The 144,179-nt window shown below is 37.7% G+C and overlaps 1 protein-coding gene and 2 long non-coding RNA genes across 9 annotated transcripts; 2 read left to right on the forward strand and 1 right to left on the reverse strand.

Annotated features, from left to right (window-relative positions):
* Positions 1–9,918: 9,918 nt before the first annotated feature.
* Positions 9,919–89,314, forward strand: LOC128263675 (uncharacterized). 3 transcript variants are annotated; one of them, XM_052998761.1, is made up of 7 exons: positions 9,925–11,860; positions 29,628–29,723; positions 75,631–75,807; positions 75,858–76,175; positions 76,240–76,437; positions 88,062–88,496; positions 89,123–89,314. In XM_052998761.1, the coding sequence occupies exons 1-7, from the start codon at positions 10,124–10,126 to the stop codon at positions 89,162–89,164; spliced, it is 3,003 nt and encodes a 1,000-aa protein (XP_052854721.1). In that variant the 5' UTR covers positions 9,925–10,123; the 3' UTR covers positions 89,165–89,314. The 3 variants fall into 3 exon arrangements, with proteins under 3 accessions (XP_052854723.1, XP_052854721.1, XP_052854722.1); XM_052998762.1 differs by having other exon boundaries at positions 89,126–89,314; XM_052998763.1 differs by lacking the exons at positions 75,858–76,175; positions 76,240–76,437; positions 88,062–88,496; positions 89,123–89,314 and adding an exon at positions 73,426–73,523 and having other exon boundaries at positions 9,919–11,860; positions 75,631–75,766.
* On the forward strand, positions 15,396–17,220 carry LOC128263679 (uncharacterized). The gene is made up of 3 exons (XR_008268473.1): positions 15,396–16,787; positions 16,844–16,906; positions 16,962–17,220. It is a non-coding gene; the product is annotated as an uncharacterized LOC128263679 (long non-coding RNA).
* Positions 42,429–96,217, reverse strand: LOC128263678 (uncharacterized). Of its 5 annotated transcripts, XR_008268469.1 has the most exons (5): positions 95,309–95,605; positions 94,967–95,249; positions 78,352–78,447; positions 45,665–45,872; positions 42,429–42,589 (listed from the first exon to the last, which is right to left on the reverse strand). It is a non-coding gene; the product is annotated as an uncharacterized LOC128263678 (long non-coding RNA). The 5 variants fall into 5 exon arrangements; XR_008268468.1 differs by lacking the exon at positions 42,429–42,589 and having other exon boundaries at positions 45,569–45,872; XR_008268470.1 differs by lacking the exons at positions 42,429–42,589; positions 45,665–45,872; positions 78,352–78,447 and adding an exon at positions 95,612–96,217 and having other exon boundaries at positions 94,651–95,249; positions 95,309–95,537.
* Between the last annotated feature and the right edge of the window lie 47,962 nt (positions 96,218–144,179).

The raw sequence follows: 144,179 nt of genomic DNA on the forward strand, positions 1-144,179 counted from the left end.
GGGACTTGAATTTGTGATTTTTACGGACTGCGATTCATTGAGGGCGAGTCGTTCCAAGACAACATTGACGCCGAGAGTACACCGGTGGTGGGGGTACTTGCAGGTGTTTCAGTTTCGTATTGAGTATAGGAAAGGGGAGAGAATGGCTCATGCTGATTTTCTATCTCGGAATTCTCTACCCGTCGAAAAAGATTCCCAATTCGAAAAGGTAGTCGAGAAGCGCATAAATTTAAATTGCATTACATGCAAAATATCAAAAGGCTCTAAAGGTAAAATGTAGGCAGAACTCCATCCGATTCCGAAAACAGATATACTTTGGCATACTCTGCATGTCGATATTACCAAAAAGAGTATGTCATTGTTATTATAGAAGCTTAATATACGAACTTAGGTATATTTGTATCACGCTTTGAGCTGAGATACGGAAAACTGTGTGAGAGCAATGAAATCTGTTGTCTCGTTGTTTGGTTTGCCAATGCGTGTGATTGCCGATCAGGGTAGAACTTTTGCCAGTTCCGGATTCCGCGAGTTTTGCTCTTCCCAGAAAATTAACCTTCATTTGATTGCCACCGGCGCCAGCCGAGCTAACGGGCAAGTCGAACGCGTAATGAGTACGCTTAAAAGTATGCTTAAAGCGGTCGAAACTATTACTACTACTACGTACTATAAGATTTTCAGTTAGCTATTAATAGTGCGATTAACCGTGTCACCAAAATAAGTCCTTTAGAATTAATGATCGGCAGGGAAGGAAGGCCATTCGGTTTGTTGCCTATTACAGAAGAAGAGGAGGTAATAGATAGGGACAAAATTAGAGCGCAAGCCAAAGAGAACATTGATCGGAACGCCAATTACGATAAAAAAAATTAGATAAAAACAAAGCAAAGATTGTAAAGCACCAGGTTGGTGACTATGTTTTGATTAAATGAAGAGAGAAATCAAACGAAGCTAGATCCAAAATTTAAGGGGCCATTTGAAATTATTGAAGTTTTGGAGGAAGATAGGTATAAACTAAAGTCGTTAACTAGTAAACTGCAGTATAAATATGCACACGAACATTTACGGTCTCTACCAAATACGCAAATACTTGCAAAAATAGATGAAGAATTTGATCGTACGATTGATGAAAATAATTAGCTCCGAAGAGGCAAGATTTTTAGAAAGACAAGGGGGGTTGGCGGGGATGCTTGGCGGGAGCGTATGTGTAAATCCTACGAGGATGCTTGGCGAGAACAATTGTGTGTAGCGAGAACGATTTTGTGTGAATGCGTGGCGGGAGCGTATGTGTAAATCCTATAAGGATGCTTGGCGAGAACAATTGTGTGAGACTGCACCATGATTCTGCGTGGATACGTGGCGGGAGTCAGGAGGACGAGTTGCACTATGGGGCCAACGACCACATTTTTTGGCCAAAACCCATTTTTTAAAAGTCGTTAAATATATTTTTTTTTAATCGCGATGGATAGGAATAACCCTAATCTTAAATGTTGCAAAAACAAAATTTTAACAGAGCGCATTACTGTTAAGCTATTAGCTGTCAAAGTCAGCTGTTTGTGCAACTTGAAGCGAGTGCTGTTAAGTCGTAAATTTTTCTTCCAAATTTAACACTAAAAAAGAAGCAAAAAAACCAATTCAAGTGCAATTTTTTGGCATGCAGTCCAACAATAGTGGTTTGTAATATGTGTTTGTAAACGTGAATTGTAGTTATCGATTGTGGTGTCTTTGTAATCTTGTGTAAGTTATAACCTCAAAAAAAATAAAAGCTTGGAGTGATTTGTTATTTTTAAGTAGAGCTACAAAATGATTCAAGAAATTTCAAACTCTAGAACTTGTTTCATGTTGTAGATTATTCTATTACTTTTCTATTCTGTTAGTATAAAAGTGCACTTTAGCGCACTTATTCTGAAATTAAACTTTTCAGGTTCTAACCTTAAATTTGCAAACTGCGAGCTTTTAACATATAACGACAAAGAGTGCAAAGGAGATTGCCATTTTCGTTTCAATACGTGGACCTCGTTCAAAGCAAGATAAAAAAAATTTTTTAATTAGTATTTAGCAATAAAAAAAAACCTTAAAAAAGGGCGTAACCCCACCCATTTTTTTATAAAACCTTGCTTTTCATATCATAGACTTAATTTAAAAAACAAAACCCGAGAAAATTTCTTCGTTTTCAAGTTATTAATTAATGTCACAAAAAGTAGTCGTTTGCCCCATAGTGAGTTGGTGTCCAATTGGAAATAAAGAGAAATTGTGAAAATGAATGTTGTTGAGATATAACAAGAAACGCTGTTATTGGTTGTATGTTTATAAAATAATTGAATGATTTAGATTGGAAGCTGAAGTCAATAAATAATTGAAAGGAATAGTGCTTTGTTGTGAAGCTTATTGGGTCATGATCAGGCATACACGAGGGCGTGTGCAGGTCAGGAAGGCCGTGTCGCAGTTCTCAGAAGTATTTGAATTCGATGAACGCTAAAGTTATTTGGCGCTCAGATTTGGTTGTGGCGTAGCATAAGCAGCTGGTTTCTGGTAAGACATTGGTTCCTGGTAAAACATTGGTTCCTGGTAAAACATGGATTCTAGGAATTCCTGCTCTACTCGTAGCGCGACGGCATTGCCAGATCTCTTATAGAGTGGCGTATTCGTATTCGTTTTACTACCACAATGGTTACCAAACACATCTGTGCTTTTATGCCTCAAGGGTTATTTACAATTTTTTCACAACAAAATGTATAAATGGTTTTTTTTTAAGTCAATTGCGTCCGAAATCAGTATTTTTAAACCCTTGCAGAGGGTATTATAATTTCAGTCAGAAGTTTGCAACGCAGTGAAGGAGACGTTTCCGACCCTATAAAGTATATATATTCTTGATCAGCATCACTGGTAGAGTCTATCTAGCCATGTCCGTCTGTCCGTCCGTCTGTCCGTCCGTCTGTCCGTCCGTCTGTCCGTCCGTCTGTCCGTCTGTCCGTCCGTTTATATGCAAACTAGTCTCTCAGTTTTAAAGCTATCTGCATGAAACTTTCCCAAAAGTTGTCTTACTCTATGCAGGTAGTATATAAGTCGGAACGAGCCGGATCGGACTATAGCATATAGCTCCCATAGGAACAATCGGAAAAATAAATAAAAAAAAATTATAACTTTTCTGTTTTTTAATTTTTTTTTAGTTCTTCGACACATAGTAATGGTTAATTATTTCAGAATTACGATTTAAATTTCATCAAAATCGGACGACTATAGCATATAGCTCCCATAGGAAAAATCATAAAAATAAATAAAAAAACTATAACTTTGGTTTTTTTTAATTTTTTGATTAGTGCTTCGAGATATAGTATTGGTTAAATATTTCAGAATTACGGTTTAAATTTCATCAAAATCGGACGACTATAGCATTTAGCTCCCATAGGAACAATCGTATAGCTGGCATAGGAACTATCGAATAATTAAGCAGAAAATCATCGTAGCTTCAATGTTCTTAAACATACACGCAAGTAAATCATAATTTTAACGTTTTTAAGAGTATTTAGTTTTTGAAATAGCTGCAAGGGTATATGAACTTCGGCACGCCGAAGATTGCTTCCTTTCTTGTTAATATAGAATTTTTTTATTTTTTTTTTTTAATTTTTTTTTGAATGATTTTGGAACTGTTTTTAAAATCTATAAATGTAATTGAAATTTAATCCACATCAAACTTCAAAAAAATTCAGGAACCACTTTAAATCATAAATTTTTTTTCATTAATTAAAATATTAATTCATTATATTTAATATGCACTGTATTTACTATTTAATATACAATTTTGAATTCAATAGTCAAATATTTATTTTTACTATTCAATTTTTTTGGCAGTTTAGGCTAAAATTTCTCAATTTCTCTCTTGTCAAAACGCCCGAATATCATATAAAATGCTTTCCATGTAAGTGCGTTGCAAAATCAATTTTCATCATTAGCAGTAGGCGAGGTATTTAATATTATTTAAGGACCGAAATATTAATATAGTTTTTACATTGTTTTTGATTTATTAATAATTTGACAGTTCAGAATTGCGCTTTTAATTTTATAAAATCGGAAACCGATATCATATAGCTGCCATAAAACTATCAAATAATTGAGCTGCAACTCATAATAGCTTCAATGTTTTTAAACATATACTCAAGTAAATCATAAATTTAATGTTTAACAAAATATTTAATTCTTGCAATAGCTGCAAGGGTATATGAACTTCGGCTCGCCGAAGTTTGACTTCTTTCTTTTTTATTACAAGTTATCGCTTCTTTTTAAATACAAAAATACCTTTTTATTGACGAATTCATAGGAAACTTGTTATAATCTGTCATGTGCACTTTGTATTAAACACTAAGAGGATATTTTTAAGGGAACTCATAATTGTGATGGTGGAAAAAGTTATGGTGAGATAAATGCAAAAGAAATAAAGTCAATAGGACCGATACAGCCGAATATATACAATTTCATTCAAAGGGTTTTTAATAGTATGTGTGTTATTTTATCAGGTTCGGACGACTATAGCATATAGCTCCCATAGGAACAATTGGAAAAATAAATTTAAAAAATTATAACCTTGAAGTTTTTTAGTTTTTTGACAAGATAGCAATGGTTAAATATTTCAGAATTACGATTTAAATTTCATCAAAATCGGACGACTATAACTTAAAGCTTCCATTAGAATAACAAAAACATTACAAAAAAAGATTTAAAAATAATGTAACTTATCTATTTTGTAATTTTTATTAAATTCTTTTTGACTTATTAATAATTTGGAAGTTCAGAATTACGTTTTTAATTTTATTAAAATCGGAAAACGATATCATATAGCTGCCTATCGAATAATTGAGCTGCAAATCATCATAGCTTCAATGTTTTTAAACATATACGTAAGTTATTCATAATGTTAATGTTTTCAAGTATTTCAAATATTTAATTTTTGCAATAGCTGCAAGGGTATATAAACTTCGGCTTGCCGAATTTTGCTTGTTGCATCTTGTTTAATGTAGTAACCTAAAAGACTGTTATTGTATCTCACTTGTTCACTTATTATATAGAACATTTATTTGATTTATAAAACTAAAACGAAACAAACTTTTGTTACTAATTCCTAACCCCTCCGCTGCAAGATCTTTCCGGGCTCTACGCTCGGCTTAAATTTCTGGCCTCTGCAAAATTTTGTTTATTTATTTATTTTGGACTTTGGTTTGATAATGGCTTAATAATTCAGAATTATATTTTAATTTTATTAAAATCGGATAACGACATCATATTGCTGCCATAGAAACGATCGAATAATTGAGCTTTAAATCATTCCAGCTTTCATGTAATTTGAAATTTAGATGTCTAAAAAATATTTAATTTTTGCACAAGCTGCAAGGGTATACAAAACTCGGCTTGCCGATGCTGGCTTCCTTTCTTGTTTTATTTAATTTTTGTTACGCGACAATTTCTCTGGTCGCTGCCTGCCTAATACTATTAATGAAAAGCGGCTTTTTCTGTTACATTGTTTTTTTTTTATAGAGTTTCACTTTCAGTTGAACTTTTTGTTCACTTAGTGATCTCTGCTTTTACCAGGTGATTGCTGCTTGAAATAAAGCTTTTTATACCCTTGCAGAGGGTATTGTAATTTCAGTCGGAACTTTGCAACGCAGTGAAGGGGGCATTTCCGACCCTATAAAGTATATATATTCTTGCTCAGCATCATTAGGCGAGTCGATCGATGTCCGTCTGTCCGTCCGTTTCTACGCAAACTAGTCTCTCAGTTTAAAAGCTATCTGCATGAAACTTTCCCAAAAGTTGTCTTTCTATTGCAGGTAGTATATAAGTCGGAACGAGCCGGATCGGACGACTATAGCATATAGCTCCCATAGGAACAATCGAAAACATAAATTTAAAAAAATGATAACTTTGCTGTTTTTTAATTTTTTTTTTAGTTCTTTGACATATAGTAATGGTTAAATAATTCAGAATCACGGTTTAAATTTCATCAAAATCCGACGACTATATCATATAGCTCCCATAGAAACAATAGGAAAAAAATACAAAAAAAATTATAACTTTGCTGTTTTTTATTTGTTTTTTAGTTCTTGGACATATAGTAATGGTTAAATAATTCAGAATTACGGCTCAAATCAAAATCGGCCGACTATATCATACAGCTCCCATAGAAATAATTAAAAATATATAAAATAACTATCTAATAATTGAGCTGCAAATCATCATAGCTTCAATGTTTTTAAACATATACGCAACTAAATTATAATTTATGTTTTCAAAATATTTATTTCTTGCAATAACTGCAAGGGTATATGAACTTCGGCTTGCCGAAGTTTGCTTCCTTTCTTGTTTTTAATTCTTTTTGACTTATTAATAATTTGACAGTTAAGAATTGCGCTTTTAATTTTATTAAAAGCGAAAAACGATATCATATAACTGCCATAGGAACTATCGAATAATTAAGCTGCAAATCATCATGGCTTCAATGTTTTTAAACATATACGCAAAACAATCATTAATGTTTTCAAGAATATTTAATTTTTGCAATAGCTGCAAGGGTATATGAACATCGGCATGCCGAAGTTTGCTTCTTTTCTTGTTTAAATAAACGTAACGGAACTAAGGTTCTCAACTACCATGCCAATACCTGAGTCATAATGCTATGAGGTTAGAGACATATAAAGTCATTCCAATTTTGTCTGACATAATTCTTTTAAAAACAAGAAAGGAAGCAAACTTCGGCAAACCGAAGTTCATATACCCATGCAACTATTGCAAAAATTAAATATTCTTGAAAACATTAAAATTATAATTGACTGCGTGTATGTTTACATTGAAGCTATTTGAAGCTTATTTGATAGTTCCTATGGATATGATATCGTTTTCCAATTTTAATAAAATTAAAAGCGGAATCCTGATCTGTCAAATTATTAATTAATCAAAAAGAATTTCTCAAAAAATTATAAAATAAAAAAGTTAAATATAAAAAACAATTTTTTTATATTTTTATTGTTTTCATGGAAGCTTTAAGTTATAGTCGTCCGATATTGATGAAATTTAAACCGTAATTCTTAAATTTTAAACCATTACAATGTCTCGAAGAACTTATAAAAAAAACAGCAAAGTTATAATTTTTTATTTATTTTACCGATTGTTCCTATGGGAGCTATATGATATAGTCGACCGATTTTGATAAAATTTAAAACGTAATTCTGAAATATTCTACCATTACTATTAGTCGAAGAACTAAAAAAAAAATTAAAAAACAGCAAAGTTATACATTTTTTTAATCTATTTTTTCGATTGTTCCTATGGGAGCTATATGCTATAGTCCGGCTCGATCCGACTTATATACTACCTGCAATAGAAAGACAACTTTTGGGAAAGTTTCATGCAGATAGCTTTAAAATTGAGAGACAAGTTTGCGAAGAAACGGACGGACAGACGGACGGACAGACAGATGGACAGACGGACAGACAGACGGACGGACAGACAGACGGACGGACAGACGGACGGACAGACAGACGGACAGACGGACATGGCTAGATCGACTCTCCTAGTGATGCTGATCAAGAATATATATACTTTATAGGGTCGGAGATGTCTCTTTCACTGCGTTGCAAACTTCTGACTGAAATTATAATACCCACTGCAAGGGTATAAAAACACAAAAGCACAAAAACGAACCTTTTAAATTTGCACAAGCTGATTGTTGTTTTTCATAAGAATTTGGATCCTCCTGAGTAAAAGTACTTTTAAAACTTATGTTTCATCAGCTAAGGGTTCCGCGGTATAGCTTATACGAAAATCCGATGTTTTTAATTATGTAGACAAGCACCCCAATACACCACCGCCTTTAAAAAAAGTTCCCGGCTTAAACCATCCATCCAAAGATTAAATCTCTGATTTAACGCAATTTCTCCAATCTTAAAATGACTCTAAAAAACATATCTTCAATTGAATTTTCCTTAGCATCTTTTGTCCTCTGTGTATTGTAGTTTCGATTTAAACAGTATTTATAGTATAATTAGTTTGATATTTTATAGAATTAAATGTAAGGATGCATATATTAGCTGATGGAACATAAGTTTAATTTTTTAATTTAATTTATTTTCGTTTTATCTCAGTGCTACAGGCTAGGTCACGACTTAAAGTTATGGCTCGAGTAACTATGGGTACAATACATTTTACATCAATTATTTGTATGGGACTTTTACTCAATTATGATGGAAAAGTACAAATAGTTCGTGGAATACTTTGAAGGTGTAACTGTGTTATCATACAGCCAACAAAAACCGTCCGCTTAGAATTAGACATTAGTAGAAAAACTTTAAAAGTAGAAAGCTCGACAACCAAAACTATTTCGGCTAATATACTGTTAACCCTCGTTCTCAAACCCGCACATTTCCAACCACAAGACAAGTCAAACTTGTTGAAATCCCAAGCTTTGCTCTTAAGAAGGCATTACGCAGCCCGTTAGCCAGTTACTCACCAGCAAAAAAAAAAGAACGCCATGGTCTTTTGCCTCGACTATCAGATACCGTTCAACAATTTTAGAATAAATTTGATTTCAGCAGAAGTGGCTTTCATTTCTATTGATATTGACCTTTTTAGACGAAAATGTCTAAATTGACTCGGCTGATTATCTTGAATAGAATATGTATCTTATAAAACATAAACAAAAAATATTATTTAAATTATTTAATTGTAAAACAGTTATGACATTGTCTAGCCAGAATGTAATACTATCATTCTATAATTAAATGATTATTATTACTATTATTATTATACCCTTGCAGGGGGTATTATAATTTTGAGTCAGAAGTTTGCAACGCAGGGAAGGAGACATTTCCAACCGTTTAAAGTATATTTCTTGATCAGCATCATTAGGAGAACCGATCTAGCCATGTCCGTCTGTCCGTCTGTCAGTGTGCCCGTCTTTCTTAAAAGTTGTCTTTCTATTGCAGGTAGAATATAATTTGGAACGAGCTGGATCGGACGACTATAGCGTATAGCTCCCATAGGAACAATCGAGAAAATAAATAAAAAAAATAAATTTTAAAAAAATTATAAGTTAGCTGTTTTTTAATTTTTTTTTTAGTTTTTCGACATACAGTAATGGTTAAATATTTTAGAATTAAGGTTTAAATTTCATTAAAATCGGGCGACTATAACATAAAGCTATCATGGGAAAAAAATAAATATTAAAAAACTTTTCTATTTTGTAATTTTTTTTAAAATTCTTTTTGACTTATTAATAATTTGACAGTGTAGGATTACGCTGTTAATTTTATTAAAATCGAAAACCGATATCATATAGCTGCCAAAGGAACTATCGAATAATTGAGAATGCAAATCATCATATCATTATCAGAGTTGCAAATCATCATAGCTTTAAACATAAACGCAAGTAACTCATAATTTTAATGTTTTGAAGAATATTTAATTTTTGCAATAGCTGAAAGGATTTGCCGAAGTTTACTTCCTTTATTGTTACTATTAAAATAAAAGCATTACTTATTTTTATTTGATAATAATTAAGGGTTTTTTTTTGGAATTTATAAATTATTTTTAAAGTCTAAAACATTAGAGACACACTTTAAAAACCAAACAATTTAAATTTTTAAGAGTAATCTGATGATAGTAAATAAACTAATAAAACTAATTTTAAATCACAAATTAACAATGTTCCTATGTTGAAATTAACAAATTCTTTTTTGGAGTGTAACAACTGTTCAACATTTAGATACAAAAAACTTGTTGAAGCCCCAACCGATGTTTGCTCGCTCCACACCAACAGTGTGATTCGAGCTTTTGTTGTAGCAACTACACTACGACGCAGTCAAAATACGTTCCGTGACGCTTAGACAAATACACAAAACCCGAATTGACTTGAATGTTTGTGTAGATACGTACATATGTAAAGAAACTGTTGGTTCATAAAAGCAAATATTTTGTAATCTCGATGAACTATTATAAGCCACCTAATAAGTGTTCATTGAGAAGTGAAACGTTAAATTTGGCATTTAAATAGATGTTTTTTTTAAATAAAATTAAAAAAAAAAGTTTAAAATAACCTTTTATTGCTAAGCCATCAGTAAATCGCATAAATACTTGAGAAAAAATGCCAGCCGCCAAGTTGAAAATGCAGCCTCGCAGAGAGATGGTTGGAGAATACGGAACTGTTGATTCGCGTTACAGTGCCAATGTCCCCAAAATGGAGCTGCTGAAGGTTAGTTATGTGCACCAGTGCAAGAATGCTATTATGCACAGGTTGAACGAACAGCCGCTACCTGCGGGCGGTAAAAATTCGACTTGTTTTGTCGGATATTGCCGCCAAACCGGTCGGAATCTCTCTCCGAATAGCTTCAGGTCTCCTCTAGTCTACCTTAAACCTCCAATAGCTGATTCTTGTGAGTTTCTCTTGCAACCAACTCAAAAACGCGGCCTAATACCCATGCATAAACATAAGCAGGCCAATCTCAGAAATCTTACTAAAGATGCAAGTGTCGATCTGAGTGAGAATTTAAACACTTTCAGCATAGAGGGTAGTACTGATATAGAGGACAATAAGAAGTCACATAGCTGGAAATATAAAAATCATCTTCTGACTGTGGTAAGCGGCATAAAATCACGAGCAGACCGCATCGCACGCATAGAAAAAAGAAAATGTAGCTTCCATCTCAAACCATCATTTCGAAATCAAAAACAAACGACGGCATGCGAAATAACCCGCCCAAATCAATCTGTACCAGAATGGATGTTTAAGAACCCAGGAATATTCCTAGGGGACGGCAGTGTCAGCAGTAAATGCAGCATTAATGACTCCACGGCTCCACCAGAGCAAAATTTCCGCTTTCAACAAATGAAACAATATAAAAAAGAACAGCTCACTCAACCAGCTGAGCTTTCTCGACCCAATTATCGCGATGAAAGCTACGACTACAAGCTCTGTTCAATTCCGCAAAGTGAAGAAGGTCAAAGCAAAGCAGTTTGTAAAGATAAACGCTTTTCTCCGAAGAGCTGCTTTGATTTCGACGTGACGTTTTCCGAAGAATATTGTCAGCAACAACGATATCAGCAATCCAAAACTATTCATAATGAAAAAAGATTTAGTTTTAAAAATATCGAGAAGCAGACATTGGTCAGGGAATGTCAAGAGCTAAACGGTTCAATTCAAACTAAAGCCCATGGGGACCCTAACGACTTGCAGAACTTTTTGAAAAAGAATCTTAGTAAGGCTACAACCCATGAGCTGCTAAAAGCTGCCGCTGAAAACACCAAAAAGTGTAACATTGAACTAGAACGCAGGTTAAACGATTTTACAGAAGGAGGTAAGAAGTCCACATTCAATGAAAGAAGCATTCCGTACAATGACACTTTACTATCAACTGCGCCGAAAGTAAGCTCTCTGACGGTTGGCAAACCATATAAAAAAAATGACGAACCAATATTTACGAACGAAATAAGTGAATTAAGAAAACCATCAAGGCCGTATTCCATTAATACATTATCAAGTGACTCTATGTCATTGTCTGGCTGCGGTAAATCTTGTAGGGACAACAGTTCTGTGTGTAGCTCAGAAGATTATTGCTTCGAATGCATTGAGCAGAAGTATTCCAAAACTGCTTTCAATTGCCACAATGCCGTCGAAGGTGTTTTCTGGAACACTGCATATGACGACCTTCCTACAGTTGAAATTACCGCTAACTGTTGCTGTAGTCTGTCTTACTGTGACAAAGATGATTGCTCATTCCTTGATGAAAACTTAAGCGTAGATATAAAATCTATTTCGGTTCTCCAATCGGAAGCTAGCGGCGTGGACGAACATCTCACAAGGAACAAAAAATTACCGTTAAAGGTAGGTTAGCTCTTAGGGCAAGGCAATATAATTCATCTTAATGTTTATATAAAATATTTTATAGGAATTTAGTTATACGCCAGTAATACATAATATTAAACCGTAACAGCAGGGCCTAAAAATAATTTTTTTTCAATTAAAAAAATAATTTCACTGGTCCTAAAGTTCAAATTTTTGACATAAACTCTAAAAATAAACCAAAATTTCTGAAACTTTGCACAAATCTTAGGATGACTTAAGTAAAATTTCGAAAAAAATTGTTTGTCAATTTGAAAACGCCTTCCCCCCGCCGCCAAACAAGCCGAATACAACAAAAAATACTGGTTTGTCTCATTTATTTTTAACAATTTGTTGGTAGTTATTTTTATTATTACATGGAAACTTGGTGCCACCCTGTTTTTTATACCCTTGCAAAGGGTATTATAATTTCAGTCAGAAGTTTGCAACGCAGTGAAGGAAACATTTCCGACCCTTTAAAGTATATATATTCTTGATCAGCATCACTAGGAGAGTCGATCTAGCCATGTCCGTCTATCCGTCTGTCAGTCTGTCCCTCCGTTTCTACGCAAACTTCTACCGCAGGTAGAATATAAGTCGGAACGGGGCAGATCGGACTACTATAGCATATAGCTCCGTTAGGAAAAATCGGAATAATAAATGAAAGAAATTATAAGCCTGCTGTTTTCTTAATTTTTTTTAATTCTTCGACATATAGTAATGGTTAAATATTTTAGAGTTATGGTTTAGATTTCCTCAAAATCGGACCACTATAACATTAAAACTCCCACGGACACAACAAAAAACAAGAAAGGAAGTAAACTTCGACAAGCCGAAGTTCATATGCCCTTGCAGCTATTTCAAAAACTAAATACTCTTTAAAACGTTAAAATTATGATTTGCTTGCGTGTATGTTTAAAAACATTGAAGCTATGATGAAGTGCAGCTTAATTATTCGCTAGTTCCAATGCAGCTATACGATTATAATTTTATATAATAATTATACCCTTGCAGAGGGTATTATAATTTCAGTCAGAAGTTTGCAACGCAGTGAAGGAGACGTTTCCGACCCTATAAAGTATATATATTCTTGATCAGCATCACTAGTAGAGTCGATCTAGCCATGTCCGTCTGTCCGTCTGTCCGTCCGTTTATATGCAAACTAGTCTCTCAGTTTTAAAGCTATCTGCATGAAACTTTCCCAAAAGTTGTCTTTCTATTGCAGGTAGTATATAAGTCGGAACGAGCCGGATCGGACGACTATAGCATATAGCTCCCATAGGAACAATCGGAAAAATAAATGAAAAAAAATTATAACTTTTCTGTTTTTTATTTTTTTGTTTAGTTCTTCGACATTTAGTAATGGTTAAATATTTCCGATTTACGGATTAAATTTCATCAAAGTCGGACGACTATATCATATAGCTCTCATAGGAACAATCGGAAAAATAAATGAAAAAAATTATAACTTTTCTGTTTTTTAATTTTTTGTTTAGTTCTTCGACATATAGCAATGGTTAAATATTTCAGAATTATGGTTTAAATTTTATCAAAATCGGACGTCTATATCATATAGCTCCCTTAGAAATAATAAAAATATATAAAATAACTATCAAATAATTGAGCTGCAAATCATCATAGCTTCAATGTTTTTAAACATATACGAAAGTAAATCATAATTTTAATGTTTTCAAAAATGTTTAATTCTTGCAATAGCTGCAAGGGTATATGAACTTCGGCTTGCCGAAGTTTGCTTTCTTTCTTGTTTTTTATTATTATTATTTTATAATTTTATTGTATTTATTTTTATGATTGTTCCAATGGGAGCTATATGCTATAGTCGTCCAATTTTGATGAAATTTAAACCGTAATTCTGAAATATTTAACCATTACTATATCTCGAAGAACTAAAAAAAAATAAAAAACACCAAAGCTATAATTTTTTTAAATTTATTTTTCCGATTGTTCCCATGGGAGCTGTATGCTATAGTCGTCCGATCCGGCTCGATCCGACTTATATGCTACCTGCAATAGAAAGACAACTTTTGGGAAAGTCATGCAGATAGCTTTAAAACTGAGAGACTAGTTTGCGTAGAAACGGACGGAAAGACGGACGGACAGACGGAGATGGCTAGATCGACTCGCCTAGTGATGCTGAGCAAGAATATATATACTTTATAGTGATGCTGAGCAAGAATATATATACTTTATAGGGTCGGAGGAGTCTACTTCACTGCGTTGCAAACTTCTGACTGAAATTATAATACCCTCTGCATGGGTATAAAAAAAATGTTTATATGCAACTTTTCTAGTTTGTAATTTTTTTTTTAATTCTTTTTGACTTTGGAAAACGATATCAAATACCTGCCATAGGAACTATCGAATAATTGCGCTGCAAATCATCAGAGTTTCAATGTTTTTAGACATATACGCTAGTAAATCATAATTTAAATGTTTTCAAAAATATTTAATTCTTGCAATATCTGCAAGGGTATATGAACTTCGGCTTACCGAAGTTTGCTTCCTTTCTTGTTTATTTTGTTTTTATAGCCTTTCAGAGGGTATTATAATTTTAGTCAGAAGTTTGCAACGCAGTGAAGGAGACGTTTCCGACCCTATAAAGTATATATATTCTTGATCAGCATCACTAGTAGAGTCGATCTAGCCATGTCCGTCTGTCCGTCCGTCTGTCCGTCTGTCCGTCCGTTTATATGCAAACTAGTCTCTCAGTTTTAAAGCTATCTGCATGAAACTTTCCCAAAAGTTATCTTTCTATTGCAGGTAGTATATAAGTCGGAACGAGCCAGATCGGACGACTATAGCATATAGCTCCCATAGGAACAATCGGAAAAATAAATGAAAAAAAATTATAACTTTGCTGTTTTTTAATTTTTTGTTTAGTTCTTCGAGATATAGTAATGGTTTAATATTTCAGAATTACGGTTTTAATTTCATCAAAATCGGACGACTATAGCATATAGCTCCCATTGGAACAATCGGAAAAATAAATGAAAAAAAATTATAACTTTGCTGTTTTTTAATTTTTTGTTTAGTTCTTCGAGATATAGTAATGGTTTAATATTTCAGAATTACGGTTTTAATTTCATCAAAATCGGACGACTATAGCATATAGCTCCTATAGGAACAATCGGAAAAATAAATGAAAAAAAATTATAACTTTTCTGTTTTTTAATTTTTTGTTTAGTTCTTCGACATATAGCAATGTTTAATTATTTCTGAATTATGGTATAAATTTTATCAAAATCGGACGTCTATAGCATATAGCTCCCATAGAAATAATAAAAATATATAAAAATAACTATCTAATAATTGAGCTGCAAATCATCATAGTTTCAATGTTTTTTTTTAGCGCATACTCAAGTAAATCATAATTTAAATGTTTTCAAAAGTATTTAATTAATGCAATAGCTGCAAGGGTATATGAACTTCGGCTTGCCGAAGTTTGCTTTCCTTCTTGTTTTTTTTTAGAAATTCTTTTTGATTTTAACAATTGACAGTTCAGAATTACGCTTTTAATTTTTTTTAAAATCGGATAACGATATCATATAGCAGCCATAGGAACTCTAATAATTGAGCTGCATATCATCATAGCTTCAATACTTTTAAAAATACAAGCAAGTAAATCATAATTTTAATGTCTTCAAGAATATTTAATTTTTGCAATAGCTGCAAGGGTATATAAACTTCGACTTGCCGAAGTTTGACTCCTTTCTTGTTGTTTCAGAATTAGGGTTAAAATTTTATTAAAATTGGACGACTGTATCATAAAACTCCTATGGTAAAAAATAGCTTGTGGATTTTTCAATTTTTTTTTTAATCTTATGGCTTAATAAAAATATAGTTTAAGAATTACTCCCGTTTGATAATATTGGATTTAGTATAAATCCGGAATCCGTTTGGATTCATTTCGAGTCTGTAAAGAACTAGTTAATGATAGCTTAAATCTTCTCCAAGGAGGCCGGGCAGAAGGTCTAGCGCTACGAGCAGAATGCTGACCCTTTACTTCACGTCCGATGCATAACCCGCCGCACATCTCGACTGCCTTGGAGTGCTAAAATTATTCCTATCAGGGTTAGCATTTGTTACTTCCAAGCAGCGAGGCTTATAAATATATTGTTATTCTATTGTTATCGCTCTCACTTTGACGAGAGCCGGAGCAGAGCAATAGCAGAACAACGAAAATGTATGTGCTCTGATCTGCTCTGCGTAGTCGTAGCAATAGTACAAAAAAATCATTTGCTTTGCCCTCATCTCGCTACGGCTACGCAGAGCACAGAAATAAATTTTTATACCCTTGCAGAGGGTATTATAATTTTGGTCAAAAGTTTGTAACGCAGTGATAGAGACGTATATATTCTTGATCAGAATCAATAGTGGAGTCAATATAGCCATGTCCGTCTGCCCGTCTGTCTGTCGGTTTCAATGTAGCTGGAATATACGGGAGCGGGGGGTTTTTAACGGTTTTATAATCAGTTAAATTTTTTCCAAATTTCATAATCAGTGTACATGATATCCGATGGAACCCACTCGTTGTATTTGATTTCTTAATATTCTCGCCAAATGTTCAGATCGATCATTATCGTTTGACAAAGTGAACGCGCATACCCACGAACTATAATCTCAACCCCAACCCTCTTGTGCGTCCTGATGACTGCTTGTGCGCGAAGGTGTGAAATTATAATTTTGATACTTTTGATCAAAAAGTGCAATTTTTAATTAAGAATCGTAAAAAGTATATCATGGAAAAGGTCTTGACCCAAAAAAATAAAAATTGGTATCATTCGAAAGCATTTTTTAAGACCTTTCCAATGGTAAAAAACCTTTTACAAAAATTTGATAATTTTTCAATTAGTACACAACTGTTAGGTACTAGAGCACATCAAATCAAATCTAGCGCTGTTCAAAAATGGTATGCATATATATTGACGATAAATAAATCATAAAGTCATTTTGTTGACTTCTTAGGGCTTCTTTGAGACGCTGAACGAATTGAAGAATGTATGTATTGGATTCGAGTATAAGACCACTGTATGCAAGTAAAAAAAGACACCTTATGGAACCTAAATAGCTTTTTATTTAACAGACAAGGACAACAAAGATGTTTGGATATTTTTACCTAAACAAGAAAGAAAGCAAACTTCGGCAAGCCTAAGTTCATATACCCTTGCAGCTATTGCAAGAATTGAACATTTTTGAAAACATTAAAAATATGATTTACTTGCGTATATGTTTGCAGCTCAATTATTAGAATTATTTTATATATTTTTGATGAAATTTAAACTGTAATATTGAAATATTTAACCAATTCTATATGTCGAACACTTAAAAAAAAATTAAAAAAACAGCAAAGTTACAAATTTTTTTTGTAGTTTTTTTCCGATTGTTCCTATGGGAGCTATGAGTCCGATTTTGATGAAATTTAAACCGTAACTCTGAAATAGTTAACCAGTACTATACCTCGAGTAAAATAAATAAATAAATAAAAAAAAATTATAAATTTGGTGTTTTTTAATAATATATATTCGTCGGGAAAGTTTCATGCAGACAGCTTTAAAACTGAGAGACTAGTTTGCGTAGAAACGGACGGACAGACGGACGGACAAACGGACATGGCTAGATCGACTCTTCTAGTGATGCTGATCAAGAATATATATACTTTATAGGGTCGGTGATGTCTCCTTCACTGCGTTGCAAACTTCTGACTGAAATTATAATACCCTCTGCAAGGGTATAAAAATATGTAAACAAATTTTGTACTAAGACACCTTATAGGAAATTAAATGAGAACGGAATTAGTCATATGGTATATAAAGAAAAATATGTAAATAGATATAGTAAATATAATTTTTATCAGTAAATAAGAAAGAGAAATAAATGAATTTTTTCAATATAAAGCCCTGAATTTCTAAATCCAACATCAGTCTTAAGGCAATCGTAAAAAACGAACACTTCTCCTTTAAAATGTAGGCTCAAAAAAATTGAAGTCTTCTTGATGCAAGTTGAAGACATGCTTTTCGAACAACAATTGGAGAGTCCACAAGACTCCTGTGTGAAGTATCTTGGCATGCACCTCGACCGCAGACTAACATGGAAACACCACATAAAAGCGAAAAGACAACAACTCAAACTGAAAACACTGAAAATGTCCTGGTTACTAGGTAGAAAATCAGCAGCCACTTTGGAAAACAAAATTCTTCTCTACAAAGCCATTTTGAAGCCTGTTTGGACCTACGCTATCCAACTCTGGGGAACAGCTAGCAATTCAAATATTGAAATACTTCAGCGCTACCAATCAAAAACCTTGCGACAAATTGTTAACGCTCCATATTATGTAACCAATGCAAATATTCATAAAGATCTAAATATTCCAACTGTAAAAGAGGAAATAAAAAAATATAGTAAGAAATATACAGACAGACTTCACAATCATGTAAATAATTTAGCCCTAGGTCTAGTAGACAATAGATTAACATTCAGAAGACTCAAAAGATTCCACATTCTTGATCTCCCTGATAGGTAAATTTAAGTAAACGAGAAATTAAATTAATAGCAGGTTTCACTGGAAATCTGCTATTCCTGTTATGTAAATATTAGTGATACAATTTACTTATTGTCATTAGACAGATTGTAAATAAAAATTAAATTAAAAAAAAAAAAAAAAAAATTGGAGAGGCCTAAATACCTAAAGGCTACTCTGGAGATTTTGGAGGAAAAGGAGCTAATTCATTCTAAATTTGGATCCCATTACAAACTTTGTCCCTGGAGCGATGATGGTGCCATGTCTGGACCAAACACTTGCCAGTGTCATATGCTGCCTGTACTAAAAAAAGAAGCCCTTAGTCTTATGCTTACACTAAAAAAAACATAGTAAATGTAACTATTTCATCATTGAATCAATTATTTTCCTAACGAATGAGAGTCAAACATGAAAATAGTAAATATAATTATGTCGCATAGTTATTTTTTTTTCTATTATGCGCATAGTAAATTCAAACATTTTTGTATTTAATATGCCAGAATAGTTAAAAATATTTAATTTAAATACGCCGCGTAGTAAACCATAGTTTCAATTTCCATATTTTATTTGATCATTTTAAACTTCAAATTAATAAGAAAACATATTTATTTTAAATTAAGTTCATATTCACAATAAACAAAAGCCCATAATTATTTTAAACATTTTTCTGTTCAATCTAAATAGTATTTTATATTTAATATTAATATTGACCGTATTTCGAATAAATATGACACATTGTTAATTTATATTTTTATATTTGGAAAATAACTTGAAAGTATAAAAATAAAACAAAATAATACATTATTAATATAATAAATTCATTTCGACTTCACTTAGTTTTCTTCAGAACTCGATCGCTATTTCCTTTATTTTCCATTGGCACCTTTCTCTAGGGGTCTTCAGAAAAATTCTGTTGAACAAATTTATAAAATGTCAATAAACAAGAAAGGAAGCAAACTTCGGCAAGCCGAAGTTCATATACCCTTGGAGCTATTTCAAAAACTAAATAGTCTTGAAAACGTTAAAATTATGATGTACTTGCGTGTATGTTTAAAAACATTAAAGCTATGATGATTTGCAGCTTTATTATTCGATGGTTCCTATGGCAGCTATAAGATTGTTCCTATAGGGAGTTATATGCTATAGTCGTCCGATTTTGATGAAATTTAAATAATTAACTATTACTATATCTCGAAGAACTAAAAAAAAATCAAAAAACACCAAAGTTATAATTTTTTTCATTTATTTTTCCGATTTTTCCCTATGGGAGCTATATGCTATAGTCGTCCGATTTTGATCAAATTAAAACCGTAATTCTGAAATATTTAACAGTTACTAAATGTCGAAAAACTAATCAAAAAATAAAAAAAACAGCAAAGTTATAATTTTTTTTCATTTTTTTTTCCGATTGTTCCTATGAGAGCTATATACTACCTGCAATAGAATGACAACTTTTCGGAAAGTTTCATGCAGATAGCTTGCGTAGAAACGGACGGACAGACGGACATGGCTAGATCGACTCTCCCAATGATGCTGATCAAGAATATATATACTTTATAGGGTCGGAGATGATCCTTCACTGCGTTGCAAACTTCTGACTGAAATTATAATACTCTCTGCAAAATCAATAAATATTTGATTTAAATCATTTACTCCGCCTTTGTGCCGATTCTTGGAATAGAATCATGGATGTCCGCCGCTGATAAAACTGGAGCACTTCAAAATTAACTCCGTTTCCTGTAAAATAATTGTAATTAAATAAAATAATAAATTATTGAAAAGATTATACTAACGACTTCGGTCATTAGGTTCCAACCTTGACACAAATAAAACGAAATAAAAGATGAGAATAAACACATAGAGTAAGAAATTTATAGAGGCACCATTTGCATAGAGTATGTATGTATGTATGTATGTATGTATGTATGCGTGATCATGCATTCTCATACACGGGAGCATGTGTGCGTTTATTTCATTTCGGCGCATCAAGAATATTTTGTCTTTTGCCACTTTTCAAACTTGGTACCCTAAGAATATGGGCGTATTTACTATTGGGTTATGATATAAATATGAATATTATATGTTTTAATATATTTATTTAATATTTCAGCATACATTTTATTTTTGTTTACAAATTCAAATCAGTGGTAGCGGTAAAATGTTTTACATATATGTATGTATTCGAATTTATAGAAATCAGTCCACTGAGATGGGAACAGGGCATATCGCAGTCGTGTCACTTGAAACACCGACTGCCTTTCAGTGGTTGAGAAAACTTCAAACTAAGTCAGTTCTTGTCGATGTCTTGCGAGCGGTTGGTGCCTGCATACCCTACTGACGATTGCTTTTAAGGGAAGCGGGCTTTTAGGACACTTGATTTAAATTTTATGTTAAGTGATCTTTGGTTGATTTATGTTTTAATTATTCGCAGTGTTATTTTAATTGTCTTTAGAATTTATTTTAGAATTACGGTTTAATTTTAATCAAAATCGGACGACTTTAACATAAAGCTCCCATGGAAACAAAAAAAAAATATAAGAAAAAACATTTTTTTTTAAATTTAACTTTTTTATTTTGTAATTTTTTTAAAAATTTATTTTGACTTATTAACAATTTGACAGTTCAGTTTAATGCATTTCGCGGTCCTTCACAGTTGCGGTAGTGGGCGTCAACTTCATAATTTTGTACAAGGGTAGAACATAAGTCACACATCGTTCTTTTCGTATTCGACATTAAAACCTCGAAGGTATTCCGAGGCATTGAACACTTGGCATAATGAGCTCAACGGGAGCAGCGAATCCGGCTTATCCTAGACAAGCACCACGGGTTCGTGGTGTCTTATCTAACCGCCGATCCTGACCACCGCTGCCGAACGCCGCTGCCGACCGCCGCTTCAGTAAGTCCCCAAAAACAGAGGAAAACCGAAAAAATTATATGCTTTCATTCGAAAGAGTTAGAGTTCGTGGGTATGCGCGTTCACTTTGTCGTACATTTTCTCAAACGATAACGATCGGTCTGAACATTTGTCGAGAATATTTAGAAATCAAATACATCGAGTAGGTTCCATCGGATATCATGTACACTGATTATGAAATTTGTATGTGAATGCATTTGGAAAAAATTCAACTGATTATAAAACCATTAAAACCCCCACGCTTCCGTATATTCCAGCTACTGATCTTATAGCTCTATGTTTCTCATCATATTTCATATATTTCGCGCAGTATATAAGCTATTGACTTGAATCTTTCCGAATCACATTTTTTAATAAATACCTTGATCAGGGTAAAGTGGCGTACCGGTCAGATGTCTATATCCTATAGCTCCCATAGGAATTAATATGGTGAAATAGGTCAACATTTTATAAGCTATTGACATTTGTATAAGCTATCAACATCAATTTTTCCAAGTCTTATTTAATTTCTTGATCAGGGTAAAAGCGCTGTAACGAACAACGTTGAGCTGATGGTATTGCAAACTTTTAGCCCTGTACGCGTTTAAATCCGGCTCTAACTCGTCAGCGAATTTCGTGGTGTTCTTGAGAGGCTGAAGTTTACGGGTGCTCTTTAATATCTTTAACAATTAAAATGTATCGCGTGCAAACAGGCAACGAGCCAATATCGGCCGGAAAAGAGATAGCATAACAAATAGACAGACAGACAGATAGAGATAGCACTTCTCACATTACACGCCCCTAGATGTAAAGGGGGGTGTTATCAGCCCACCCTACCTTGGCCAATGCTCTTCCAATAAAATACTGCATCAGGCCCCTTTTAACAACTGGTTCTACGACGGCTCTCGGGTTAGCATGAAGTTATAAACAGGATTGTTTACTCAAACATTATAATAATTGTTTATTCTCTAAATATAAGAGGGAAATATATGAACTTCAATTACATTTAGATATTTTTGGTACAGGTATTGTTTAAAACTAGCATGCATAATCCTTAATAAAACTGTAAATTTTCATAACTTAATGTATCGTGCGATCTCAATTACAGTAACAAAAGGCTAATAAAATATATTTAAATTTAAAATTACAGATTTACTTTTTTTCTCCTCTGTTTGTTTCATAAGAAATATTATCGTTAGCATTCAGATATTTTATTTAGTATTTATTTACTTTACATTTTATTTAGTGTTAATTTACACTTGATCACTTGATTGCGTAATAAAATTTCGGATAACTGTCAAGACCTTTAAATTTTCCGCAGGGTATAAAATTGTCAAACTTGGCTCACCTGAGATATCCCACTGATGAAAGCGCTTCCATATGTTCGTGGTGTTGCTGAAAATTTGTAAACAAATGCAAGCCAAAGAAGTTCGGCAATTACAACCCTCCCTACCCTTTGCCTATATTCTCATCTTTATACTCTTTTTGCAACTAACGATAAAAACTTTCGAACTTCTTGTTCTCTCATTATGTATCAACTTTCTCCTGATTGGGTTTCCTTATCCTCGTTGCACCGGGGTTTAGTCGAAGACGTTGGCGAACTGACGGCCTTTTTGGGGCAGAAATGGGCATGTAAGAATGCCGTCCCCTATGACAAATAAAACGCCTGAATGAGGATGCCCTCACTTCACTTGCACCGGTTATAGGTTATGACTTTCCCCTTGAGGGTGTGATTATTAACCGTTTTGGCCAGAATCTGGCAAAGAATTGGTTCACTGTAGCACCTTATGCCGTGCAAAAATTTGTGCAGTAGTGAGCTGCGAAAGTCTTGATCGGCTTCAACCTATTTACTTTTAGTTATTATCGCTGTTCTTATGCCAGCTATACAACCGCTCAGGTCGAGACTCAGATTAAGAAGAAATCATGAGGTTTTCGAGGGCGGATATTACAAGATGGGTTACAACCGGGATTAGAGCTGGGTTTTCGCTAAAAACGTTAACGCTAATGCAGTCCTACCTATTGTCGATTAATCTTCCACTCTTAAGGTTGCCATTTACAGCCTATACCGCCCGCTAGGTGGCGCAACTAAACATTCGATATGTGGTTCTATACTCCACTACAACACCCCCCCGCTAAAATCAGACTTGGGGGTAAACCCAACAAGGCTGATCCCGCCCAGACTATTGGCGCAGATCTTTTGCATGGTGGCGTCCAACTAGTTTACCTTGAAAGTCCTCAATGTCGTAGTCTGAATTTCCTAGCTTCTGACGCACACGTGCCTTCACAAATGCAGGACCTAATTTGGCATTGTATCCCGTTTGAAAACAGCTTTGTTTAAAGTTCCTCCGAAACATTTCTTGACCATTGGAGTATGAAACCTCACGCGATCTAAGATTGTAGCGCTCTCTATTATTGCTATCTTGCTTTTCTGATACTTAACTGCCTTGCTATGAGCTAACTCTAACGAGTCTGTTCTGGTGAATGACACCCCTCTATCTTGTAATGATTGCAGCGATCTTAATAAGGAGTAAGTGCCTCCTGATGTCACCATGTGTTGGCCAATCACCATATAGTAAGGCGATGTCCCGATGGCTGAATGGGTGGCAGACCTGAGGGCGCAGGAAATACTGCTTAGATTTGCATCCCAATCTTTTTGGCCAGCATCTACATACGATCGAATAGCAGTAATTATTGAACGATTTACTCGTTCTGATGCATTTGCTTGGAGCGAATGGATGGCTGTGAGCTTATGAGTAATCCTGTGTTCCCTTAACAACTTCTGAAACAATTCAGCCCTAAACTGTGAGCCGTTATCTGAAACTATTGTTTCCGGCACGCCGCACAAATGAAACAACTCCTCCCTCATATACTCCACAACGATGGCCGCTTTCAGCTTTTTAACGGCTTTCAAGAAAACAAACTTTGAGAAGTGATCCAGAACTATAAAAATTGCGACGTTTCCACTACGCGACCGAGGGTATGGACCTAGAAAGTCTATATAAACACGCTGGAAGAATCGTTGAGATTCTGGTGCTTTCCCCATAGGAGGCCTTAACGGACAGTTGGGGGATTTTGTCGACTTGCACGTCGCACATTTGCTTATGTGTGACTTTACGTCATCTACTAAACCAGGCCAGTAATAGTAGCGCCGTAAACGTTCTAAAGTTTTATGCACGCCTCCATGAGCAGCAAGTGGGTGATCGTGTGCATTTTCCAACACAACGGGCACCAGCTGTATTGGTATCCATAGTTTCCAGATATAAACATCGTAAATAGGCTCACCTGTCGCATGCTCTAATCGTCGATAAACCAAATTATCAACAACTTTTAAGTCAGGAAATTTCGAATTGTTGGCCCTAACACTATCCACCAGGCTTAAATATTCTGGGCTTTGAAAATGTTTAGACGTTACATCCACCAACAAGCCATTTCGTCCTCGTTGACTCTAGAGAGAGCATCTGGAACTACATTAAGTGATCCCCGGCGTTGTTCGATCGTAAATTTAAACGCTTGCAATTTGAGAGCCCATCTTGCTAAACGGCAATTGAGATCCGTTTGACCCATTAACCACTTTAGCGATGCATGGTCGGTAATTATCGTGAAGTCCTGACCTTCTACGTAGGGACGAAATCGCTTAACGCTTACAATTGCAGCCAGGCACTCTTATTCACTTACTGAGTAGCTTCTTTGGGCCTTGTACAGCTTTTTACAGATAAAAGTGATTGGGTACTCGTCACCCTGTTCCGTTTTCTGGACTAAAACGCCTCCTACGCCACTTTTGCTAGCTCGCAATGGATGTAGAAAAGCTTTGAAAAATCTGGACTTCTAAGGACGGGTGCGGAACAAAGCATTCGTTTCAACTCTATAAATGCCTGATGTCCTTCCTCTGTCATCGTGAATTTTCTTTTTGCCTTAAGTAGGTCTGTCAAGGGTGCAGCTACCGAAGCAAAATTGTCTATAAATTTGCGGTACCAGCCCGCCGATACAACTCATATCGGCTCCGGTATCCATAAGCCCTTTAATTTTGCGATCAAGGATTTTGACCACTGTATAAGGACGCTGGTCGACACAAGTATTGCGGAGCGCACTTAAGTCTTTAGTATCATTCCAGAACCTTTTTAGTCTGTTTGTATTTCGTGAACTATTTTTAATTTTCGGTGTTTGTTGACTGCGTCTTCCGAACACACCGAGAACGAGTGACTTGGGTGTTCTGCTGAAGGATTTTTTAACATCTTTGCGTGCGCCACATCCATAGCAAAACACTTTTCGAGGAGCAGTGCAGTCCTGGTACCTGTGACCTTCCTTTCTACAGTTCCAGCAAATTAGAGATATTGCTTCAACTGCACCATCATCGTCTTCAAATAGCTCTGATTCACAAACTTTATGCTGGTCCTCTAGCAGTTCTGAGACATGGCTTTTAAAAAGAGAATCCTTTTTATATATTTGATTCCGCTTTATTTCGTCAAGGAAACATTCTCGTCTTCTACATATTTCGCGAAGTTTTGAGATTGTTTCCGTGGGAATATTTAAGATTTGTTTGTCTTGTTTCTGCTCTCAGATTGCGCCTAAGAATCTCTATCAAAGCTTTTTCATTCAAAGGGCAGTCTAGGCTATCAGTCAACTGGAGTATGGCATCATAAAACGAATCAAAATTCTCTTTTTCTTTTCGTTTTCGATCTCTAATCAACTCTCGAATATCTACATCTGTCCTAGTATCCCTGAATTGACGATGAAGTGCAGCACACAGTTCGCTCCACTTTACGGATTGCACTGATTTATGATACCGCCAGTAAAAGACACTTGCCTTACCCTCAAACAAAGCACTTGCGTTGCTACACATTACATCGAATTTGGAATCAAGTGTTTGACCGGTTAGAGCTTGTACCCTGTATATAAAATTATCTACGCTTATGCCGCCTGTGTCTCCGCTAAAAGGGAGTTTCCATCAATTTATTATATGTGCCACCTCATCTGGCCTGTGAAAAAGTTCTGTGACTGTTGATCTAGGTGAGATGTTAGCCTGCGATAGATTTTGTCCTGCATTCGATTGAAAAATTCGGAGAAAAAAATGTAAGATCATAAGCAACTGCTTATGTTAATAAGGAAATTTATGACGGTAAAAAAATTAACTCCATGCATAACCAAGAGCTCATCGACGAAGCTCTAATTTAAAATGAAGTGAGAAGTTCTTAAGAAAAATAAAAGGAGTAAAGGTAAAGCTGAGAATTAATGCACACAAAGAGAATACTGGCTATTTTGATCATTTGACCTTCGTATCAAGCGTGGCCAACCTAAACTACGATTGTAGCTCCAAGCACTTCACATTCTGCCTGAAATAAAATTCCCTGGTAACAATTGCTCAAAGACCTAATTCCTAAACCCGCGGCCAGGCTTTTGCTTATTTGCATTAGCTTTGTTATCCTGCAGTGCCGAATTAGTAGACTTTAGCTTAATTCCATATGCATCGCTGCTTCAAGTGTGGTTAGCCAAAATAATTAGTTAATTGTAATTGACCAAAATCCAAAACACTTGACCATTGTGCTTTAACACAAGTAAAGGAGTCAGATGTGTCAAAACATTCCTCGTGGTGAGTTTTTACTATTTCTGAAAATATAAGCACTGCATTCCAATGCGATAGAAAGTTGACACGGCTGGCTAGGAAAATTATAGAAATATAACTTATACTTATTATTATTCCTGTAACGAACAACGTTGAGCTGATGGTATTGCAAACTGTTAGCCCTGCACGCGTTTAAATCCGGCTCTGACTCGTCAGCGAATGTCGTGGTGTTCTTGAGAGGCTGAAGCTTACGGGTGCTCTTGAATATCTTTAACAATTAAAATGTATCGCGTGCAAACAGGCAACGAGCCAATATCGGCCGGAAAAGAGATAGCATAACAAATAGACAAACAGACAGATAGAGATAGCACTTCTCACATTACACGCCCCTAGATGTAAATGGGGGTGTTATCAGACCACCCTACCTTGGCCAATGCTCTTCCAATAAAATACTGCATCAGGCCCCTCTTAACAACTGGTCCTACGACGGCTCTCGGGTTAGCATGGAGTTATAAACAGGATTGTTTACTCAAACATTATAATAATTGTTTTATGAACTTCATTTACATTTAGATATTATAATAATTGTTTATTCTCTAAATATTAGAGGGAAAGATATGAACTTCATTTACATTTAGATATTTTTGGTACAGGTATTGTTTAAAACTAGCATGCATAATCCTTAATAAAACTGTAAATTTTCATAACTTAATGTATCGTGCGATCTCAATTACAGTGACAAAAGGCTAATAAAATATATTTAAATTTAATATTACAGATTTACTTTTTTTTCTCCACTGTTTGTTTCATAAGAAATATTATCGTTAGCATTCAGATATTTTATTTAGTATTTATTTACTTTACATTTTATTTAGTGTTAATTTACACTTGATCACTTGATCACTTGATTGCGTAATACAATTTCGGATAACTGTCAAGACCTTTAAATTTTCCGCAGGGTATAAAATTGTCAAACTTGGCTCACCTGAGATATCCCACTGATGAAAGCGCTCCCATATGTTGGTGGTGTTGCTGAAAATTTGTAAACAAATGCAAGCCAAAGAAGTTCGGCAATTACAACCCTCCCTACCCTTTGCCTATATTCTCATCTTTATACTCTTTTTGCAACTAACGATAAAAACTTTCGAACTTCTTGTTCTCTCATTATGTACAACTAATTTTCTCCTGATGGGGTTTCCTTATCCTCGTTGCACCGGGGTTTAGTCGAAGACGTTGGCGAACTGACGGCCTTTTTGGGGCAGAAATGACACCATCGCCGGAGGTTCTCGGCGGCGAAAGGGCATGTAAGAATATCGTCCCCTATGACAAATAAAACGCCTGAATGAGGATGCCCTCACTTCACTTGCACCGGTTATAGGTTATGACTTTCCCCTTGAGGGTGTGGTAATTAACCGTTTTGGCCAGAATCTGGCCAAGAATTGGTTCACTGCCACTGTAGCACCTTATGCCGTTCAAAAATTTGTGCAGTGGTGAGCTGCGAAAGTCTTGATCGGCCACAACCTATTTACTTTTAGTTATTATCGCTGTTCTTATGCCAGCTATACAACCGCTCAGGTCGAGACTCAGATTAAGAAGAAATCACGAGGTTTTCGAGGGCGGATATTACAAGATGGGTTACAACCGGGATTAGAGCTGGGTTTTCGCTAAAAACGTTAACGCTTATGCAGTCCTACCTATTGACGATTAATGTTCCACTCTTAAGGTTGCCATTTACAGCCTATACCGCCCGCTAGGTGGCGCAACTAAACATACGATATGTGGTTCTATACTCCACTACAGCGCTTGCCGATCGGACGTCTTTATCTTATGGCTTCCATAGGAATAATTGTTACACATATGTTATTCATCTCGCTTCTTTTGCATTTTAAGCAATTTCGGTAAAGTCTGCAAGGGTATTAAATCTTCGGCTTGCCTAAGTTAGCTTCCGTCCCCGTTTGCTTTTGCTATAGATCACCATGCGGCGAAACCACCAGACCATCATTCTGAAAGCTTAGAAACGGCCGGACGGACGGAAAGACGGAAGCGATGATGATCAAGAATATTTTTACTATATGGGGACAAATATATCTTCTTCTCTGCGTTGCAAACTTCGGACTGAATTTATAATATCTGCAAGGATAAAAAAACAAGAAGGAAAGCAATCTTGGGCAGCTATTGCAAAAATTAAATATTCTTTAAAGCATCTGAATTTCGATTTACTGCGAATTTGTATAAGAACCTTGAAGGTATGATGACTTTTAGCTCAATTATTCGATGGTTCCTATGGAAGCCATATGACATCGTTTTCCGATTTGAATAAAGTTAAAAGCGTAATTTTAAACTTTCAAACCATTACTATGCTATATTCAAAAGAAATAAAATAAACAAAATAAAAAATAGTATGTGTTTTTTTTTGTGTGATTATTTTGATTGATTCCATGGGAGCTATATGATATAGTCGTACAATCCGGGGTTATGACTTATATACTACCAGCAATAGGAAGACAACTTTCTTGTATTAAACTTGATTTTCGACCTACAACAAATAGTTGGTAAAGAATTTTACGCAACTGAAATAAACAAGCAAATCAGTGAATTTGACAGTTCACTATCAATTCATAGCCAAACTGAATTATATTTATCTTGACTACCATATTACTAAGAGGTCTCCATATAAATACATATATAAATTATACACATGTGTAAAATTACTTGGAATTTATCTTTGTCTAAATCAATGTTTTATATTGTTTCTTAACATTTTTTTTTTCTATTTTAGGATGTCGCGTCTCGACGTTTTAAACGGGACCAAGTACTAAAGGAACTCTTGGAGACGGAGCGCATCTACGTAAATGAAATGAGATCAATCCTAAAGGTAATGCGATATTATAATTATTCTGTTTACTCAACTTCACGTTTAATTATATAATAGGATAAGTTTCTTCTTATGTATAATATCCACAAAGTGTACCTATTATCTTTATATAAGCCGGACCTAGCCGAATGCGCATTTATTTATAGCCGGATTCCATTGGCGCATTAAAACGCATTTAGCCTAATGCGCATTTATTTACACAGGGAATCCCACAATCTTAAATTCCGCACTTAAAATAAATGCGATAAGTAAATGCGATTAAAAATCATTCGCCCCGAACATTTTTAAGAAAAAATACCGGAAAATACTGATTTTTAAAGATATTTTCTTCGTGCCACCACTAAAACAGCTGTTTTTTATACGCAAGGATCTAAGGATCTTTGTATAAAAATGACTGAAAGCAAGGACACACGCAGCAAATTCTGGTCTCAGTACCACAATGCAATGTTGCTGGATCTCTGGCAGAAAAATACTCCCACATATACGGGGATCATTGCCCTTTTTAGAAACTGTGGTGGTCACCATCAGCTCCCCTTTCTTGTCGTCCAAGTGGGCAAATGCTTCGGTCGCATTATGGATGTCCTGTTGGGCATTAAAGATTCCCGTAAACTCGCTCATATTCATGGTTTTTAATTCATTTCGTCTTTTGCGATAATTCAAAAGTAAACAAACCCAGATCAGCTGTTCGTGCCACTCAAATCATAGAAAAAGAAATATATAGAGGCACCATTTACTCTGCCCGGACCTCTGCCATAGAGTAAGAAATGTATAGAGGCACCATTTGCTCTGCCGCTCTCTCGAGTGACTTTTCCAGTGATGCCACCTAGACTAAAACAGGGGAAATTTTCAGTCTCTCACGGTTCGATTCGAACCTTTAATTCGGTCCCGCGGTGAGTTTCTGCATCTGAACTGCTCGCTTCCATTGCTAAGGGCTAGTGCGAGCAGTGCAGTTGCAAATTCACCATGGGACCGAATTGCAAGTTCGAATCAAAAACTGAAAAGTGGGGTGGGAAATCAAGGTTAGCTTCGAACATGGCTCTCAGCAGAGCTTGGGCAGAGGTCCGGGCAGAGCAAATGGTGCCTCTATATAATTCTTACTCTATGGTCGACCCGGAGCAGTTGCAAATTCACCATGGGACCGAATTGCAAGTTCGATCCAAAAACTGAAAAGTGGGGTGGGAAATCAAGGTTAGCTTCGAACATGGCTCTCAGCAGAGCTTGGGCAGAGGTCCGAGCAGAGCAAATGGTGCCTCTATATAATTCTTACTCTATGGTCGACCCGGAGCATAGAGTAAGAATTATATATATATTATATTTGCTCTGCCCGGACCTCTGCCCAATGTATAGAGGCACCATTTGCTCTGCCGCTCTCTTGAGTGACTTTTCCAGTGATGCCACCTAGACTAAAACAGGGGAAATTTTCAGTCTCTCACGGTTCGATTCGAACCTTTAATTCGGTCCCGCGGTGAGTTTCTGCATCTGAACTGCTCGCTTCCATTGCTAAGGGCTAGTGCGAGCAGTGCAGTTGCAAATTCACCATGGGACCGAATTGCAAGTTCGATCCAAAAACTGAAAAGTGGGGTGGGAAATCAAGGTTAGCTTCGAACATGGCTCTCAGCAGAGCTTGGGCAGAGGTCCGGCAGAGCAAATGGTGCCTCTATACATTTCTTACTCTATGTCAAAAGCGTACTGGCTCACAAATTTAAAAGATAAATGCTCTGCTCATATAGGAAATTTTTATAAAATATATAGAATTTTCGCCTAAATAGGGAAAAGGAGAAGGCTTTTTGCACAGCATTCCCAAAGGAAACAAATCCTTCAAGTCAATTCATATTGACCACTATGAGCCTGAAGATTAATCAATGGGCCAAAAATAATATTTTCGTTGTAGTTGATGGATTTACTAAATATGTAAGACTATACCAAAGAGACAATAGCGACATTGAATGACTTATGTTCAGACCATGGTAGCTGTTTTACGTCTAAGGATTTTGAAGGATTCATGAAGAAGATCAATGTAAAACATATTAAAAAACTGAACGGGCAAGTTGAAAGGATCAACAGGAGCCTTGGGCCGATGATAGCTAAATTAGTAGATCAAAGTAAAGGTTTATGCTGGGTTGCAGTCATAGACCAAATAGAAGATGCTCTTAACAATACTCAGCACAGAAGCATCAAATGATTTTTGGAATAGAACAAAAAGGCCAAATTATAGATGAACTCAATGAAAAGTAAGAAGAAATAAATAAATGTCAGAAATGAGAAAGCTAAAGATATATAAGAAAGGAAGCTGCGACCCATAAAAAACATGTTAAGATTATATTGAAATTTCGTATTATAAAAATCAAGTATATAAAAAAAGATGTATGAGGATTTCACGTATCACGTAGCGCTTAGCAAGGGGCTTGGTGCGCGCAAAATTTAAAATAGTTCACTATGGTCGGATGTCAATTTATTTGTCATAAACTCTAAAAATTGACTTACAGACCTTAAACTTTGCACAACATTTTTTTTTAAAGAAGAGTAAGCAAAAAAGATGTTGAGTCTGTGCAACCACGCTTTCATTTGCCTCCCATACTTAATAATTCCAAGAATTATTCTAAAAAATTAAGTTTGACTCTGAATTCAGACAAGTTACCTATATATACATATATGTAAAAATTTTAATTAATAAATTGGTTTTGGTTTTAAACATCGACTTTTTCTTCTTCTCTTCGTCCTTATCAGAATCAGATTACATGTCCAATTCTTTTTCCATTGGAATTTTTGTTTTCGGCAGACGGCAACTCCAGAAGACTTAATACTTCTTTGGGAAAAGGTTTTTTTTTACGTTTTTCCTTTCTCTTTCCTTTAAACAAACAATAGATAGTAAAGGATCCGAGGAATCTATCGCCCTGTGGAAAAGGTCAGTCACAATAGACTATTTTTCATTGCTTGAGTGAGTCTGATCTTTTTGTAGCATTTTCGCCTAAGCATCCTAGTGGAACCAACGTCAAATTATTTATTTGAAAACCGTAGACTCATACTTTGTGAATTGTTGGTGACATTGGGTAACATGGGTATTTATGCATAAGTTAAAAGATTGATTATGATTTTGATAAAAAAATCAAACCTTTCTTTATTGAGTTGGATTAAGAACTAACTTACTTAGGTTAAACAATTGTTTTTATAGCTACGCGTCGCTTCATCGCTGCCGCCGTCTCTGCCGCTGTTGATGTTTCTGCTGACGTTCTTTCATATTATTGGTTGCTGCTCTTGGTCGCCGTTGCCGTTGGCCAAACTTAATTGTAATTGGCCAGTGCATTTTAATTATAGTTTTTGTTGTATGCACTAAGTTGAGTTCGATCAACTTTGGAAATTGGCTGTTCTGCATTCCCACGATCGCTGACCAAAAGGTGCAAGCTAAGTTCGTTAGAACTTTATTGAGAGCATTGCTTTGCTGTTAGTTGTGCAATTAATGCTCTCTTCTTCGGTTTGGGAAATTCTATTATTGAGGGCATTGCTTTGCCGTTTGTTGTGCTTACTCATTTCCTCTGTCTGAGAAATTGTATTATTTTGGGTGTTAACTCTTCCATCCTTAAACGCGACTGTCCTCGGTCGCAACGTAGTAGAGTACAGGTCCGGAATGCGTGGGCTTTTCTTGCGTTTCTGGCACGGAAACTGGTGTACTTTCCGTTGACCTACGTCTTCGTAGGAGTTCCGTGATTGATCCTATTATAAGTAGTAGTAGGATGATGGCGGATCCGTAGCTAACGGAAGATTCTATGGTTGCCTTGCTTCTTAATTTTTCCAGCGCTTTTGTGTTGTTAATGTTGAGTTCCTTGACCATTTGTAGTGAGAGAACTTCCTCTAACTTAGTCTTTTCGCCCAATAGTTGGAATAACGGAGGTTCTGGTTCGACTACGTTGATTTCCTTTGACTTGAAGATGGTTTCTCCAATTGTTACCGTCGAATTACGATATTGTATTATGAAAGAGCCTTGCAGTTGTAGAAGTTTTTCATCTAGTGAGACTGGTCCATTGAAGTTGTTTAGCAGGATGGTGCCTGGTAGTATTTCTTCGAAATCCGGTATATGTTGATTGTTGATCATCTTACATTCTGGTTCTCGAAGGTTTAATAGAGCGTTTACGCAAGTATCATTGCTTAAATCTAACAAATTTTCTGAATTACAAATTGTCTTATCATTATAGGATTCACAAGGTTTAATTATTGCCAATAATTGTCTCTTACATTCTAAAAAATTTTCATATTTTATATCATTGATTATTTGGGCTTTTTTTATTGCTTTAATGTTTAAAGTTCTACAATTATCTGATTCAATGGTTGGTAGGCTAATAATGTAAATAAGGTCGTTGCCATTTGTGGCTAACTTGATTCGAGCAAATTCCAATAATTCTTCTATGTTAAAAAATAAGTTATTTTCTTTTTTAAAAATTTCTTCCACTCTTTTGGTTTCTGTGTTTGTAAGTACAAATGAATTTATTGTGTTAGATTTGGCCCATGTAATTGCGTATATTATGTTAATTATTTCTTCCTTTATTAATTGAATTTTATACTTTAAAATATTTGCTTTCTGATTTATGATTTCTTCCGAGCTCTGGGAAATTTTCAACATTGCATTAGTAGCGTTAGTAAGTTGGTTTATTTTTTGATTAATTAATCTGTTAATTACTACTTGTCTATTGTTGTTTTCTAGCTGCTCATTTATCTTGTCTTCTAAGATCTGATAGTCGTGGTGATCTGGCGATCCCGCCAGCCCTTTCCATGCAGTACCTATTGCTTCTATTGCCCTTTTTTGTCTTTTTTGAGTTTGGAGTATGCGTAAATCCGTTTGGATCTGTTTTAGCTCATAGGAAAGATATGGGTGTAATGGATGAGATGGGGTGAGTGAATGAAATGATTCTTCTAACTTCGCCAGAGTTTCTTCATAGCTTTGTAGGTTAAAGATGTGTATGATTTTAAATGTTCCGTCTTGTTTAGCCGCTAATCCGGTTTCGAGTGAGATGATTTGTGAATTGGAATAGTCGAGGACTGTAGTTATTCCCAAGCATGTTGGTAAAAATAATCTGAAAAATTATGTTCTTATATTATTTTTATGTATGATTTTTCCGGTTTGTGTTTTAATGGTGGTCGTTCTATTTTCCGCTACTTTCTCGGTTTTGTATCTAGGTGTAAGTTTAGTTCCTAATCTTTTATCTATTTTTACATGTACAGTTTCGCCTGGCTTAAAAAGTTTTGGTAATATTTTTCCTTGATTGTGGTATTCGAGGTCGGCTGTTTGTTTATTTTTAATTTTCTTTTTTATTTCTTCTCGTTTCTTTTCTATGTCTTCTGTTGAACTAGAGATTGTGCTTCTGAAAAATATGTCTATGGGTCTTTCTTTTGTTACAGAATGTTTCGATTTATTATATTCTTGAACTGCTTTAAAGATTAAATCTTCAAATGATATGCTCCCGTTGTCTTTTTTGAGACACCGCATGATTTCAGATAGGGTTGAATGAAACCTTTCTATTTGTCCGTCACTTGTCGATGTGTTCTGATGTTTTGAGTTCATCTTTTAACATAAACTTTATTATGGCTGAGCCAAATGATCGTTCGTTGTCCATTATTATTCATTTCGGCATACCGAAAGCAATTAACATTTCCCTCAACGGATTTTTAATATCTTCAGATGCTCTTGACTCTAAAATTTTTACTTGAACATATTTTGAAAACTTGTCAATTCCCGTTAAGACTCTATGTTTTTCGGTAATATAAATATCTATGTGAACTATTTCTCCTGGGTAATTAGGAATAGGGGTCGGTTGGATTTCTTCTTTTGGGGGGTGTCTATCGTATTTTGATTCTTTACAAGTTTGACAGGCTTGAACTATTGCTTGGATTTTCTTGGTAAGTTGTGGAAAGAAATAATTCTTCAAAATTTGTAATTTGTTCTCTTTTGCATCTCTATGGGCTCGTTTATGTTCGAGGGTAATTATTTCGTTTTTTTGGGATTCCGAAGTTACGTCGTCTATTTCGTTTTGAGTAAACCTTACCTTGTATGATTTAAAATAGGTAGGGTAAATGTTTTGAATTTTTCCCATTACCTCTTCGGATGTAATGATTCCGTTTATAAGCTTAAGATCAAGTTTACTAGTTAAAATTGCAATAAGTTTTTCTTCCGTGTAAGATTTTTGTTTAATTATGTGTCTGTGGTATGTTGGGAATGGCATTTCGAAGCTATAGGAATCTGTATCGGCAGTCAGTAATAATAATTGGTTTTTAAATACGTTAATTGGAGCTTCTACTGAAAATATGAGGACGAGCTTTCGTCGCTATTGGCTGATGCTGAGGAGCTGATTGAATTAATTTCTGCGGGGCCCGGGACAACGCGTCCGCTACCACATTAGCTACTCCGGGCTTGTACCTGATCTCGTGGTTATACTCGCCAATGAGGTCTCTCCAGCGTTTAAGCTTAGCGTTATGGTTATTTACGCTATTCGAAAAACTCAAGGGTTGGTGATCCGTGTATATTACCACTTTTGAATACCCGTAAAGATAATGTCTTAAACTTTGGAGCGCCCAAACGATCGCGAGCATCTCTCTTTCGTTAGTTGCGTAGTTCTCTTCAGTCTTTGACAGGGTGCGTGAAATGAACGTTATTGGCCTATGATTTTGTTCCAATACTGCGCCTATTGCGTAACTTGAAGCGCCAGTAGTCAATTGAAATTCTTTTCCGAAATCTGGATAGGCAAGGGTAACCTCCCTGGAGACGAGAGTATTTTTAAGTTTCTCGAATGCTGTAATCGCATCTTTGCTCAAGTTGATAGCAGTTCTGCTTGACTTGGTCTTAGATATCCGGCCTTCTTCGCCTCTTAGAAGAATGGTTAGGGGTTTTGCTATTTTGGCGTAATCTTTTATGAACCGCCTATAATAACCTGTCATGCCCAAAAGGAACGGAGATCTTTTAATGTTTTTGGGACTGGAAATTTTGTAATCGCTTTTATTTTATCTATGTTGGTTTTTACTCCATTTTCTGATATTGTGTACCCCAAGAAGTCTACTTCGTTTTTAAAAAAATGGCATTTCTCTATTTGAACCCTCATATTTGCGTTTTGTAGCGTTGAAAATACTCTTTCCAAGTTTTTGCCGTGCTCCACTTCGTTTTTGCTAAAGACTATAATATCATCAACGTATACATATGTATTCTCTCAATATGTCGTCTAACGCTCTTTGAAAAATGGAAGGGGAATTTTTCAAACCGAATGGGAGACTCGTAAATTCATATTTTCCGCCATTTACCGCGAATGCTGTTTTTTCTATGTCTGTATCTTTCAGTGGTATTTGATGAAAACCGCTCTTAAGATCTAATACCGAAAAATATTTGTTGTCCCCGAGCTGCGCAATAATTTCTCTAATTTCGGGTATGGGATACCGATCTGAGATAGTAACTTCATTAAGTTTCCTATAATCAATTACTAATCTGTACTTTTTTTCTTCGGACTGGCCGGACTTTTTCGGAACTACCCAGACTGGTGCATTATATGGTGATCTTGAAGGTCTTATAATACCATCTCTTAGCATCTCAGTTATTTGTTTTTCTACCTCCTGTTTGAGTGATATTGGGTATGGGTAATGTTTTCCGTAAACTGGAGAATCTGATGAAGTTCTGATCTCACCTACTACTTTAGTTGTGTATGCTAACTTTGAATCGGGATCTGCGAAGAGGATTTTGTGGCTTTGTACGAGGAGTTCTATTATTGATTTTTGTGTGTCCAATTGTATTTACTGCTTGTGTCGCTAGTTGATGAATTTTAATTTTGCGTTTATTTCCGAGAATTAATATATTATTTTTTACATCTATTATTGCTCCTAGTCTTTTCATTGTGTCATTGCCCAAGATACCATGAAAGGTTTTCAGGGTGTCTAGTAAAAAGAATTTCATGGGTGTATCCGAAATATTAGCGAGCTTAAGTATTGCGTGTTGTGTTATTTTATTGTTACCACCGACTGAACTAACTAAAAAAGTGTTCTCATTTGGCTTTGGATTTGGTACTAATTGATTTTGAATATAATTTTGATTAGAGCCCGTGTCGATTAAGAATTTTAGAATTTTTCCGTTCCCCGTGGTTACTTTAAAGTAAGGTAGTGAGGAACGATTTATTCTAAAAAATAAAGTTCTGACATATCTATGTATTCTTGTTGTTCGTTATCGCTTTGCCATACATATTCCTCCTGAAGTTCGTTAACGTTATTTTCTACTGCCAACTGATAATACTCTTGTTCTGAACTTGATGAAGCTTCATCTGAATTTTGCTGCGCGTTACTTCCTGTCTCTGGTTGAATATGGAACTGTCTTGGCATCTTATTATTATTTGGGGCATTAGCGGTGCTGAGAGGTCTTTTTCCTGCATAATCATTATTTGCTGGTTTGTTCATATAATTTATATGACGTGATCGAACTGACTGATCTACGTCCATAGGTACCGGTTTCGGTTGTGGTCGTGGCGGATTGGTTTGTATAAGGTTGACTATAAGATTTGAATTGGTTAGTTTGAGTAATTAGGGGTTTTCCGGATTGGTTTGGGTTATGGTAGAGATGCGGATGGAAATTTTGTTTGACGGCTACCATCCGATATGGTTGTTGGGGTTTAGGTGGTAGCATGGGTGCCCTCCCTAAATACGGAGTTTTTGGTGTCTGGTTATTCCTAGTATTTTGATTCTTTAGCAGACTGCATAAATGTAGAGCGTGTCCTAAGTCATGTGGTTCTTTAATGGCCAGCAATTGTGCCAGGTTTCCATTAAGTCCTCTGACAAAAGTGTCTAAGGCTTATTCCCTATACATGGCTGTCAGAGATTGTATAGTTTCTTGTGAGGCATCTAAGCTGCCAATTTGGTTCAGAATTAGTGATAATTGTTGATAAACTGCCTGATAATATTCATCTATAGTATTGTTATCTTGGTTAAGAGCATATAGTTGATATTCTAAGGTCTTTAAGTCGCGCTTGTCGGCGAAATGCGCTGTTAGGCATTTTGAAATAGCTGTCCAATCTAAGGGGGTATTATATGATTCTAATACTGCGTCCGCTTGACCAGTAATTTTGTTACGGATTGCTAAAAGAATTCCATAATATTTTGGTGAACCAATTCTGTTTTCATAGATTTTTAACACCCTCTCGACACTTTTCCTCCATGATGAATATTCACTTTTGTTTCCTGAAAAGTCTCTAAGTGTCCGAACAATGTCTGGTAATTTACCTAACTCACTAAGATTGTGCGTTAATTCTCTTTTAATTGTTTGGTCTGTATATTTGGAAAAATCTTTATTTGGATTAAGTATTTCCTTTACTAGGCTACTGAGATTTGTCTCTAAGATTGTTTTTATTTTTTCCTCAATGTCCCTCTCGGTCATGATTCGTGTGTTTATTTGTGTGGAACTGGCTGATGAGGGTCCGGTAAGATTCGCGAGTCTGTCTGCCAAATCTTGTTCGGTCATTTTGGGTATGGATATATGAGCAGCGAAAAGTTTAATTTAATTTTTTAATTTAAGTTATTCAGAATTCGGAAGTTGTCTTCTAAGAATTAGGGTGTGCGATTTTTTATTACCTTTGTAATTATTGTGTGGGAATTTTTATTTTCCCTATATTTTGGATTTTTTTCTTTTTAACTTACTAAAATATGTCTTCTACACTTTATATTTGGGTAAAACTTTTTCTTCTTTGAATATTTTTCGATTAAATATTTTTTATGTTTTTGTTAATAAATTGCTTAAAACTATTCTTACAGTAGTAACATATCTCGGCGTGCTCTCGTGATGACAGGCTCGGCAGATTCCGTTTTATCCCACTCTGCAACGATCTCTCCTGAGTGTGAGTTTACTAAGGGGCCTTCTCTGTACCTTAATTCACGTTCCCTTCGAACGGATACTAAAGGGATCACGGCGATAAAATTTGGCCTGATTATTCCACCGGGTACAAGTCCTGTTTTTTTTTTCAGGAGTGACAATTTGCGGCGATTTTTAAACGGCACTTTTGCACTTCCGAATCTCGGTATTTTTGGTTTTTTACTTCTCACTGATTAGGCGGAGGTTTGAAACGAAACGTCAGAATTTTTTACTTTCTGAACTTCGCGAGACGCGGAACTTGTTATCCTTTCGCGGTTTTAATCAGGTCCCTGTTCGGGCGCCAGTTAAAAGATTGATTATGATTTTGATAAAAAAATCAAACCTTTCTTTATTGAGTTGGATTAAGAACTAACTTACTTAGGTTAAACAATTGTTTTTATAGCTACGCGTCGCTCCATCGCTGCCGCCGTCTCTGCCGCTGTTGATGTTTCTGCTGACGTTCTTTCATATTATTGGTTGCTGCTCTTGGTCGCCGTTGCCGTTGGCCAAACTTAATTGTAATTGGCCAGTGCATTTTAATTATAGTTTTTGTTGTATGCACTAAGTTGAGTTCGATCAACTTTGGAAATTGGCTGTTCTGCATTCCCACGATCGCTGACCAAAAGGTGCAAGCTAAGTTCGTTAGAACTTTATTGAGAGCATTGCTTTGCTGTTAGTTGTGCAATTAATGCTCTCTTCTTCGGTTTGGGAAATTCTATTATTGAGGGCATTGCTTTGCTGTTTGTTGTGCAATCAATGCTTACTCATTTCCTCTGTCTGAGAAATTGTATTATTTTGGGTGTTAACTCATATATTAGTAAAACGTTTTCTCACAAAAAATCGGAAACTTTTCAGAATTTATATAGTGGTTACAGGAAATTGCAACTAATAGAACGTGAACCTATTTTCAAAGAGTTTCGTCAAAGCCGGTTATGGATAATAGTGCATTTTAGCTTCTATCACTTGATTGTAACTCGAAATGTCGCTGTGATGATTTATGTTCAAAACCCTAGTGTTGACATATTGCTGTTTGGTGAATGAATTTTCCAAGATGTAGGTGGTGTAAGTGGACTCGGTTTTTGCATTTGAAGTTGCTTTCTTAATTCCGTTGTGTATTCAGGTCCTGTAATCGTTTCTTTAAGGACCAGGGCCATGTTCGTATTACATTGTCTCTTAGCGGAAACTGTTGCAGAATGCAAAAAAAAAGTGTATTGTGATCTTTTTCATTTGCTAGTTCAGATGCCAATTTCCTTTTCAATCTTGGCCCTGCGTTTGTATACGAAAACGTTGAGCATCCACGTTGTTGTGGTATCTTACAGTTTTTTAAAATGAAATTGATATTTTTGACGACATCCATTTAGCATGCTTTGACTTAAAACGTTCTCCCATATAGATATATTTTGGAAGTTTTTTTTTTATAATGGATTCAAAATAACTTATTTTTTTATTTATGACTAATCTTTTCTCATCTTCGCAGTATTTTGCGATTGTTGCTGCGCCAAATATGGAAGAGAGCGCTATGGCGAAACTTAAACGTCCCTGAATATTCTGGATTTGTAATAAAAGGGGCACGAACGAGGAAAATATGTTTATTAGCGCTGAAAAACGAAATTTCTGTGATCAAACTGACGTTGTTAGTTTTGCGGGCAGATGTTGGTCTTTTTTTTATTCCATTAAACACTGGGGACATTAAACACAACTCAAATGCACATAAATATACAGTGTACACTACACACCTTAATCTTTAATTTCCATTATTAACTTAAGGTTGTTCGGACAGATAAATTTTATTTTTACGCACAAACGTAAACAAAATAATTTTGCGCCAATTTCTTAATCCTAAGCAGCTGATCGATTACGTTCTGTTAAAAGCTCATTTATTATTTAAGTTTTTAGAAGTATGATGTATTAACTTTAAGAATGTAAAATCAAAAATACTAAACGATAAAATTCAAATTTTAACTTTATGCCAATAAATCGGACTCTTGGCCATAGTGTTTTGGATGCAAAATAAAAAGGTTGTCAATGTCAAGTAGCTATATGAATTGCAGCCAAATTCTATTAGCAGATGCTAGGAACGACGCACTATGGGGCCAACGACCGCATTTTCTGGCCAAAACCAATTTTTTAAAAGTCGTTAAATATATATTTTTTTTAATCGCGATGGATAGGAATAACCCTAATCTTAAATGTTGCAAACACAAAATTTTAACAGAGCGCATTACTGTTAAGCTATTAGCTTTCAAATTCAGCTGTTTGTGCAACTTGAAGCGAGCGCTGTTAAGTCGTACATTTTTCTTCCAAATTTAACAATAAAAAAGAAGCAAAAAAACCAATTCAAGTGCAATCTTTTGACATGCAGTCCAACAATAGTGGTTTTTAATATGTGTTTGTAAACGTGAATTGTAGTTATCGATTGTGGTGTCCCTGTAATCTTGTGTAAGTTATAACCCAAAAAAAAATTAAAGCTAGTAGTGATTTGTTATTTTTAAATAGAGCTACAAAGTGATTCAAGCACTTTTAAACTCTAAAACTTGTTACATGTTGTAGATTATTCAATTACTTTTCTATTCTGATAGTAGTTAGTTAGAAGTTCAATAGTTACTTCATTACTTAGTCTAATGTTGCTAGTGTGCATTCTGGGAAGTGTTACAATATGATCCAGCATTTGCTGCAAGGATTGGGGAAACCCAGATAAAACCCAACCAGATCATTATACGTACTTAATATAATTACATCAGATATACAAAATTTAAAATTAAAAAATAACTTCAATTACTAAACTTAGTTAGATTATTTCCGTTTGTTTTTTTTTCAATGTTTCCTCATCGATTAAGATAAATCAAATTAAAGTTTAGATAGGTACTTCAGTTTAACGAAATTAGATTAAATCGTGTCTTCTTTTGTTGAGGTTATTCTTCTTGGTGTAGTCCCAATTGCCTTCTTAATAACGAGAATCTTCCAGGAGGTAATGGTTTTGTGAAGATTTCTGCCAGCTGATTCTCTGTAGTAATATACTCAATAGAAATAATATTATTCTCTATTTGCTCTCTGGAAAAATGATACTTTATATCAATATGTTTTGATCTCTTATGACAAGACGGATTGCTGGCTATGCTTATACATCCCTGGTTATCTTCAAACAACTTTATTGGCTTATAAAATTTAATGTAAATGCTTTCTAAGAGGGACTTAAGCCATAATGTTTCTCTTACAGCTTTAAACAATGCCATGTATTCTGCTTCAGTGGATGAAGCTGCCACAGCGTTCTGTCTTTTTGTATTCCAACAAAATAAATTTGAATTAAACATTTTAAAAAGGTTACCAGATGCACTTTTTCTGTCATTTTCATTTCCACCCCAATCTGAGTCGACATAGCCAACAAATACGTGTTCGTAATTTAAATTTTTCTTGAAAATTAACTTCAAATCAATGTTTCCTTTAAGATACTTTAAGACCCTATTTAATTAACATTGCCATAGCTCTATATTATTTTTTAGTAGGATATTCACAGCAGTAGCTATATCAGGACGTGTACAAATCATTATGTACATTAAACTACCAATTAAATTTCGACAAGGAGCATCGTATTCGTCGTCTGCATTTAACATTTCATAATCTAGTTTAGACGGAAGCGGAGTATTTACAGACTTGCAGTCTTTCATATTAAACTTATTTAAAACCTTTTAATATACGCAGATCGGCTTAAAGATATCTGATCTAGGCCAATTTTTATTTTCATTCCAATAAAGTAACGTATTTCACCCAAGTCAGTCAGTCTAAATTTTGTCATTAGGTATTGCTTAAATTTGTATAATACTTTTATATCTGATGTTGCTACTACTAAGTCATCCACATATAGTAAGACATAAATATTTTTCTTGATATCGCCTCTATCTTGAACATATATGCAACGATCAACGGGTTAATTTTTAAATCTACATTCTTTTAATGCCTGCTCAAAAACTTCTAACCAGCATCTAGCTGCTTGTTTGAGCCCATATATGGTTTTGTTCAATTTGCATACGTTTTCACGATTACAAATAATTCCTTGAGGAATTTTCATATATATTTCCTCCTTCAGCGTACTATTGAGAAAAGCAGTTTTAACATCCATGTGATGTACTTTGCACTTTTTTGTACTTTTATTGATTTGCATATGAAAAAATAAAACGGAAACTAGGAACAGGAGCGAACGTTTCTTCGTAGTCTGTTTGATATTTTTGTGTAAAACCGCGTGCAACTAGTCTTGCTTTATATCTAATTGGATTTCCCGTTTCATCATGCTTCAAAGTAAATACTCACTTACAATATACGATGTTCTTATTTTCAAGTCTTTTAACAATGGTCCATGTTTTATTTAATTCATGAGCAAAGAGTTCGACCTTGATAGCTTCGACCCATAAAGACTTATCTTTTCTACTTTGTACTTCATCAAATGAATAAGGAACTTCATTAAAAACAGTGTGAGCATTCATTATAAAATTATTTAGACTTAGATTATCTTCACTATAAGATATGTGTGGTCTATTTTTCAATCTTTCGCTTCTTCTAGTTATATCGTTAGCTTTATTACCAATTTCATTTGTTGAAATTTTTCTAGGCTGCTTTCCTTCCTTACTCTCATTAAGGACACTGTTGTTTTCGCTATCCTTACTTTCATTCAGGATCTCTTGTTCAAAACTCTCATTTTGAACATTTTTATTTACGTAATCCTTACTCTCATTCAGGATCTTTAGTTTAACATGTTCCATACTCTCATTCTGGAAATTTTCATTTACTTTATCCTTACTGTCATTCAGGAACACTCAAAATATTCCATACTCTCATTCTGGAAATTACATTTAACACCTTCCTTACTTTCATTCAGGGGCATACTTTTCTTACTCTCATTCAGGAATTTAATTTTCTTAATATTATCCTTACTATCATTCAGGATTTCACTTTTAGTAGCTCTAGAGTTAACCATCTTTGTCTCATCTACAACTACGTCTCTGGCAACCATATATTTCTCATTTTCATGGGATATTGAAATACCTTTAAGCTATTTGGTTCGTACAAATATAGTTTTAAACGATTTATCTTCAAATTTTCGTTTCCTAATCTTGTTATGCACATAAACAGTCGAACCAAATATTTTTAAGTATTTCAAAATCGGCTTTCTATTCGCGATCTCCAAGTGCTCTGCTTAAAATCCTATTTATTAAATACGTTGCCGTCAACACCCCATTTACCATGGCACGAGACACTTTTTCAGTAATTGTTCTGATCATTCGTTCTGAAACTCCATTTAATTGTGGAGTATATGGTACAGTCAAGTGGTAACCTATCCCTTTCTGAACGCAGAACTCACGCTCATTAGATAAATACTCCCTACCATTGTCAATGTATAGATTAACAACTTTAAGATTAAAGTGTGTTTCACTTTTTGCCACAAAATCTTTAAACACATCCGACTTATGTTTTATTAAATAAGTGACGCAATAATGGGTAAATTGATCCACAAAAATTAAATAGTAATTTAATTGTGGAGTATATGGTACAGTCAAGTGGTAACCTATCCCTTTCTGAACGCAGAACTCACGCATATCATTAGATAAATACTCTCTACCATTGTCAATGTATAGATTAACAACTTTAAGATTAAAGTGTGTTTCACTTTTTGCCACAAAATCTTTAAACACATCCGACTTATGTTTTATTAAATAAGTGACGCAATAATGGGTAAATTGATCCACAAAAATTACATAGTAATTTTTATCATCAATAGTTGTTGGTGTTATCGAACCACAGACATCAGAATTAATAACATAAAGAGGTCTATTTATATGCTCTTTAATTTTATATTTAGAAAATCGTAATCTGGCTTGCTTTCCATTCGAACAAGCTTCGCATATATCCTCAGAAGGATTAACATTATCAAGTAGACGATTATCTTTAAATAAATTCATTCTTTTTATTTCTAACTTTTTTCCTTTACTTATATGACCCAACCTCTCGTGCCATAGTTTATATAAATCTGTATTTTTCGAATTTACTTTATATGCTTTAAATTCAATAACTGGCATATTGTACGCACCTGTGTTTTCAGCAATCGTGACACCGTTTTTGTTCAATTTAACTCCATTTTCGTCGAATACTACCGTTACTCCAGCCTCTTGTAGCCTTTTGACCGATATCAGGTTTTCTGCAACTCCTCCGCAGTACAGTACGTCCTCCAGCGTTATCTGATATTCATTTTCCAGACGGACGACTCCTCGCTTTGTTGCGAAGATATACTCCCCATGCTTAGCAACGGCAATTTTTATTGGAGATTCCAGATCAGCATGGTCCATAAAAAAAAATTAAAAAAACAGCAAAGTTATAATTTATTTATAAGGTAAATAAATTGTCCCTTAATTGCGTTGCTCTTGTGATTGCTTGAGAGGCGTTGTGGCAGTTCGTTCCACAAAAGAATAGTGTGCATAAAGAATTGACGGTCTAAGGATGCCAGCTTATGTTTGATATTCTGGTTCTTGTTGAGGTGCCAAATATCAATTTTGTATAAAGATAACTGGGTTCCTTGGTAAAGAATGAGATTGTGTATTGAAGATCGAAATAAGGATCCAAAATTAAATAGAAATCGTTAAAGGTGTTTTCAAAAACATTTGTAAGAACACAAAAATCTAATTTTGGCTTAATTTCCGTAAGCAATTTATTGATGAAATGATAGCTCTTAAAAATTCCTGAAAACTATCGTTTTTAGCCGTATTTCGCTGAAATGTGGTAGAACAAAATTTGTTCAGTTCGAGCTGCTTAATACAGTAAAATTGGTTTCAGGGCCCTAAAACATTGATTTGATTCGCATAAGAAGAAAACAACAGAGGTACAAAAGCTTTAATTTCAAAAATGGTGATAAACTCTTGTTTGTTGAATATGAGATGACCGAAATTTTTGCTGATTTCGAATATTGCGGCATGATTTCCGGTGCTTATCGTCACTAAGTGGACGACCGTCCACAGTAGTTAAGTTATACTAAGTAGCTGACCAAAACGCCTGCTTATTATAAATTATGAGGTAAAAATGATAACGTGAATATAAGCGTTTAAATAACTTTCTTTTATTTCCTGGCGCACGATAATCTTTTGAATATCCAAAACGACATTGAGTTTTCACAAAAAAAATATATTTACAAATAAAGAAAGAGAGTTGCGTTTTTGGCCAGGCTGCTTGCTTAATTTCGCCGTTTTTGGGTATAACAAAGTGAGCATAACAAATTCTCTCCCACTCCAACATAACGAAACTATAAGTTATTTGTGCTTGAAAAATTTATAGAGTTCGAACGCCGTCTTGACCGATTAATTAGCACATGAGTTTAGAAGTCAAGAATTTATATTCTTTATAGAGCGTAAAGCGTTTTTGCTTTCTTCTATTTTTTAAATAAGTTATTTAATGCATTCTCGAGTATACAATATCCCATTTAATAAACTTGTTCAATTTGGTAGCTGGTAGCAGACAGTACCCAACAGCTGATTTTTCACCCTTTTCAAAGCTGCCGAGAGATAGTTAGAGAGCGAGAATGTTCAGTCTGCAATCGCGAACGACAGTGAACGCACGTATGTTAATTTTCCACAACCTGAAGTTTTAACAACTATATTTTTTTTAAATCTTACCTGGAGTTGAGCACGGCCTCCACACTGGTAAGGAGAGTTTCGAGCTAGAGGTCAACGGCCTACCGTCCGAAGAAACAGGAGCTTTGCAGACTTCACACCTACCTCCCATAGTCCGCCAAAGTGCGGTGCTCTGGGCGGCATGAACGCAATCTCGCAGCCTTTTTTTGAGGCGAATGTTTCGATACCGCCCCCTGCTCCTCCAGACGGGCTCGGAACTCCCTCATGTGCCGATATGCGCCGACGAGGTTGCTTCTTGAGCATTAACTAGCCATATGGTATTTTCTCGCGTAGACGACTTACGAGAGCTCGTGGGCCAGCGTGACAATTCGTAACGTGCAGGTATGACACATAGGATCTGACGAATTGTGAGCCTTTAGACATACGGGATAGGAGCATTCAATAACCGACCCCCAACTCGTAGCAATGTCGAGGAACACCAATCTAATTTGTTTTCCTGATGAAAAGAGTTTAGCTGTTGAATATTCGTTGCTACCAGATTAGTTTTCCGAATTTAATTTATGTCGTTGGACAACTTCAACAATTTTCTCAAGGCGAAATCCAGTTCTCTTGGCCAAATACTTTTTTCAAAGGGCTTCGAATAAAACGGAAACACCACAAGAATACTCTCAGAAGCTTCAGGTGCGACGAAAAGGACTCTATTTTCTGAAGCAAATAATTTAGCTCTGGGCTGACTAAGAGAGCTATTGCCGATTTGCGTAGCTCCATCGACATTAAATCAGCCGGCAGTTCGAAATGTTTATTTACAGGCCAATTATTTTCTGAGTCTAGCAAGAACAAAGGCCCACTGAACCAAATGGACCTTGTTAGCTCCTCTACGTCACATCCCCGGGACACTATGTCTGCTGGGTTGACTTTCGTAGGAACGTGTCTCCAAACTGCTTTCTCCGACCACTCCTGAATTTCTGCAACCCGGTTCGAAACAAAAACCGTCAACGACGAGGAATGCATTCTCAATGGGACAATTTAGCAATGGTCTGACACGATTATAGAGATCTGCTAAAAGGTGAGCTGCACACAGCTCAAGGCAAGGCAAAGTCTTCATCTTGGGGGGAGCTACTTTCGATTTGGCGGTCAATAAAGACACATTCAAACCTTTAGCAGTTTGATTACGAACGATGCACGCTCCATACGCTCGCATGGAAGCGTTAGCTAAACCATGTATTTGAATCGGGACTTGTGGATCTGTTTTGCGAATTGCGATACCTTAATTTTAGGCGTCTGCAGAAGAGTCGCTTTAAACGTCTCCCACGATGTAAGCAACTGCATCGTTAGCGACTCGTCCCAATCTTATTTTCGATGCCACAGTTCCTGCAACAACATCTTTGCCTTTGTGACCAAAGGACACACTAGGCCAAGTGGGTCGAAAAGTCGAGCAGTCACCGACAAAAAATTTCGCTTTGTTGCGCGAAGTTCCAGGAAAGAGTCTTCCAACCGAAATTGAAAGTAATCTTTAACCGGTAACCAAATCACGCCAAGGGTCTTAGTTAAGGTCTGAGTCTGCCATAAGTGGCATTACAGTGCTATCAGATGCGGATAACTCTGGGCAGTTTGAAAACGACTTTGCCAATTGCAAACCTGCCTCTTGCAAGACCTGAAAACTTCGTCTCGAAGACTTTGCAGGTTCTCAACGCATCCGGCGCCAGGTGACAAATCGTCAACATAAAAATCATTCTGAATAACCTTTGCGGCTTTTGGATGAGTTGCTTTCGCCATCTCTACTAGCCGATATATACACCGAATCGCCGAAAAGGGTGCTGTATCTGAAGGCTTGGAAATTTTTTGCAAATTAAAAAGTGTCGATATGTTATCAAAAAAAATAATGTAATCGTTATCATACACCCGCTTCAGGCAGTTTGAAAACCACTTTGCCATGCATAAGGGTGCTCTTTTAGCGAAATCGAATCTTTGCTGAACTGTTAGGGCTGCGAAGGAAGCGCAGTTTCCAATCTGATGTTCAGCTGAGTTGCAATACATGCATTGAACAGAGTCGTTCCTGGCGGCGCCAACGAAAAAATCCTATTTCCATTCTTCTTAGGGTTAGATTGGGTTTGTTGAACAGTATTGGGCTTGGAAGCCTCTACCGCTACCATGTGTTGGTATCGCCTGTTGAGGGCCGCCTCACATTCGCTCCAAAGTGGAAGCGAAGTATAATCTAACTGTTCTTCCCATTTTCTTTTAGTTCCTGCATCGACCTTGCACGTTACCAGATGTATTCAAATAGCATTGGTAATGCGTCTGTCATCAGCAATAGACAGCAAGGAGTCATACAAGGCTGTGACCGTGTCGATGAGGGTTCTCAAGGCTGTAGCTGAAGGCTGGGAAATTTTTTGCAAATTAAAAAGTGTCGATATGTTGTCAAAAAAAAGAAGACAATCATTGTCGTACACCCGCTTCAGGCTAGCAAGGGCTTTGGGATAATTTTCCGCAGTGACTTGAAAGGCCCTAACTGTTCCTAAAGCGTCTCCAGCTAAACACGAAATTAAATGATTGAATTTTTCAATATCGTGTAAAGTGTCATCTTTGTCAACGAAAGTTTCGAAAAGGCTTATAAAATTTTTAAAAGCGGAGTGTTTTCCGCTAAAAGTTGGGAGAGCAACGCTCGGCAGACGGCATTGAGGCGGGCGATTTGCTGGCGGAGCGGATTTCTCGATATTATTTTGTTTGGACTTATTTAAAATTGAAATCAGCAATGACTTTGTCATTACGGCCCTCTCTTCCAACTCTTCGCGCTATACATCTTTTGTATCTTTCACTTCTATTTGGTTTTGCAAAAGTGAAGCATTTTCAATGTGCGTATTTAGAATCTCTAATCGACACTCAAACTCAACCGGATTTACTGATAATTTACCTTCTTTTAAATGGCGATAAGTTCGGTTAAAACTTTTCATGCAAACATCTCGTTGGTTTTTAAGCTCTTCGATATCCTTAGTTGCCATTGCGTTTATTTGTATTTATTTTGTTGGTATCGAAGAGGTGTTAAATATTTATTTATATTAAATTATTTATTTGTTGAATAATCTAATAATAAAATCAACGAGTAATATATCGATCGCACACAGTGTAGGGGAGCTAAGTGCCGAGAGAATTACAGCGAAAAATATCTAAATAGGTTCTTATATTTTTTTATATAAACCCTGCGACAGTAATATGCCGCACGCACGCACTGTTGGGGAGCTAACGCTTAAGCTCAAGCGTACCGAAAAAACGAACAAACGAAAATTGTACTGCTGCAGCGATCGGGAACGAAAACCACCAAAGATAACTCGAAATAGCGGCAGCGGTGTCAATGTGCCTAGGCAAATGCTAACGGAGAATGATACACTAACCGATTACTAAGGGCAACGAATATATAAGCCTGATGCCAAAAGGCGCGCAAAAATTATGAAAAGCGAAAATTGGAAAAGCGCGGGAAAATTCTGAAGAGCGCGGGAAAATGTTTTGACAAACTTCGGCAAAAGTTTTTGCCGCTAATTTTTGAGAACTACACTTTTCACAAATTTCACTTTTATTTATACCCTAAATTGGTGCTCACTACGACGAAAATTAGGGGAATTAAGTTCGCACTAATTAACTCGACGACGAGTTTTTTATGTGCTTGTTTATGTTTATATAATTCGAAATATATTATGTTTATTGCAGAATTTTGGTTGTTAGTACATGCAAATTTGTATTTTTTGGTTAGAATGCTCACTATCTACCGATTTTTACACGAATGCAAAAAGTTTAAAGATGGGCCAAAACACAATTGACAAACGCCACAGATTAACTTTCAACTTTTAGCACTCTATACCTGGTTGGCCGACTGGATAATTGCAACTTCTCTTTTTACATCCATGTTCCAGCGGCAGCAGCAAATTAAGCAATTAAAGTTGCAGCAGCAAAAGAAACGTCTTGGGCAACACAAGGAACGGCAGAAAATTTCCAGCGACGAATTTTTGGTGAATTTAATTGTTTAATTTTTGCTGGTAATTGTTATAGTTTTTCACCGAAAAAATATTAAAACAACTAGCGAACTCTACTGTTATCACGTCGGGGTCACCATGTAAATTTAATACTGTTTTGTACTACGAAACGCGAACTTGTGACTGCAGTAGGTTCGAGACGATTTATTTTGCGAAACTTGTGAAAAAACGACAGTACGACGACGAAAAGTAGTGGTTACGATGACGTTCGATTGATCACTAAAATTTAATATTTCAATATTTCTCTTAGAACCTAACTTATGCTAAGGTGGCGAGAGACGGGGAGAATTCGCAAGAGCGAACGGACGAAAGCTTTATTGGCTCCCGCTCTCGCCCTATAACTAGAGATTTCAATACAAGCGCCAAGTGCGCAAACACCGCCCCCTCTGAAGGGACGACGTCCAGAACGGGCAACAGGGCCAGTCGGTGGACTGCTCGCCGATACTCCCCTCCTCCGTCCTGACGTCCGCCGCGCGAACCTTGCTATATTTTCTCGCGCAGACGACTTACGAGAGCTCGTGGGCCATCGTGACAGTTCGTAACGTGCAGTTATGACACATAGGATCAGACGAACTGTCAGCTTTTAGACAGCAACAACGGGAATTTGGCTTCTAACGGGGTAGGAGCATTCAATAACTGACTCCCAACTCTTAGCAATATCAAGGAACACCAATCTAATTTATTTTCTTGAAGAAAAGGGTTTAACTTTTGAATATTCGTTGCTACCGGTTACTTATGTCGTCCCTGACTTCGTGAAATTGGATAGCTTCGACAATTTTATCAAAAGCGAAATCCAGTTCTCTTGGCGAAATACTTTTTTCAAAGGGCTTCGATTTCTGCGACCCGGTTCGAAACAAAAACCGACAACGACGAGTTTGTCCACAGAAAAACATTCTCAATGTGACAATTTAGCAATGGCCTGACACGATTATAGAGATCTGCTAAAAGGTGAGCTGCACACAGCTCAAGGCAAGGCAAAGTCTTCATCTTGAGGGGAGCTACTTTCGATTTGGCGGTCAATAAAGACACATTCAAACCTTTAGCAGTTTGATTACGAACGATGCACGCTCCATACGCTCGCATGGAAGCGTTAGCTAAACCATGTATTTGAATCGGGACTTGTGGATCTGTTTTGCGAATTGCGATACCTTAATTTTAGGCGTCTGCAGAAGAGTCGCTTTAAACGTCTCCCACGATGTAAGCAACTGCATCGTTAGCGACTCGTCCCAATCTTATTTTCGATGCCACAGTTCCTGCAACAACATCTTTGCCTTTGTGACCAAAGGACACACTAGGCCAAGTGGGTCGAAAAGTCGAGCAGTCACCGACAAAAAATTTCGCTTTGTTGCGCGAAGTTCCAGGAAAGAGTCATCCAACCGAAATTGAAAGTAATCTTTAACCGGTAACCAAATCACGCCAAGGGTCTTAGTTAAGGTCTGAGTCTGCCATAAGTGGCATTACAGTGCTATCAGATGCGGATAACTCTGGGCAGTTTGAAAACGACTTTGCCAATTGCAAACCTGCCTCTTGCAAGACCTGAAAACTTCGTCTCGAAGACTTTGCAGGTTCTCAACGCATCCGGCGCCAGGTGACAAATCGTCAACATAAAAATCATTCTGAATAACCTTTGCGGCTTTTGGATGAGTTGCTTTCGCCATCTCTACTAGCCGATATATACACCGAATCGCCGAAAAGGGTGCTGTATCTGAAGGCTTGGAAATTTTTTGCAAATTAAAAAGTGTCGATATGTTATCAAAAAAAATAATGTAATCGTTATCATACACCCGCTTCAGGCAGTTTGAAAACCACTTTGCCATGCATAAGGGTGCTCTTTTAGCGAAATCGAATCTTTGCTGAACTGTTAGGGCTGCGAAGGAAGCGCCGTTTCCAATCTGATGTTCAGCTGAGTTGCAATACATGCATTGAACAGAGTCGTTCCTGGCGGCGCCAACGAAAAAATCCTATTTCCATTCTTCTTAGGGTTAGATTGGGTTTGTTGAACAGTATTGGGCTTGGAAGCCTCTACCGCTACCATGTGTTGGTATCGCCTGTTGAGGGCCGCCTCACATTCGCTCCAAAGTGGAAGCGAAGTATAATCTAACTGTTCTTCCCATTTTCTTTTAGTTCCTGCATCGACCTTGCACGTTACCAGATGTATTCAAATAGCATTGGTAATGCGTCTGTCATCAGCAATAGACAGCAAGGAGTCATACAAGGCTGTGACCGTGTCGATGAGGGTTCTCAAGGCTGTAGCTGAAGGCTGGGAAATTTTTTGCAAATTAAAAAGTGTCGATATGTTGTCAAAAAAAAGAAGACAATCATTGTCGTACACCCGCTTCAGGCTAGCAAGGGCTTTGGGATAATTTTCCGCAGTGACTTGAAAGGCCCTAACTGTTCCTAAAGCGTCTCCAGCTAAACACGAAATTAAATGATTGAATTTTTCAATATCGTGTAAAGTGTCATCTTTGTCAACGAAAGTTTCGAAAAGGCTTATAAAATTTTTAAAAGCGGAGTGTTTTCCGCTAAAAGTTGGGAGAGCAACGCTCGGCAGACGGCATTGAGGCGGGCGATTTGCTGGCGGAGCGGATTTCTCGATATTATTTTGTTTGGACTTATTTAAAATTGAAATCAGCAATGACTTTGTCATTACGGCCCTCTCTTCCAACTCTTCGCGCTATACATCTTTTGTATCTTTCACTTCTATTTGGTTTTGCAAAAGTGAAGCATTTTCAATGTGCGTATTTAGAATCTCTAATCGACACTCAAACTCAACCGGATTTACTGATAATTTACCTTCTTTTAAATGGCGATAAGTTCGGTTAAAACTTTTCATGCAAACATCTCGTTGGTTTTTAAGCTCTTCGATATCCTTAGTTGCCATTGCGTTTATTTGTATTTATTTTGTTGGTATCGAAGAGGTGTTAAATATTTATTTATATTAAATTATTTATTTGTTGAATAATCTAATAATAAAATCAACGAGTAATATATCGATCGCACACAGTGTAGGGGAGCTAAGTGCCGAGAGAATTACAGCGAAAAATATCTAAATAGGTTCTTATATTTTTTTATATAAACCCTGCGACAGTAATATGCCGCACGCACGCACTGTTGGGGAGCTAACGCTTAAGCTCAAGCGTACCGAAAAAACGAACAAACGAAAATTGTACTGCTGCAGCGATCGGGAACGAAAACCACCAAAGATAACTCGAAATAGCGGCAGCGGTGTCAATGTGCGTGTGTATGTGTACGCGGCTAGCGGCTCTTCCTAGGCAAATGCTAACGGAGAATGATACACTAACCGATTACTAAGGGCAACGAATATATAAGCCTGATGCCAAAAGGCGCGCAAAAATTATGAAAAGCGAAAATTGGAAAAGCGCGGGAAAATTCTGAAGAGCGCGGGAAAATGTTTTGACAAACTTCGGCAAAAGTTTTTGCCGCTAATTTTTGAGAACTACACTTTTCACAAATTTCACTTTTATTTATACCCTAAATTGGTGCTCACTACGACGAAAATTAGGGGAATTAAGTTCGCACTAATTAACTCGACGACGAGTTTTTTATGTGCTTGTTTATGTTTATATAATTCGAAATATATTATGTTTATTGCAGAATTTTGGTTGTTAGTACATGCAAATTTGTATTTTTTGGTTAGAATGCTCACTATCTACCGATTTTTACACGAATGCAAAAAGTTTAAAGATGGGCCAAAACACAATTGACAAACGCCACAGATTAACTTTCAACTTTTAGCACTCTATACCTGGTTGGCCGACTGGATAATTGCAACTTCTCTTTTTACATCCATGTTCCAGCGGCAGCAGCAAATTAAGCAATTAAAGTTGCAGCAGCGAAAGAAACGTCTTGGGCAACACAAGGAACGGCAGAAAATTTCCAGCGACGAATTTTTGGTGAATTTAATTGTTTAAATTTTGCTGGTAATTGTTATAGTTTTTCACCGAAAAAATATTAAAACAACTAGCGAACTCTACTGTTATCACGTCGGGGTCACCATGTAAATTTAATACTGTTTTGTACTACGAAACGCGAACTTGTGACTGCAGTAGGTTCGAGACGATTTATTTTGCGAAACTTGTGAAAAAACGACAGTACGACGACGAAAAGTAGTGGTTACGATGACGTTCGATTGATCACTAAAATTTAATATTTCAATATTTCTCTTAGAACCTAACTTATGCTAAGGTGGCGAGAGACGGGGAGAATTCGCAAGAGCGAACGGACGAAAGCTTTATTGGCTCCCGCTCTCGCCCTATAACTAGTGATTTCAATACAAGCGCCAAGTGCGCAAACACCGCCCCCTCTGAAGGGACGACGTCCAGAACGGGCAACAGGGCCAGTCGGTGGACTGCTCGCCGATACTCCCCTCCTCCGTCCTGACGTCCGCCGCGCGAACCTTGCTATATTTTCTCGCGCAGACGACTTACGAGAGCTCGTGGGCCATCGTGACAGTTCGTAACGTGCAGTTATGACACATAGGATCAGACGAACTGTCAGCTTTTAGACAGCAACAACGGGAATTTGGCTTCTAACGGGGTAGGAGCATTCAATAACTGACTCCCAACTCTTAGCAATATCAAGGAACACCAATCTAATTTATTTTCTTGAAGAAAAGGGTTTAACTTTTGAATATTCCTTGCTACCGGTTACTTATGTCGTCCCTGACTTCGTGAAATTGGATAGCTTCGACAATTTTATCAAAAGCGAAATCCAGTTCTCTTGGCGAAATACTTTTTTCAAAGGGCTTCGATTTCTGCGACCCGGTTCGAAACAAAAACCGACAACGACGAGTTTGTCCACAGAAAAACATTCTCAATGTGACAATTTAGCAATGGCCTGACACGATTATAGAGATCTGCTAAAAGGTGAGCTGCACACAGCTCAAGGCAAGGCAAAGTCTTCATCTTGAGGGGAGCTACTTTCGATTTGGCGGTCAATAAAGACACATTCAAACCTTTAGCAGTTTGATTACGAACGATGCACGCTCCATACGCTCGCATGGAAGCGTTAGCTAAACCATGTATTTGAATCGGGACTTGTGGATCTGTTTTGCGAATTGCGATACCTTAATTTTAGGCGTCTGCAGAAGAGTCGCTTTAAACGTCTCCCACGATGTAAGCAACTGCATCGTTAGCGACTCGTCCCAATCTTATTTTCGATGCCACACTTCCTGCAACAACATCTTTGCCTTTGTGACCAAAGGACACACTAGGCCAAGTGGGTCGAAAAGTCGAGCAGTCACCGACAAAAAATTTCGCTTTGTTGCGCGAAGTTCCAGGAAAGAGTCATCCAACCGAAATTGAAAGTAATCTTTAACCGGTAACCAAATCACGCCAAGGGTCTTAGTTAAGGTCTGAGTCTGCCATAAGTGGCATTACAGTGCTATCAGATGCGGATAACTCTGGGCAGTTTGAAAACGACTTTGCCAATTGCAAACCTGCCTCTTTCAAGACCTGAAAACTTCGTCTCGAAGACTTTGCAGGTTCTCAACGCATCCGGCGCCAGGTGACAAATCGTCAACATAAAAATCATTCTGAATAACCTTTGCGGCTTTTGGATGAGTTGCTTTCGCCATCTCTACTAGCCGATATATACACCGAATCGCCGAAAAGGGTGCTGTATCTGAAGGCTTGGAAATTTTTTGCAAATTAAAAAGTGTCGATATGTTATCAAAAAAAATAATGTAATCGTTATCATACACCCGCTTCAGGCAGTTTGAAAACCACTTTGCCATGCATAAGGGTGCTCTTTTAGCGAAATCGAATCTTTGCTGAACTGTTAGGGCTGCGAAGGAAGCGCAGTTTCCAATCTGATGTTCAGCTGAGTTGCAATACATGCATTGAACAGAGTCGTTCCTGGCGGCGCCAACGAAAAAATCCTATTTCCATTCTTCTTAGGGTTAGATTGGGTTTGTTGAACAGTATTGGGCTTGGAAGCCTCTACCGCTACCATGTGTTGGTATCGCCTTTTGAGGGCCGCCTCACATTCGCTCCAAAGTGGAAGCGAAGTATAATCTAACTGTTCTTCCCATTTCCTTTAAGTTCCTGCATCGACCTTGCACGTTACCAGATGTATTCAAATAGCATTGGTAATGCGTCTGTCATCAGCAATAGACAGCAAGGAGTCATACAAGGCTGTGACCGTGTCGATGAGGGTTCTCAAGGCTGTAGCTGAAGGCTGGGAAATTTTTTGCAAATTAAAAAGTGTCGATATGTTGTCAAAAAAAAGAAGACAATCATTGTCGTACACCCGCTTCAGGCTAGCAAGGGCTTTGGGATAATTTTCCGCAGTGTTTTGAAAGGCCCTAACTGTTCCTAAAGCGTCTCCAGCTAAACACGAAATTAAATGATTGAATTTTTCAATATCGTGTAAAGTGTCATCTTTGTCAACGAAAGTTTCGAAAAGGCTTATAAAATTTTAAAAGCGGAGTGTTTTCCGCTAAAAGTTGGGAGAGCAACGCTCGGCAGACGGCATTGAGGCGGGCGATTTGCTGGCGGAGCGGATTTCTCGATATTATTTTGTTTGGACTTATTTAAAATTGAAAGTCAGCAATGACTTTGTCATTACGGCCCTCTCTTCCAACTCTTCGCGCTATACATCTTTTGTATCTTTCACTTCTATTTGGTTTTGCAAAAGTGAAGCATTTTCAATGTGCGTATTTAGAATCTCTAATCGACACTCAAACTCAACCGGATTTACTGATAATTTACCTTCTTTTAAATGGCGATAAGTTCGGTTAAAACTTTTCATGCAAACATCTCGTTGGTTTTTAAGCTCTTCGATATCCTTAGTTGCCATTGCGTTTATTTGTATTTATTTTGTTGGTATCGAAGAGGTGTTAAATATTTATTTATATTAAATTATTTATTTGTTGAATAATCTAATAATAAAATCAACGAGTAATATATCGATCGCACACAGTGTAGGGGAGCTAAGTGCCGAGAGAATTACAGCGAAAAATATCTAAATAGGTTCTTATATTTTTTTATATAAACCCTGCGACAGTAATATGCCGCACGCACGCACTGTTGGGGAGCTAACGCTTAAGCTCAAGCGTACCGAAAAAACGAACAAACGAAAATTGTACTGCTGCAGCGATCGGGAACGAAAACCACCAAAGATAACTCGAAATAGCGGCAGCGGTGTCAATGTGCGTGTGTATGTGTACGCGGCTAGCGGCTCTTCCTAGGCAAATGCTAACGGAGAATGATACACTAACCGATTACTAAGGGCAACGAATATATAAGCCTGATGCCAAAAGGCGCGCAAAAATTATGAAAAGCGAAAATTGGAAAAGCGCGGGAAAATTCTGAAGAGCGCGGGAAAATGTTTTGACAAACTTCGGCAAAAGTTTTTGCCGCTAATTTTTGAGAACTACACTTTTCACAAATTTCACTTTTATTTATACCCTAAATTGGTGCTCACTACGACGAAAATTAGGGGAATTAAGTTCGCACTAATTAACTCGACGACGAGTTTTTTATGTGCTTGTTTATGTTTATATAATTCGAAATATATTATGTTTATTGCAGAATTTTGGTTGTTAGTACATGCAAATTTGTATTTTTTGGTTAGAATGCTCACTATCTACCGATTTTTACACGAATGCAAAAAGTTTAAAGATGGGCCAAAACACAATTGACAAACGCCACAGATTAACTTTCAACTTTTAGCACTCTATACCTGGTTGGCCGACTGGATAATTGCAACTTCTCTTTTTACATCCATGTTCCAGCGGCAGCAGCAAATTAAGCAATTAAAGTTGCAGCAGCGAAAGAAACGTCTTGGGCAACACAAGGAACGGCAGAAAATTTCCAGCGACGAATTTTTGGTGAATTTAATTGTTTAAATTTTGCTGGTAATTGTTATAGTTTTTCACCGAAAAAATATTAAAACAACTAGCGAACTCTACTGTTATCACGTCGGGGTCACCATGTAAATTTAATACTGTTTTGTACTACGAAACGCGAGCTTGTGACTGCAGTAGGTTCGAGACGATTTATTTTGCGAAACTTGTGAAAAAACGACAGTACGACGACGAAAAGTAGTGGTTACGATGACGTTCGATTGATCACTAAAATTTAATATTTCAATATTTCTCTTAGAACCTAACTTATGCTAAGGTGGCGAGAGACGGGGAGAATTCGCAAGAGCGAACGGACGAAAGCTTTATTGGCTCCCGCTCTCGCCCTATAACTAGTGATTTCAATACAAGCGCCAAGTGCGCAAACACCGCCCCCTCTGAAGGGACGACGTCCAGAACGGGCAACAGGGCCAGTCGGTGGACTGCTCGCCGATACTCCCCTCCTCCGTCCTGACGTCCGCCGCGCGAACCTTGCTATATTTTCTCGCGCAGACGACTTACGAGAGCTCGTGGGCCATCGTGACAGTTCGTAACGTGCAGTTATGACACATAGGATCAGACGAACTGTCAGCTTTTAGACAGCAACAACGGGAATTTGGCTTCTAACGGGGTAGGAGCATTCAATAACTGACTCCCAACTCTTAGCAATATCAAGGAACACCAATCTAATTTATTTTCTTGAAGAAAAGGGTTTAACTTTTGAATATTCGTTGCTACCGGTTACTTATGTCGTCCCTGACTTCGTGAAATTGGATAGCTTCGACAATTTTATCAAAAGCGAAATCCAGTTCTCTTGGCGAAATACTTTTTTCAAAGGGCTTCGATTTCTGCGACCCGGTTCGAAACAAAAACCGACAACGACGAGTTTGTCCACAGAAAAACATTCTCAATGTGACAATTTAGCAATGGCCTGACACGATTATAGAGATCTGCTAAAAGGTGAGCTGCACACAGCTCAAGGCAAGGCAAAGTCTTCATCTTGAGGGGAGCTACTTTCGATTTGGCGGTCAATAAAGACACATTCAAACCTTTAGCAGTTTGATTACGAACGATGCACGCTCCATACGCTCGCATGGAAGCGTTAGCTAAACCATGTATTTGAATCGGGACTTGTGGATCTGTTTTGCGAATTGCGATACCTTAATTTTAGGCGTCTGCAGAAGAGTCGCTTTAAACGTCTCCCACGATGTAAGCAACTGCATCGTTAGCGACTCGTCCCAATCTTATTTTCGATGCCACACTTCCTGCAACAACATCTTTGCCTTTGTGACCAAAGGACACACTAGGCCAAGTGGGTCGAAAAGTCGAGCAGTCACCGACAAAAAATTTCGCTTTGTTGCGCGAAGTTCCAGGAAAGAGTCATCCAACCGAAATTGAAAGTAATCTTTAACCGGTAACCAAATCACGCCAAGGGTCTTAGTTAAGGTCTGAGTCTGCCATAAGTGGCATTACAGTGCTATCAGATGCGGATAACTCTGGGCAGTTTGAAAACGACTTTGCCAATTGCAAACCTGCCTCTTTCAAGACCTGAAAACTTCGTCTCGAAGACTTTGCAGGTTCTCAACGCATCCGGCGCCAGGTGACAAATCGTCAACATAAAAATCATTCTGAATAACCTTTGCGGCTTTTGGATGAGTTGCTTTCGCCATCTCTACTAGCCGATATATACACCGAATCGCCGAAAAGGGTGCTGTATCTGAAGGCTTGGAAATTTTTTGCAAATTAAAAAGTGTCGATATGTTATCAAAAAAAATAATGTAATCGTTATCATACACCCGCTTCAGGCAGTTTGAAAACCACTTTGCCATGCATAAGGGTGCTCTTTTAGCGAAATCGAATCTTTGCTGAACTGTTAGGGCTGCGAAGGAAGCGCAGTTTCCAATCTGATGTTCAGCTGAGTTGCAATACATGCATTGAACAGAGTCGTTCCTGGCGGCGCCAACGAAAAAATCCTATTTCCATTCTTCTTAGGGTTAGATTGGGTTTGTTGAACAGTATTGGGCTTGGAAGCCTCTACCGCTACCATGTGTTGGTATCGCCTTTTGAGGGCCGCCTCACATTCGCTCCAAAGTGGAAGCGAAGTATAATCTAACTGTTCTTCCCATTTCCTTTAAGTTCCTGCATCGACCTTGCACGTTACCAGATGTATTCAAATAGCATTGGTAATGCGTCTGTCATCAGCAATAGACAGCAAGGAGTCATACAAGGCTGTGACCGTGTCGATGAGGGTTCTCAAGGCTGTAGCTGAAGGCTGGGAAATTTTTTGCAAATTAAAAAGTGTCGATATGTTGTCAAAAAAAAGAAGACAATCATTGTCGTACACCCGCTTCAGGCTAGCAAGGGCTTTGGGATAATTTTCCGCAGTGACTTGAAAGGCCCTAACTGTTCCTAAAGCGTCTCCAGCTAAACACGAAATTAAATGATTGAATTTTTCAATATCGTGTAAAGTGTCATCTTTGTCAACGAAAGTTTCGAAAAGGCTTATAAAATTTTTAAAAGCGGAGTGTTTTCCGCTAAAAGTTGGGAGAGCAACGCTCGGCAGACGGCATTGAGGCGGGCGATTTGCTGGCGGAGCGGATTTCTCGATATTATTTTGTTTGGACTTTTTTATAATTGAAATCAGCAATGACTTTGTCATTACGGCCCTCTCTTCCAACTCTTCGCGCTATACATCTTTGTATCTTTCACTTCTATTTGGTTTTGCAAAAGTGAAGCATTTTCAATGTGCGTATTTAGAATCTCTAATCGACACTCAAGCTCGACCGGATTTATAGATAATTTAGCTTCTTTTAAGTGGCGATAAGTTCGGTTAATACTTAAGAGTATTAAAAGCGAGAAACTTAAAGGACCACTAAGCATTGAGGAGCTGGACAACGCTTTAATGATTATTGTGCGTATCTTTTAATTTGAGGCATTCGCATCCGACCTAGCCGCAGTGGCAAACTGTAAGCGATTGCCCACCCGAAGCAGGCTATTGAGTTTGTCCCCGTTCTTATGGGACGGCATCCTGCGGGAAAGAGGACGCTTGCGACATTCGGATTTATCTCATGAGCGTCGTAATCCAATAATTCTCCCTTGCTATCATCATTTTACGTCATTAGTACTACATTACACGCATTGTTAAGCAATGCACGGAGGTGTGCAGTTAACGCTAGCACACATACGTCAGCATTCTGGATTCTCACAGGTAGGCAAGCAGTTCGGTGCGTTACAAGAATATGTGTACGCTGCTTATGAATCCGGCCATTAAAGGCGAAGCAGCTTATGGGAGATTTACCGCTTCATAGGGAAATGAACTAAGAGAGGCGCGTTTAAGAGGCACCAGTTTCTACAAGGGTTACATGGCACGTTTTCATTTCACAAAATCAGGTCTTACAACGAGGCATTTTTTGCCGAATCAAAGGCTGACTTTTTAAGAATTAAGAACATTACTTGTCAGCATAGAGTCATACCTTAATTCGCAGCCTCTTTGCCCTCTCACAACTGGTGCAGACGATCTGAAAGTGCTTACCTCGGCAGCAGACAATAAAGCGGCCATTCTGAAGAGCTTGAAGCCGCGATTGGCTGGCTCATCTACAGCAAAGACCAAAGTGGTGCCAAAAGGGCACAACGATCTCGACCTTATCAAGGACGATCGTTTTCCCCTATGTCGGTCTCAAACTTCTGTCCTCTGTTTAACCGCATTTATTACTTGCGCACAGTTCCTGCTCATTTATATCCGTTCTAGAACCAAATAACACACAAGCGGATTCATCCTATCATCGCAAATTTATAAAGACAAGGACAAGCAAGGATTTCTCATGCCAGGGCTAGCATTGGTGGGCGGCATGTTCAGTTTACTGCCTGGAATCAGACATTGTCCAGTAGCTGATCGTTCATCCATTCCTAAGCTGTCGAGAGATAGTGAGAGGGCGGCGAAGCGAGGGGAGCAGTCTGCAATCGCAAACGACGGTGAACGTACGCCGCCGGCTTAAAGATCTTACACCTATATTGATTTTGTACAACCTGAAGTTTGAATACTTATATAATCTTGAAATCTTTTAAGTCTATCTAACCCCTTCTTCAATGACCTCTTGTTAAGCCTAATACAGGAAGAAACAAATATAAAAAAACTATAAGAAAACAATTTTTTTATTCCCGTTAAAAAAAGCAATTCTAATGAATAAATTTTTCACTGGCATTGAAGAAAGCAATCCTTTTGTAACAAATTGTCATTAGATCGTCAAAAAAGTAATGCTACTGAAAAAATACTTCATTAGATTTCTCAAAAGTAATAAGAATGAAAAAAATATTTCATCACCATTAAAAAAAATAATGCTACTGAAAAAATGTCAAAAAAGTAATACTACTGAAAAAATATTTCATTAGATTTATCAAAAACAATGTCAATGATAAAATATTTCATAAGATTTCTCTAAGTAGCTTTAATTTTGACAATCTAATGAAAATTTGTTACTTGTTCCATTTGAAATGGAAAAAAAAAAATTTCGATGGATGAGGAAAATAAAACAGCCCGTATCTGTAAATTTTTTTTAATTTTTGCATCTTTTTTTTACTGCGGCTGCAGTGGTTAAAAGTTTAAAGCATATCTTAATTAAAAAATAAATCATTTTAGACTCGACTGCTCAAATTGAATGAAACAAAAAACAAGAAAGGAAGCAAACTTCGGCAAGCTGAAGTTTATATACCCTTGCAGCTATTGCAAGAACTAAATATTTTTGAAAACATTAAAATTATGATTTACTTGCGTATATGTCTAAAAACACTGAAGCAATGATGATTTGCAGCTCAATTATTAGATATTTATTTTATATAATTTTATTATTTCTATGGGAGCTATATGATATAGTCGTCCGATTTTAATGAAATTTAAACCGTAATTCTGAAATATTTTGACCATTACTATATCTCGAAGAACTAAAAAAAATTAAAAGTAGAAAAGTAATAATTTTTTTTCATTTACTTTTCCGATTGTTCCTATGGGAGCTATATGCTATAGTCATCCGATCCGGCTCGTTCCGACTTATATACTACCTGCAATGGAAAGACAACTTTTGGGAAAGTTTCATGCAGATAGTTTTAAAACTGAGAGACTAGTTTGCGTAGAAACGGACGGACAGACGGACATGGCTAGATCGACTCGCCTAGTGATGCTGATCAAGAATATATATACTTTATAGGGTCGGAGATGCCTCCTTCACTGCGTTTCAAACTTCTGACTGAAATTACAATAGCCTTTGCAAGGGTATAATAAATATATTTGCGCAACACCTAAAAAAATGTATTTAGGCAAAAAGTTAGGTGAATTTTTAATTTTATCTTTTCGGGTCTAACGTTCTGGGCTAGATATTTATACCCGTTACTCGTAGAGTAAATGGATATATTGTAATTGTTGAAAACTATGTAACAGGTAGAAGAAAGCGTTTCCGATTCTATAAATATATTCTAGGTCAGGATCAACACCCGATTCGATCTGACCATGCCCGTCTGTCCGTCTGTATGAACGTCGAGATGGGATACCAAAAGCTAGAGATTTGGTATTCGGCAAGCAGATACTAGTATTTCCTACGCATCGCAAGTTTATTCAAAAACGGAGCCACGCCCACAAATCGCGAATCACTAAAAACGTATGTCACGTCACTCTGACCTTAACTAATCTGTGTGTTTTGCTCATATCTATCATCTACAGATAGGTAGACAAACATTTTCAAGATCTAGCTATTATTTTAGAAGTTATTAAGTCCTCTGCCGCCGATCTGCCGCCATTCTGCCGCCCACCTGCCGCTGCTAGCTACTCATTGGCCGCTGCGGTGCCGGTGGTAGTAGATGAAAGAAAGACAGAGAGAACGATAAAACGGACTCTTGGCTATGCAGTTCGACAGATGGCGCCACCTAGACTCCGATTGTTTTGTAGGGGGATTTTGTTTAAAATTCGTTAGCTGAGTACCGGGTACTGAAAATTGGGAAACAGGACTATATCGTTCTTTCTTGTTTTTTCTTGAGTTGGCAGGACTGATAACGATATCATAGACAAATTTCATATCAATTTCATTATCAGTATTATATTTACGCTTGTGTTTACCAATCGACCAAGAGTGTTTTTTTCGATTTTTTAAATGTTTGATTTACTTGAGCGGAGAAGTGCTATCAAATTTTATTTGCTGAAAGAAATTTCGGCTGCGGAAACGTTGAGGATATTGTGGAAGGGGTGTGGTGATTCTACCATGTCGCAGAAATGTGTTTATAAGTGGTACAATGACTTCAAAGAGGGTCGAGTACGTGTTGAAAAGAGGTAATGATGACAGATTTTTTTTTGATTTTAGTGATAAATTTCACTTTAAATTCCTTCCACCGAGCCAAACTTTTAATAATTATTATTATTTAAGCAATACGACTAATAAGACCAGAATTTTGGGCAAACAACTCTTGGTTTTTGCATTGCGATATTGCACCGTCTTATACTGCACTCGATCTTCGAGACCATTTCGCCAAAAATTCGACGCATGTGCCGCAACCACCGTATTCGCAGTATATTCGAAGAAGAGGCTGATTGCTATATCGGAAAGGAACTACTTCGCATGTTTCGAGGATTGGAAAAAACGTTGGCATAAGAAAAACGTTGCAAAGCTTGCGGGACGTGCACAGCAAAGCGATGGTTTGTGGGTTAACATTGGATTCTACTTAAGCAGCCGATGTAAAAGCGTAACCTGTACGAAAAACAAGTGCCATGTGAAGCTATTTCAGCAGTCTGAAGGAAGAGCTAAATATGTGTTGTAAATTTTGCATAGTGACGTATGCGGGCCTATGGAAAAAGCTTCAAAAGGTGGGAGCAAATATTTTCTCACTATGATGGAGGACAAAAGTCGATATATGCACATATATTTCCAGTTCCATATAGGCCCCACCAAAACGGGGTAGCCGAAAGGTACAAGAGAACCTTGCTGGACATAGCACGCGCAATGCTGAACACCGCCGGGTAGGATGAGTCATTTTGAGCCGAGTCAGTAGCCTGTGCAGTATACCTGAGAAATAGGACTCCGCTCTTTTCAGGGAGTTACCCCTTATGAAGATTGGACTACTCATAAGCTGGTGATTAAGCACCTGAGGATCGCTCTCAATTGCCTTGGACACAACCCAAAAGATAAAGTTCCAGGAGATAGGCAAAGAGTACGTGATGATCGGGAACTCGGAGACTTTAAAAGCGTATCGGTTATATGACAAGCAGCTGGGTGAATTCAGGGTCAGCAGAGGTGTATATAATACTTCATCGAAAAATGTGTGCAGAAAAACGATTTCAACCTAGGCAAGATTGGTAGCAAAAAGATGCAGCCAAAAGTTTGGCATTGATTACCAGGAAACATATTCTCCTGTCGTTCGTTTCTCAACAATACAAATGGATTTGGCTATGGCAGCCGAATACGCCCTACATGTACATCAATGGACGTGTCAACAGCCTATTAGAGCGGTGATCTGGAAGAAGACGTCTATATGAAGCAGCTAGAGCAGTTTGAGGATGGGTCAAGTAAAGTACTTAAGCTGAAAAAATCCTTATACGGTCTTAAACAGGCCGGTCGTGTCTGGAATACAAAGTTGGATAACGCTTTTAACAAGATGGCCTACAAGGCGTGTGTAGCCATGTTTAGACGTAAAGATCACTGAAGAAAAGAGCATCAATGTAATAGCCGTTTACGTCGATGATCTCCTGGTGGCGTGTTCAAGCCACGGTGAGGTGGTTAAATCTAAAAGAGCAATCTTATCTTATTTTCAAGTGGTTGATAAAGGTCATGTTTCAAATTTTTTGGGACTGGAAATCGAGCGCAAAGCTGATAATGGGTCAGCGGGATCACGTCAAGAGCCCAACAACGTTGGAACCAAACTTCCGAGTTGATTGCGTCAACGAAAATTGCAACAAAGTCGTCGTGAAGGACTAACAATCGATAATAGTTTCACTGATATATATTGCGCTGTCAACACGCCCAGGCATTTCACACTCAGCCTGCAATAAAGCATAAATTACGCTATTTGCAATCAACGGTTAATCTGAGGATAAAATATTCGAGGACTGACCTAGACATTTGTGACTACTCAGATGCTGAGTCGGCCAGCGATGCAAGCGATCGTAAGTTATACACTTTTCTTGGGCATCGAAAAAGCAGAAATCCATCGCCCTAAGCAACACAGAAGCGGAATATGTGGTGATGTCGGAGACCACAGAAGAAGCCATTTAAGTAAATTAATTAATAAAACTAAAATGTTTTTAAGATAAAGTGACAATTTAGCACAATTGTAAAGAATCCAATTTGTCATGCAAGAAGCAAGCTATAAATATTCAGTATCATCACATAAGGAAATGTTATGAAACTTATTGATTTCATATTGTTCAACAGATGAAATGGCAGCAGACATATTAACAAAAAATGTGCAAGAGATAAATCTTGTGAAATGTATTAGATTACTTGGATTACAATAATCTAAACCTGCTAGTATTGAATAGGAATGTGGATTTGGCAAATCCAGCTAAATATTATAAGTACGGCAACCCTGCCTAGCTTTGATTGTCCTTATTTCTTTTTCGAATAAACAGTAGTTTATGAAATCGAACGCCAAGTGGTTCTATTTTACTTATCTATAACGAGCTGATATTCAACCGCGCGTTTTAACCTCCAACATATATGTCTTAGCCTATGGGACATCATTTTGTATGGGCATTTTACTCAGAAGCACCCAAATATTTAACAAAAGTACAATTGGTTCGTGTCAAATTCAAAAAATTTGAGTTTGTGTTCTTTGTTATAGGAGAATAAATGTTCGTGCAAGCAGAAGTTTTGTTCAGTCCAAGTGAATTGCGTGTGCGAAAGTTATATTATATTAACGAAAAAGAACTAGAACCCAATTTGATGAGAATTGCATCAAGTTATTTCAACGATTTTTCGATCAGATATTTGAAGAGGAATCTCTTCATCTTGCGAAGACGACATTATTGCATTATGTCATATAAGTACCCGGAAATTTGAAATAAAACACAAATAATTTATCAATCATATAAATTTATTATATCCTCTTCAAAATAGGCCCCATCTGAGTCAATAAACTTCTTCCAACGAACAATCCAATCATCGAAAAGCTATATTCCGGGATGTTCATCAGTTCTCGTTGCGAATTAGTTTTGATGTCTTCAATGCTCTCAAAACGGTTTCCACGAAGTGGTAATTTGAGTTTTGGAAAAAGGAAAAAGTCAGACGGGTCTATATCTGGAGAGTACGGTGGTTGTTCGTTGAGTTTTTTTTAGATTTTTTAAAGAAAATTTTTGTGAAAAATCACCATGTATGCGGCCTATTCCTTCCTGTCCACTTATATCGACGAAAACAGGGCAGGTTACAACCATTGCACAAAAAAAATTATTGCACATCTATTAAATTGATTTCCTACTCCAAAAGCAAGATTTACAAGCACTTTCTTGCCGTTATAGAGTCACTTTACACTACAAGGTCAAAGAATGCCAGCAATGCCATAACGTAACTACGAGGTCATTATCATGTGCTTGTCAGCCTAGCTTGTATCATATATAACCGAAGTTCAGATATTACCGCGCAAGACAGTCTTCAATATTGCGAAGACTAAAACATTAATCATTAAAGACTTAATGAAATCTTTTTTCCAATAATCTCCAAACTGAACGAGGGTGATTTCACAAAGTGGTCCAGACACGTAGAACGAGGATAGCAAGCCATCATATACACTTTTTAGAAGTGCATCGATTCCCCTCCATCTGAGGTTCTTTCTAGAGTTAAAATGAGCAACATAGATGACCACAGAATTATTGAGCTAATTAACGCGCAACGACCTTCGACCAACAACTCAAAGCTAAATCTCAGAAATTAAAACTTCAAAAAGAGAGGAGTACTAAAGGTACATCTTACAACGTAAACCCACAAAGATGTATAAAACTGGTGATCTGGTTTCCATAAAACAAACGCAGTTTGGAGTCGGAATCAAACTAAAGGCGAAATAATTTTAAATTTGAGAAATGTCCAACCAGCAATGTCCAGGCAACGTCGCACAACTTGAGGCGATTGTTTTATGAAAATGGCCAAATGTGAAATTGGTTTCGCAAGATTTCCTATCAACAACTTAGTATACAAATGACGCCCTTGATAAAGAAAAAAAAAACTTATTCCAGACGAAGAAAAACTGATTGAAAAGCACTTTTTTTTTGTCAAAGTGGGTTAAAATAAATGCTTAAGTGCTTTTAACGTACGCACACTGTTATCTTGTATACTTTGCGAATTCTGATACGAAAACCGAAACACGCCTACTTAGATAGTTTATTGAAATTTTATTTTCAAGTTATGTTTCGTTTATTGTTGATGCATTAATTTATTCATGCAATTCCAAACTGCTCGGATCGGTAGTCGTCGCACTTTCCCCATATAAATACCGTATTTTTTTTTATTTTGTAATGGGCTTTGACATATATCGATTTAGCGCCGTTTGAGATCGGTTGTGATTTTGTAAAAATTTAATTAATTTCTGAAAGTAGTGGTGTTTTTTTCTTAAGCAAGCTTACCTTAACTACATTATGTGTGCTTGGAACTAGGCTTTTCATATAAATATGTACTCACTATTAGAGTTTAAATAATTTTATTTTAAACTGTCTAATCCCTGTTCATTGCTAATGAAATTTCATTTTCTTGTGCATGCTTTGCCATTGCTCCTAGTGTTTGTTTTTGAATCATTGCTTGCTCTGTAATTTTTTATTCTCTCTTCCGTTCTACTTCCTACGGTTTTTCTAAATGTGTACGTTCAAAGTTGTTAGTGTTTCACAAGCCACAATCAGTCGATAAAAGTTTTTCTCTCGCGCTCTCCAGCTTTTGAATTTACAAGCGATTTTTTTAATTCTTTGTCAAATTGACTAAGGTATTTATTTATTATTTGTATTTTTTTGCAGAATAATTTACATTTTCGCTCCCAATTCTTATTATAAATAAAACAAATATTCATGATTATGTCTGTTACCTGTGCCAATAAAGGTTGCCAGCAAATGATATATTTATCTTTTGCTGGCTCTGCAGTACAATTATGCAAATTGACTAAGGTATTTATTTATTATTTGTATTTTTTTGAAGAATAATTTACATTTTCGCTCCCAATTCTTATTATAAATAAAACAAATATTCATGATTATGTCTGTTACCTGTGCCAATAAAGGTTGCCAGCAAATGATATATTTATCTTTTGCTGGCTCTGCAGTACAATTATGCAAATTGAATAAGGTATTTATTTATTATTTGTATTTTTTTGCAGAATAATTTACATTTTCGCTCCCAATTCTTATTATAAATAAAACAAATATTCATGATTATTTCTGTTACCTGTGCCAATAGGTATATTTATCTTTTGCTAATATTTATCTTTTGCTAACTCTGCAGTACAATTATGCAAGTGTCGTATTACCAAATACTCTAGTCATCAAGCCTCAGATCCAGCCTGTATATCCCGAGATACCCATTACTTCATTTGTCAAACATGACATTCCAGAGCCTACTATAGGAGTTATTCAAATCAATCAGACATAAAATTTCCCACGCATGTTATCAACAGTCCCCTCATTATCAAAAATTTACACGCCTTTGCCGACGCGCAGACATAAACAAATTACAACATTTTAAACATAAAGTCCAGCATGAGAACCCATTCATCAGCAGAAAAGCTTTGACCAATCCTAATTTAATAAACAAAATATGCAACCTGAGGACCCATTCGGCAGGCCACTATTTTAACCAGTCGAAACCTTCTGACCGAAGACTACTTTCGCTGCTAGCGTCTCTGTCACCGATAAAAGCCACTATTGGGCTATGATAAAAATATGAATATTTTATGTTATAATATATTTTGTAAAGGTAAATGGAAAAAGTATATTTTGTTTAAATAATATTTTAATGATAATAGCTTTATAATTTTAATTGTACCAATATCATGGATTATAACGAATTGTTTAAAGACAATTAAAATTACACTGCGAATCACTAAAAAATAAACCAACCAAAGATCATTAAACAAAACATTCAAAACAAGTGTCCTAAAAAGTGTAAAAAAACAAAAGCCGAACAGCTGTTTTTGTTTCCGCCCGCTTTCCTTAAAAGCAATCGTCGGTAGGGTATGCAGGCAGCATCCGCTCGCAAAACAAAAACAAAAGCTGATTTAGTTTGAAGTTTTCTCAACCACTTAAGAGCAGTCGGTGGTTTAAGTGACACCGACTTCGATATGCCCTGTTCCCATCTCAGTAGACTGATTTCTATTAATTCGAATACATACATATATGCAAAACATTTTATTGCTACCACTGCTTTGAATTTGTAAACAAATATAAAATATATGCTGAAATATTAAAAAATATATTATAACATATAATATTCATATTTTTATAATAGCCCAATAGTGAATACGTACAAATTGTTAGGGTACCAAGTATAAAAGGTAGCAAAAGACAAAATATTCTTGATGCGTCAAAATGAAATAAACGCACATATGCTCCCATGTATGAAAATGCATAACCACAAATACCAATTCAAGCGCAGGGCAACCTTATTCAAAATGCGCCTCTTTGCGACTGAGCGAGTCCGCGAACAGACGGACGGGCAGGCCGATAGTCGGACATGGCTAGGTCGACTCTCCTAGGGATGCTGATCAAGAATATAGTTACTTTATAAAAAGACTTGCATTACACATCTTAAGATATTCCTTAAAAATTTGCCTTGAGTATATTGAATGGGATTACAATTAACAAGAATCGAATAGGAATGTACAATCCTAAAATATTAAAACATGAAGAGTTTGTTGACATGAACGAAGAAAAAATTTTATCAATCAAAACATCAGCTTGGATTCGTAGCCAGATTAATAGAGTTATAAAATTTTCAGATAATATAGGCCGAAAATTTGACATAAATAACTTTAAATACTTTGATAAAAACAATGTTTTTTATTTGGAAAATACACCAAGTTCAATTGCAAATAGGCTAGACCAAAAATGTATAATCTCTAATCAGGGAAACAGCATAATACAATTAATACAGCATAATACAAGGTCAATAACTAAGAAAAATAATTCTTGTTACTAGCAGCCCCCTTTATATAAACATTTTACACGCCTTTACCGACGACAGCAGACATAAACAAATTATAAAGTTTTAAAGAAAGGGTCCAACATGTGAACCCATTCATCATCATAAAAGCTTTGACCAATCAAAATTAAATAAACAAAAGATACAGCCAAGAACCCATTCATCAGGCCACCATTTTAACCAATCTTCTGATCATCGCTGTCACCGATAAAAGCCGTACTTAAAAGAATAATGCAATTGTAAAATTAGCTCAAATTTGGGAATCTAACTATAAAGACTTTATCAATAAAACTCCACTGTATATTTAAATAAAAATCGTATTTTTTTTAATATATTTCAAAGTGAAAAATCGTATTTGCATGCTAAATGTGCAGGATTCTTTAGCAGAGTTAGATATTACACTGACCGGCGGACTGGGCTCATGTGGTCATGTGAGTACGGCAGGGACATAGAACGTAAGATGTGTAGCTTTATGATGCAGACTCATGACGGTTTTAAGAATCTTTTTGGATTATTAAAATAACTCACTGAAGGGTTCAACGCCGTAAGTGAACAATTTAGTAGTAAAAAACTGCTAAGAGGAGAGGTTGGGTGCTTATTGCTGTTAACTCCAGTCTTACATAGGATATAATTCTGCCTGATTACCCGAATGAACTAGAATTTGTTAGTGTCAAAGTTTCCTTACATGTCTTATCCAATTTAGTAACCTGCTTTATATCCCCCTGGATCTGACATTATAACCTATGGACCGATCCTTTTGAAATTATTCACATATATCAGCAGGTAATCACAAAGAGTTTTTTTTTTATATTTTTTAATAACAAATTATTCTGATTTTTTAAGCTAAAATCGCGTTGTTCATGGGGCGTATTTTACACTTTTCTTTTTTTTAAAAGAGTTGATCTAGCCAAGTCCGTCTGTCTGTCCGTCCGTCTGTCCGTCCGTCCGTTTCTACGCAAACTAAAGCTATCTGCATGTATCTTTCCCAAAGGTTGTGTTTGTATTGCAGGTAGTATATAAGTCCGATCGAGCCGAACCGGATGACTATATAATATAGTTCCCATTTCGAAGCAAAAGTTGGTAGACTTATAAAAAGTTTCGAAAAATGATGTAAAAACTGCCAAAAAAATGCTTAATCGTTAAAATTTTTGTTAACAACATATATGTGTACGTTTTGCCTAATTTTATATTTGCAGCAGCTTGACAAGCCGAAAACAGCTCCACAGCATTTGGCAATGTGGAAGGCATAGTGCCGGTTTCTGTTCCTCCGTTTTTGTTGACTTGCAAACAAAAGGTAACGTATTGGTTTGCGTAAATGCGCCCATCGCTGCCACATGTTTTTTTGAGGCGGCGTGGTGGCGAATATCAAAAGGTTTTGCACCTATTGCGGATTTACAATACGTAATCCTTGCTTAAACTTCTCATTTTGCATTAAATTTCGACATCATAACCCAGGCACACAACACGGCAAGAGAGTGACCAAACACTTTCAAATTGTTCATATAATCGTATCACAGATTTTTGAACCATTATTAATCGTAACTTGTGCAATCAATTTCAAAAAGGAATAAAAAGGCCAAAATACTAACGAATAAAAACAAAATTAAGTTGCTTAAAAAAAATTAAAAATTGCTATTGTAACTTCTCTAATTATATATTATTTTTTTTTTAGTTCTTCTGGACATAGTAATGGTTTAATAAATCGGAATAACGCTTTTAATTTTATCAAACTCGGAAAACGCATATATATATGTAGCTGCCATGGAAATGATCGAAACATTGAGGTGACAGATTTTCAATGGGTTCCAATGGGTACTGGGTATAGTTAGAAATTTATAGCCGGATTCCATTGGTGCATTAAAACGCATTAAGCCTAATGTGCATTTATTTACACAGGCAGTTCCATAGGGCTAAATGCCGCATTTAAAATAAATGCGATAAATAAATGCGATAAAAAATCATTTAACCCTGATTAATTAAAAATCGCTTAAAGTTTTCACTTTTAAAAATACTTCCTTTCTATATTCCAGTCGAATTCAAGTGCAAAGGGAATGGGGAGAACGGAAACGAAACCTAAAACTCTGCCTGACGCGTGCTAGGGTATATCAGACCATAACAATGCCTTGTAGTTAAAATCACATAAGGCAGATAATCAAAAATGTACATAATGGCGTTGTTTATTGCAACTTTATAATAACTTGCAAAATGTTATTATATTTAATCAATAAAAATCATTTATATATACTCCTCAAAGTTAACAAATATACTAGTGCTTCTAAAAAGGGTATTCAAAAGCCTACACATTACTCTTTGTCCTTGACATTTGGTTTTGGACTTTTTTCACGTTTTCTCTCCGTCCAACCCTCTCCCTCATTTTCAGCCGCAGCTCCGAATTACTTCGAAATAAACAACAACAAAGAAGTTCGAACTTCGGCAGTGGCAGAAGTGCCGACAGAATTTAGTTAGCCTGGTTTTTGTACTTCGTTACTTTTGAACTTCGTTAGATGAACTGGTTTATGTATAGAATGCTCGCCATTTTCATGTCCATTAAAAATAATCCACTGTTAAACGATGTTCTCAAAACACTTTGATAAAGTTTTCCCGAAAAACTTAAAAAATTTACGGCCTGTATACGTGGCATATTGGAACACGCTCTGAAAACGACGATAATGCCAATTGCGCCTGTTGTTGTATGGGCTAGTTCAGAGGTGAAGAGTGCATAATATTTTATGAAATTTCCGCCAAATATCTTTAAGGAAACGTCCTTTAAGGTTTTATTTCACGCAACTTAAAACACACTCTGTGAAAGGCGCAGGAAGACTATATTGATATTATTAGTTTCAGAGTTAGCGACGAATTGGTATTTAAATGGCGGATCATAGTTCGGATTGTGCCTTGGCTTACTGGATTATATAAGGAGTACGCGCATTTTCATATCCATGTAAAATCTTTCCACTTTTAAGCGATTTTCTCAAAACGTATGTCTAATATTTTGATGAAATTTTGCTCAAATATACAGTGGCTCACAGCATATTTCAACCAGTAACCTAAAAACTTCAACAGCCTATAAAAGCTTAACAAAACATGATATGAACAAAATTTAAACGCACGATCTTTTTGTAATGTTTATATTTATTATTTTGTTATTTCATATATTTCATCGAATGGTATTTTTATACCAAAACGCGAAGCATATTTTTTATTATCCAGTATCGGTGTTGACAATTTTACTCAATCATTTCTTATTGGAATCGTCATAGGAAAAATATTTTTAAGTAATAATAACTTTTTAATACAACAGAAGTACTATAAAAGAATACGAATTTAAAATTCCTACATACCTTCTACCTATTAAACTAGCTACACCGTAACTTGTACTAAATTCTTCTTAAATATTGTAGGGCTACTGCGATCGCTTGAAATCTGACGACTTAGCCCCGGAAACTCTGCAAGGAAACGAAGATATATTGTTTGGAAACCTGCAAGAGCTCTATACTTTTCATAATGACGTTTTTCTTAAGGATCTTGAAAACTGTATTTCAACCACTGAACTTGTCGCGTTATGTTTTGTTCAAAGGGTAAGGTTGATCAATCAATTTAGAGTTTGCATTGAACATTATTTTTGTAGCGCGACACATTTTTTCAACTGTACTCACTCTATTGTCAAAACATCCCACGTTCAGAGCGGTTTCGCCAAACCCTAGTGGATACACATTTGTTTCTCCAAGACTGCCAAAAACGTCTTGGTCATAAACTACCTCTGGCCGCATATTTGCTCAAACCAGTTCAAAGAATAACAAAATACCAGCTTCTTTTGAAGGACTTACTGCGCTTTAGCGACAATGGCAACTGTACCATGGAACTTGAAAAGGCACTTGACTGTATGTTAATCGTTTTGAAGTGTGTCAACGACTCTATGCATCAAGTAGCAATATCAGGTTTTCCGGTATGTACTTATTTCCAAATTAATAATTTCGTCGAAGTTTTGATTTACATTGATTTCGTTTCAGACTGAAATAGCTCTACAGGGCAATCTTTTGTTGCAGAACTCATTCCAAGTATGGACAGGGATCAAAAAAGACATTTGTCTCCGAACAAAGCCACAGCAGCGCCATATTTTTCTCTACCAGAAATCTATGCTGTTTTGTAAGCAAACTTCGAAGCCGAGCCACAACAAAAGCACCTATCAATTTAAAAACCATCTTAAGGTAACTATGTTTTAAATTGTTATATAATTTTACTTCCACTGGCAAATCGCAAGAATTTAAATCTTAAATAAAATAAGAAACAAAATTACAATTTCTCACGGTTCGATTTTAACTTGTAATTTGGGACTAGACCATCAGTCCCAAATTACAAGTTCAAATCGAACCGTGAGAAATTGTAATTTTTTTTTTTTTATCTCTCATTGCTGAACAGATTTCGTCGATAGGTGTACTGGCTATAACATTGAACACTTACAACTTTTTAAATGTGCCTGATTCCATTAGCAAATTTAACTAAATGATAGTTCTACACCCATATGTAAATGGAGACCACCACAGTTTCATAAAAAGAGCGATATGTGTGGGAGTTTCTTCCTGTCAGAGGACCAGAAGTAACGCATTTTGGTGCTGCGACCAGAATCTTTATGAAAAAGAGTTTTTGATTTTCCGAAAGCAATCCAAAATCAGCAGTTGTAGTGGTGGCACTGTCGAAAATTCTTACGATAGTTCGGCTAAACGCGTATGATCACTGATAATCATGATCATGATCAGCAAAAAAGAAGCGTAAAAATAGTACTCTACCCTTTCTTTATATATGATACATATCTGCCTATATCGATGGTATAAATATCGATAAGAATGATCATAAAAATCAGAGTGTAAACCAAACAAAAATAACTTATAGCCTGATTCCATTGCCGCATTAGTGGACTTTTTAAATGTGCCTGATTCCATTGGCGCATTAGCATTTAGCTAATGCTACTCTGACATGTGAGTGGCACGAACAGCTGATCTGGGGTTGTTTACTTTTGAATTTTGGCAAATCCAAAAGAAATTAATTTAAATTAATGAACATGAGTGAGTTTACTAAACTCTGTAATGCTCAGCAGGACATCCATAATGCGACCGATTCATTTGTTAACTTGGACGAACTGATTGCAATGGAGACCACCACAGTATTTAAAAAGGGGAAGGATCCCCGTATATGTGGGAGTTATTTTATGCCAAAGATCCAGCAGAAATGCATTGTGGTACTGCGAGCAGAATTTGCATGGCATATAGAAAACAGCTGTTGTAGTGGTGGCACGAACAAAATATCGTTTAACATCGGTATTTTCCGGTATTTTTTCTAAAAACGTTCGTGGCGAATGGTTTTTAATCGCATTTAATAATCGCATTTATTTTAAATGCGGCATTTAGTCTTATGGGATGCCATTTGGCTAAATGCGTTTTAATGCGCCAATGGAATCAGGCTATTAAATGTGCCTGATTCCATTGGCGCATTAGCATTTAGCTAATGCTACTCCGACATGTGAGTGACACGACCGATGCATTTGTCAACTTGGACGACAAGGAAGTAAAGCTGATTGCGTTGTTATGTCGGGTTTGCAATAGAGATCTAAAAAGGGCAAGGATCCCCGTATATGTGGGAGGTATTTCATGCCAGAGATCCAGCAATAATGCATTGTGGTACTGCGTACAGGATTTGCTGCGCTTGCTCTTGTTTTAAGTCATTTTTATGCAAAATAGATTTTAATTTCGAAAGAAACCAAAAATTGAGCCAACCTTGAATAGAAAACAGCTGTTGTAGTGGTGGCACGAACAAAATATCGTTAAACATCGGTATTTTCCGGTATTTTTACTAAACTCGTTCGGTGCGAATGATTTTTTATCGCATTTATTTTAAATGCGGTATTTAGCCCAATGGGATTCCCAGTGTAAATAAATGCGCATTAGGCTAAATGCGTTTTAATGCGCCAATGGAATCAGGCTATAAATAAATGCGCATTCGGCTAGGTCCGGCTTATATAAAGATAATAGGTACACTTTGTGGATATTATACATAAGAAGAAACTTATCCTATTATATAATTAAACGTGAAGTTGAGTAAACAGAATAATTATAATATCGCATTACCTTTAGGATTGATCTCATTTCATTTACGTAGATGCGCTCCGTCTCCAAGAGTTCCTTTAGTACTTGGTCCCGTTTAAAACGTCGAGACGCGACATCCTAAAATAGAAAAAAAAAATGTTAAGAAACAATATAAAACATTGATTTAGACAAAGATAAATTCCAAGTAATTTTACACATGTGTATAATTTATATATGTATTTATATGGAGACCTCTTAGTAATATGGTAGTCAAGATAAATATAATTCAGTTTGGCTATGAATTGATAGTGAACTGTCAAATTCACTGATTTGCTTGTTTATTTCAGTTGCGTAAAATTCTTTACCAACTATTTGTTGTAGGTCGAAAATCAAGTTTAATACAAGAAAGTTGTCTTCCTATTGCTGGTAGTATATAAGTCATAACCCCGGATTGATTAATTATTGCGTAATGTGGCATAAGCAGAACAAACTTGATCACTGATTACTGATCCATCAGAGATCAGTGATCATATTGTCCTGCTGAATACGCCCAATGACTTTTAATTGCATTTATTCTCGCGTTATGATGCACCAATGGAATCAGGCTATTAAACAATAACGAAGTGTCAAGCTATTGCCGGCAACTGGATCGCAGCAACACCTGAACAAGTATCGAGTCGCTCTTCACTCTCCACGCTCCCAATTTATATTTCATACTCTCGTCTGCCAAGTGTAAGCGGCAATTCTGCGTCACTACGTCTAGTGTGATATTTAGTGTAACTAGGCTATAAAATCAGAGAAATTGTGCAAAATCAGGAATTTAAACTTTATGCCATATACCAAGACATGGGCAATGTTATAAGCTGAAGACTTTTTTTGCAAAGCGGTGTTAAGGACCGGTCTACCACAAACTAAAAAACTGTTCACACAGACGGCTTTTTTACAACAGGGGTCAGATTCCGCCTCAGCTGTCTTTTCTTCCATAAGAAGTACATGTGCTAGATAGAGACGGAAAAAAAAAGCGCTAAAACTCGTTGTCGCGAGTAGAAGGCTGTTATTTTTTAAGTATATGTATGATTTTTACTAGGTTGTTTCGGGATCTTTTGAAGATGGAAATGCATTTTGGACAAATCTGCGGATTTAAGGAAAAATGTATTTAAAAGAAAATGCCAATTCGATAAAATGAAAGACAAGGAAGTTATTGACTTCCATTTGACCTGCGGGGCAAAAAGCTTGCCGATATACATTAAGCGCGGAAAAACTCTCATATTAAAGCGGTTATCCAGCTGAAATAAATGGATGGTTTTTTTTCGCTCGGAGTTTGAGGAATTAGATATTAGAGGCTATTAAGTTAGAACATAATACTCTGAAACGCTTAATCAAGTCATAATTACAATGATTATTAGGAGATTATAATTTCTCGGTAATCTACTTGGAACAGTGAGGTTAAGACGGTTTACAAATAAAAACAGTACCAATAATCGTGCTGTGATTGTTAAAATAATAGTAGTCTACTAAACGGTAAATCTTGACCGAGCACTTAAAAATCTGCAATCTCACAGCATGGCTTTTTAAAGCATCGGTCGATTACTACAAATCATCCACCGTAATTTCCTAAATAATTGCCAAACTGACGGTGAACGCCCGGGATGCGGCTGGGTACTCATGGCGTTGATCGTCGGCTAACTGCTTTAAAACTCGAACAACCAGCAATTGTTTTCGTCTCGTCGCGGATGAGCGCTAGCGTGATTATTGGCAGCTGTTGGCAGTCTTCTAAGATGCCGTCAGAAATGCTAGTATTGGTTGATGGTCACACTGTGTAACGAACTGAATTTGTTTATGCTGCTCGCTACGAAAACCGTGCGGCTAGAAGATGTATGTGTTTGTCCCACCACATGCCCAAGAACGCACAGAAACTTGGTATAAACAAAAAGGATCGGCCTGGAGCTAATAATGACAAATAGGTAATTTTGTCCTCTTCTTCGCCGGTCACGTATGATGCTCTATGTGGCTCTGACGTTTATCACTTCACTCCGTGTTTATTCTGCTGCTGCGGGTTCCGCTGGGGTGCTCGTGGTTTCTTCTGCTGCCGTTAGCTTGGCGGCTATCAGGGCTTAGGGATGAGTCACTGTTTTCAGATTAGGGTGAACAGGCACTGTAATCATTTCGCAGCCGCAGCCTCCTGTCTCTTTCCCTGTCCCGGCCGCTCGTGCCGAACGCCTGCTCAGTTTTTACCTGACGGTTCAGGTTTACGTTGAAATTTACCAAGGATATCGTTAGTCACGTTGCAAGGCTCGCAATTCACGAAAAACTTCGTCTGCACAATGAATGTCATGAATGCAAACACGTTTCTGACTACCCGGCAACTCGAATAATAATAATTTTATATTAATGAATGGCAACGCCAAAAGTGTAAATGTTTAAATTGATCTTTATTTGCATTCACCGTACATTCTAAACTTAAGTGGGTCGAACGCGCGCTGCGCTGTGTTTGCATTGATAGCAAAAATGTGTCTGACTTTAAGTTTGCAGAGTAATACAAGGAAGAGTTAGTTCGTATACATGTTACCGGCTTGTGATTAATGAAAAAGTACTAACTAAGACAATGCAATTAAGCAAAGCTCTTGCATATAAAAATATATACTACAATGATAGATAGGGTGTCTGGTTCCCAAACAGACACACAAATAAAAAACTGGTATAGCAGTTATTTTTTGAGAAATAAAATAAATGTCTTTATATAACACTAACTGTCTTTTAAATGAAAATAAATAACAACAGGAATTTTACTAGTTTTAGTTCCAATTTGTTAATTCAAATTTTACACTTCCTATTTTTTAAATGGTATGCAAGTGACGTATTACCAAATACTCCAGACACCAAGCCTAACACCCAGCCTGTATATCCCGAGATACCCATTACTTCATTTGTCAAACATAACACCCAGCCTGTATATCCCGAGATACCCATTAATTCATTTTTAAAACATAACATTTCAGAGCCTACTATAGGAGTTATTCAAATTAATCAGACATAAACATTTCCCGTTAGACATAAACATTTCCTACGCCTGTTATCAACAGTCCCCTTATTATAAACATTTCATACGCCTTTACCGACGACAGCAGACATAAACAAGTGGTAAACTTTTAAACAAAGGGTCCAGCATGAGAACCCATTCATCAACATAAAAGCTTTGACCAATCCAAATTTAATAAACAAAAGATGCAGCCTGACAACCAACCCATCAGGCCACCAATTCAACCAATCGAAATCTTCTGATCGAAGTCCACTTTCGCTGCTAGCGTCGCTGTCAACGATAAAAGCCATAGTTATAAGAATAATGCAATTGTAAAGACAGTTTAATTTTAGGAAGTTAACGATAAAGACATTACCAATAAAACTCCACTGTATATTAAAATAAAAATCGCTTTTTTTAATGTATCACAAAGTGAAAAAGTCAATTGGCGCAGCCGGTAGGATACAAGTAATATCCTCTCGAGTGACTACCTAAAAAGGACTTCAACAAATCACTTCGTGAAAATAAATTTATTTTTATCCGCAAAACGAACTTTCTTAAAATTATTGTAAAAATAAAACAACAACATTAGTCAAATCACGAATGAGGATTACTAGTGTCTAAATTCAGCGATAATAATCTAATAACTGATATATTTCGTGTAAACAAAAATTTTTTAAAAATTAAAAAAAATATATTAAAGTCTAAAAATGGAAATGCCATCAACATCAGCCGCAGCCATGAACCATTTTCTTCTGCAACTTAAGCAGATAAACAAATTTAATGGAGACCCACTCTACTTGGCTCTCTTCATAAAGGAAGTTGACAAATTAGTTTACCATTATCCGACAACATCAGAAGCCCAACATCAAGTTATACAAGCATCCATCCGAAACCTTCTAATAGGACGAGCCCGAACATTGTTGATAAGAAATATACCACAGGACTGGAAGGAATTAAGGACTTTACTTATCAGCGAATACAACAGCGCAACACCTCCACATCGGATGATTATGGAATTACGTGAGACTAAATATAAAAATAATTTACGTAGATTTGTTGAAGAATTGGAAGAACAAACAAGTAGAATATGTTGTAAACTCAGCTTAGATAACAATCCATCAAACGCGGTTTAAGTTTCAAGAACTTTGAATGATACATTAGCTGAAGTGATTCCCGAAAAATTGCCAGTACAAACATACATTACGTTGAGCAAATTTGATATATCAACTCCTCTTAAATAAAAGCAAGCTGCCCAAGCTGTAGGATTGTTTGTAGATAAACCTTTAAATACCCGTTCGTATACATCCCAAAACTCTAATGATGACGACGAATATCCATATTTAAGATCATCAAGAAACTTTAACCAAAATAATCAGTCAGATAATAGTCAAGGAGAAAGAATCCAAAATAATAACTACCAAATCGATATAACAACAATCAACAGAGACAGAACAAGTTCGACTCAAATAGGAACTGGGGTAATAATAGCAGTTATAATAATAATTTTTCTAGCAATCAGTATTATCCTAGATCCTTTCAAAGTAATCAAGTACAAAATACCCAGACTACTCAAATTACTAAAATTCCCCAAAAACGTGCCCGAACCTCAGACTCAGGTCAACAACGTAGAACTGAGCCAATGGACACAATTGAAAATGTTCAGACAACAGCCTCGGAAGAAACACCACCGCAATAAAATTAAAATTGATAACAAACTATGCCTCTGTCTTATTGATACAGGCTCAAGCATAAATTTAATAAACGAAAACTTTTTGAAATATCCAACTAAAAATATTTTGACAAAAGTCCACACGATAGGAGAATCAGTAACTTAAGAGAAATATATCGAATTTAGCATCCCAAAATTATTTTAATCTAAGCAAACATTTTTTTTAAAAAACTTTTCAAATCATTATGATATTCTTATATGAAGAAAAATTCTAAAAGAAACCTCAGCCATTATTATTCTAAATAATTACGATATCCCATTGGTAAATATAACAGAGGAACGTAATCAAACCTATTCAAGTATAACAAATGATGACGAATATATTTATGCCATACAAACTGACTTAGCGAATAATTATTTAAGAGACGATCACTTAAATAATGAAGAAAAAACTGAACTTCATTATTTGATGTCCAAGTATTTTGAAGGTGACAATTTGACTTTCACGAACGAAATCAAACACGTAATAAAAACAATACACGAAGAACCAATTTATAGGAGACCATATAGTTATCCCTACATTTATGACACAGAAGTAGAAAAACAAATTGAGGAAATGATAAAACAAGGTATTACCAGAAAATCAAAATCTCCTTATTGTAGTCCTATTGTAATGGTACCAAAGAAAAATGATGCATCGGGCATTCCCAAATTTCGTATGGCCATTGATTACAGAGGACTCAATGAAATAACTATAAATGATAAATTTCCTATTCCAAACATGGATGAAATATTAGATAAATTAGGTAAATGTCAATACTTTACAACATTAGACCTGGCTAAAGGATTCCATCAAACTGAAATGGACCCAAGATCTATACAAAAAACTGAATTTTCCACCAAGAAAGGTCACTATGAGTATACTAGGATGCCATTTGGTCTAAAAAACGCCCCCGTTCATTGCATGAATAATATTTTATTTAGAAAAGTATTCGAACGGCTTCGCAGATCAAATCTTAAACTGCAATTAGATAAATGTGAGTTTATAAAACGAGAAACTGAATTTTTAGGGCATATAATTACAACTGAAGGAGTCAAAGCAAATCTAAGTAAGATTCAAGCAATTCAAGATTTTAAAATTCCAAACTCTGCGAAACAAATTAATTCGTTTTTAGGTCTTTGCGGATTTTATTGCAAATTCATAAAAGACTTCGCAAAAATCGCAAAACCAATGACTCTTTGTTTAAAGAAAGGAGCCAAAATAAATGTTAAAGATCCCACTTATAAAGAAGCATTTGAAAAATTAAAAACTCTAATAAGTAACGACCCAATTCTCACATATCCGGATTAAGAAAAATAGTTTGATTTAACTACAGATGCAAGCAATTATGCATTAGATGCTGTTTTATCACAAGAAGGTAAGCCTATTTGTTTCGCCAGTAGAACTTTAAATGAACATGAGTTAAATTACGCAGCTATTGAAAAAGAAATACTAGCTATAGTATGGGCAACCAAATATTTCCGCCCTTATCTTTTTGGAAGAAGTTTAAAAATATGCTCAGACCATAAACCGCTTGTTTGGTTACATAATATCAAAGAACCTAATATGAAGTTACAACGTTGGAAAATTATACTTAGAGAGTTTGATTATGAAATAAAAGTCATTAAAGGAAAAGAGAATCACGTAGCAGATGCTTTATCAAGAATTACAAAAAATGAAACTGAAGATAAAAATTTGAAGAAGTTTTACAAAATGATGATGAATTAGAAACTACTGCAGCAACGGTGCATAGTGCACAAGAAGATAATGGCAATTGCATACAGATCACTGAACGACCTATTAACGTTTTTAATCACCAACTAATATTTGAAAAAGAAAATAAAGACACCAAGGAACTTACTCACTACTTTAACAAAACTATTAAAAAAATAATTTACAGTGACATGACTGACCGTTCAGCAAAAGATATAATTATAAAATTCATATGTGGACACAAATTTGTTATGTTCATTAATAATGACGAAGACTTTGCTATCTTTAAACGAGCTTATATGGATTAAATTAAACCAAACACTGGTACAAAATTAATGAAAACTTCAGTAATACTTCCAAACGTGTCCACATATGCAGACTTCCACGAAAAAATATTAGAAATACACGAAAAGACGATACATCAAGGCATTAAAAAGACGTATGGCGATTTTAAAACTAAAAATTATTTCCCAGACGCACAAAAACTTATTCAAAACATTATAAATAAATGCGAGGTTTGTAATTTATGCAAAGCAGAGCACAGAAAAGTTGCACTCCCTTTTGAAAAGACTCCTGAAACTCAAAATATTCGTGATAAATATGTTATTGACAATTATTTTATTGACCAACGTAAATTTTTGACATGAATTGACATTCATTCAAAATTCATTTCTATTATAGAAATAAAAACCACAAAACTGGATTGAAAGTAAAAAAGCATTACTCAAAATTTTTAGTATGATAGGTAAACCGAAAACTATTAAAATGGATCAGGATCCCAGCCTGGTATCCAAATCTTTACAAAACTGGATACAGAAAGAAAATATCAATATTGAAATCACTAGTAGTAAAAACGGTATAGCTGACATAGAAAGGGTTCATAAAACAATTAACGAAAAACTTATAATCATAAATACACTCTCAGATGCTGAAGACCAATTAATGAATATAGAAAAAGCAACGTATGTCTACAATCACGAAATAACTCATGATGCCACTGGTAAAACCTCTGCTCAAATCTTTCTTTATGGTATGGAACCGAGTAAAAATATGCAAAAACAAAAAGAACACAAAATAGATAAAATTAATAAAAATCGAGAGGAACATGAAGTGGTTTAGATATACCAAAGTTGAAAAAGAAATGAAACGTAAAGCGAAATTAGTAAACCCATTCAAAAAGATAGGAGCATTAGAACAGAAAGACGAAAAGCATTGGCAAGAAACTAATAGGGGTCATAAAGTAATAAAGCACATAAGTAAATTTAAAAAAGCTAAAGCGCAAAATCTCTCTAATCATTAACAATACTGACAATACTGACTCTGATCTTGAAAATGATCATGATAATGACAACAAATTAGTATTACACCGATCACTTCAAATAACGGTTATTTACTTCTGAACACAGGGATTGTAAAAATACCTTTATGTAACGAACATCATATGATACAGATTAATCAAACAAAAATATTAGAAACATACCAGGACTTTATGAAATACGAAAACAAGTTTAATTACGTACCAGATGTTGCCTTAGCACTAAAACAACTAAAACATGAAATCAAGGGAATTATTTCTACACAAAGACAAAAACGAGGATTTATTAATATTGTAGGAACTGCTTATAAATACATATTTCGAACATTAACAGAAGACGATAAAAAAGAGCTAGAAGATAAATTAGAAAATTTACAAGATCAGGTAACTGAAAATAAAGATTATAATGAAATAGTTACAGTAATAAATAAACAATCCGAAGACATAAAGAGACTTGTGAAAGATGAAGAAGAAATGGATGCATTTCACATTTTTAGATATTCATTAAACATTTCCCTTAAGTATATTGAAGACTTACAAATGGGATTACAATTAACAAGAATAGGAATATTCAATCCTTAAATATTGAAACATGTAGAGTTGGATGATATAGACGAAGAAAAACTTTTATCAATCAAAACTTCAGCTTGGATAAGTAGACAGACTAAAGACACTTTTATTTTAGTTCATATACCAACTTCATTTAAGGAAACCCAAAAATATAGAATTATAAAATACCCAGATGATATAGGCCGACAAATTGACATAACTTTGAATATATTGTAACTTTGATAACTTTGAATATTTTGATAACTTTGAATATTTTGTAACTGATAAAAACACTGTTTTTTATTTAGAAAATACACCAAGCTTAGACCAAAAGTTATAACCACTAATCAATGTATCTCTCAAATTCTTATTAATCAACTAGCGAATTGTCAACACACGTTTATATCAGAAAATGAATCAATAAAATACATTGAACCGAACATCATTATAACCTATAATTTAAGCAAAACACAAATTAAACAAGATTGTCAAATATTCAACAAAACAATACAGGGAAACAACATAATACAATTAAGTCAATGCACTTAAGAAATAAGAAACATTAAATTTACTACTTCAAAGATTATAAACGAATATAAAATTATATTATCTAGCACGAATGTAACGTTATATGAACCAATTCCATTGTTAAAAATTAAGAAATCAATTAGTTATCAAGAAAAGCAAGAAACAGTTTACAAGTGGATTGTATTCACAATTTTAATAATAATAGTTTTAACCATCACTACTTACATCATATTTACCTACAGGCGCCTAGCCAACAAAAAAGAAATTTTTGTTAGATTCAACAAGGATGTTGAATGTTCTAGAGAAGGGGCGAGTGACGTATTACCAAATACTCCAGACATCAAGCCTAACACCCAGCCTGTATATCCCGAGATACCCATTAATTCATTTGTCAAACATAACATTTCAGAGCCTACTATAGGAGTTATTCAAATTAATCAGACGACATAAACATTTCCCGTTAGACATAAACATTTCCCACGCCTGTTATCAACAGTCCCCTTATTATAAACATTTCATATGCCTTTACCGACGACAGCAGACATAAACAAGTGGTAAACTTTTAAAAAAAGGGTCCAGCATGAGAACCCATTCATCAGCATAAAAGCTTTGACCAATCCAAATTTAATAAACAATAGATGCAGCCTGACAACCCACCCATCAGGCCACCAATTCAACCAATCGAAATCTTCTGATCGAAGTCCACTTTCGCTGCTAGCGTCGCTGTCAACGATAAAAGCCATATTTATAAGAATAATGCAATTGTGAAAACAGTTCAATTTTTGCAAGTTAACGATAAAGACATTACCAATAAAACTCCACTTTATATTAAAATAAAAATCTTTTTTTTAATATATCACAAAGTGCAAAATCTAATTTGAATGCATTCTTCATATTTAACTATTTGCATTTATAGATGTCACAAATTGGCTTAACGGAGTCCTTGCGAGGCGAAGCAAAACGTTTTGAAGTTTGGTTTCAAGGACGACAGGAAGTTTATACCTTGCAGGCAACCACAGTCGACATCAAGCAAAAATGGGTTTCTGAAATCAAGCGCCTCTTACTTAACCAGCTCGAGGAGCTCAAAGGAGAAAAAATAAAGCAACACAGCTTAAAAAGCGCAGATTTAAGGCAAAGAACTTCATGGGACACCCCAAACATTATTCTAGGTCCTCCAAACCGCACGACAAGCTCTGAAGAATCTTTAAGGACTTTCAATCGGAACATAATTGGCAGCATAGAGAATATTGAACGCTTCACGGACAAGGATCAACGAAAAATTTGCTGTTGGAGCTCAGACTGTTCAAACAGTGAAGACGAACTGTCGCTTGTTGATGAACATAAATTACCAGTGAGTAAAACAAACGATATTTATGCGGGTATATACCCAAAAAAGAGTTTGGTCCAATTGAGCAACGCTAAAAGTCTTTACCAATAAAAAAAAAATTTGATGTAGGAATTAAAGTATTTCTTAATTAACTTCTGCTACAGTAAATATGTCCTTACAATTTAAAAAAATATTTTTTCAGAATATTTATATATATAGACAGTTATAAACCATTGAATTATCAAAGTAGTCTTGAACATGTTAAATTTTAAGCCAGATAAACATACATGTCCTAATTTCTAATGAGCTACGTTCGCCTAAATATACTACTTTGCTAAAGCTACAGATTTAAGGCTTTTAGTTTTTCTTTAGGAACAAATTATGTACAAATTAAACTGTTACTTGCTGACTACATGTAAGTAGTCACTTTGACTTATAAATGTTGTTCTTCTTAAAAACATTTTATTTGCGTTCGCCTAAATATACTACTTTGCTAAAGCTACAGATTTAAGGCTTTTAGTTTTTCTTTAGGAACTAATTATGTACAAATTAAACTGTTACTTGCTGACTACATGTAAGTAGTCACTTTGACTTATAAATGTTGTTCTTCTTAAAAACATTTTATTTGAAATTTTGTTTTTTATTTTCAGAAGGACACTAAACAGGGGGCAAGATTACTCTCGCTTCAGTAAATGAAATCGTCAATGTCAAACAAAGATGAAGCAGAACAGAACCTATCGAATGTGTTTTATTTTGAATGCCTTGTATTTGTTTAAGGGCCATGGCATTTGAGTAGTATCATCCTTAAGCATAATAAATAGTTATATAGCTTACACTAGTAACGACCTGAATTATTTATCTTGGTCACTTCGTAAACGAGCGACTAACTCAGAGAGACTGTGGGATCGTTTCATCAAATGAATATTGGGTGATTGGCTTTGTAAAGAATTTTTGTTTTACTGCCTGTTTGCTGGTGTCCGTATCGTGACGGCTCCACCGAGACACTCGATACCGTTAGTTCACGGTCTCTCCGCATCTCTCGGTTCTAAGGTCTGTTGCTTACAGTTTGACCAGAATGGCCTTGACTCTTTCGGAATTCTACCACAAAACACTAACACAAAAAATCTAAAGGACTAAAGGCCTACTTATTCTGGTGTCTTATATGAGATTTTGGCTCAAGGTATTTTTATTAATCAGACCTTTAGTCAAAATCTAAAAAATAATCACAGTTTGTAAAAAGACTGGTTGCGCAAATCAAGAAGGGGCTATATGACAATTTTTTTTTCAAATTTATTCGGACAGACGAGCAAAGAAAGACTTTTTCCACTTTCGATTTCAAATTGGGAGTGAACTGCATTTATTTTAGCTCTTCTATAATACTTACGTTTGTTTTCGTTATTAGGGTGAGACTAATTCGCTACCACAGCACTACGGCTAAAAAACTAGAGCTGATGAAAAAACTATTTATTCTTCTATTTTTTTTTTAAAGAATGCCCTATACCAATCGAGTTTAGATACGTTAAATTGAAAAAACCAAAACGAATGCCAGCCATTTGAAAGAATTGGCGACGTGGTAAAGCTAAGCCGACAAATGTGGTGGTTTTTTTATCCAAAAACTAAATGTTATATTATAGATTTTTACGAGACTCTTTGATTTTGATTCTCACAAAAATGTCTTTTTTCCAGCAACATAAGTTTGGCCACGGCGTTTGTTTTTTTAAGTTTAGAAAAGCAAAAGCCGATCGGGGGAAGTCCTAAAAAATTACATATTGGGAAAGTTTAATTGCGACCTCTCAGATAAACAAAAAGCATGCAATGTGGGTTGTCGGTAATATAACTATTGGGCTTAATAAAAGCGGGTCGTCCGAAATTGAAAACTAAAATAATTTAAGAAAGAAATATTGTAAGTTTAAAGTTCGTAGTTCTAAAAAAATGTTGTGAAAAACAAGAAGGGAAGAAAACTTTGCCGGAGCTTTTATACCCTTTGCAGATATTAAAAAAGGACAGTGTTTCGGTTTTTATTATTAATTATGTTTTATCTTATTAATAAAAACAAAAAAAGTCATAGAGTTAAAGATAGCTGTGGGTGGTTCTGAAAGAGATTGTTAAATCGTTAAATTCCTTAAAGCTTAGAAAGGCAAAAAGTGTCAAAGTAAACATTTTAACTTCAATTTTTTCAATACGCAGTTCCAATTATAGTGTAGATATTAATTGTGGTGTAAGTTCTTACCTACATAGAGCTACAAAGTAAGAACAGCTCTTCAACATAATGACGTATTAAATTTTTACTATAGTCACTTAGAATAAAAGTGCACTTATGCGCAAATCCAAATTTCCAAGAAAAAAATTTTTGCAAGGGAGACCCGTAGCATATATATCTAAAAAATTCAGTTTCTCAAAGCAAAATTATAGCCTTACAAAAAGAGAGTATTTAAGCGTGATTTTTGGAATCGAAAGATTCAGGTGTTATCTTGAACTGCAGGAATTCGAATTCATAACCGACCATGCAAGTTTAGCCTGGCTCATGAAACAAAGTATTCTGAAAGGCTAGCCAGATGGGCGATGGATTTACAGGGATAACCATTTCTAATAAGTCAATGAAAAGGAACCAGACGCTTTGTCGCGTAAATATAGCGACGATCTAGCAGTGATAGAGTCTTATTGTCCTGACATTGATCTTGCGTCGCTGGTTTTAGTCAGATGAATTTGTTAAGTTAAGACTCAAAATCGAAGGCAACCAAGAATCATACCCGAATGTGAAGGTATTAGATCAGTTTTTAGATATTCGTACACAACACGAGGTATGGGACAATTTTATTGGCCAGGAATGGTCCGACAGCTTCGGGATACATACGGAGGTGTGAAGTTTTTAAGACGACGAGATATCCAAATGCTATTCTTAGACCACCAATGAGGCAAGCAGCACAGTCTGACCGACCTTGTCAGCTTATGTACATCGACATATTGGGACCTTGTCGCAGAACTTTTCTAAATATCATTGGCTTTGCCCTCTAATTTTTTTATGTATGGGATACCAGAATTAATAATTTGTTTCTGGCTCACAATTGAAATCGAATGAATTTAACACCTTTCTAACGTTGTTTGGAGTATGGCATATGTATACGGCTGCTCACTCTCCGCAATCCAGTGCGTCAGAGCGTGTGAGTAGATCTATCACAGCAGCAACTTTGAAACCGACCAAACTGAGTGGGATTATCATATGCCTGGTATCAGTTGTGCGTTCTCAAGGTTCTCAATTTCAGTCTTTTAAATTTATTAATTATATGATTTTTTTGTTTACCTATTGTTAATTTTATCCTAGCGCTACAAGAACTTGGAACTTGAATAGAGAAGACCACTTAGCCCTTATGCAAGAAAAGTTAAAAGCAAGCAACATACAATCTAAGGGCAAAGCAATTCAATTACAAAGTTAACTAGGAAGTTTTTAGAACGAATTTTACACAAAGTCATTTTCAGAAAAAGGCGATAAGGCGATAGAAAAATTAGGAAATTCATATTACATTTAGAAGATATGGAAGGAAAACGTTTTGAAACGTATCTTGTAGTAAATAGGTAGTTTATAATAAGTATTTTTTTGGGAAGCAGTCAGGTTAACAGAGTGTATTTCCCGACCTGGAACGAAAAGTCAGTGCAGGGTGAATGTCTAGCATCATCTTTTTAGCTGTATCCGAATACAAAAAGGCGAATTACGCGGTTCTGCCTCCTTGGTTTTCAACACCCAGGTAAGCGATACCGATTGATACCAATCAGACTTGCAACTCAAGTGCGAAATCAATTGAGAGAGACGATTAGCAGCCGATTGGGTTAATAGCCTTGGGGAACAGTGGAAAAGAGCCCGGCTCTACAAAAGATACATTTACGCCAACGAACCATTTGTCCCATTCAGTTTACAAGTTAACATCATCTTCTAACTGAGATAGGATTCTTTTTTACGCCCTATTATTTACTCAACAGCAATCCTCGACTAGCATCAGCGTGGAAAGGCCTTCATCACTGCTGTCGCCAAAAGAATGAGTGCGATCTAAGTCGTTTATATATTTTTCCCCAATCGAGGCGTGGTTACTCAGTTAAGTTTTGATACATAATGAATTTAAATTTACTGGTATTAAAGAAACAACTTAATACTCGAGAGATTATCGACGTAAGCGCGATTCAGTTAAAAAAGCTATTACAATTCTTAAAAACCTTTATTAAAATATATTTTGAATTAAAATCACAAAAAATACAAAACTATTAAATAAGCAGCTATGAATTTAACGAGATCAGATTTGTATATATAATGATGCTTACAACCAACACCTGTTAGTTAACTTACTAGATTTAAATTATGTTAAATCAAATTGAATGGGATACATCAGCAAATTTATGGGTGAGGTAATGCGTATGTCTAAGTGTCAAATAAAACAGAAATAATAACGTTTTAAATATTAAGAGAAATATTATTATGAAGCAATTAACTAGAAATCTCCTCAGCAGGAAACCTTTAGGTTGACCCTGGGAGCTTTTAACAACAACTAGCTACAAATAACTTCTTCGTAGTCACTGTTTGTGGCCAAGCAAACTTTCAAGACTTCTCTAATTTGGTTGCTATAAACCTCGTGAAGTAGCATTAGCAAGCCAGAAAAATCCTTGTTATCTTGTTTTAATCCAAAAGTTCGATGGTACAAATTTTTTTAACGAACCCCCCCCACAAGCGGTTTCTGCTATCCGAAAATCGTCAGTCTGTAAAAAGCAATAGGTATATTACAAGGGGAGGTTTAGTTGCGATTATAAGGAAAATTTAGTTTGAAATTAACTAATTCAAAACCGTACTCCAAAGTTAAGAGAAAACCAGGCGTTCGAGCGAAAAAAGGGCATTTTTTTCGACGAACTTAACCTACCACAATGTGCACACAAGGGAGAGGAAATGACATGGAATTGAACCTAAGGCGGCCCCATATGCAAATCCTTTTCATCAGTGATCCCGCAGCCGCCTTAATAGGCGGTCGAAAATTCGCCAGGCAGGAAACAACATTTTTTTAAGCTGTGCTTTAATAAGAGCTAAGAGCCGGATCGTCGCCTTGTCATCAAAAAATAATAAAATAATAATATAATATATTTTAATCATTTCCGTTTTAGCGAACACAATTATTAATAAAAGGCAAAAAGGAGAACAACAGAGCTTAAGTTGTTTTTTGTAAGAGTGTTTTCTGACATGTAACTCGGTTACGTTTTTATACCCTTGCAGAGGGTATTATAATTTCAGTCAGTAGTTTGCAACGCAGTGAAGGAGACAGTTTCAACCCTATAAAGTATAAATATTCTTGATCAGCATCACTAGGAGAGTCGATCTAGCCATGTCCGTCTGTCAGTCTGTCCGTCCAGTTTTAAAACAATCTGCATGAAACTTTCCCAAATGTTGTATTTCTATTGCAGGTAGTATATAAGTCGGAACGAGCCGGATCGGACGACTATAGAAAATAGCTCCCATAGGAACAATCGGAAAAAAAAAATAAAAAAAAAATTATAACTTTGGTGTTTTTTAATTTTTGTTAGTTCTTCGAGATATAGTAATGATTTAATATTTTAGAATTACGGTTTAAATTTCATTAAAATCAGACGATTATGACATAAAGCTTCAAGGAAAACAATAAATATAATTAAAAAAACATTTTTTTTATATTTAACTTTTATATTTTGTAATTTTTTTAAATTTGACCTTTTAATAATTTGACGAAAACGATATCATATAGCTACCATAGGAACTATGAAATAATTACGCTGCAAATCATCATATCTTCAATGTTTTTAAACATATTCGCAAGTAAATCATTGTTTTCATGTTATCAAGAATATTTAATTTATGCAATAGCTGCAATGGTATATGAACTTCGGCTTACCGAAGTTTGCTTCCTTTCTTGTTTATGAAAAATTTTAGTTAAACAAATTCCAGGAAAAACCTTAGGGAGTTCCGTTCCCCATATGAAATAATATTTTTTGCAGCATTCCAGGTTCTCCTCAACACATTGTGGTTTTTTTTTGACTATTTTTTGTCCATAAATAAATAGATTATAAAAAAAAATGATAAAATATTTGCAAGCAAAAATGAGTCTGAGAAAATCAATTGCAGTAACGTAAAGATTAAGTCCATACTTTATTATAAATATATAGAGTAGAACTGTCTTTTCCAGATACTTAAGTGCTTTGGCGAATTTTATCGTGCTTAACGCACAGTGTTATAATGGCTATTTAACTCGTTGTAGGATCCAGTTTTCACAGCATCCAAAATGGTTTTATAGTTTTGTTAACACTAAGCGTAAATCCGCCTCTTCCAGCATTGCATTTTTCAAACGACGTATTCAGCTTCGTCCCGATCACATCAGTCTTTTTTATATGTATATCTTATTTATATGTCCAAGTCTAACTCAATATTTTGTCCGAATTTAAGGGGATGCTACCTTCCTGTTGATCTGCAAAAGGTTAAGTCTACTCACCGGATCTTGACGGTGTTCCAGGCAGTCTGCTTAGATACTGCGCAGAGACCCTGTGCAGACCACTATATAAATTGATCACCCTATACCAAAATTGTGAAATTTTATCGGGTCAATCCACAGTATGCCACATATACGTAAAGTGGTTGTGAGATGACTGGAATTAGACATATTGATGACCTTGGCGTATATCTGGACCCAAGACTTAAGTTTTCTGACCAAATTATTTCCAGGGTAAATAAAGCCAGGGATTTATAAAAAGGTGATCTAAAAAATTTGATGATCCCTGTGTTACAAGTATTTTATTTAGTTCATTAGTTAGGCCACTTCTAGAGTATCGCTCACCAGTTTGAAGTCCCCAGTATGGTGTACATATAGACCGAATAGAGTCTGTGCAAAAGAACTTTGTACTTTTTGCTCTACTGGGCCTCAATTGGGATGCAGACCTTATCTTACCATCTTACTCTTATTAATTTCATGGCTGTGAACTCATTCCAATTTGACAAAGTTCGGTTCGGGGTTCAACATTAACCGATTGATAAAATTCCGGTTTAAGAACCGGTTTGTCGATATGCTGGAACCAGGTTAAGATCCAATTCGGGGTTAAACAAAAAATATATATTTTTTAAGTTAAAAAACAATGCTTACTACATATATTTTTTATTGCTTTTCGTAAGTATGTAAGTGACGTATTACGAAATACGAGATACCCATTACATCGTTTATCAAACATAACATTTTAGAGCCTACTATAGGAGTTATTCAAATTATTCACACATAAACGTTTCCCAAGCCTGTTAGCAACAGTCCCCTTATTATAAACATTTCACACGCCTTTACCGACGACAGCAAATTATAAACTTTAAAACAAAGGGTCCAGCATCAGCACCAATTCATCAGCATAAAAGCTTTGACCAATCCAAATGTAACTATAAAGACTTTACCAATAAAACTCCACTGTATATTAAAATAAAAATCGCTTTTTTATACCCTTGCAGAGGGTATTATAATTTCAGTCAGAAGTTTGCAACGCAGTGAAGGGGACATCTCCGACCCTATAAAGTATATATATTCTTGATCAGCATCACTAGGCGAGTCGATCTAGCCATGTCCGTCTGTCCGTCTGTCCGTCCGTTTCTACGCAAACTAGTCTCTCAGTTTTAAAGCTATCTGCATGAAACTTTCCCAAAAGTTGTCTTTCTATTGCAGGTAGTATATAAGTCGGAACGAGCCGGATCGGATGACTATAGCATATAGCTCCCATAGGAGCAATCGGAAAAATAAATAAAAAAAAATTATAACTTTGCTGTTTTTAATTGTTTTATTAGTTCTTCGACATACAGTAATGGTTGAATATTTCAGAACTTCGATTTAAATTTCATCAAAATCGGACGACTATAGCATATAGCTCCCATAGGAACAATCATAAAAATAAATGAAAAAAATAATAACTTTTCTGTTTTTTAATTTTTTTTTTAGTTCTTCGAGATATTGTAATGGTTAAATATTTCAGAATTACGGTTTAAATTTCATCAAAATCGAACGACTATATCATATAGCTCCCATAGGAACCATCGGCAAAAAAATACAAAAAAAATTATAGCTTTGCTGTTTTTTAATTTTTTTTTAGTTCTTCGACATATAGTAATGTTTAAATATTTTAGAATTACGGTTTAAATTACAACAAAATCGGACGACTATATCATATAGCTCCCATAGAAATAATAAAATTATATAAAATAACTATCTAATAATTGAGCTGCAAATCATCATTGCTTCAATGTTTTTAGACATATACCCAAGTAAATCATAATTTTAATGTTTTCAAAAATATTTAATTCTTGCAATAGCTGCAAGGGTATATAAACTTCGGCTTGCCGAAGTTTGCTTCCTTTCTTGTTTTAATATATCTCAAATTTGTATACTCTTGCATTAAGTCTTATACGATAAGTCGATTTTTAGACTCGTTTTTTTTACGTTGCGTTCACATGGACAAATGTCAAAAAATAGGTTTTCTTAAGTATTCCAATATCGTCCATGGCATTCCTGGAAATACCTCAATATAAGTATACTGTATTAGACAACTGTGTAAAAATGTTAAAATGACTTAATTAATATTGGTCATGTGAATATCGTTTAGTGTATTGCACTGTATTTTGTACGTTTTTTCGTACCATATATTTTAATAAAACAAAAACAACAACTCGCACTTTCAACATACAACTTTTCTGGTATCAAATTTTTGTACGAAAATGGTTAAGAATTTGACTAAATAAATAAATATTTTTATATATTCTTCCCGCTTCAACAAGAAATGTATGTTTCTTGTCTACACGGGCATTTTTATTTCAGAGTGCCGGCTAAGAAAACTAGAACAACAACTAGAACCTCTGCAGGGGTATAAAAATCTGAAACACTCCGGTTTCTCCAACCGTAGAACGATGCTTGGTATTACTTTTATTCGTAAATTTGTTCACGGTGAATTTTGAAAGCATTACACTTATCTTACTTAGCAAAAAAAAAAAAACAACAATTTCCATTCGAGCGGCAAAACACAACAAAAAATTAGCAAAATACTTAATTTATAACCTGTTTTGATTTTAAGTATATATAAGTTCTGGATACCTTTTAATTTATCATAAAACAATCTAAGCCTTTTTATTTACTTATATTTTTTAATGTTCCAATGAAATTCCCCTTAATAAGTGTTAGATTTAAATAAACTTGTATAATGCTGTAAAACAATTTTTTCGACACCGCTAACTCGCTCTCTTTAACCTGATGCCAAAAGGGTCTTTCCGAAATATGTTTCTTGGGGAGTTTTTTTCCACTCGACTATCAGAGGTAAATAGGCATCAAAGGACTTTACCTGTAGTCAAAAATCTTTACCCCCCTCTATAATCTTATTTATTTTCTTTGTAATTTCCCAGTTTGATTGGCTACATTTTATTTAAGTTGCTATTTATCTCTCTAAAACCGTTGTTCGCTTTATTTATGCATGCAACTTTGTCATCCGGCAGAAATACAATCGGCGTTTTTTAAAGTACCAAGACCACAACCACTATTTGTCGTCGAGCCAAGGCCGAGAGTATTTATTTATTTGCATGCAGACACCGTTTAAAACATCTTTCTTCGCCTGAGTTTAATATTAAGGGCACCTTACAATTAAGATTATAAATGATCTTATTAATATGATTTCTAAAAGAAGTTGCCTCCTAACTGTAAGGGCCACGTTAATACGTAGCTCAAAAAGAGCAATGTAAATATTAGTAAATATTGTCAAACAATTACATAAATTACATAGATCATACGGTGCTAGGTTAAATCGAGCTCAAGGAGTATTTTCGTGGAGTCAAAACCATTGCGTTTTATTTTGCTTAAAGGCAATCATCCAACATATATTTGGTTGAACAAACCCTAAACTTCTCTGAGCTACCCGCATGTTTACATAGCGCGCAAGATATAATAAAGCAGTTCGTATCAAGTTAATAATTTATTTAATCTATTCAGTACATTTTGTTTAAATATTTACCAGCGAGAAAATATATATTTCATTATATTTTATTTCCTAGAGCTAAAACAACCTATTTAAAATGGGTGGGACTGAAAATAATAGACCGAAAAACTGTCATTTGTGTGAACAAAATGTAGACACTGCAAAGACTTATAAAACTAAATGTGGGCATGAGTTTAATGAAGCCTATGTTAGTTCCCCAGAACGGCCCTCTCTAAACAGAAGAAAATGTAGGTCTTAGCCTCAGGAGATTCTATTCCGAGGCGAGAGGAGCCAGCAGTTGATCAAAGGGAGTTGTTTGGAAACACGTCCGATCTAATTTACAGGCCGGACAAACTAGGGCACAGCTTAAGCTGCTGGAAGCTGATGTTTAGTGGTAGTCCTGAGGGTATCAGTGTGGTTAATTTCATTTACCGAGCGGGGCTCATTATTTTTGATAGGGAGGCTCACGAGTGTTATTGGCTGTTTCATGGAAACACCCAGAATCGTATCTAGAATCTTCTATGCTGCGCTCTACATAGGCAGTTTAGATATACACGTACGGACATTGATTTCCGATAGGCCATACGAGATAGAAGCAGGGACAGGGAAAGTTTATATGCATTTGATGATGCAGTGGACAACTTAACGGAACACTTGGATGAACCCTATACTGAGCTGGAAGTTGTCGAAACCCTTCTCTGCCTTTGCTGAGGTTGCTCGACAACGGAGTTAATAGTAGGGTGGCTCTTCCTGGCGTTATCGGGCACCTTTGGTCGGTGGGTATGACCTGGGGAAGACAGAAGTTTGTCGGCTACCCCGGAAGAATGATCCGTGTGTCATTCCCGCGAGATACCCCTAGACTGTACGTAATTTTGCTTAACTTAGGTTGGAGACGGCTAAGAGACCACTTGGGCCTGCGAGCTCAGAAGCTCACGTCACCGTGAGCGGTCTGAAAAAGACTAAGAAAGCTCCGGAAGAGACGCCCAGTGACGACATCTGCGAGGCTGTCGAGGATACCCTCGAACCACTGAATGTGGAGCCGACGTCGCAGAGTGGGGAGCAGGACGAACAATCTATCACTAGCATGGACATTGGGGGCGACCAAGGGGATGGACACCCTAATGTCATCCCAGGAGCTGGCCCAGGAGCTCCTCCTGGATGACAGCTGCGAGGAGGCCGAGGTTACCGTGATAGACGGTGGTGCAGGAAAAAGCAAATGAAATATCAGACGTAGGCACCAGGGTGAGGATGAGCCAGCAGTGCAATATACGCGAGAACTCCGGAAAATCATGAGATTCACTACGCTCACATAAGAGAAAAAACTGGAGTGGGTCTACCGAAACAGTCGAGTAGAGTTCAAACGGTATGCTAAACGTGGAGAACATCAAACACTAAAGGAATACATCCGATTAGCCTAGGAATTCGAGGCCCTCCAATCACAGGAACACACAAGACAGCAGAGAACATAACAAGCGCCGGAAACGTACTGGGGATACCAGCAACAACCAGAAATTTACTGGAGACCACAAAGAAACCAGTGGAGACCCCAGGAGCAACCACAAGCACTAAACAGAGGCATCACAAGATCTTTTGACTTTAACAATAGATGCTCGAGGTGCATAGCAATGGGACACATAGCACGTGGATGCAATAACCAACCAAGACAGTTTTTCTGGGTATGCGGACAGTATGGAATACGCACAATTCATCGCTGTCTCCGGAATCAAACGACGAGAAACAGCAGAGGCCCATGGGATCAGAGCGGGCATCCAGGGATCAAACCACACCCGCAAGTCAATAAAGTCCAGGAGCAACCACAAGCACTAAACAGAGGCATCACAAGATCTTTTGGCATTAACAATAGATGGTCGAGGTGCAAAGCAATGGGACTCATAGCACGTGGATGCAATAACCAACCAAGAATGTTTTTCTGGGTATGCGGACAGTATGGAATACGCACAATTCATTGCTGTCTCCGGAATCAAACGACGAGAAACGTCAGAGGCCCTTGGGATCAGAGCGGGCATCCAGGGATCACACCACACCCGCAAGCCAATAAAGTCCAACTGTCGACGCCTGCTCGCACAAGTCAACATAGGCAATACAGGAATTCGCGGTGCAATGGACCCAGGAGCCACACGAAGTTTCATCGGCAAAGAACTAGCCAACAGAATAGTCAGACATGAAAAATTAAAGCGAGTTTACCGAAGTCATAAGATTTGCACACGGAACAAACCGGACAGTCACAGAGGCACTAGAAGTACCAAAACAGCTCGGGAAACAAACAGGAACAACAACACTACCAGTCCTCGACGATGTGATCGGAGACCTGCTACTGCAAATGCGGAGGCATCACAGCAATAATCAAAAAGAACAAGAGAAACCAACGCAGGAATAAAAAGAACAAGAGACATAGCATCTGATCACAAGCAACAAGCTTTTTAACAGAGGCAAAAATCCATAAACCCTCAAAGGGAATTCGAGATGATGAGCCAAATCAAAGGAGTCAGTCACTTTGCCAACCACAAAATCTTTATGAAGCCTGACCGCCCAATAAAACAGAGGTATTACCCTCGAAACCCGGCAATACAATCAATTATAGATAAACAAGTGGACGAACTCCTGGCACAAGACCTCATTAAACCTTCGCATTCCGCTTACAGCTCGCCAGTAGTAATCGTAGAAAAGAAAATCAATGAATGGAGACTATGCATAGACTACAGGCAGCTGAACGAGCACTCAGAACGAAATGCATACCCAGTACCTCGACTGATCACATACTCAATCAGCTACGGAAGGAAAAAATACAAGAACACTAGATCTGAAAAGTGGCGACTGGCAGATACCGATGGTCGAAAATAGTAAGCAGTACACCGCTTTTACCGAACCAGAACGCGGACTGTCTCAATGGAAAGTAATGCCGTTGGGATAACATACAGCCCCAGCCACTTTTTAAAAAGCCCTGAACTCAGTCATCGGACCAAAGACAGAACCATACGCATTCGCATAGTGGTCTTCGGACGTACGAAACGGGAACACCTGGAAAAACTGCAAGAAATGATAAGAAGACTTCGCAAGGCAAACCTAAGGGTCAACACGGAGAAACGCCACTTTTTCAAAGAAGAGTGAGATGTCACATGTGGATATAGTGGTCAATCTGCCGAGTAACGCTTACGTGCTGCAGTAAACCTATTAACTGTTCTGGTTACGTAGATATGTGGGGCCAAAGAAGTTGGAGTCAAAAACCGCCAGCTGAAGTGGCTGTTTTAATTGCTGCTTGATCCCTTGTGATCCCCCGCAGTCAGTTTATATGTTCAGGACAGCCGTCCTATCACGGGAGGCAGCCAAGTGTAGTTTTTGCCCCTGCTTAAATTACAGTGATTGTTTTTGTTGTTGTGTAACGGCCCTGTTTGGGAGGCGGTATAGCGCGCCGAGGCCAGGGTTCGAGACAGAACTTTATTTCCTCTACAGATCGGTTGTGTCTGCGCTGCGGGATGGCCCGTACGCACTGTTTGTTTCGTTGTGCTGGCGATGTGAGGTGGCCGATTGTGCACTGCTTGATCCGTCATGTTGGAGCTATGCAATGGCCGGTTGCGCACTGCTTGCTCGGTCGTGTTGGTGCTGCGCAATGGCCGGTTACACACTGCTTTTTCGTGTCTCATCGAGTACGTAGTGTTCTGGGTCGTTGGGAGGAACGATCTACTTGGTTTTCTAGTGGGATGTGGGAGTGTAGATCATCGTTAGTTTCGACCTGCCGTTTATTTCGTAAAGCCACTTCCAAGGCTATCTTCCAGAACACTTACCGGGATATTCATCCTTGTTAATGTTCCCTCGAACTTCGTCGGGACGCAAGTGACTGTTTTGGGGCTGTGTCTCCGCTCATACAGGCGCCGTGTAGTGTGACCAGTGCGGTTTGGCGATGGCTATCGACTATCCATATCTCCGCTGAATAAGTCTGACCAGTTGTCGTTCGCTCTGGGCGCGTTTGCATAGTTGTGCGGGCGTAGGATTTCCAAATAAAAGACCATTGTTTTGCAATGTTGTCTTTGGTGTTTATTTCTGTTTTATGTTTTTTATATTGTTGTGACGGTGGACTCTGGTCGCTAAGTCACCCGACGTTACCCTTCGCATTCCTCGGTGTCATGGACGCCAAGTGGCCTTAAAGAGGGCTTCCGCCACCTTCTACTCGCGTTGACCGGTTACTTGGACTCCGACTCCTCGACTGTATCCTCCAATAGGTCCTTTAATTTCACGCCGGGATACTCCAGCGTGAAGAGGCGTCTTGGGGTCACCCATTTTGTCTGCGGGCGCTGGAAATCGGCGGGTTGGTGGCGCTTTGTCCCGGCTGTTGTTATTGGACTGGAAGATCTTAATTGCTGGTTTGGGCTATTGTCCTTCTCCGTTGCCATGTGTCTGCCGTGTCGTCGTCGGGGTGTTTGATGATATGGGCTGTTGCTTGTCTCCCGACTGGTGCTGCCCTGGTCGGCCTCCTTACTCCTGCTGGGCCGACGCCGGTACTGGTTCAGGCGCTACAAGTGGTCCCTGTACTTTGCGAGTGAGCTGATTTACTTGTTGTCCATGCTGTAAAAGATCTTGGTCTTGGTGCTAGTTTGGCTGCGAAACGCATAGCCGCTTTGGAGAATAGGTGTTGTCGTTCCCATGCGAGATCTCCTATCTTGGGCCTCCAGTCCCTCTTTCGTAGGTTATATGCTATGCTATGGTATATATAGTTTCGTTGAACAGGCTTCCTGGTAGGCGTATCTCACGTCCATGTAACAGATACGCGGGGCTATATCCTGTTGACTTCGCCCTGCTGCTGTTGATTGCCATTCAGATCTCGGGTAGCCAGTCATCCGACCGTGTGTGTTCCGTTCCAAAGAATTGGGCTATCATGGTTTTGATTGTCCTTTCTGCCGGGTTCTCTTGGGGAGTGTATGGGGCTGTCAGCTGGTGAACAATTCCCCATTTCTGGAGTTGAGCCTTAAACTTGTTGCTCGTGAACGGTACTCCGCTGTCCGAGATAAGTGTGCTCCATACCGCGCTAGGATTTATTTATTTATTTGCCAAACTAATGTTTACTGGCTACATCTATATATATCTTAAAACTAAACATAACAAGTTAAAAAGTATTCAACTAAAGAATAACGCACTAATTGCTTGTTGGAACTGTAGTCGAACCACATGCTAGGTTGTAAAGCATTATATAATCAAAGAGCCCGAAAAATAGGCTCATTAAGGTCGTAATTAGTCCTACAGTGCTTATAAAATATGCTTCGTGAGAACGTAAAGGAACACAAACGTCTTTCTTAGAAAGCAACACATGGCTGCCAGCAAGAAGGTCATACAAGATAAGAAACGCTTGTATTTTCGTATGGTCTTCAAGGCCAGAAAGATGGACAAGACGACATCTGCAAGAATAAGATGGCAAAGGGTCAGCAAAATTAATTGAAGAAAGGGCAAATTTGAAAAAAAAAATTTTGAATGCGCTCAATTCTATTAACGTGCGAAGAAGCCGTAGGGTTCATATGAACGAGGCATAATCTAATTTGGAGCGCACAAATGCTGAATAGAGTGTAAGTTTAGTATAAGGGTCAAAATGCATACTATTTCGCTTAACGAACCCAAGAATAGTATAGGCTTTGGGTATAATATAGTTAAGGTGCTCAGCAAAAACAAATTTAAATTAAGTGAGTCTAAAGCTGACTTTGGTGTGGCAAAAACTGTGAGTACAATGAATAGGGACTTAAAATAACAGAAGTGCGTTTGCTATACCTCACGAAGTAGCATTTATTTGAGTTAAGTGGGAGCACATTATTGACACACCACGAACTAACGAGGTTCAGGTCAGCTTGAAGCAGGCTGGTGTCAGCAACTGAACGGATAGATCTAAAGATCTTAATACCATCAGCATATAAGAGATATTCTGAGTTCATAATACAGCAGGAAACGTCATTAATAAATATTATAAAAAGAAGTGGGCCAAGGGCACTGCCTTGAAGACCCGATAGGTCCTCCGATCCAAATATGATACAATTCGTTTTAACAAATAGGGAAGAAATCCCAATTGCCAAAGCTTGGCGAAATGATTTTGCAAAATCCAAGTATATACCATCTAACTTACACTGACGTTGAAATTCAATGAGACAATAATTACTAAAAACAGCTAAATTTGAGGTACCGGAAATAAACCCATGCTGATTGGGCGAAATGTAGGGCTTAACAAGAAAGGATACTTAATTCTAATTTGGCAATGGGTCGATAGTTAATGATAAGGTATTAACTACCTGATTTATGAATGGGTGTAACCGTGGCTTGTTTCCATTTATTAATAAAACACCCCTTCATAAGTGACAAGTCGAACATTAAGAGGCTGACAAAGTGCTGAGACACAATTTTTAAGAAGCAGGGAGAATTCCCATTGAGGTCAGGCTTATAATTGTCATCAAAAACGTCTACCGCTTGATGAATATCATCGAAGGACACTGAAAAAATACCAATATTACGAAGAAACGGAATATTATTCAACGTCTCTAGATGGTTCCAATCACTAGGAGGTTCGAAGCTTGAATTAAAAACTTTTACAAAAAGATTTTCCACACCCAACTCAGAGGAAACAGTAACGTTATCCATAGTCATAAACAAAGGTATAAAAGACACACTCTTTTTTGAATTAACAAACCTTCAGAAAGTTTTTTGATTTTGTTTAAGACTATTTTCAACATTGATAGTGTACTGGTGGTACAAAAATTTATTTAAAAATAGTTCCCAGTTTGTATAACTTATTACAAAAGTTCTTATATATTTTTGACCACTTGTGTACCATGGCAGCCTATAAAGATTCGTACTTTCAGAGGACAATTCCTTTTGAGAATATCAGAAATAATATTAAGAAAGTATAAATAGCAATCATCCACACTAGCATGCGACAAAAATTAAGACCAATTAACAGATATTATATCATTACGAACAGCAAGTAGATTATTTTCATTAAATGTGTAAAATATAACTTGAGGTAATTCATGCTCAAAAGTATAAAATTGTAAATTTAAAAGCAATGGCATATGATGAACATCACATTTCGAAATAGGGCATTCGCATAGGCTTATTATAGAATAAATGATTTCTGAACTAACAAAAACTAGATCCAATAATCTATTTAAACAGATAAAGATTATGTTTATCTGGGCTAAGCCCATACTGAACAAGTCAACAGTTAATAGGATCTTATGTGGTAAGTGAACGTTGCTAGGAATTAAATTAGAAGAGTGGGGATCCTGCACCCACACAAAGAAACTTAGGTTAAAGTATTCAGTAGCCATTGATGAACGCATGAAATGTTATGCAAATGTGCCTCATAGAGGCTGCAGTCGCTATATTTGTATGTATGATGCAATAAATACAACTTTTTCAGATGGCCCAAGAACTGATACGCAAATCTGGTCCAGCAATGAATCCTCATTTGAGAGAATAATATTTTCGGAAAGAAAAGTGCGTCGGACTGCCGAAATAGTTCTTCCAGTTCTTCAATGCTGCATTTTCTCAGCATCCCTATCCTTACTGGTTAGATTCAATGAACTCGTCATTAAACAAGTTGGAGTTGAGGCAGGTCTCAACTAATGTTATCAAATCAGCGTCGCAGGTAGAAGTCATCAAATAAACCAACTCAGCCTTAGTGCGCATGCCTGATATATTTTGGAAGTATGTCTTAAGAGAATCATTCCGGCCAGCAAACTCAATCGCTGAACCAGAAGCGTCCTGTGCAGTTTGTGACGGAAGCTTTTAGACTCGACAGATTGCCTTTAACATCGTTGAAAGTTTTACGTTTATGTTATCATCTTCCTGAATTGGCGAAAAATGCAAAAAGGTTTGCAGGCGGAGATAATACGATGATTTCTCAGCCAGCACAGTTGTTGATTCAATCGATAGAGATGGAGCTTGCTCACATTGTGCCTGAAGCCTGTAAATACCACAGAGTGCCTTTAGTATCCTCCTCCTCATTTGTGGAAAAATACTAATTCTAATGGGACCAGTTCCAAAATGTTCGCTGACGGTGATAAGGTGTATAATAACTTAGGAACGTATGAGCTATAATCCAAAGATTAAGAAAGCAGCCTTGCAGATACTTGCTTATGCAGATAGTGATCTGAGAACAGTTCGAGTAACTGAAGAGATAAGTCCAAGAGCTCCCGAACGTCAGATATCCGAAGAGCATCGTCAGTTCGAGTGACTGAAGAGATAATTCCAAGAGCTCCCAAACGTCAGATATCCGAAGAGCATCGTCAACGTCCGGCAGCAATGAGAATGATACGAGAATGCGCCTTAAGAGTTCGATGTCGTCAAATCCAGCATGCGATGAAAAGTTTCAGGTTGGAAAAGCGGCGAGAACTGAAGAGAGCCAATGGCATCATATCCCGCGCTTGAGCGATGGTTATGTAAAGTAAACAGCGATAAGAACTCCCGACGAAGTTGTTGGTGCACAGGAGCGGAGCGAGAAAAAAGCGCAACGAAGAACGCCTTCAGCATTATTGTCAAAGCCGAACCAGATATTTGTCGCGAAGTGCACAAAACGTACAACAAATGTGTATCCAAATGTTGTTGTTGGTACGTTTGAAGAGCGCGATCGAGAAGTTTGGTAAACATCGGACAAAGCGGGCGGAGAAAAATTCAGATGTTCTTGTTGGTCCAGCTGAAGAACAACGGAATGAGAGGAAAGCGCCTCTCTGACAAATGCACTGCAAGCCGAAGTCATAGCAGACAGCTGTTGTTGTTGCAAGGGAAGAGTAGGCAGATGAAGAGCTGTAAAAATTGTCCGGCAACAAAATCAGTGCCAGTAGCGCCATTGAAGCTGCCGTAGGTGTTGATGTACGCGGAAGTCCTCCAATAAGCGGGTTATCCACAACAGTTACTTCAACTGGTCTGTCCCTATGAATAAAACGGCCTACCCTGAACGATTGAGGCCAAAATTCGCCACTAAAAACTGTTAAAAAAATGCTGCTCAGGAACTCCCAGCTTAAAGTTTATTAATTTAAGCGGCGATATGTCCACATCTTTCTTTACCAGGCTGTTGCAGGATATGGTATTAACTTCGATATGCAGCGTATCGGACCGAGTTTGCACAACGCCTCTGGCTTCGTGGTAATAGGAAATTTTTTAATGTGAAGATATCTTCTGCTTGGCATAGCTTGAAATACATCACAGCTAGCGGCCAGTCCAACTAATCGCTTCTTATTGGTTTTATGAATCTTCTTTTTCATCCTACGCACCGGAACAGAGCTCACAGCAGGAAACTCTAAACTAGAAATTTCAGAACTAGTTGAAGGCGGCATAGAATTGGGTTAGTGGGACGGCCCACCGTCACAACAAGATAAGAAACATAAAACAGAAATAAACACCAAAGAGAACATTGCAAAACAATGGTCTTTTATTTGGAAATCCTGCGCCCGCGCAACTATTCAAACGCGAGCCCAAAACGAACGACAACTGGTCACACTTATTCAGCGGAGATATGGATAGTCGATAGTCTTCGCCAAACCGTGATCGGATAACAAGCTATCGAGGCGGGACTATCACCATCGCTCGCACTGGTCACACCACGCGAAGCATAAATAAGCGGAGACACAGCTTCAAAACAGTCACTTGCGACCCGACAAATTTTGAGGGAGCATCAACAAGGAGGAATATCCGTGTAAGAGTTCGGGTAGATTGCCTTGGTAGTGGTGGTGGATCCGTAAGAGCTGGTGCGACACGACGAAGCAGTGTACAACCGGCCATTGAACAGCACGAAATCCACGGAGCAGGCAGTGCGCAACCGGCCCTCCCGCAGAGCAGACGCAACGAAGCAAGCAATACACAACTCGGTCTTTCCGCAGCACCGACGCGACAAGCAGTACTTAGCTCTGCAATTCTGCAGCGCCGATGCCTCAGAGGCACCCAACCATCGAAATTATCGATTATACTTTAGTTTTATCCATTCATTCATTAAAGGGAGGTAAACCGATATATAGAGGAAATAAATTTCTGTCTCGAACCCTTGCCACGGCGAGCTATACCGCCTCACGAAACAGGGTCGTTATACAAAAACACCAATCGCTGTAATTTGCAGAAGGGCAAAATCTCCACTTGGCTGCCTTCCACTAGGCAGAGGGCAAAACATTGGCGACCGTGACGGGTCGGCTGTCCTCAACATATAAACTGACTGCGAGGGATCACAAGTGATCTAGCAGCAGCAATTAAAACAGCTTTGGCCTCACATCTCTACGTAACCGGAACACTTAAAAGGTTTACCGCAGCACGTAAACGTTACTCGGCAGATTGACTACTATATCCCAAAAATAAAATTAAAATAAAACAAGAAAGAAAGCCAAATTCGGCAAGCCGAAGTTCATATACCCTTGAAGCTATTACAAAAATTAAATATTCTTGAAAACATTAAAATTATGATTAACTTGCGTATATGTCTAAAAGCATTGAAGCTATGATGATTTCCAGCTCAATTATTCGGTAGTTCCTATGGCAGCTTTATGATATCTAAAAATTTAGAAAAGTAGGTTCGAGACGATTTATGTTGCGAAACTTGTGAAAACAATTTTGCGACAGTACGACGACTAAAAGAAGTGGTTACGATGACATTCGATTGATCACTAAAATTTAATATTTCAATAATTTCTCTTAGAACCTAACTTATGCTAAAGTGGCGAGAGACGGGGCGAATTCGCAAGAGCGAACGGACGAAAGCTTTATTGGCTCCCGCTCTCGCCCTACAACTAGTGATTTCAATACAAGCGCCAAGTGCGCAAACACCGCCCCCTCTGAAGGGACGACGTCCAGAACGGGCAACAGGGCCAGTCGGTGGACTGCTCGCCGATACTCCCCCTCCTCCGTCCTGACGTCCGCCAATCGAAACAGGGTCGTTATACAACAACACCAATCGCTGTAATTTGCAGAAGGGCAAAATCTCCACTTGGCTGCCTTCCACTAGGCAGAGGGCAAAACATTGGCGACCGTGACGGGTCGGCTGTCCTCAACATATAAACTGACTGCGAGGGATCACAAGTGATCTAGCAGCAGCAATTAAAACAGCTTTGGCCTCACATCTCTACGTAACCGGAACACTTAAAAGGTTTACCGCAGCACGTAAACGTTACTCGGCAGATTGACTACTATATCCCAAAAATAAAATTAAAATAAAACAAGAAAGAAAGCCAAATTCGGCAAGCCGAAGTTCATATACCCTTGAAGCTATTACAAAAATTAAATATTCTTGAAAACATTAAAATTATGATTAACTTGCGTATATGTCTAAAAGCATTGAAGCTATGATGATTTCCAGCTCAATTATTCGGTAGTTCCTATGGCAGCTTTATGATATCTAAAAATTTAGAAAAGTAGGTTCGAGACGATTTATGTTGCGAAACTTGTGAAAACAATTTTGCGACAGTACGACGACTAAAAGAAGTGGTTACGATGACATTCGATTGATCACTAAAATTTAATATTTCAATAATTTCTCTTAGAACCTAACTTATGCTAAAGTGGCGAGAGACGGGGCGAATTCGCAAGGCCGAACGGACGAAAGCTTTATTGGCTCCCGCTCTCGCCCTACAACTAGTGATTTCAATACAAGCGCCAAGTGCGCAAACACCGCCCCCTCTGAAGGGACGACGTCCAGAACGGGCAACAGGGCCAGTCGGTGGACTGCTCGCCGATACTCCCCCTCCTCCGTCCTGACGTCCGCCAAGCGACTTACGAGAGCTCGTGGGTCATCGTGACAGTTCGTAACGTGCAGTTATGACACATAGGATCAGACGAAATGTCAGCTTTTAGACAGCAACAACGGGAATTTGGCTTCTAACGGGGTAGGAGCATTCAATAACTGACTCCCAACTCGTAGCAATATCGAGGAACACCAATCTAATTTATTTTCCTGAAGAAAAGGGTTTAACTTTAGAATAATCGTTACTACCGGTTTTTTTTTTTTCGAATTTAACATATGTCGTCCCTGAATTCGTGAAATTGGATCACTTCGACAAATTTCTCAAAAGCGAAATCCAGTTCTCTTGACGAAATAATTTTTTCAAAGGGCTTCGACACCTTTCTGCATCTTTGAATAAAACGAAAAACCCACACGAACACTCTCAGAAGCTTCAGTAGACATTTTCAAACCTTCAGCAGCTTGAGTACGAACGTACAGACACTTATTCTAAGTGAACCGCTTTGGACGCAAAACAGACGATCAAGGACAGGTACGACATGTACGGTGGCTTACCACGGATACGATACGTTGTGCTGAAGGGACCACAAAAATCAACGCCACAAATATTGGCGGAGAGCTCGAAGTCTATCTGCTGGCAAGTTTCCCATAAGTTGCGTCAAGAGTTGCGTCTTGCAGCGACAGCAGCGCATGCACGACCGAACTGTTCGTCGGCAGACTTCTTCCGATCCCCAACTCGTAGCAATGTAGAGGAACACCAATATAATTTATTTTCCTGAAGAAAGGGTTTAGCTTTTGAATACTCGTTGCTACCGGTTTATTTTTCGGAATTTTACTTATGTCGTCCCTGAATTCCTGAAATTGGATAACTTCAAAAATTTTCTCAAAAGCGAAGTCCAGATCTCTTGGCGAAATACTTTTCAAAGGGCTTCGACACCCTTCTGCACCTTTGAATAAAACGGAAAACCCACACGGACACTCTCAGAAGCTTCAGGTGCGACGAAAAGGACTCTATTTTCTGAAGCAAATAATTTGGCTTTGGACTGACTACGAGAGCTATTGCCGCTTTGCGGAACTCCATCGACATTATATCAGCCAGCAGTTCGAAATGTCTATTTACAGGCCAATTATTTTCTGAGTCTAGCAAGAACGAAGGCCCACCGAATAAAATGGTCGTTGTAAGCTCCTCTACGTCACATCCTCGGGACACTATGTCTGCTGGGTTGACTTTCGTGGGAGCATGTCTCCATATTGCTTTCTCCGACCACTCCTGAATTTCTGCAACCCGGTTCGAAACAAAAACCGACAACGACGAGGGATGGGTTTTGATCCAATGTAAAGTGATCTCGAAGTCTGTCCACAGAAACACATTCTCAATGGGACAATTTAGCAATGGCCTGACACGATTATAGAGATCTGCTAAAAGGTAAGCTGCACACAGCTCAAGGCGAGGCAAAGTTTTCGTCTTGAGGGGAGCTACTTACGATTTGGCGGTCAATAAAGACACTTTCAAACCTTTAGCAGTTTGAGTTCGAACGTTGATGCTCCATACGCTTGCATGGAAGCGTCAGTGAAACCGTGTATTTGAATCGGGACTTGTGGATCTGTGTTGATGAATCGCGATACCTTAATTTTCGGCAGTGCAGAAGCGTCGCTTTAAACGTCTCTCTTGATGGTAGAACTGCGTCGGTAGCGACTCGTCCCAATCTAATTTTCGAAGCCACAGTTCCTGCAACAACATCTTTGCTTTTGTGACCAAAGGACACAAACGGCCAAGTGGTTCGAAAAGTCGAGCAGTCACCGGCAAAATATTTCGCTTTGTCGCGCGAAGATTTAGGAAAGAGTTATCCAACCGAAATTGAAAGTAATCTTTAACCGGTAACCAAATGACGCCAAGGGTCTTAGTTACGTCTGAGATGCGGATAGCTCTGGGCATCCGGCGCCAGTCAACAAATCGTCAACATGAAAATCCTTCTGAATAACCTTTGGGGCTTTTGGATGAGTTGCTTGTGCAATATCTCCTAGCCGCATTAAACACCGAATCGCCAAAAAGGGTGCTGGCGAAGTTCCATATGTAACGGTGATTAACTTAAAGATTTTCAGGGACCCAGAAGGATAACGTCTCCATATTATAAGTTTCGGTCAGCTTCGTCCACCATCACTTGGCGATACATCTTTTTGACGTCGGCCGCAAGGGCAAACTTATGCAATCTAAGCCGAACCAGAGTAGAGTACAGCTCCTCTTGGATAGTTGGGCCTACCATCAAGATGTCATTCAACGCTACCTGCGTGGAAGTACGGCTCGATGCATCGAAAACTACTCTTAACTTAGTTGAAGTACTTTGTGGCCGTAGAACGCATTGGTGCGGAATGAAATAGTGCGGAGTATTCGGAATTTCGTCATTGGTGGAGGACATGTGGCCCAGTGAAACATATTCCTCCATGAATTCAAGATACACCTTCTTCAGCGAAGGGTCCTTAGACAATTTCCTTTCTAGCGACAAAAAACTACGTTTCGCAACTTCGTATGACGAACCAAGAGTATTTGGGTCAAATTTAAACGGCAAACGAACCGAAAATCTACCGGACGACAATTTTTGAGTATTTTTCTCAAAGTGTTGCCGACAGAGTTGTTGCTCAGGAGTATGGACTTTAGCATTGGGCGGCAAGTCCTCCACAGACCAAAATTTCTGCAGGGTTGTGTCAATTGACTCCAACGCTTACTCCTGGCAGCTGAGATGTACCATTTTTCAGCCTTAACATTATTTTCAGAGGCACATCTCCCTGACACTATCCAGCCGAGAACTGTCTTTTGTAAGATGAGGAGTTCACGCCCCTGCTTTATCTGGCCAATAGATAAAAGTTCAAAGAATGTATCAGCGCCGATAAGCATATCTATTTTTTGGGGCTTGAAGAAGAATGGATCTGCCAACTGAATATTTTCAGGCACCCTCCACCCGCTGGTGTTCACCGCTTGATCCGGATAACCAGAAATTTTTTTCATAATCCAAAAATCGGACGACAACTGGCTGTTCCCTACTCGCGACTTCACAATCATGTGAATTTTTTTTGTTGCACCAATGCCTCGCAAGCTCATGCACACGTCCTCTCTTGTAATTTTGAGCCTCTGAGCAAGCTCATCGGTCACAAAGTTATTTGTTTATTTGGCTTCTAACGGGGTAGGAGCATTCAATAACTGACTCCCAACTCGTAGCAATATCGAGGAACACCAATCTAATTTATTTTCCTGAAGAAAAGGGTTTAACTTTAGAATAATCGTTACTACCGTTTTTTTTTCGAATTTAACATATGTCGTCCCTGAATTCGTGAAATTGGATCACTTCGACAAATTTCTCAAAAGCGAAATCCAGTTCTCTTGACGAAATAATTTTTTCAAAGGGCTTCGACACCTTTCTGCATCTTTGAATAAAACGAAAAACCCACACGAACACTCTCAGAAGCTTCAGTAGACATTTTCAAACCTTCAGCAGCTTGAGTACGAACGTACAGACACTTATTCTAAGTGAACCGCTTTGGACGCAAAACAGACGATCAAGGACAGGTACGAAATGTACGGTGGCTTACCACGGATACGATACGTTGTGCTGAAGGGACCACAAAAATCAACGCCACAAATATTGGCGGAGAGCTCGAAGTCTATCTGCTGGCAAGTTTCCCATAAGTTGCGTCAAGAGTTGCGTCTTGCAGCGAAAGCAGCGCATGCACGACCGATCTGTTCGTCGGCAGACTTCTTCCGACCCCCAACTCGTAGCAATGTAGAGGAACACCAATATAATTTATTTTCCTGAAGAAAGGGTTTAGCTTTTGAATATACGTTGCTACCGGTTTATTTTTCGGAATTTTACTTATGTCGTCCCTGAATTCCTGAAATTGGATAACTTCAAAAATTTTCTCAAAAGCGAAGTCCAGATCTCTTGGCGAAATACTTTTCAAAGGGCTTCGACACCCTTCTGCACCTTTGAATAAAACGGAAAACCCACACGGACACTCTCAGAAGCTTCAGGTGCGACGAAAAGGACTCTATTTTCTGAAGCAAATAATTTGGCTTTGGACTGACTACGAGAGCTATTGCCGCTTTGCGGAACTCCATCGACATTATATCAGCCAGCAGTTCGAAATGTCTATTTACAGGCCAATTATTTTCTGAGTCTAGCAAGAACGAAGGCCCACCGAATAAAATGGTCGTTGTAAGCTCCTCTACGTCACATCCTCGGGACACTATGTCTGCTGGGTTGACTTTCGTGGGAACATGTCTCCATATTGCTTTCTCCGACCACTCCTGAATTTCTGCGACCCGGTTCGAAACAAAAACCGACAACGACGAGGGATGGGTTTTGATCCAATGTAAAGTGATCTTGAAGTCTGTCCACAGAAAAACATTCTCAATGGGACAATTTAGCAATGGCCTGACACGATTATAGAGATCTGCTAAAAGGTTAGCTGCACACAGCTCAAGGCGAGGCAAAGCTTTCGTCTTGAGGGAGCTACTTACGATTTGGCGGTCAATAAAGACACTTTCAAACCTTTAGCAGTTTGAGTTCGAACGTTGATGCTCCATACGCTTGCATGGAAGCGTCAGTGAAACCGTGTATTTGAATCGGGACTTGTGGATCTGTGTTGACGAATCGCGATACCTTAATTTTCGGCAGTGCAGAAGCGTCGCTTTAAACGTCTCTCTTGATGGTAGAACTGCGTCGGTAGCGACTCGTCCCAATCTAATTTTCGAAGCCACAGTTCCTGCAACAACATCTTTGCCTTTGTGACCAAAGGACACAAGAGGCCAAGTGGTTTGAAAAGTCGAGCAGTCACCGGCAAAATATTTCGCTTTGTCGCGCGAAGATTTAGGAAAGCGTCATCCAACCGAAATTGAAAGTAATCTTTAACCGGTAACCAAATGACGCCAAGGGTCTTAGCACTAACCATACAACATATAGACTGGTCATTTCATACGACGCATTTGGACACAAAAAAACGGACCGCGGAAGGTCCACCGTTCTCACAGCAGCAGGTCCATGCACTTCGTGTGCGTTCGGGTTTTTTACTCTCTCATTCTTATTCTCATTTTTATGCTCGCGCACTCATTGCACGAGTTCAGTCGTTCAGTCGCAGAGAGGCGCTTTTTGAAGAAGGCTGTCCTGCGCTTGAATTCGTCTTTGTATGTATGCGTGATCATGCATTCTCATACACGGGAGCATGTGTGCGTTTATTTCATTTCGGCGCATCAAGAATATTTTGTCTTTTGCCACTTTTCAAACTTGGTACCCTAAGAATATGGGCGTATTTACTATTGGGTTATGATAAAACTATGAATATTATATGTTATAATATATTTTGTAATATTTCAGCATACATTTTATTTTTGTTTACAAAATCCTATTATTGGTAGCAGTAAAATGTTTTACATATATGTATGTATGTATTCGAATTAATAGAAATCAGTCTACTGAAATGGGAGCAGGGCATAGCGCAGTCGTGTCACTTAATACACCGACTGCTCTTAAGTGGTTGAGAAAACTTCAAACCAAATCAGCTTTTGTTGTTGTTCAGCGAGCGGATGGTGCCTGCATACCCTACCGACGATCGCTTTTAAGGGGAGCGGGCAGAAACAAAAACAGGTGATTGGCTTTTGTTTTGTTTACATTTTTTAGGACACTTGTTTTGAATGTTATGTTTAATGATCTATGGTTGATTTCTTTTTTTATGATTCGCAGTGTAACTTGTTGTCTTTTTCCTTTGCTATTTCTATGAGAGATGTTGTTTTTGGCAATGCAAGCATTGAATAAATTGAATAAATAAACTTTTAAATTGTTTTATTTTTCAATTGAAATTTAAATACATTTAAAATCATTAAAAGTTTACTTAAAATAGTAATAGTGATTAAAGTAATAACATAGTAATAGAAGAATAGAAGAAGAAGAATTAAAGAATTTGTTATTATCTAAAAGTTGGTACAATTAAAATTATACAATTATTTTTTTTTTAATTTTATTTAAATACAAAATGCAATCCATTTACTTTTACAAACGTATAAAAGTATTTTAAAAGTTTAATTTAAATTCTTTTTTTTTAAGTTTTTAAAAAGTTTAAAAACTACTATTTTACACAGGTGTACATATATGTATGTATATTTATCGGTAACTAATTCGAGCGGCGACTTTTTAGAACAAACATACTTAAAAATATGTGCAACTAGATAATTAAATAACAACATTAAATAAAATACATAATAAGTGTCTGGAATTGGCGCGCAAGTTATCAGTCGGCCTATTGCTTGCATTGCCAAAAACAACATCTCTCATAGAAATAGCAAAGGAAAAAGACAACAAGTTACACTGCGAATCATAAAAAAAGAAATCAACCATAGATCATTAAACATAACATTCAAAACAAGTGTCCTAAAAAATGTAAACAAAACAAAAGCCAATCACCTGTTTTTGTTTCTGCCCGCTCCCCTTAAAAGCGATCGTCGGTAGGGTATGCAGGCACCATCCGCTCGCTGAACAACAACAAAAGCTGATTTGGTTTGAAGTTTTCTCAACCACTTAAGAGCAGTCGGTGTATTAAGTGACACGACTGCGCTATGCCCTGCTCCCATTTCAGTAGACTGATTTCTATTAATTCGAATACATACATACATATATGTAAAACATTTTACTGCTACCAATAATAGGAATTTGTAAACAAAAATAAAATGTATGCTGAAATATTACAAAATATATTATAACATATAATATTCATAGTTTTATCATAACCCAATAGTAAATACGCCCATATTCTTAGGGTACCAAGTTTGAAAAGTGGCAAAAGACAAAATATTCTTGATGCGCCGAAATGAAATAAACGCACACATGCTCCCGTGTATGAGAATGCATGATCACGCATACATACAAAGACGAATTCAAGCGCAGGGCAGCCTTCGACTGAACTCGTGCAATGAGTGCGCGAGCATAAAAATGAGAATAAGAATGAGAGAGTAAAAAACCCGAACGCACACGAAGTGCATGGACCTGCTGCTGTGAGAACGGTGGACCTTCCGCGGTCCGTTTTTTTGTGTCCAAATGCGTCGTATGAAATGACCAGTCTATATGTTGTATGGTTAGTGGTCTTAGTTACGTCTGAGATGCGGATAGCTCTGGGCATCCGGCGCCAGTCAACAAATCGTCAACAACATTTTTTTTTTTAATTATTTGTATTGTTCCCATGGAAGCTTTAAGTTATAGTTGTCCGATTTTAATGATATATAATCTGATATATAATCTTTCTGAAATATTTAACCATTACTTTATGTCGAATAAATAAAAAATATTAAAAAACAGCTATAACAGTTATATAACAGTTATAATTTTTTTTCATTTATATTTCCAATTGTTTCTATGGGAGCTGTATGCTATAGTCGTCCGATCGACTTATGTATTTCGTGCAGTAAAAATACATATTTTGGGAATGTTTTATGCAGATAGCTTTAAAACTGAGAGACTAGTTTGCGTAGAAAGTGACGGACAGACAGACAGACAGACGATCAGACAGACATGGCTAGATCGACTCTCCTAGTGATGCTGATCAAGAATGTATGTACTTTATAGGGTCGGAATCGTCTCCTACACTGCGTTGCAAACTTCTGACTGAAATTATAATGCCCCATGCAAGGGTATAAATATATCAAAATAAAGGTGGGATAACTCTAGTTATATAAGTAAGTCTCAGTTAACCAATCTAGTGAAGCATTGTAAAACACGCGAGTTGGCTGTACTACAGTTTTACATCACAAAGCTTCTGGAACATTGCAGCAAACTGATGCTGCGTCGGCAGAATGTCATTTAGCCCTTTTAGAGTCGCACTTTAGGCAATTGTGCCAGGTTCAACAGCATATTTAGGAGCTAGATTTAGCAGAAGATTCTCGCGATCAATATGAATATGAATTTATATCAACAAAAACAACTCATTTTAAACGCCAAAACGGCAATAGGCGTAACGACCCTGAGGAGTCAAACTTTATGAACTCTAGCTATTTCGGTTATAATGCTCACAATCGGTTACCATCCTTAAAACTTTCGAAATTTGACGGAAAGTGTGGCGAGTACAATCGTTTCATGGCGGCGTTTAATCATATGGTCAACGAGGACGCCTTACTCTCAGATGTTGACAAGTTGACTTATCTACTAGGTTGCCTTTCTGGTTTTGCACTGAACGTAGTAGCCGCATTTCAAGTATCGGAAAAGAACTACCAAAAGGCATTAAGCAGCCTCAAAGAATATATGTCTAGCCTTTTCTCTGTTTCTCAAATGAAAAAATCAGATTCTACGTCGCTTAGAGAAATTCAGCTCATCATGCAAATAAAAAAGACACAGATCAAAACACGCTCATGATCGAGGTCAAAACTATGAGAGGTTTTTAACTTGGAACGACTTCTAGAATACTATATGTAGGCATTGTCAGTTCCTAGAATGCAGCACAAAGTCAGGTCAGAAATCCAAGCGCCCGGAAAAATTAAGTCACGCTGACAGGAAGGCATTCCTTACGGCAAAAAGCAGTTGTATAAAATGCGAATCTTCGGATCATAGTACTGGATCGTGGCGTTCGTTCATTGGACTTTCTATTGAAAAGCCCCTTGCTTGGGTCAAACTGGCAGATCGTTGTTTGAATGGTCTTCATAACGGTCATAGGGCTGCTGACTGTCCTGCCAAGTTTTGCTGTTAAACTTGTCGGGGATCGCACCACACTTCGTTACATCGCAGAAGTGAAACACAAAAAATTGCACATATAAATTAAGAACTGGCAAGCGAACAACCTTATAGTTCAACACAGGCAGTCGCGTCTTTTCACGTCAGTCAACTCGTGCTCTTATTCCGACCGCTTATATTCTTGTTCAGGATAAATATGGATTGTTCCACCCGGCAAGGGCCTTAATTGATCCCGTCTCGAAAATTAATTTTATCACCGACACCAACCAATTGCAATTACAACGAAAACGTCACCGTGTTGAAGTTACTGGTAAACGAGATGTCAAAGCAAAGCTTCAGTTTTTAATGTCTTCGACCGTACGGTCACGTTTATCCTCTCAAGAATGGTCAATGCAAGACTCTGTTCCCGAGGCCATTGTATTGACGCAACCCGCCAGCCGCATAGAAGCATCAAGGTGGTCTATTCCTGCCGGTATAGAGTTGGCTGACCCACAGTTTTTTAAGCCTCAAAAAATTGACATTTAACTAAGCACACAGGAAATATTCTCATTGCTCACTGGCGTAATAATATCACTAAGTTCAGTGCTTAACACTCCACTCGGATGGATTGACGGCGGACAAGTCGATGACAATCCCCAAACTACTTCAAGGGCCAACGTTCTTGTGTGCAACATTTCTGAGTCTCAACAGCTAAATGAAGTTTCTGGAAAATTGAATCATTTGCAGAACCTTTTCAAAAACCGTACTCAACTGGAGAAGAAGAATGCAATCGACGTATTTGTCAAAACTCATACTTTCTCAAGAGTGGGCGAGTACAAGTTCGGCTTCCTTTTTTTAAAATCCCCGGAGCAGTTGGGATAATCTGCTGAAATCGCCAAGTAACGATTTTTGCAAATAGAGCGTCGTGTTCAACGATTGCCTGATCAGAAACAAATGTATTGCGACTTTATGCAAGAATTCAAAAACCTGGGGTACATGTAGCCTGTACCTAGTTTTGATTCAAGCCACACTACGTAATCCCGTGTCACGCTGTTCTGCGTCTAGATAGCTCAACGACAAAATTGCGTGTCGCTTTTGACGCATCAGAAAAATCTTCGTCAGGGATATCCTTAAATGATATTCAACAGGTTCTTATTCTAATTCTTCTTTCATTTCGATTGCATCGACATTAGGGCGGATCATTAAAAATTTTTTTTCGACTTTGAAACGCTAATAGGGCTTAAAAGCTGTGTACAAATGTCTAGAATACGTGTGCAAAATCCGATTGCTGTGCGACGATGTCTTCCGTCTGCGCATTGACGACAAAAATAAAAAAATTTTGGTATATTTACGAAAAATTTCAAATTCTAGCAATTTTTTCTCTACTTACATATTTTTAAATTTTACTAATCAAAAGTGGTATTCTCAGACACTAAAATACGTATGAATTGCTGTCGAACCTATACCTATTTTAGAGAACTCTGTCAAAAAGTGGGAAAAAGTAATCGAATCGGACCGTTTTTCCACGAAATCCGCTGTTTACTCACTTCACCTTTTTGAAAGTTAATGTCGAAAGATTGCGTGTTCTTTAAATTTATTTCTCGAAAATTATAATTTGAAATTTGCATCTCTTCGCCACGTTAAGGCCCAATACTAACTTCTGCGTGTCAACGTAAAAAAGTGTGTATGCAGACCTGTTGTTCTACAGTTGTTTAGTTTGTGTATCTCAAATAGTTCACAAGTGAATCGTAGTAAAGCTGTTTATCTGCATTTATCCACATCGAGTGTATGTCGAAGAAATCTTACATTGAACATTTTAGGGTATCCTACAGGTTTCGATGGGCGCATGCTGCCAACTCGAGAGGATGCTTTAAAGTATTACTTTTATAAGTGGCATGGATTAAAAGAAGATAAGAAAGGTAGCAACCCATCTTTTAGAGAAGCTGCTTTTTTAGTGCTGAAACGCGTAACTGACGTCTGGTCATCGGCTTCCATTCCTGTGGAGAGCGTTACAAGAATGGAGCAACTGTTAAAAATTTACGTTTCTACCTATCAACAGCTAAACAAGTCATTTAAAAGAGACAGATAGAGTGATGCTTTCAATAAAAAAGTTTCTGTTTTTCATGCACAGTTTAGAGTGTTGTTTGAGCTGCCTGAAAGTGCCACCACTCCATCTGTAAATGTTCTTTGCAAAACAAAGTGCCAGCAGCGGAAAGGGAGTTTTTGCAAGATCAGGTCCGGTGGATAAGAAAACTACCGCTAAGCTGCGTAAACGAGAAGAGAGGAAAGCCATCGAGGATAACAGAGTTAACAAGAGACCGATTGAAGATGTGTTAGCCAGTGGTTCAGTGTGTGCTAGTGACGATGAAACAAGTGACATAAGTGACAAGTGAAACAAGTGATATAAAAGACGCTGACTTTAGTGTACCCGCTTTATCTGCTGATAGATCTAGAGTGAATCTGCCTAGATTGACCTCTTTTGCCAGCAAGTGTGACAGATTTGGAATTGGAGACAGAGCTGCAGCATCTCTTGCATCATCTCTTCTCCAGGATCTTTCACGGCCAGAGGTTTCCTTTGGCAAAACCATGCCATCTACATCGAAAGGCCCACTTATTATTGACAAGAGCAAAGTAAGACGTGAAAGGAGGAAAACACAGCGTCTAGTCACAGAGAAAGAATGTCGAGATACAACCATTGAAGCTTTATTTTTTGACGGCCGCGAAGATAATACTCTTACGATTGAAACTACGAGTGATGGCCGGCAACACCAAAGAGTTGTAAAAGAAAACCATTTATCCCTCGTAAAACAACCCGGTGATGAATATTTTGGTCATGTTGTATCAGAATCTCATGGGGCTGAAGAAGAGTTTAAGTCTATCTGGACATATCTTCAAGAAAAGACCTATGGTGATTTGTTGACGCTAAAACTCGTGGGATGTGACGGTGCTCCAACAAATACAGGAATATGCAACGGCATTATCCGCCGTATGGAAAAGGAACTTGGACGGCCTCTGCAGTGGAACATTTGTCAATTGCACACTAACAAATTGCCATTGCGTCATGTAATTGAGAAAATAGACGGTCCAACTAGAGGACCTACTGGATTCTCGGGCCCTATTGGAAAATTGCTACTAAACTGTGAAAGTTTGCTCATAAAGAGGTTCAAAGCAATAACCTGTGAGCTTCCTGAAGTTGAGAAAAATAAGCTCAGCACTGACCAACTCCACCTATATGATATGTGCAAAGCCGTATCATGTGGTGTAGTCTCGGATGAGCTTGCTAACAAAAAACCTGGGAAGATGCATCACGCAAGATGGCTTACCACAGGTAGCCGTATACTTAACTTAACTATACTTAACTTAAACTATACGTTTCTACTCAAAAACCTTTAGCCAATTTGGAGAATGTTCGTGGTGACAGTGTACGCTCCCTCATGGTTCCGTATCAAACGTGAGGGCACTTTAAAAAACGCTTCTAAAATCCTATGGCATACAATGATTGCTTTACGTACTATCCCCAAGCAGTTGAAAGAAGTAGCACAAAAGGTTCTCCAAGATAACGCTTTCCACGCGCACCACGAAAATATTTTGGTGGCAATGTTACCGACGAGAGGATAGAAGTGCGGCAACAAGCAGTTCGTCGAATTTTGCAGGCCCGCAAACGCAGCAACCCTACTATCGTCCGAAAATTCATCCCACCGATCCTGAATTTCTCTGCAAATGATTATACAGAGATGATCGAATGGCCCGAGGAAAAAATTTCCGAACCACCGATAACCACCAACTTGACGGAAATCGAACTACAACGCATCATAGAAGCTCCGCTTGCCCAAATGCCTGACGTCCGATTAGCCAACGTTGCATCGCAAACGCAAGCTGTAGAGAGGGTTGTCAAAGAAGTAACAGAGGCTTCGAGTAAAAAATGTGGACACATAGCGCGCGACGGATTCATACGCGTTAGACTCCAAGATCGAAACCTTATGCCCAAGTTTAAAAGCAAAAAAGACTTTAAAACGTAAAACTCGTCCCGCACGAGAGGGTGGTTGGCTGGGTGTGGGACAGGAGGGACTCGAATTGCAGCCACCGCCAAGAGGTGAGTCCTGGGCCCTTATGATTCACATATGTAAGTGAAACTAAGGTGGAAAAAATGAAAAAAAAACTACAAAAACTTTCAATATTAACTTTATCCACGAAGAAGTGAGTAGGCGGATTTTATGGAAATGAGGTCTAATTTGATTACTTTTTTTGACGTTTTGACAGAGAACAGAACAGGTATAGATTCTATAACAATTTTAACGTGTTTTGGTGGCCAAGACAACCGTTTTTGGCTAGTAAAAGTATAACATTGATACAGAAAAAAATTACCAAAATTCCAAATTTTCCATACATTCACCTTAAATTTTTTTTATTTTTGTCGTCAATGCGCAGACGGAAGACATCGTAGCACAGCAATCGGACTTTGCACACGTATTCTGGACATGTGTACACAGCTTTTAAGCCCTATTAGCGTTTCAAAGTCGAAAAAAAAAAAATGTTAATGACCCGCCCTAATCGACATGCTCTAACGGCGGACATAACCAAAATGTACCGGCAATTCGTTGTAGATCCTCAAGACTGCATGTTTCAGTTAATATGGTGGAGAAACAAAAATTCTAACCCGTTGCAGTTATTTCGGTTGAACACCGTTACTTATGGGCTTGCGTGTGCACCTCACCTCGCCACCTAAAGCTTTAATTTCTTTAACGACATGTAAGTCGATGACTGGAGCTGACTGTATTGACGACTTAAGCATTCAGATTGATCAAGTTACTAGAATTTTGTCGCGCGCCGGCTAAGAGTTAGCCAAATGTGTTTTCAGCAAATTGGATAAGAATATCCAAGGACATCGATTCAAGTTAGACAGCAAGAATATCACCAAAACTTCATTTCGATTTGCCAAAAACTAATGCTATGACGAAAAGAAATATTGTCTCAATTATTGCAAGCTTGTATGACATTCTCGGTTTGTTAGGTCCAGTAATCATAAGGTGCAAAATATTTGTGCAGGAGCTTTGGATTGGAGTCGATTGGATTGAGACGAAACACTGCCTCAAAAATGAATACGAAACACGTAGATTCGCTGACGCATCGCAGAGAGCATATGGTTGTTGTATATATCTTCGCTCTTATCAAAGTGAGTCAGTAGAATCGCATTTACTTATAGCCATTACAGGCTCACTATGCACTCTTCGCAATTGAATTGCTTTGTGGCTAATCGGATTTAAGCAATTCAAACCAAATCGTCGATCGTTCTCTAACGTCACGTGCCAGGAAAGGAAAACCCTGCTGATATTATCTCCCGTGTGCCCTGCCCGTGAGGATTGGAGGAACATCTTTGGCCACAGTCGTTGAGAATCGAAATCCTTCATCGTTCAAATGTACTGGATCTGTAGAAACCATTCTCGATCGAATTCTAAGTAGGATCTCTTCTTATCAACGTGCTTTGAGAATAACAGCTGACGTTTTGCGGGTGTTCAACAAAGTTCTTGCAAGCAAAAATCTTAGCGTCTGGAAAGCAGTTGCCAGCAATGTCAGCAATCGAGTTGCAGTTATCGTAGGGCTGATTAAACATCAAATTTAAGCAAGGGAAATATATAGCTTAAGGAAGGGTAAAGTCCTCAGCCCGGATCTTCAAAAGCAAACGCCATTTCTTTCGGAAACAACAATCGGTAGATGCACTGTGACCCTCATTCGTATGGGAGGACGACTATTGCCAAAAGATCAGAAATTCACCCAAAAATTCGAATTTTTTTACCAAACTAATATGCAGGCAAGGCCAAAGGCGCTTATCGGAAACTTACGCCTCCAAGTTGGGATCGTCAATTCTCGTCGAATTCTTAGCAAAGCTATTTTTGTAAGCCACATTTGCTGGACAAAATCATGGGGTCACTTCTTGCTGCCAGGTTGTCGCTAAGAAAACCCTTAGCTGTCTCTGGAGTCGGACTCTAGTTCTAACGTCCTATCAGTAGCTTTCAACTAATACCTTTATTCTCTGTTTAAAGCGTTTTATCGGAAGGAGAAGTTTACCAAGTCGAATATTTTGCGACAACGCAACCAACTTCGTTGAAACACGCTCCCAACTAGAGAAATTTAAGATACAGCTCTTCAGACAGCAACGGCGTTGAATTTAGTTTCATCCCAGCCTATCGGAGGCGGCCGTGAAATCTATAAAGCTTTTAATAGTAAAAAACACTGGACAGTCGCACCTTACGTACGAGGAATTGCAATTGATGACGAAGCTGTTGTTAATTTTAGACCTATTGCGGCCCCCGAAGAAAACCCCAACGATGGAGAAGCTCATACTCCGAGGCATTTTTTGGTCGGTATGTCATTAAAAGAGCCAAGTTTAGAAGAACGCAACGTATCACGCCTGACCCGTTGGCAACGAGTCACTTCCATCAAACAACAATTCTGGGAGCTTTGCCGACGTGACTACCTTGACACCCTGCAGGTCCGCAGCAAGTGGCTTTCTCCGAAAGCGAACATAGTTCCTGGGCAGCTGGTCCTGATCCATTATGTCAACGCTCCACCCCAACAGTGGCCGATGGGTCGTTTCACTCGGACTTGCTTTGGAGCTTACGGAAGAGACCGAGTCGTCGACATCAAAACAGCTAAGGGAGTCATTCGTCGACCAATTCCCAAGGTCGCACTTCTGCCTTTAGCACCTATTAATTGAAAGAACTGATGTCCTTCCAACGGGCGGAGTATGTTTACATATGTTAATATTTAAATATTATTCCAATATATAGAATTTCGTGAATAACAGATAATTTTGTCTCAGAATTTTTCTTATTCGCTGGATCGAGCATAGCCATCTGCACAGGGGCAGAGGATACAACACAACAACAACAATCACTGAAATTTGCACAAGGGCAAAAACCACACTTGGCTGCCTCCCACTAAGCAGCGGTCCAAACAGTTTTTTTTTATAATTTTCTTTTATTTCCAATGAATGTGTAAGTGCAAGATGTTGGATGCGATGTGAAAATAAGAGAAAAAAAACAAGAACAGGCAAATGCAAAAACAAAATAAAAATTGATTCCCACACAGGTCTGTAAAAGGTCTTTCACCGCTGGATCGCCAAATATGTTTGTGTCTGAACAACGAAATTTTAGTATGCGGATACAAATTTTACTCTCGTATTTTACCCGTTCATAACGTTTATTTAGCTCACCGCGCATTTCGGCCGGTGTATCATCAAATCTCTGGCTCATAGCCCTCATCAGCCAGGTTGCTTATCTACCTTAATGTATACAAAATTTAAATACCATCGTTGCAGGACATTTTATAAGTTACAATTCACACTTGACATTTGTTCAAGTTACAAATCAAGTAACAATGCATTAGTTAAAAGATTGATTATGATTTTGATATAAAGAAATCAAACTTTTCTTTATTGAGTTGCATTAAGAACTAATTTACTTAGCTTAAACAATTGTTTTTTAAAGCTACGGGTCGATCCATCGCTGCCACCGTCTCTGCCGCTGTTGGTGATTCTGCTGACGTTCTTTCATATTATTGGTTGCTGCTCTTGGTCGCCGTTCCCGATGACCAAACTTAATTGTAATTGGCCAGTGCATTTTAATTATTGTTATTATTGTATGCACTTAGTTGAGTTCGATCAACATTGGAAATTGGCTGTTCTGAATTCCCACGATCGCTGACCAAAAGGTGCAAGCTCAGCGCACATGGCTAAGTTCGTTTGAGCTTTATTGAGGGCATTGCTTTGCTGTTGGTTGTGCAATAAATGCTCTCTTCTTTGGTTTTGGAAATTGTATTATTGAGGGTATTGTTTTGCTGTTTGTTGTGCAATCGATGCTTACTCTTTTCTTTTGTCTGGGAAATTGTATTATTTTGGGTGTTAACTCTTCCCTCCTTAAACGCGACTGTCCTCGGTCGCAACGTAGTAGAGTACAGGTCCGGAATGCGTGGGCTTTTCTTTCGTTTCTGGCACGGAAGCTGGTGTACTTTCCGTTGACCTACGTCTTCGTAGGAGTTCCGTGATTGATCCTGTTATAAGTGGTAGTAGGATGATGGCGGATCCGTAGCTAACGGAAGATTGTATGGTTGCCTTGCTTCTTAATTTTTCCAACGCATTTGCGTTGTTAATGTTGAGTTCCTTGACCATTTGTAGTGAGAGAACTTCCTCTAACTAAGTCTTTTCTTCCAATAGTTGGAATAACGGGGTTCTGGATCGACTACGTTGATTTCACTTGATTTGAAGATGGTTTCGCCAATTGCTACCGTCGAAATACGATATTGTATTATGAAAGAGCTTTGCAGTTGTAGAAAGACTGGTCCATTGAAGTTGTTTAGAAGGATGGTGCCTGGTAGTATTTCTTCGAAAGCCGGCATATGTTGATTGTTGATCATCTTAAATTCTGATTCTCAAAGGTTTTAAAGAGCGCTTACGCAAGTATCATTGCTTAAATCTAACAAATTTTCTGACCAATTGTCTTATCATTATAGGATTCACAAGGTTTAATTATTGCAAATAATTGTCTCTAACATTCTAACAAATTCTCATATTTTATATCATTGATTATTTGGACTTTTTTATTGCTTTAATTTTTAAAGTTCTACAATTATCTGATATAATGGTTGGGAGGCTAATAATGTAAATAAGGTCGTTGCCATTTGTGGCTAACTTGATTCGAGAAAATTCCAATAATCCCTCCATGTTAAAAAATAATGTATGTATGATTTTTCCGGTTTGTGTTTTAATGGTGGTCGTTTTGTTTTCCGCTACTTTCTCGGCTTTGTATCTAGGTATAAGTTTAGTTCCTAACCTTTTATCTATTTTTACGTGTACAGTTTAAAAAGTTTTGGTAGTGTTTTTACTTAATATTCGAGGTCGGTTGTTTGTTTATTTTCAATTTTCTTTTTATTTATTCTCGTTTTTTTTCTACATATGTCTTCTGTTGAACCAGAGATTTTGCTTCTAAAAAATTTGTCTCTGGGTCTTTCATTTGTTACAGAATGTATCGATTTATTATATTCCTGAACTGCTTTATAGATTAAATCCTCAAATGATATGCTCCCGATGTCTTTCTTGAGACACCGCATGATTTCAGATAGGGTTGAATGAAACCTTTCTATTTGTCCGTTACTTGTCGATGCGTACGGAGCAGTGGTGTGTACCGATATTTTATGTTTATCTTCTAACAAAAACTTTATTGCTGCTGAGACAAATGATCGTTCGTTGTCCATTATTATCCATTTCAGCTTACCGAAAGCAATTAACATTTTCCTCAACGGATTTTTAATATCTTTAGATGCTCTTGACAAAAATTTTTACTTGAACATATTTTGAAAACTTCCCGTTAGGACTCTATGTTTTTCGGTAATATAAATATCTATGTGAACTATTTCTCCTGGGTAATTGGGAATAGGGGTCGGTTGGATTTCTCCTTTTAAGGGGTGTCTATAGTATTTCGATTCTTTACAAGTTTGACAGGCTTGAACTGTTGCTTGGATTTTCTTGGTAAGTTGTGGAAAAAAATAATTCTTCAAAATTGGTAATTTGTTCTCTTTTGCATCTCTATGGGCTTTTTTATGTTCGAGGGTAATAATTTGGGACTCCGAAGTTACGTCGTCTATTTCGTTTTGAGTAAACCTTACCTTGTATGATTTAAATAGGTAGGGTAAATGTTTTGAATTTTTTCGATTACCTCTTCGGATGTAATGATTCCGTTTATAAGCTTAGGATCAAATCAACTAGTTAAGATTGCAATAAATTTTTCTTCTGTGTAAGATTTTTGTTTTATTATGTGTCTGTGGTATGTTGGGAATGGCATTTCGAAACTATAGGAATCTGTATCGGCAGTCAGTAGAAATAATTGGTTTTTAAATACTTTAATTGGAGCTTCTACCGAAAATATGAGGTTGTGTGACGAGCTTTCGTCGCTATGGGCTGATGCTGTGGAGCTGATTGAATTAATTTCTGCGGGGGCCCGGGACAACGGGTCCGCTACCACATTATCTACTCCGGGCTTGTACCTGATCTCGTGGTTATACTCGCCAATGAGGTCTCTCTAGCGCTTAAGCTTAGCGTTATGGTTATTTACGCTATTCGAAAAGCTCAAGGGTTGGTGATCCGTGTATATTATCACTTCTGAATACCCGTAAATATAATGTCCTAAACCTTGGAGCGCCCAAACGATCGCGAGGACCTCTCTTTCGTTAGTTGCCTAGTTATCTTCAGTTTTTGACAGGGTGCGCGAAATGAACGTTTTTGGCCCATGATTTTGTTCCAATACTGCGCCTATTGCGTAACTTGAAGCGTCAGTAGTCAATTGAAATTCTTTTACAAAATCTAGATAGGCAAGGATAACATCCCTGGAGACGAGAGTATTTTTAAGTTTCTCAAATGTTGTAATCGCGTCTTTGCTCAAGTTGATAGCAGTTCTGCTTGACTTGGTCTTAGATATACGGCCTTCTTCGCCTCTTAGAAGAATGGTTAAGGGTTTTGCTATTTTGGCGTAATTTTTTATGAACCGCCTATAATAACCTGTCATGCCCAAAAAGGAACGGAGATCTTTTAATGTTTTTGGAACTGTAAATTTTATAAAAGCTATTATTTTATCTATGTTGGTTTTTACTCCATTTTCTGATATTGTGTACCCAAAGAAGTCTACTTCGTTTTTAAAAAAATGGCATTTCTCTATTTGAACCCTCATATTTGCGATTTGTAGCGTTGAAAATACTCTTTCCAAATTTTTGCAGTGCTCCACTTCGTTTTTGCTAAAGACTATAATATCATCAAAGTACACATAGCAAATTTTCCCTATGTATTCTCTCAATATGTCGTCTAACGCTTTTTGAAAAATGGATGGGGAATTTTTCAAATTATCGCAAATTCATATTTTCCGCCATTTACCGCGAATGGTGTTTTTCTATGTCCTAAGATTTAATACCAAAAAATACTTGTTGTCCCCAAGCTGTGCAATAATTTCTCCAATTTCGGGAATGGGATACCGATCTGAGATAGTAATTTCATTAAGTTTCCTATAATCAATTACTAATCTGTACTTTTTTTCTTCGGACTGACCGGACTTTTTCGGAACTACCCAGACTGGTGCATTATAAGGTGATCTTGAAGGTCTTATAATACCATCTCTTAGCATCTCAGTTATTTGTTTTTCTACCTCCTGTTTGAATGATTTTGAGTATGGGTAATGCTTTCCGTAAACTGGAGAATCTGACGAAGTTCTGATCTCACCTACTACTTCAGTTGTGTATGCTAACTTTGAATGGGGATCTGCAAAGAGGAGGCTTTGTATGAGGAGTTTTATTATTGATTTTTGTGACTCGGTCATATGGCTCATTTTTTACATCTATTATTGCTCCTAGGCTTTTCATTGTGTCTTTGCCCAAAATTCCATGGAAGGTTTTCAGTGTGTCTAGTAAAAACAATTTCATGGGTGTATCCGAAATATTAGCGAGCCTAAGTATTGCGTGTTGTGTTATTTTAGTGTTACCACCGATTGAACTAACTAAAAAAGTGTTCTCATTTGGCTTTGGATTTGGTACTAATTGATTTTGAATATAATTTTGATTAGAGCCCGTGTCGATTAAGAATTTTAGAATTTTTCCGTTCCCCGTGGTTATTTAAAAGTAAGGTAGTGAGGAACGATTTATTCTAAAAAATAAAGTTCTGACATATCTATGTATTCTTGTTGTTCGGTATCGCTTTGCCATTCCTCCTGAAGTTCGTTAACGTTATTTTCTTCTACCAACTGATAATACTCTTGTTCTGAATTTGATGAATTTTGCTTAGCGGCGCTTTCTGTCTGTGGTTGAATATGGAACTGTTTTGGCATTTGTCTTTTCCCTGCATAATCATTATTTGATGGTTTGTTCATATAATTTATATGACGCGATCGAACTGACAGATCTACGTCCATAGGTACCGGTTTCGGTTGTGGTCATGTCGGAGGTTTTGGTGTGCACCGGATTGGTTTGTATAAGGATGAATTTAAGGTTTGAATTGGTTAGTTTGAGTAATTGGGGGTTTTCCAGATTGGTTTGGTTTGGGTTTGGGTTATGGTAGAGATGCGAATGGAAATTTTGTTTGATGGCTACCATCCGATATGGTTGTTGGGGTTTGGGTGGTAGCATGGGTGCCCTCCCTAAATACGGAGTTTTGGCGTCTGGTTATTCCTAGCATTTTGATTCTCTAGCAGACTGCATAAATGTAGAGCGTGTCCTAAGTCATGTGGTTCTTTAATGGCCAGCAATTGTGCCAGGTTTCCATTAAGGCCTCTGACAAAAGTGTCTAAGGCATTTTCCCTGTACATGGCTGTCAGAGATTGTATGGTTTCTAGTGAGGCATCTAGGCTGCCAATTTGGTTCAGAATTAGTGATAGTTGTTGATAAACTGCCTGATAATATTCATCTTTAGTACTGTTACCTTGGTTAAGAGCATAGAGTTGATATCCTAAGGTCTTTAAGTCGCGCTTGTCGGCGAAATGAGCTGTTCGGCGTTTTGAAATCTAAGGGGGTATTATATGATTCAAGTATTGCGTCCGTTTGACCAGTAATTTTGTTACGGATTGCTAAAGGAATTCCATAATATTTTGGTGAACCAATTCTGTTTTCATACATTTTTAACACCCTCTCGACACTTTTCCTTCATGACGAATATTCACTTTTGTTTCTTAAAAGTCTCTAAATGTCCGAACAATGTCTGGTTATTATCTAACTCACTAAGATTGTGCGTTAATTCTCTTTTAATTGTTTGATCTGTATATTTGAAAAAATCTTTATTTGGATTAAGTATTTCCTTTACTATGCTACTGAGATTTGTCTCTAACACTGTTTTTATTTTTTGCTTTGTGTCCCTCTCGGTCATGATTCGCGTGTTTTATTTGTGTTGTACTGGCTGATGAGAGTCCGGTAAGATTCGCGAGTCTGTCTGCGAAATCTTGTTCGGTCATTTTGGGTATGGATAAATGAGCATGGCATTGGGTTTGGTTGGGTATGCCACCAGTCCAAGGCACAGTCTGTGAGTAGTGTTGTGACAATTTTGAGTTGTCAAAGATGAGCAAAATTGCTCTGGGTTTTTTCCACCATTTAGAAATAAAACGATAAAAGGTGCAATTCATAGATTGTTTAATTCAATTTTTCACTTTACAATGCTCAATGCTGACAATGGTATTACTTAAAGTTAATATTTGAAAAATATTAAACGCGACCAGCTGCTGCGATAACTTCTTCTTCTGCTCGTTTCCCAGAAAATATGATATTTATCTTTCGTGACTCTCTTTACATAAAATTCGGTCAGTTATAAAATAATGAGAATTACATTTGCAGAAAGTTTTCTTAACTACATCGAGCGTCGAGTTCTAACTCGTAAGCCTCGGCTAATTCCTCCGTTTTGCTTATAAAATCTGTCTGGTTGCCAGTTCCGTCGTATTCTTCTTCCCAATTTCGTATTACTCCCATTGTGGGCACTTTATTCCCGTCGGTCCTTGTGGGTTTGGGTACTGGCTTTTCCTTGTACATATCAGTTGTGTTCGGTACTTGGAGGCATTTTTAGTTTTCCTCCTTGATGTGTTGCTTTGTGTCCGTTGTCCCGATAGTGGCTTTCGGTTGATTCCCTATTCCGTCGGGTATTGGTGATGGGCTTCTTGCTTGTTTCTGTGACAGCTCAAAAAGGCGTTTGATAGTTCCCTCGCTGTGGTTGCCGTTCTTTAAAAACTCCTACATCTGTCTCCGCATGTCCTCGCACAGTATTTCTGGCTTAATTTTGAATTCTATCAGATAGGCTTCCAGTTTGGCTTTATTGCATTGCTTATAGAGCCTCGTGTTAACTTGACTGCCATTTTGATTATTGTGTGCTGTGTTGAGGAAGAGGGTAAGCGATCTTCGGTGTTCTTATTCGAGGTTACTGTCAATTGACTTTTATTTGCTCGAACGCCATTGGGGAGGCGGTTTAGCTTGCCGTTCCCAGGGTTCGAGTAGGGTTCCCAATAATGACATAGAGAAAGAACGCTATAAAGTATACTTATATTTTTTACGGCTGGATAAAACTTAAGCATAATCGGTAATGTCGATGCATCGCGATGGTTGGGTGCCTCTGAGGCGTCGGATCTGCTGAAGTGCAGAGATTGTCGCGTCGGGGCTGCGGAAACGTTGTCTTCGTGGATTGCCACACTGTGCCGATCTAAAGATTGTCCAAGCCTTTGGAACATTTCCGTCGCTGCTGGAGGCTCAGTAGATAGACCCTCGACCAGTCGCTCCAAAATCGCTGTTAGATCGCTGATACTAAATGCCATCTCTGCAAGTATGTGATGTTGCGGTCTGCTTTTGGCTGCCTGGAGCTAGGCGGCTGCGTTGCTTGCGTTGTGCCTACTAGCAGAGAAGCCGGCGAGACAACCTCTCCCTCGTTGGAACTTCCACTGTCCACGATGAGCAACATTAAATTCAGAACCTCCACTATGGAGCACGTCCTCCTTCAGAATAACGATGCCCATAGCCTTGAGAACAAGATGCTTGGCCAATTTAACAAAGGCCGCCTATATGTGGCACCCTGGGAGGGATGAATTAGATGGTGAATTAGTGGGTCGCAGCATACAGAATTATGCTGTAGTCGTTGGTGTCATAAAGTTCCAAAAGCTAGTTCAGAAATCGAGCAGCACCCACTATATGTGTGGGGTTGTCGCAATAAAGTTTGAAACAAGACTCCGACGACCCACAATTCTGGATAAGCATAGAATAAATGTATTAGAAGTCAAATCTTTCACTATTTCCAGATGGACAGGCTTGGATGCGAAGTAGACAAACACTGCTTCATATATCTTTATTGGAGTCTTTTCCCGAATTCAAAGAGAAACTTTAAATGGCCCGAAAAGAAACACCTCATTCACTTCAAAGGGTAAATTTCCATGCAATCGATCTTTTGGTAAAATACCGATCATCTGTCATAAAAGTTTCGGGATATTGTGAAAAAAATAACGCACTGCCGTAGCCAAATTGATTGTCTAAGAAATCCAACCAATGACCGTGGTCCCACATGACAGTTGGATCTATTTAATTTGAAATTTTGCAATGGGGGCATGTAGAAGACCATCTACTCGCAACAAAAAGTGGATGAAAACGCAAAACTGTTCAACAGATAAAAAAGGAATTTAATTTTTTAATTCCAGCATGCATATTAGCTGATTTTTATAGTTTTAAAATTTGATCCCCAAACCTTGTTTTTTGTACAGTTTCAACTACCTTCAGAAATGCTGTTCCAAGCTCGTCATCTGAAGTGCAAATTGAGTTCCAAGACATCTTTTTCCGTCGGCTAATAAATCAATTCATATAAGCCACTTTCAAATAAGACAATGACCTTTCTACAACATTAAGAAGAGGGCCGAGCTCATCATCGTCCGCGAGACTTTATTGTTTCTAGTGCTGTTTCTGATAGCTTCCTTCTGTAAGAAATCGGGACTGTTTTACCGAAACGAAATATTTAACTCGTCAACCGAGCATCCTCACCAGTCTAAGTCCGCGGGGTACATGCCACCATACAGCTAATGACACAATGTCTTGAATATCAGCAATTCGATTTGAGCCAAATATTACAAGCTGGATGGGTAAGTTTGTATCCAGTGAAGAACCACTTCCGGATCAAATTAAAGGGAAACACTCTCGACAGGACAGTTAATGATGCTGCGAACTTCTTCCCAAGGCTTTGCCGACAAATGCACTGCATATAGCTCTAATCTAGGCACCGTCTTTGTTTTTAAAGTGGCCACTCTCGATTTTGCTGTTAGCAACTGTACAATGACACCTAACTTCGCTCAACTACTCCAACATATGAGCAACACCCATATGCCCGTGTAGAAGTGTCAGCAAACCCATGAATCTGGCACAATGCTGTTTTGCTTGTTCCAACCAATCTTGGTATAAAAATTTTCCCTAACAGTGCATAGTCGTTTTGAACTGAATTCCACCGTTTTTCAAAGTGTTTGGCAACAGGCTCATCCCAGTTCAAACTGAAAATCAAGCTTCTTGCTGAAATATTTTTGCTCTCGTAAATTAAGCATTACAAATTTAAACAACCAAGTATTAGATAATCATGACTCTATTGTTGGTCTTACCATGAGAAGGTCATTTAACGACACTTGCAAAGTTGTCTTGCAAGATGAAACAAATATGTTGACGTGCTTTGTGGGCGCTCAATACATTGGTAGGGTGTAAAACAATGGGACTCATTCGGTATTGAACACTTGATTGCTGTCATATTTCCGAGAGCCTAATACTTGTCCATGAATTTATTAAACATTTACTGTGCGTTCAGATTTTTAGTTAATCTCTAACGATAGAAACCTCCTTCTTGTCACCTCAAACGAGGATCCGAGAAATACTGGGCTTGTTTTAAATGGTAAGGATATTTGCAGTCGACCGGATGGTAATCGAACAAATTTTTCTTAAAAGATTTTCTCACAAAATATTTGGAACTTGTTCCAACTTCCAGAATTCTCGCCAATTCATCCGTTATACTATTTATTTGAGAACCCGAATCAAGAACACAATCAATCAAACCACAATGGAATTTTTTGATAATCTATATTCTCTTCCCATCTCGATCGTGTCTTTCCGTTGAACTTGGACATGACAAAATGAATAAAAAACGCATTTGCAATAACCTTTTTGACAACAACGGACAACAAGGACTCATTAATTTCTGAAACTGTATCAATTAGCGACCGCAATGCTCTTGCTGATGAAGTTTTTATAGCCTGTTGCTCAAAGAGTCGAGAAATGTTATCTAAGAAAATTAGACAATCGTTATCATAAATTTGTTTTAGAGCATCAAGAGTCTTAGCGTAATTCTCATCAGTATCTTGGAATGATTTAAGAGTACCTAATGCTTCGCTTTCTAAACAACACAATAAATGGTTTAATTTTTCAACGTTGTTGAGGGATGTGTCTCTCAATTACGCTTGAAAATAATTCAATAAAGTTTTTGAATTCGGAATAATTCACACCGAATTGGGCAACTGCATTCGACGCACGTGCCATGTGTGTGATATGGTTGTATTTAATATTGATTTATTTAAATTATTTGGCGTGATTGGAGTTTTTAATGACAACAATGCTGCTCTGCTGAACACGCACAAATCTAAAAGTTTGGATCGCGACGACAATTCCAAATCAATATCCTCAAATTGCAGTTGTAAAGAAATCGGACGATCTATATATGTATCCAAGATACTTAATCGACATTCCAACTGCATCATTAGGCCCGAATACATTTTTTTTAGTTTTGCACTGCTTTAGCGATTTGATTAATATCTCTTATTACTGAGTTCAATTTTCTCATAGTCTTTTTTGAGTCACCTTCTTCTATTATAGAAGTATTGCTATCGGAAGTTCCACGACTTCCCCTGAAACTTTTAAGCGGGCCCTAGCTCCAACCGGAGCGAGCTTACCCCTGAATCCCGCGACTATGTTGCTTTGAGCTAAGTTTTTTTTACGACTTCTTTGCCTTTTTTATTATCATACGCCTTGGTCAAAAGTTGGTGTATTTCGGTACGAACTCGGGGAAAGCTTTATGGACTGGCTGACTATAATCTCTGGCACGCCATAACAGTCAAAAATTTCTTGCTTAAGGATATCAGTGGCAACTTCTGAAGTAAATTGAAATGATCATTGAGATCAGAATTCCAATGTGTCCCAACCGAAATCCTTAGGCCACATTTCAACGCTTGTACATCGACTTCATAGGGCCTTTCCCCCGATTAAAAGTGAGACATTTAAATTAAAATGATCATTGAGATCAGAATTCCAATGTGCGTTGAACGCACATTTCAACGCTTGTACATCGGCTTCATAGGGCCTTTCCCACATGAAGCCGATGTACAAGCGTTGAGGCGTATATATATATATATATATATATATATATATATATACGCCTATATATATATATATATATATATATATAAGGGTATATATATAAGGGTTTTTCAATAGGTGCGCTTCAACTTTTTTCCGATAGGAACGGCGATAGACGCCATGTTTTTAATTCTTCTCTTGACATATGAAACTTAATTAGTATACATTTCATCATGGAACGCTACACACTTGAACAGCGATTGCAAATTGTGCAAATTTTTTATCAAAATAATCGTTTTGTTGCTGCTACTTTAAGAGCCAGCCTGTTCGACAATCGACTGTGTGATTTGACACCTCTAGACTATTTTCTTTGGGGTTACGTGAAGTCATTGGTCTATGCCAATAAGCCGGCGACGTTGCAAATGCTCAGAGCCAATATTGAACGCGAAATTGCTGGAATTTCGACCGATTTATGCGAAAAAGTGGTTGAAAATTGGGTTTAACGATTGGACTTCGTAAAACGTGCACGCGGTGGTCATGCCGAAGAAATCGAGTTTCATAATTAAATGTATATGAAGTTAAAATGTCAAACCGTTTGTGCTTTATTCAAAAAAAAAGTTGAAGCGCTCCTTATATATATATATATATATATATAAACAGTTCACGATCAACCCACTGCGGCTCACTGCGGAAGGTCAAAATGATTGATATATATATATATATATATATATATATATATATATATATATTTCAGAAATCCATCTCTTAGGTCTGCACATTCCTAGGATATAACCTAAAATCTTATATCGCGATTCCGTTTTCAAAAGACCTCGACAGGGCATCGGCGATTATATTGTGACGCTCAGGAGCGCACAAAGTAAATATAATATAATCACATTAGCAGTAGCTATAGATAGTCGTTAAGTAGGCAAGAAGCCGAAATAGTTATAAGTTCAATACCGTACAAAGGCAAGAAGCCGAAATAAATTTAAGTTAAACGGAAATATTCAAATTTAAATATCCGGGCGGGCGCGCCAAACAAAGGAAACGGTCACACTGACCAATAGCCACCACAAGCCACACGCGGTATGGCCATGGCTATAGGATTATGAAACTACAGTCACACTGGCGAGGGCCGGGAGGATATAAAAAGGGCGCCGGGGCCCATACAGATCACTCTGCGGCCGACGGCGATCGGAGAAGGTAAGGCTTACACTTTGGAGTGAGCAAACTTCTCTGGGAGTTAACTGCGGAGTCTTTTTCGGGATAGGGTCTAGTACCCCGTCCACCCAATACATTGTAGTTAGTTGTTTTCTTGGAGAAATTAAGAGAGGTTTGCAGAAGGTTGCAAGCGGCAAACCTAAAAATAAATGCGGAGAAGTGTCTTTTCTTCCAAACCGAGCTAAAATACTTGGGACACATTGTAACCGACAGAGGCATCAGGACGGACCCGGAGAAAGTGGCAGCCATTCGAGAATTACCAGCCCCAAAAGGCACTAAGGAAGTACACAGCTTTTTAGGGATGGCATCATGGTACAGGAAATTCATACCAGGGTTCACGGAGAAAGCAAGCGCCCTACAAGAACTGGTAAAGAACGGAAAAAAATTCGAATGGCTGACAGAACATCAAGAGGCGTTCGAGAAGATTAAAGAAAGTTTAACAATGGCACCAGTACTAGCATGCCCAGACTTCACCAAACAATTCAAGCTACAGACAGACGCAAGCGAGCTGGGGATAGGAGCAGTATTAACCCAGGAAGACGCCGAGGGGGAACATGTCATCTCATACGCAAGTCGGAAGCTGAGCAAAGAAGAGCGAAACTATAGCGCCACAGAAAAAGAGTGCCTGGCAATCTACTGGAGCGTCAACAAATACAAAATGTATCTGGAAGGATACCGATTTGTAGTGGTGACGGATCACCTAGCGTTGAAATGGCTAAACTCCATAGAAAGCCCTTCAGGGAGGGTAGCCAGATGGGCGCTCGGACGACAACCGTTCCAATTCGAGATTAGATACCGAAAAGGAAAATTGAACGCAGTAGCAGACGCATTGTCCAGGGCCCCACCAGTAGAAATAAAGTCCGCGAACTGTCAGGGCGACTGGTTGAAGGAGGCATACGAGGAGGCGCAGAAAGACCCAAGCATCAAAGAATTCAGAGTAGAAGGAGAAAGACTCTACAAAAGATGCGGGAGAGAAAGGGATAGACAACCATGGAAGCTGTGCATTTCAGAAAGCGAGATTCAAACGGTGCTTAAAGAAAACCACTGCAACACAACAGCGGGGCACATGGGGATATTAAAAACGCAGAGGAAGATTATGCAACGATATTTTTGGCCCAGAATGCGGAAGGACATTGTCAAATTCGTAAAGGCGTGCGAGAGCTGCCAGCGATACAAATTGTCTCAACAAAAAACCGCGGGGAAAATGCTGACAAGAATAACCGAAGCACCGTGGGAAACCGTATGTGTCGACTTCGTCGGACCTCTACCACGCACGAAGCATGGAAACACCACACTAATTGTGATAGTGGATAGATTTTCAAAATGGACTGAACTCGCGGCAATAAGGAGCGCAACGGCAGAGGCATTCCTGAAAATATTTCGTGAACGGATAATCGCCAGAGTGGGTGCGCCAAAAACACTGATATCAGACAATGGGGTCCAGTTTACGGGAGGAAAAACAAAGACCGCCATGGAACAGTGGGGCATACAGCAACAATTCACGGCGCCATATACGCCGCAGCAGAACCCAACTGAAAGAACAAACCGAACCATAAAAACCATGATATCACAAATGGCAGGGGAGTAACAAACTAGGTGGGACGAGAATCTGCCGGAGCTAATGCTAGAATATAACAGCAGCACATCCGAATCAACGGGATTCAGCCCAGCTCAAATACTGTATGGAAGAGAACTCCGACTGCCGGGAGCACTGTTCGACAAGGTCACCAAAGGGTCAGGATTAGCGACAGAAACAGTAGCAGCAAGGTGGAAGAGACTACAAGGCATCAGAAGCGAAGCGATCGAGAACATGGAAGGAGCAGCAGAGATACAAAAATACCATTACGACCTACGTAAAAGAGAGTGGAAGCCAAGTGTAGGACAGCTAGTCTGGTGCAAAACACACTACCTATCCAACGCAGCGGAAAAATTCAACGCTAAATTAGCACCGAAATATGACGGGCCGTGGGTAGTAGACAAATTTTGTTCACCGGTGATAGTTATATTAAAAAAATGTAAATCGAAGAAAGCAAAACGCGCATACATTGGAGATGTAAAAATGTATATTGACACTAAACATGAACAAATTCGACGTCACAAAGAAGAAGTTCCGGGAGAGCAGCACACGGCTGCAGCAAGAAAGGCGAGACCAGCAGGGGCGGGCATACGGGTCAGGACAGCACCGACTCGCCTCAGACCACCAATGTGCAGGCTAGCGCTGTCACAAAGAGAAGAGCAGTCACGACCAGAGGAGCTTGTGTATCCAGACGCACAGGCGCCACGAGTGGAGTGGTTCACAAACGAGATGGGGTGGATCGTACCCTGAGATGCGACGATGTCAGCCAGGGCAGTCAACGAAATCAAAGAGAGATGGAACAGGAGGAGAAAGGGGAAACAGCAGAGTATACTAGTGAAGGACGACCGGAAGACGTGCAAGGTCATCTTTGGAAGGGGAAGCCGTATCACGATAAGACACTTCGTGCCTTCTCAAGAGGGGGGGAGGTGTGACGCTCAGGAGCGCACAAAGTAAATATAATATAGCTATAGCTATAGATAGTCGTTAAGTAGGCAAGATGCCGAAATAGTTATAAGTTCAATACCGTACAAAGGCAAGAAGCCGAAATAATTATAAGTTCAATACCGTACAAAGGCAAGAAGCCGAAATAAATTTAAGTTAAACGGAAATATTCAAATTTAAATATCCGGGCGGGCGCGCCAAACAAAGGAAACGGTCACACTGACCAATAGCCACCACAAGCCACACGCGGTATGGCCATGGCTATAGGATTATGAAACTACAGTCACACTGGCGAGGGCCGGGAGGATATAAAAAGGGCGCCGGGGCCCATACAGATCACTCTGCGGCCGACGGCGATCGGAGAAGGTAAGGCTTACACTTTGGAGTGAGCAAACTTCTCTGGGAGTTAACTGCGGAGTCTTTTTCGGGATAGGGTCTAGTACCCCGTCCACCCAATACATTGTAGTTAGTTGTTTTTCCCCCCCCCCCCCCCTTTCCCCTTCTTCCCACCCCCTAAGGACCGGCCGTCATCAGTGATATCCGACCTTTGGGATCCCACACCCCAAGACCGACCGTCATTAGTGACACCCGATCCTCTGGGGACTCCACCACTCGGTTCTCCAAGGCGCTCCTCGGCCGTCTGCCGAACCGATCCCACCTGGTTCTCACCCGGGTTGCGTCGGTCCGCAACGCGCCCTGACCACCACTCGGTTCTCCGAGGCCCACCGCCGGCCCTGCGCTCCCGGAACTAAGACCGATCAGATCGGCAAGGCCGACCCCTCGTGGTCGCGACACTTCTCATTCCCTGGTAGACCCAAGCGGCCTCCACCCTCTTTTCGGAACTGGCAGACCCAAGCGGCTCCACCCTCTTCTCGAAACTGGTAGACCCAAGCGGCCTCCAAACTGTCTCATCCTCCTAGACATAAGCATAGCCAAGAGGGACGTGGCTTTTTCTTTCTCATCCACAGGGTACCCGCCGCCGCCGGCGCCACCGCCGCCACCGCCGCGACGACGACGCCCAACGACGACGCCGAACGACGACACGGAAGACCCCGGCAACCTACGGGCGGACGAGCCCCTGCAGCACGAACTCTATATAAACTATGTAACAAATAATTCTTAATAAACGCATACCGATTCGATTTCACTGAACCCGCTTACGTGTCATACTCTGGGAACCGGGTCAACCTCTTACAGCAACCACTCCTGACATAAATAAATGTTGGAACGAACACCTGGACACCGTTGAGCTACCTCAGCAAAGCAGGATCGTTACAATATTTTGGCTGCTTTTGCGATGTTCTAACGAAACGAAGCATTCAAGTTCCGTTATGGAGTAGTTTTTTCTGGGTGCGTTCTTCTCCTGACTCTTGGAGCTACTCCAGAACTGCAAGAAATCGCAATGTATTATAAATGGTTTCGTGAAGTCGGGATTGACTAAGGAAGGTGCTGAAGTGAATCTGAGCTAAAGGTGTTCGAACGCAGTTTTGTCACCTTCTTTCCACTCAAACGTTTATCCGCGCAGTCTTTCCATTAGAGGAAATGCTGCCATACAGTATTGAGCAATTTCCATTTAGATTGTCTTCTCCAACTATGTATCCCAAAAAACCTACATTTGCTTTTTCAAACGTAAATGGTTAAGCCTGCTCTATTTTAACGTTTCGCCGATTCGGTCAGATGTTCAATATGCTCACTTAAATTCGATGACAGGACTATCAGATAATCGAGATATACAAAGACATACCCTTTAATCTTATATAGTACTACTTGATCCTTGGCGCCACATAATCTGGGCGCCACATGGTCTGGGGTGATTTAAATAATCCAAGCGGCATGCAAACGCAAAGGACGTCTTCTTCCGCGATCTTCGGTCTAAGCTAATTTGCCAGAAGTCGTCCTTTAAATATAGTATATCCTAGACTACTAGTTGTTCCTCTTTCTTCTTGAGTCCTAGAGGCATTGCGCGCTTGAGCTTTGGTTGTTGGTCGCTCCCGCGGTATGGATCCAGTAAGCGGGGCCGTCGTTATCGATGGTTGCGGGGGAAGAATTTCATGATCAATCGACTTGCCTTCAGTTCGGACAAGTCTCGTTCGTCCCTAGCCAAACTGCTAGACATGATACAAGTATTTTTACTAAGGGTACCTCGTTCGGTTGGCTATCCTTGCGTATTGAGCACACAATGTCTTTTGCTTCTGTTAGCCTTTGATTTTGTGGGGTTCGTGTTATAGACATGTTTATCGAAATCGAATAATGTATAACATTCACCAAGAAGTACACGAAAGCTAGAACTTTTTGTAAGTTAATAGGAAGTAGATGTAACAGTTCGTATAGATCCAATGAAAAAAATAAAGATCGATTTTAAAATATTTCAAGGGAAAATGGAAAGAGTGGACCTGCACGAGCTCTCTTCGAGTTCGCAATTTCCTATTGTAAGGCAAAGTCTTCGCTGACTCGCCACATGGACACTTTTATAAAGGCACATATCGCAGATGCTAACCCAACAGCAATTCCTTTTTACCAGGACAATATCAGTTTTCTCTCCCAGCTTAAAAAGCGTCGCCCAGGCTCAGCGGCAGCTACGAGAATTGGCCAGATTGCTTCGCCATGTACAACAGTGTCGAAAGTATTAACGATGATTTCAGCAAGGTACAGCAATTTTAACAGTTATTTACAAAGCGTTTCGATAGTAAGTTGCTACATTTTCAGGGTCATGTTCGAGCTCTTTTTGGACTGGCAAATGTTGAAAAGGGATCTTCACAAGCTATGCGCGAGCTAAGTGAGAAAATCAACTCTAATCTTCGGGCACTTGGCACCATGTAAACCATTCGTCAACGCTGCTCCTTCCCATTTTCTGACGCAAGGTCGACCTTTACAATCAGGAAAGATGGGAGGAGGATGGATTGCCTTCTGACAAGCTGCTGATATATCAACCTTCCTGCACCGAGCCTTAAGGTAAGCCGAAGCTCCCTTAGATTAAATAGGCATTTTCATTGCCACATCAAGCAAAAATCAACTTTGTTCATTTTGCGATTCTGAGGATCACTATATTGCGAAATGACCATTATTCATAAATCTGTCCCCAAGCTAACGCCACAAGGAAGGCCTAAGCTGTCTACGGCAACTCCGGTTTGCTGCAATGTCGCTCAGGCCATTGCAGGCACTGTCAACGAAAGCACCATTCGCTACTGCAATTATCCTCCATAGCGGCTCAATCACCTGTCTCATGTGCACCTGCTTGCAGATTGCAATAGCATCATAGCCAAGTACACCAACTTTATCAATGCCTTCATCTTCCGCTCTCGTCACCACCTCGCCTGAGCACAGTTCTGAAATTATTGTCAACAAACCCTCCGAGTACGTTTTGCTTCCTACTGCAATTATCTACGCCAGAAGCCATTCAAGTGTATATATACCATGCCATGCGCTTTTGGATTCTGGATCCCAACTAAACTTTATCGCCTGGCTGACCGGCTCCAGATAAAGGTTCATCATCCAGCCGTATCAATATCAAGAATTGGCGTGTCAACGATCGCATCTACCTTTTCAGCTGACATCGTTGCTCAGTCCCGCGACAAGAGATTCACCACATCCCTTCCTGCAGTTATAACTCGATCAATAACAGATTACCCACCGATCTTTGACTTCGACATCTAGACAACTAGAGCATTCCTAAAAACATATCTCTCGCAGACCCCACGCTTTTCAAATCTCGGAGAATAGGT

Source organism: Drosophila gunungcola, unplaced genomic scaffold (genome assembly GCF_025200985.1).
Source record: "Drosophila gunungcola strain Sukarami unplaced genomic scaffold, Dgunungcola_SK_2 000010F, whole genome shotgun sequence".
NCBI classification, from domain to species: Eukaryota; Metazoa; Arthropoda; class Insecta; order Diptera; family Drosophilidae; genus Drosophila; species Drosophila gunungcola.

Coding starts and splice junctions, on each gene's coding strand:
- LOC128263675 (XM_052998761.1), top strand. CDS start 10,124: ATGCCAGCCGCCAAGTTGAAAATGCAGCCTCGCAGAGAGATGGTTGGA. Junction 11,861..29,627: donor ACAAAAAATTACCGTTAAAG/GTAGGTTAGCTC, acceptor TTTCTATTTTAG/GATGTCGCGTCTCGACGTTT. Junction 29,724..75,630: donor AAATGAGATCAATCCTAAAG/GTAATGCGATAT, acceptor TAAATATTGTAG/GGCTACTGCGATCGCTTGAA.